General features: G+C 39.0%; 1 protein-coding gene and 1 long non-coding RNA gene across 3 annotated transcripts; one reads left to right on the top strand and one right to left on the bottom strand.

Moving 5' to 3' along the window:
* Nucleotides 1-11254: 11254 nt before the first annotated feature.
* LOC118488006 lies at nt 11255-62404 on the bottom strand. Its single transcript, XR_004883244.1, has 3 exons — nt 62362-62404; nt 62181-62258; nt 11255-11280 (listed from the first exon to the last, which is right to left on the bottom strand). It is a non-coding gene; the product is annotated as an uncharacterized LOC118488006 (long non-coding RNA).
* A 52228-nt stretch (nt 62405-114632) lies between these two features.
* On the top strand, nt 114633-117917 carry LOC110877595 (annexin A13). 2 transcript variants are annotated; one of them, XM_022125754.2, is made up of 4 exons: nt 114639-115150; nt 115994-116218; nt 117149-117238; nt 117592-117917. In XM_022125754.2, exons 1-4 carry the CDS (start codon nt 114710-114712, stop codon nt 117808-117810), a joined length of 975 nt encoding a protein of 324 aa, XP_021981446.1. In that variant the 5' UTR covers nt 114639-114709; the 3' UTR covers nt 117811-117917. The 2 variants fall into 2 exon arrangements, with proteins under 2 accessions (XP_021981447.1, XP_021981446.1); XM_022125755.2 differs by lacking the exon at nt 117149-117238 and having other exon boundaries at nt 114633-115150.
* The last annotated feature ends 6684 nt before the right edge of the window (nt 117918-124601 follow it).

The following is a 124601-nucleotide window of genomic DNA, read 5'->3' as shown; positions in this document are numbered from 1 at the left end:
CCTAGCTTCTTCTTCAGATTGTTGATGATGATCTTGTTGGATGATTCTGCTTGACCATTGGCTTGTGGGTGAACTGGTGTTGATGTGATCATCTTGATTCCCCAACTGTCACAAAAGTTAGTGGTTCTGCTTCCAATGAATTGGGAGCCATTATCACATACAATTTCAGAGGGAATGCCAAATCTAGTTATAATGTTTCTTTTAATGAAGGATATGACTTCCTTTTCTCTGACTTGAGCGAAGGCTTCAGCTTCTATCCACTTGGAAAAATAGTCAGTCATGGCAAGCATAAATACTTTTCCACCAGGTGCTTTAGGGAGCTTGCCAACTATATCCATTCCCCATCTCATGAATGGCCATGAGGATGGTATGGGGTGTAGTAATTCAGCTGGTTGGTGAAGGATATTGCTATGTCTTTGGCAAGGATCACATCTCTTAGCATACTCTATGGCATCCCTTTTCATGGTTGGCCAGTAGTATCCTGTTCTAAGGATCCTTGAGAATAATGCCCTGCCCCCAGTGTGGTTTCCACAATCTCCTTCATGGAAGTCTCTCAATACTTCTTCGATTTCAGGATCCTCAATACATCTTAAATATGGTCCTGCAAGGGATCGTTTATATAGCATATTATTTAGGATTGTAAATTGAGATACCTTGATCCTGAAAGCTCTAGGATTTTCTCCCATTGGGATCTCTCCGTTTTGCAAGTATTTCATGATTGGTGGGATCCATGATCCTGAATAAGATCGAGCTTCTTCACTAGGGATTACTGCAGTATCCTCTTCTATTTCCATGGCCACCTGATTTTCAATAGCAGGAGCCAGGATATGGATGATAGGGATACTTATATCTTCTGGAATCTTCAAGGATGATCCTAGGTTGGCCAATGCATCAGCTTCCGTGTTATCCTCCCTTGGTACCTGTGTTAAGCTAAAAGAAACAAAAGAGAGTGCCAATTCTTTGACTATCTCTAAATATTTGGTTAGTTTTTCACCTTTAACAGCATAGGATCCATTAAAGTGATTGGTGATCAATAATGAATCTACATATACTTCGAGATATCTTACCCCCATATCCTTAGCAATCTGTAAGCCAGCAATTAAGGCTTCATATTCAGCCTCATTGTTAGTTGCTTGGAATTTACAGGCTATGGAGTGGGGTATTATGTCCCCCTGTGGCGATTTTAGTAGGATCCCTAGCCCTGTGCCTTTGATATTTGAGGATCCGTCAGTGTGCAGGATCCAAGGATCCTTAGTCTCATCCAACTGCTGAACCTCCAATTCTGCTTCTTTTTGTAGATCACTACTGAAATCAGCCACAAAGTCAGCTAGTGCTTGAGATTTAATGGCTGTTCTTGGTTCGTATCTTATATCATGGGCACTAAGCTTCACTGCCCACTTAGCCATTCTCCCTGACATATCCGGTTTCCTGAGGACATTCTTAATTGGAAAATTAGTTTTAACAACAATAGTATGGGTTTCAAAATAATGCCTTAACTTAGTGGATGCCATGATTAATGCAAGGATGAGTTTTTCGAGGTGTGAGTACCTGGATTCGGCGTCAAGTAGACTTTTACTTACATAGTAGATAGGATATTGTGTACCTTCGTGATCCTTAACAAGTACAGCACTTACAGCGGTTGAGGATACCGCCAGATATAAGGATAACACATCTCCTTTTTCCGGTTTTGCTAATGCTGGTGCTGAGGACATATACTCTTTTAGGGCTTGTAAAGCATTCTCATGCTTCTCAGTCCATTCGAACTTCTTATTCTTCCTTAGGATATCGTAGAATTCTTTGCACTTTTCTAAGGATTTCGATATGAATCTGTTCAAAGCTGCTATCCTGCCTGTTAGTCTTTGAACATCCTTGGCATTGGCAGGAGATTTGATATTTATTAATGCTTTGATTTGTTCCGGGCTTGCTTCAATGCCCCTCTGGGTTACCATGTATCCTAAGAACTTTCCTGCCTTAACACCAAAATGGCATTTCGAAGGATTTAGTTTCATGTTGTACTTATCAAGGATATCGAATGCTTCTTCCAAGTCCCTTAGGTGATCCTCAGCTTTCTTTGACTTGACCACCATATCATCTATGTACACCTCCATAGTTTTTCCAATTTGATCTTTGAACATCATATTTACCAGCCTTTGATATGTTGCACCTGCATTTCTTAGTCCAAAAGGCATGGCGATATAACAATATAAACCGGTTGGGGTCATAAAGGCTGTATCCTCTTGGTCAGATGGTTCCATCTGGATTTGTTGGAATCCAGATGATGCATCCATAAAGGTTAACAGTTCATGCCCCGCTGTTGCATCCACCATGGAGTCAATGTGGGGTAATGGGAAAGGATCCTTGGGACATGCCTTATTCAAATCAGTGAAATCGACACATACCCTCCACTTTCCGTTTTTCTTTTGGACAACAACCACATTGGCTAACCATTTTGGATACTTTACCTCTCTGATCATACCTGCTCGAAGTAGTCTCTCTACTTCTCCTTGGATAATGGCATTCCTTTCTGGTGCAAACTTCCTCCTTTTTTGATGGATTGGCTTGATAGACCTGTCAATGCCAAGTTTGTGAGTAATAATATCCTTGGATATACCTGTCATATCTTCATGTTTCCATGCAAAGGTAGATTTTCTTCTTTTGAGGAAGGATATCATGTCTTCTTTCATCTTGCCAAGGATCCCTGATCCGATATAGATTTTTGATTCAGGATCACTAGGATCCAAGAGGATTTCATCTACATCTTGTTCCCTTGCCTCCAAGACATTCCTCGGAGGATACTGTAATTGCTATTGCTCCCTTGGCTTCGAGGTTGGCTTCATGGATGAGGTATAGCAATCCTTAGCCTCTTGCTGATCACTGTCGAGCTTGATTATCCCCCATGGGCTAGGGAGCTTCACACATTGATGGTAGGTAGATGGAACTGCTTTCATGTCATGTATCCAAGGCCTGCCAAGGATAACGTTGCAACAAGATAAACAGTCAATAACACAAAATTTTTGGTAATTATGTAATCCTTCCACGTAGATTGGGAGTTTGATGTCCCCCAGAGTTTTCTTCGTTTCCCCACTGAATCCTACAAGCACGGAGGATCTTGGTGTGATGTCTGATTCTGGGATTCCCATCTTCTTCAAGACATCAAGCTGGATAATGTTCACTGAGCTCCCTCCGTCAATAAGGATCCTGCGGACAAAATGGTTAGAGATAAAGAGAGTGATAACTAAGCTATCATGGTGAGGATCCTGAACATTGACGCGATCATCCTCATCAAATGTTATCATCTTCCCTTCTGAGACACTCGAGGTTCTAATAGGCCTTTCTCCATTATCCATTTTTGATTCTTTTGCATGTCTTTTGGCCGCTGAGAAGGATGTACCACAAATGTCTGATCCTCCGGATATGAAGTTAATCACTTGTGCGTTTGCCGGAGGTGCTGGAGCCTTTTCAGGGATCCTTTCAGGATCCTGGGTCCTTTGCTTTTTTCTCCCCAACAATTCTTTTAGATGCCCCTTGCTTAGCAGGTATCCGATTTCTTTTCGTAAGGCTATGCAATCTTCAGTTAAGTGCCCGAAATCCTCATGGTATGCACACCATTTGGACTTGTCTTTAGTCCCGGATGGTTTATCATTCTTCCTGGGCCACCTAGCCTTTTCACCTAGATTCTGCATTGCAAGGATTAGTTCATGATTATCAACAGAAAAACAATATTCTGAGATGGGAGGATATTCTTCATCATCCTCTTCTTGGTCGACAGCGTGCACATTCTTGTTCTCGTTTCTTTGGTAGGATTTGAACTTGTTGTTTTTGAAGGAGGATCCTTGCTTATCTTGTTTTGAGGATCCTACTTGTCTCTCCTGGATCCTTTTGTCATCCTCTAGCCGGATAAACCTGAGTGCTCGAGTTCTTACTTCATCTAAATTCCTGCATGGTGTCATAACAAGATCATCATAGAATAATGAATCCTTAAGCAGTCCCATTTTGAAGGCTTCAACAGCCGTAGCCATATCCAAGTTGGGAATGTCCAAGGATTCTTTACTAAATTTAGTTATATAATCTCTTAATGATTCGTTATGATTTTGAGTTATCCTGTACAAATCACTAGTTAATTTTTCAAATTTTCTACTACAAGAGAATTGGTTATTGAATAAATTAACTAAATTAGCAAATGAAGTAATAGAGTAAGGGGGAAGACTTAGCAGCCACTTAAGAGCTGATCCAGTTAGAGTGGATCCAAATCCTTTACATAGGCATGCTTCTTTCAACTTTTCTGGGATAGGATTGATTTCCATCCTTTCCCTGTATTGTGCTGTATGCTCCCCTGGATCCGTTGTGCCATCATACAGCTTCATGGTAGGGATATGGAACCTTTTGGGTACCTCTGCATCACAAATTGGTGGTGCAAAGCGAGATACCTTGTGGCTTCCATCTGCAATCTCTGGGATAGGCTTGACTACCCCTGGAACACTTGAGATCATGTCCTTTAGTTTCTGTAATTCCCTGGCCATAGCATGGTTGGTACCTGTATCCTGCATGAATCCATGGTTAGTAGTAGGATAATTATTTAAAGTGTTACCTCCCATTAGGTTCAAGTTAGGGAATCCATATTGCTGGGATTCTGGAACAACGGAGGGACCAGTGGAAGCAATGGTCTGCATTGGGATGAAGTCCCCTTGATGGACATCTAGGCTTCCTGTTTGCAAACTTTTTAGGGATCCTGGTATCTGGGATAATCCTGGAACGAAGGGGGATCCTTGAACCTGGGATGATCCTGGAACAAAGGAGGATCCTTGAACCTGGGATGATCCTGGAACAAAGGAGGATCCTTGGCCCTGGAATGATCCTGGAATAAAGTAGGATCCTTGAACCTGGGATGATCCTGGAACAAAGGAGGATCCTTGAACCTGGGATGATCCTGGAACAAAGGAGGATCCTTGGCCCTGGAATGATCCTGGAATAAAGTAGGATCCTTGAAACTGCTGTGCCCCCGGATAGGCTCCCGGATTCATGAAGGATCCCATGTACTGAGGATAGGATCCTATTGGCTGAAAATGTGAATCTGATGTCTGAGTCATTGCTGCCGAGTTGAGACGTGATCCTCTTGACTCCCCTATAATTTGCACGTCCGGGATCCCTGATGGCTGGGAAGTGATCATTGGAGTATCAAAGCTCAAGGATTTGGGCATTAGTGGAGAATGATCCTCTGCCGCTTTCTTTTGTCTTTTGAGATCTCCAATTTCCCTGAGGATCCTTTCGTTAGTTTCATCTTGCCGCTGCATACGATCCTTCATCTGCAAAATCAAAGCAAATACATCACTAGTACTGGGAATAGAAGAATTCATAGCAGAAGAAGATAGAGGTTTAGAGAAAGTGGGAGTTGATCTCTTTTCAGTATTTTTCTGAGATCCTGCCGGTGGAGGAGGCAAGGTGATCTGTGATGAAGTGACCGCAGACATCGCCGTGGACGTGTTCTTCAATGATGAAGCCATGTAATTCTTTGAAATGATTTCGAACAAAAGATTTTCTTATGAATGAAGCACCAATTGCCCCACGGTGGGCGCCAAACTGTTTTGGTAAAAAATCACACAAGGATAATGCAACCAAACTTTAAGTAAACGGGGTATGATGCTTGGTTTGTAGAAAAAGTAAAGGATCACTTCAATGTGAAATATGCAAAGACACAATGATTTATACGAGGAAAAAGCCCTTGATCAATGTATGATCTCCGGCATAAAAAACCTCGGGTGATGGCAACTACCGATCACCAACTTCAATATAATAAAAATGTAGTTACAACTTCGGATAGTAATGAGCTGAGTACAAGGATCACTGAGTGTCTAAGTGTTTGAGAGTTGTGTCGTATGTCGTGTGTCCTCTTCCGAATGAAGAAGAGTGGTACTTATACATGTGTAGGTGACTTATTTTAGGTAAAATGACTAAATATCAGCTCATTACCCCTTTAGAAATAAAGATAATCTAGCCTAAATTGCTGCCCATGAATCAAGCCATGTTTCCATATCCTGTGCAACGTCTATCTCTGATTTAGCTCTTGCCATATTTGTGAAGACGCGTCCCTGGATCATGGTCTTTAGAGTATATCCTGCTAGATGTTCCTGCAAAGCAATATTGTATTAAGCGGAAGTGGCCGTTAGTGTGAGGATCACCATAATGTCCCATGATCCTGATCCTGAAGTTCTGCTGAGGATCACTGTCTGCCAAAGAAAGAAGGATCACTGGTTAGGATCATGTGTAAGGATCACCTACAGTAAAATCCAGCCCTAACAGTTTCCATGCAAAGGTAGTTTTTCTCCTTTTGAGGAAGGATATGAGGTCTTCTCTCATTTCGCCAATGATCCCTAATCCTATATAAATTTTGGATTCAGGATCAACAGGATCCATAAGGATTTCTACTACATCCTGCTCTCTTGCCTCCAAGACATCCCTTGGAGGATACTTTGATTGCTATTGCTCCCTTGACTTTGAGGCTGGTTTCATTGATGAAGTGTAGCAGTTCTTAGCCTCCTGCTGATCACTATCAATCTTCACTATTCCCCAGGGACTAGGGAGCTTCACACATTGATGATAGGTGGACGGGACTGCCTTCATGTCATGTATCTAAGGCCTGCCAAGGATAACATTACAACAAGATAAACGGTCAATAACACAAAATTTTTGGTAAGAATGTAGGCCTTCGATATAGATTGGGAGTTTAATGTCCCCCAGAGTATTCTTAGTCTCGCCACTGAATCCCACGAGCACAGAGGATCTTGGTATGATATCGGATTCAGGGATATTCATCTTCTTAAGAACATCAAGCTGGATAATGTTCACAGAGCTTCCTCTGTCTATAAGGATCCTGCGGACAAAATGGTTAGAAATAAAAAGAGTGATAACCAAACCATCGTGATGAGGATCCTGAATGTCAACACGATCATCCTCATCAAAAGTTATGACTTTTCCTTCGGAGACACTGGATGTTCGGATAGGTCTATCTCCATTATCCATCTTGGTTTCCTTTGCATGCCTTTTAGTTGTTGAGAAGGATGTTCCACAAATGTCTGATCCTCCAGAAAAAAAGTTTATAACTTGTGCATCTGCTGGAGGGGCTGGAGCTTTCTCTGGGATCCTTTCAGGATCCTGAGTCCTTGACTTCTTTCTCCCCAATAATTCTTTCAAGTGCCCCTTGCTCAACAAGTATCCAATTTCTTTTCCCAGTGCAATGCATTCTTCTGTGAGATGCCCAAAGTCTTCATGGTATGCACACCACTTTGACTTATCTTTAGTTGCAGCTGGTCTGTCATTTTTCCTGGGCCATCTAGCTTTATCACCTAAATTCTGCATCGCAAGGATTAGTTCATTGTTATCTAACAGAAAAACAATATTCAGAAATTGGAGGATAATCCTCGTCATCCTCTTCTTGTTCAACAGCATGCACATTCTGGTTATCAGATTTGTTGTAGGATCTGAACTTGTTGTTCTTGAATGAGGATCCTTGCTTCTCTTGCTTTGAGGATCCTGCTAGCCTCTCCTGGATCCTCTTGTCATCCTCTAGCCGGATGAACCTAAGTGCCCGGGTTCTTACCTCATCTAGGTTCATGCATGGTGTCATAACAAGATCATCATAGAATAATGAATCCCTAAGCAATCCCATTTTAAAGGCTTCAACAGCCGTAGCTATATCCAGGTTAGGAATATCTAAGGATTCTTTGCTAAATTTAGTGATATAATCCCTTAATGATTCATTATGACCCTGGGTTATCCTATACAGATCACTAGTTAAGCGCTCAAATTTTCGACTACAAGAAAACTGGTTATTAAATAGGTTAACTAGGTTAGCAAACGAGGTAATAGAGTAAGGGGGAAGACTTAGCAGCCATTTAAGAGCCGATCCAGTAAGAGTGGATCCAAATCCCTTGCATAGACATGCTTCCTTTAACCTTTCCGGGATGAGATTGATCTCCATCCTTTCCCTGTATTGTGCTATGTGTTCTTCAGGGTGTGTTGAACCATCATACAACTTCATGGTTGGCACGTGGAACCTCCTGGGTATCTCAGCATCACAGATTGGTGGTGCAAAACGAGATATCTTATGGCTCCCATCTGCAATCTCCAGGATAGGCTTGACCACTCCTGGGACACTCGATATCATATCCTTTAACTTTTGCAATTATCTGGCCATGGCATGGTTGATACCTGTATCCTGCATAAGGCCATGGTTAGTGGTATAAGAATTATTGAAAGTGTTACCTCCCATTGGGTTCAAATTGGGAAGAGCGGATGTGAATCCATATTGTTGAGACTCCGGAATGATCGAAGGACCAGTAGAAGCAATGGTCTGCATTGGAATAAAATCTCCCTGATGGATATCTGAACTCCCTGACTGCAAACTCCTTAAGGATCCCGGAATCTGGAAGGATCCATGAAACTGAGAGGATCCTTGAAGCTGGGAGGATCCTTGAACCTGAGAGGATCCTGGAACATAAGAGGATCCTTGAACCTAGGAGGATCCTTGAAGCTGGGAGGATCCTTGAACCTGAGAGGATCCTGGAACATAGGAGGATCCTTAAACCTGCGATGATCCTTGAAATGGCCAGAACCCTTGAATCTGCTGCGCTCCTGGGTATCCTCCTGAGCTTGCGAAGGATCCTATATGCTGAGGATGGGATCCTGCTGGTTGGAAGTATGAACCTGAAGCCTGAGTCATTACTAATGATCCGTAATGCACTCCTTTTGGTCCTCCCACATATTGAACATCTGGAACCACTGAAAGCTGAGAAGTTATAACCGGAGTATCGAAATTCAAAGATCTGGGCATCAGTGGGGAATGATCCTCTGCCGATCTCTTTTGTTTCTTTATGTCTCCAATTTCTCTAAGAATCCTTTCATTGGTCTTATCCTGCTGCAGTATATGCTCCTTCATCTGCAAAATCAGAGTAAACAAGTCACTAGTAGTAGGAGTATAAGAAGCAGAAGAAGCTGGAGGTTTTGAGAAAATGGGAGTTGGTTTCTTCCCAGCATTTTTCTGAGGTCCAGAAGGCGGTGGAGGCAAAGGTGGAATGCCCTGAGATGAATTGACCACAGACATCGCAGTAGAAGTGTTCTTTGATGATGAAGCCATGTGCTTGAATGCAATGAACCAAAATGATCACGAGAACGAGAATCTCTTAGGAATGAAGCACCAATTGCCCCACGGTGGGCGCCAAACTGTTTTGGTCAAAAATCAGACAAGGATCATGCAACCAAACTCTCTGTTACGGGGTATGATGCTTGAATTGGTAAACAACAATGAGGATCACTCAGAAATGAATTGCACAAGTGACACAAAGATTTATACGAGGAAAAAGCCCTTGATCAATGAATGATCTCCTGCATAAAAAACCTCGGGTGATGGAAACTACCGATCACCAACTCAAATTAAACAACAATTCTTTTACAACTTCGGATGATAGCGAGCTAGGTACAAGGATCACTATAGTGTATCGTGTAGAAATGTATGAAAATTGCTAAGTGTTTCGCTGTGAGCTGATGAGTGCAGTTGTACGAGTGTGTGTAGCCAAAAAAATAGCCAAGTGTTCTAAAAATAGCTCGCTATCCCCTTTAAAAATAGAAAATATCTAGCCTAACTAACTGTCCGCATTTTGTGCCTTCTCCCCACGTTCTCCATAACGTTCACAATGGTCAAGCACGTGCAGAATTGAAGGGAATATTCTCCAGGAATATCGCCATGACCAAGTCCAAGCCGGTACTCCTGCAAAACAATACCGAATTCAAAGTCAACAATCGTTAGTATAAGGATCCTTAGGATGATCCATGATCCTGATCCTGAAGCACTTCTGAGGATCACTATCTGTCACAGAAGTAAGGATCACCAAACAGGATAACACTTGAGGATCACAGGTCATTAGGAAATCCTCCCCTAACAGTATATACTTTCAAAACTGTGGTTTTACCTTTTTATATTTTTTAAGTAAAAATTACTATATTTTGCATCTAAACATTAATATTTTCAATTACATTTATTGGTCACTCAACAAAAAGAAATATAACACTTAAAATTAATAAAATAGTATACTTGGAATTACCAATAACAGTGTTTTAAAAACTGCTCCTACCAAAGGGACAAACTCAACATCTGTTTCGCTAAACTTTGCAAACCAAAACATCTGTTGAAGACAACCACTGTTAAAAGAAAAGTCTGTTACTTAAACGAAACAACCTCAGCACATGAGGCAAACAAACTCTGCTGATGAACCGAAAGGCCTGTTAACACAAAGACTGCTGAAGCAAAAGTTTGCTAAAGAGAAGCTCTGCTGATGAAGCAAAATGTATAATGAACCTAAGTTCTGTTGTGCACCAACAGATATTAGACAATTCAACAAAAGATCTATAATATAAGATCTTTAACAGATGATGATCAACAGCTCATAAGGTCTGTTGAAGCACGCTATAACAGTGCTTAGCCTTTAACAGATCTTTAACAGTGCTTAAGTGTTAACAGAAGTTAGCACGTTATAGCACGCTATAACCTCTGCTGATGAAGCAAAATGTATGATGAACCTAAGTTCTGCTATGCACCAACAGATATTACACAATTGAACAAAAGATTTATAATATAAAATGTTTAACGGATGATGATCAACAGCTCATATAGTCTGTTGAATCACCCTATAACAGTGCTTAACCTTTAACAGATCTTTAACACTGCTTAGGGGTTAACATATGTTAGCACACTATAACAGTGCTTAGCCTCTAACAGATGTTAATGTATCTCAGACACCAACAGTTTTCCGACTAAACAATTGATTAAATTTTCATTCATCAATCTTACTATAATATACAACCCTACTACTTATCCAGTCCATCAATATCACCAAACATGTATAATAAAGGTTAACCTTACTTGATATTCAACCAATAGACATTACATAACATATTCATCATTGTAGCCATTACAAACAAAACTTTTAACCACAGTTTGTTAAAACAACAGTTAACAGACATAAATAAAAACCACAGGGATTCTTCAAAAATAAGTGGTTTCTACTTATCTCTCATAACAATTATTTTTTCATAAGCATCTAATAGTTAACCTTAGTCAGCTTCTTCCGGGTTCTTCTCACATTAGTTGATAGCTCACCAACGTTGGCAACATCAGCATCTTGAGCCATCCGCTTTCCATTCGGACTTGATCCATAATCCTTTTCAACTTCAACGACTGAAGAGTCGGCCGTAACAGAGACAACATCCTTCCAACAGATCACAAAACAACTATTGATCTCATTTAATAAAATAATGAACTCTTTTTAAACATACTAAATGTTTTGGTCAAAAATCAGATGAGGATAATGCAACCAAACTCTTTGTTACGGGGTATGATGCTTGAATTGATGAATATCAATGAGGATCACTTAGAAGTAAATTGCACAAGTGACACAAAGATTTATACGAGGAAAAAGCCCTTGATCAATGAATGATCTCCGGCATAAAAAACGTCGGGTGATGGAAACTAGCGATCACCAACTTCCAATTAACCAATAAATGTTTACAACTTCGGATAATAGCGAGCTAGGTACAAGGATCACTATAGTGTAAAGTGCAGAAAATGTGTAAAATCGCTAAGTGTTTTGCTGTATGCTCAAGAGTGTTGCCGTACGAGTGTGTGTAGCCAAAATTAGCCAAGTGTTTCTAAAGCTAGCTCGCTACCCCTTTTAAAAATAGAAGTTAACTAGCCTAACATACTATCCGCAATTCGTGCCATGCTCCCACGTTCTCCACAACGTCCATTTTCAGTCAAACAGCTGCGAAATAACCATGGAATATTCCTTAGTAACGTTGCTAAGACCAAGTCCAACTTGTTACTCCTGCAAAGCAATACGAAATTCAAAGTAAACAATCGTTAGTATAAGGATCCTTAGGGTGATCCATGATCCTGATCCCGAGGCACTTCTGAGGATCACTATCTGTCACAGAAGTAAGGATCACTAATAGGATAACACATGAGGATCATAGGTCATTAAAAATCCTGCCCTAACAATTGCCCCCAAAATATAAGGAGTAATTATGTAACATATACGAGTTGTATTTTGTTGATCTTATCTGCAACTAACTAACAGATTTATAGCCGTTAATTTCGAACTAGCTGTTACCATTTTGACGTCACCGAAGTGACAACCCTGCAAGATCATGATTATAAATAGGAGATAAAGATAGGATCAGTTTGCATTTAAACTCAAGAGAACTCCCTTTATATTCTCATCCGAAGAACAAACAGGTATTCCCTCTTCATCTTCTTCCTTCTCTTACTCTGTTTTATTGCTTTTACCATCATCTTGCCGAAAATGTTGCTCTGGAACTCTCCTGCTAAGGATCACCAGAAAAACAGCCCTTTTAAAAGTCAAGGAATCATCACAGATTCCGCAAAGGAACGCTGCTGTTTCACTGATCCTCAGATCGATAGGATCCGCTATTGCTTTCCTGCGGACACCATATTTAAATCCTTCGATCCCACTGCCCTGAGCGATCACATTTCTGAAACATGAGTTGCCTTCCCTGTTACTCCGTTCACTATAGGATACACCTATCCTTTCCCGGCCTTTACCCAGTCCTTCTTCTCTCTTACTGGCATCTCTTATATCCAAGTCATGCCGATGATCTGGAGGGTTTTGTATACCCTTGAAAGGATCATTGAGCAAGAGGGGATTGACCTAGGAATGTCAGAGCTGGGCGAGATGTATGATCTCACTACCTTTGGATCCCACCGATACTTTTTCAAACGTAGACCTGGTGAAGAACACCCAATCTTTCAAGCCACCAAGAATGACACCAACTGGAAACGGCGTTTTTTATTTGTCAGAAGAGATACTATCCCCAATGGAAAGGATCTACCAAGAAAATGGGCCACCCATGGTAGGATAGAGGATCCTGAGAAGGATCACCAGACAGTCTCCTTTTGTATGAGGATCACTAACACCCTTTTGTTCTTTGTTATGCAGCTGTTACCGTCTCACACCTCAAACTGTCTCCTGCTGCCAAAGATAGGCTTGCTGCCTTTAGAAGACTCAATCCTGAAATAAGATTGTTAGGGGAGGATTTTCTAACAATTAGTGATCCTTATTTGCTATCCTGATAGTGATCCTTACTTCTGTGACAGATAGTGATCCTCAGAAGAGCTTCAGGATCAGGATCATGGATCACCCTAAGGATCCTCATACTAACGATTGGCTGTTTGTGTTTCGTATTGTTTTGCAGGAGTATTGAGCTTGACTTGGTCTTGGCAACGTTACTATGGAATATTCCACGGGTATTTCGCACACATTTGAATAGAAATGGACGTTGTGGAGAACGTGGGAGCATGGCACAAAAGTCGGACAATTAGTTAGCTTAGTTAGCTTTCATTTTTAAAGGGGTGACGAGCTAAATTTAGAACACTTAGCCATTTTTGGTTACACACACACTCTCGAGCAATTGCAGTCTCAAAGCTTTCATCAAATACTTAACAATTCTCACACTTTCACACGATTAACCATAGTGATCCTTGTACTTAGCTCGTCACTATCCGAAGTTGTAAACTTTTATTGATTTATTTGAGCTTGGTGATCGGTAGTTTCCATCACCCGAGGTTTTTTATGCCGGAGATCATTCATTGATCAAGGGCTTTTTCCTCGTATAAATCCTTGTGTCATTCGTGCAATTTACATCGAAGTGATCCTTATTATTGTTCTTCATTTCAAGCATCATTCCCTGTAACTAAGAGTTTAGTTGCATTATCCTCATTAGATTTTTGACCAAAACAGTTTGGCGCCCACCGTGGGGCACTTGGTGCTTCATTCCTAAGAAGTTTTTTGTTGGTGATCATTCCGGTTCATTGCATACGAATATATGGCTTCATCATTGAAGAATACCTCTACTGCAATGTCTGCAGTCAATTCGTCTCAGGGCATTCCACCTTTGCCTCCACCTCCTGCTGGATCTCAGAAAAATGCTGAGAAGAAACCAACTCCCATTTTCTCTAAACCTTTAACTTCTTCTGCTCCTTACACTCCCACTACTAGTGATATGTTTACTTTGATTTTGCAGATGAAGGATCATATACAGCAACAGGACAAGACCAATGATAGGATCCTCAAAGAAATCGGAGATCTCAAGAAACAAAAGAAAGCGGCAGAGGATCATTCCCCACTGGTGCCCAGATCTTTGAATTTTGACATTCCGGTGATTACTTCTCAGCCATCAGAGGTTCCAGATGTTCAATATGTGGGTGGACCAAAAGGAGTGCACTACGGTTCAGCAATAGTGACTCAGGCATCAGGTTCATATTTCCAGCCAGCAGGATCTTATCCTCAGCATATGGGATCCTTCATGAATTCAGGAGCCTACTCAGGAGCGCAGCAGGTTCAAGGATCTTCCTTTGTTCCAGGATCATCACAGGTTCAAGTATCTTCCTTTGTTCCAAGATCATCCCAGGTTCAAGGATCCTCCTTTGTTCCAGGATCATCCCAGGTTCAAGGATCCTCCTTTGTTCCAGGATCATCCTAGGTTCAAGGATCCTCCTTTGTTCTAGGATCATCCCAGGTTCAAGGATCTTCCTTTGTTCCAGGATCATCCCAGGTTCAAGGATCCTCCTTTGTTCCAGGATCATCCCAGTTTCAGGGATTCTTCCAGATGCCAGGATCCTTGAGGAGTTTGCAAACAGGAAGTTCCGATGTCCATCAAGGAGATTTTATTCCGATGCAGACCATTGCTTCTACTGGTCCTTCCATCATTCCAGAGTCCCAGCAATATGGATTCACATCCAATGTTCCTAACTTGAACCCGATGGGAGGTAACACATATAATAATTCTCTTACCACTAACCATGGATTCATGCAGGATACAGGTATCAACCATGCTATGGCCAGAGAATTGCAAAAACTGAAGGATATGATATCAAGTGTTCCAGGAGTGGTCAAACCCATCCCGGAGATTGCAGATGGAAGCCACAGGATATCTCGTTTTGCACCACCAATCTGTGATGCTGAGATACCCAAAAGATTCCATGTTCCAACTATGAAGCTGTATGATGGTTCGACGGATCCTGAGGAACACATAACACAATACAGGGAAAGGATGGAGATCAATCCAATTCCAGAAAGGTTAAAGGAAGCATGCCTATGCAAGGGATTTGGATCCACTCTTACTGGATCAGCTCTCAAATGGCTGCTAAGTCTTCCCCCTTACTCTATTACCTCATTTGCTAATCTAGTTAACTTATTCAATAATCAGTTTTCTTGTAGTAGAAAATTTGAGCGATTAACTAGTGATCTATATAGGATAACCCAGGGTCATAATGAATCATTAAGGGATTACATAACCAAATTTAGTAAAGAATCCTTATACATTCCCAACTTGGATATAGCCACGGCTGTTGAGGCCTTCAAAATGGGATTGCTTAGGGATTCATTGTTCTATGATGATCTTGTTATGACACCATGCAGGAACCTAGATGAGGTAAGAACCCAGGCACTCAGGTTCATCCGGCTAGAGGATGACAAAAGGATCCATGAGAGATTAGCAGGATCCTCAAAACAAGAAAAGCAAGGATCCTCATTCAAGAACAACAAATTCAAATCCTATAATAGATCTGATAACCAGAACGTGCATGCTGTAGATCAAGAAGATGATGATGAAGATTATCCTCCAATTTCTGAATATTGTTTTTCTGTTGATAACAATGAACTAATCCTTGCAATGCAGAATCTAGGAGACAAAGCCAGATGGCCTAGAAAAAATGACAGACCGGCTGCAACCAAAGACAAATCAAAGTGGTGTGCATACCATGAGGATTTTGGGCATTTAACAGAGGAATGCATTGCATTGAGAAAGGAAATTGGATACTTATTGAGCAAGGGGCATTTAAAAGAATTGTTGGGTAGAAAAAAATCAAGGACTCAGGATCCTGAAAGGATCCCTGACAAAGCTCCGGCCCCTCCAGCAGATGCACAAGTGATAAACTTTATTTCTGGAGGATCAGACATCTGTGGTACATCCCTCTCAGCAGCTAAAAGGCATGCAAAGGAAGCTAAAATGGATAATGGAGAAAGACCTGTTCGAACATCAAGTGTCTCTGAAGGAAAAGTCATAACCTTTGATGAGGATGTTCGTGTTGACATCCAGGATCCCCATCACGATGGTTTAGTTATTACTCTTTTTATTTCTAACCATTTTGTCCACAGGATCCTTATTGACGGAGGAAGCTCAGTGAACATTATCCAACTAGATGTTCTGAAGAAAATGGGTATCCCTGAATCAGATATCATACCAAGATCCTCCGTGCTCGTGGGATTTAGTGGCGAAACCAAGAACACCCTGGGGGACATTAAACTCCCAATTTATGTTGAAGGATTACATAATTATCAAAAATTCTGTGTTATTGACTGTTTATCTTGTTGTAATGTTATCCTTGGCAGGCCCTGGATACACGATATGAAGGCAGTCCCATCTACCTACCATCAATGTGTGAAGCTCCCTAGTCCTTGGGGAATAGTCAAGATTGATAGTGATCAGCAGGAGGCTAAGGATTGCTACACTTCATCAATGAAACCAGCCTCAAAATCAAGGGAGCAATAGCAATCAAAGTATCCTCCAAGGGATGTCTTGGAGGCAAGAGAGAAGGATGTGGTAGAAATTCTCATGGATCCTGATGATCCTGAATCCAAAATCTATATCGGATCAGGGATCCTTGGCAAAATGAAAGAAGATCTTGTATCCTTCCTCAAAAGAAGAAAGACTACTTTTGCATGGAAGCATGAGGATATGACATGTATATCTAAGGATATTATAACTCATAAACTTGGCATTGACAAGTCATTCAAACCAATCCACCAAAAAAGGAGAAAGTTTGCACCGGAAAGAAATGCTATTATTCGAAGAGGTAGAGAAATTGCTCCGGGTAGGTATGATTAGAGAGGTCAAGTATCCAAGATGGTTGGCCAATGTGGTTGTTGTTCAAAAGAAAAATGGAAAGTGGAGGGTATGTGTCGATTTTACAGATTTAAATAAGGCATGTCCCAAGGATCCTTTCCCATTACCCCACATTGACTCCATGGTGGATGCAACGGCGGGTCATGAACTGTTGACTTTTATGGATGCTTCATCTGGATTTCAACAAATTCAGATGGAACCATCTGATCAAGAGGATACGGCTTTTATGACTCCAACCGGTATATATTGTTATATTGCTATGCCGTTTGGATTAAGGAATGCAGGTGCCACATATCAAAGACTGGTGAATATGATGTTCAAGGATCAGATTGGACAAACTATGGAGGTTTATATAGATGATATGGTGGTAAAGTCCATAAAAGCTGAGGATCACCTAAGAGACTTGGAGGAAGCATTCGATATCCTTGACAGATATAACATGAAACTTAATCCTTCAAAATGTCACTTTGGTGTTAAAGCAGGTAAATTCTTAGGATATATGGTGACCAAGAGAGGCATTGAAGCTAGCCCGGAACAAATCAAAGCCTTGGTGAATATCAAAACTCCTGCCAATGCTAAGGATGTGCAAAGGCTAACAGGCAGGATAGCAGCTTTGAACAGATTTATATCCAAATCCTCGGAGAAGTGCAAAGAATTCTATGATATCCTAATAAAGAACAAGAAAATTGAGTGGACTGAGAAGCATGAGAGTGCTTTACGAGCTCTCAAAGAATACCTATCCTCAGCCCCAGCCTTGATGAAACCAGAAAAAGGAGATGTGTTATCCTTATATCTTGCAGTATCCTCAAAAGCAGTAAGTGCAGTCCTTGTTAAGGATCATGAAGGTACACAACATCCTGTCTATTATGTAAGTAAGAGTTTACTTGATGCTGAATCCAGGTATTCACACCTTGAAAAGCTTATTCTTGCATTAATTATGGCATCTACTAAGTTGAGACATTATTTTGAAACTCATGTTATTGTTGTTAAAACTAATTTTCCAATTAAGAATGTCCTCAGGAAACCCGAGATGTCTGGAAGGATGGCTAAGTGGGCAGTGAAGCTTAGTGCCTATGATATAAGATATGAGCCTAGGACAGCCATCAAATCCCAAGCATTGGCCGACTTTGTGGCTGATTTCAGTAGTGATTTACAAAAGAAAGCCGAATTAGAAGTCCAGTAGCTGGAGGAGACCAAGGACCCTTGGATACTCTATACTGATGGATCCTCAAATGTCAAAGGCACAGGGCTTGGTATACTACTAAAATCGCCATAGGGGGACATAATACCCCACTCCATAGCTTGTGAGTTCCAAACCACTAACAATGAGGCTGAATATGAAGCCTTGATTGCTGGTTTACAAATTGCTAAGCATATGGGGATCAGGTACCTTGAGGTACATGTAGATTCATTATTAATTACAAATCATTTTAATGGATCCTATACTGTTAAAGGTGAAAGGCTAACCAAATATTTAGAGATAGTCAAAGAATTGGCACTCTCTTTTGTTTCCTTTAGTTTGACACAGGTACCAAGGGAAGAAAATACAGAAGCTGATGCATTGGCTAATTTAGGATCATCTTTGAAGATCCCGGAGGATATAATCATCCCCATTATCCATATCTTGGCTCCTGCTATCGAGGATCATGTGGCTATGGAAATAGGGGAGGATTCTGCAATTATCCCTAGTGAGGATACTCAATCTTATCCAGGATCAGGATCCTGGATCTTACCAATCATGAGATACTTACAACACGGAGAGATTGCTATGGGAGAAAATCCTAGGGCTTTCAAAATAAAGGTATCTCAATTCACAATCTTAAATAATATGTTGTATAAGCGATCTCTTGCAGGACCATATTTAAGATGCATTGAGGATCCTGAAGTTCAAGAAGTTTTAAAAGACTTCCATGAAGGAGATTGTGGAAACCACACTGGGGGCAGGGCATTGTTCTCAAGGATCTTAAGGACAGGATACTACTGGCCAACTATGAAAAGAGATGCTGTGGAATATGCTAAGAAGTGTGATCCTTGTCAGAGACACCGCAATATCCTTCATCAGCCGGCTGAATTTCTACATCCTATATCCTCCTCTTGGCCATTTATGAGATGGGGGATGGATATAGTTGGTAAGCTCCCTAAGGCACCTGGTGGGAAAGTGTTCATGCTTGCTATGACTGATTACTTCTCCAAGTGGATAAAGGCTGAAGCTTTTGCCCAAGTCAGAGAAAAGGAAGTTATATCCTTCATTAAAAGAAATATTATAACTAGATTTGGTATTCCCTCTGAAATTATATGTGATAATGGTTCCCAATTTATTGGGGGCAGAACCACTAACTTTTGTGACAGCTGGGGGATTAAGATGATAACATCAACACCAGTCCACCCACAAGCTAATGGTCAAGCAGAATCATCCAACAAGATCATCATCAACAATTTGAAGAAGAAACTTGGATCCAAGAAAGGGAAATGGGCAGAAGAACTACCTTATGTGCTCTGGGCTGATAGGACAACCCCCAAGAATGCTACTGGTCAAACGCCATTCTCTTTGGTATTTGGGGCAGAGTCAGTGATCCCAACAGAAATGGTGGTTCCAACTGCTAGAACAAGTACCCGTGATCCTGAGGAAATTGATGAGAACTTGGCTCAAGACCTGGATACTATTGAAGAAATCAGGGATCTAGCTAGGATAAGGATGACTAGTTATCAACAAAGAATGGTTGGTGCTTATAACAAAAATGTCAGGATAAGGAAGTTTCAAGTTGGAGATATGGTGTTGAGGAAAGCATTCCAGAATACCACCAATCCTGCTAATGGAAAGTTGGCACCGAAATGGGAAGGCCCTTATTTGATTGAAGCTGAAGCAGGAAAGGGGGCATATAGATTGCTGACCATGGAAGGTGATTTGTTACCAAGAGCTTGGAATGCTGTCCATTTGAAGAAATATTTCATGTGAGCAGGATCCTCCTGGCAAGTATGATCCTTACATTAGGGGTATCCTTGAAGGATCCTTAATGCATCAATGATCCTTACTCTGGTAATGTCCTAATCTTGAACTATTTCCTTTACTTATTTTCTCATACAAGGATAAGGATCATGTGTCCTTTATCCTTCTCTCACAAGACTTTGAGTTTTGAAAGTTCAGGTATCCTTAGCATAATGTTGATTATCTACAGAAGCAATCCAGATCCTTGGGTTTAACCCCAGTTATTTGGGCCTGAGCCCAGTTTCGCCTGTAGCGCATGATGATCCTGGTATAGTTCAAGGCATTGGGACCAGTACTTGCTTTAGGGGCTGATAATTCCATTGTACTGGCTATACCTAGGATCCTACGTATAATGGTAGACGTACCATACATCCGTTCCTAAGGTTTCTAACGTTTTCACGTTAGCTAAGGTTTTGGCATTTTCATGTCACTAAGTTTGGATAGTCGCCAGTTAGGGCCATACTCCAGTTTACACACGATCCTTGGGCTTGTCCCCAGTTATCCTTGGGCTTGTCCCTAGTTATCCTTGGGCTTGTCCCCAGTTATCCTTGGGCTTGTCCCTAATTGCTAACTCTTATCTTATATTGGTTTAGTCCCAAGTTGTGCTCTATTTCAGGTCCTTGAAGTTAAATAACTAAGGATCCTTGATCCTTATTTCTCTCTAAGGTTTATCTTATAGTTATCCTAATTATGGTTAGGATCCTAACTTGGATCCTCAGGTATGATCCTTGTTTGTTTTTAATTCTATTCATTTTTTCTTTGAGTAACCCTTGAAGTATGACAACTGAACTTATGATCCTTAAAACTTATGCTACTTTTTGGGATTTTTCAACTATAGGATATTTGATCGTGGATCATATCCTAAATGTTTTCAATCTGACTTATTCAAAATTGCTTATTTAATAAGTGTACATAAAGATAATTGAAAATTAAAGGAACTTAAAGGACAACAACACAAGATAAGCGACAAAAGGTTAAGATTTTATTTATTAACAAAAAGACTAACCCTTAAAAGGTTGTCAAAATTACCTACCCCAAGCATATACCAGCAAAACGTGGCCCGTCCGCTGGGGTAGGTAAAGGGTGTCCATGATAATAGGTTTGAAGTTGTGCAGGAACATAAAGGCGGCAGGATCACAATGGTTTCATCCCCCAAACAGAGGATCCCTCCACCATTTGCAATCCTGCCTATTGTCTGAAGGATCCTTGATCCTTAAACCTAAAGCTATTGTTTAAGAGTACAGACCATCATTGTTCAACAAAACAACCACTAAACAAAAAAAATTGGGCTCCGGCTATGTCTTGAAGTTTCCTTCATCGCCCAATCCTGCAGCTTAGACCTTCGCTGCATCATCACCACCAGCTCCACTTGCCTCACCACCCTGATCCTTGCCACTGCCTCCAGCCTCAAGTGTCAGGATCTCCTCAGCCTCTTCATCGTCCTCCAGTTCAGCTAGCCTCAAGTGTCAGGATCTCCTCAGCCTCTTCATCGTCCTCCAGTTCAGCTAGCCTTGCCTTCCAGCCCTCCACATCCCAGGTGCTCTTATCAAAAGCAGGATCCTAAGCTTCCATGGCCATTTGCAGCTGGGTCTTGTACATTGCTATGGCGGCGGAGACCTTGGCATCCTGGGTGATCTCGTGCCTCTCATAGTCAAAGTTGATCAGCATCTTGGCAGCTTCATTTTTGGTGCTTTGGAGATCCTTCTGAAGATCAGCTATCTTGAGGTCCTTCAGCACGGCAACCTGTTGAAGATCAGCAATCTTGCTATCCTGATCCTCAACGTGGCCAACATAGGTCTCGATCTCAGCAAATTTCTGCAAGGAAGACAAGGGATAATGTCAGAACCAAATGATCCTCAAACAAGCAGGATGTACAAGCAGGGACAGTGATCCTTACCTCATTGAAGTAGTCAAGGAACTGTTGGCGGATCAAGGGGAGGCCTTGCAGATCCTCAGCTTCGGAAGCCTTTCTCTTCTTGCCTCCCTTCCCTCTGAGGGGTGCCTTGGGATTGAAGCAGTTGGGCTAGCAGGAGTCTTCTTCCTTGAGGATTTGACATTGGTGAGATCGGTGATGCTGAACTTTGAAGCAGACTTGGTGGATTTTCCAGCAGCTACACAACCAAAACAAGATAAGTATCTTAATTTTACTTGAATTTCATTATTTAATTGAATCTTTAAACAAGGATACTTACTTGACATCATGACAGAACCAGAGGATACTTCCTGAGAATCTTGGGTGGTAGTCTTGAAAGTTCTTGTTTCAGGATCAAGTCTCTTGAAGGCCAAGAGTCTCTCTTTAGCAGCAGGAGTCAATCTGAGGTGTGAAACGGAGATAGCTGCACAACAAGAAAGCAAAAGAATGTCAGTGATCCTTATTTTGAAGGATAAGTTCTATGGTGATCCTCCTCAGGATCCTCCATCCTACCATGGGTAGCCCATTTCTTGGGTAAATCCTTCCCATCAGGGATGGTATCTCTTCTCACAAAAAAGAAGTGCCGCTTCCAGTTGGTATCGTTTTTGGTAGCCTTGAAGATTGGGTGCTCCTCCCTAGGTTTTCGTTTGAACAGATAGCGATGGGAACCGAAGGTGGTAAGTTCATACAGTTCTCCCAACTCAGCCATGCCTAAATCTATCCCCTCCTGTCCGATGATCCTTTCAAGGGTATACAAAACCCTCCAGATCATCGGCATGGCTTGGATGTAAGATATGCCGGTCAGGGAAAAGAAGGATTGGGTGAAAGCTGGAAAGGGATATGTGTAACCTATGGCAAACGGGGTCACAGGGAAGGCAACCCATGAATCAGAAGTGTGATCGCTCAGGGCAGTAGGATCATAGGGTTTGAACACGGTGTTTGCGGGAAAACAATACCGGACCCTGTCAATTTGAGGATCGGTGAAAATGCAGCGTTCTTTAGCGGAATCTGTGACGATCCCTTGACTCTTGAAGGGGCTTTCTTTCCGGTGATCCTTAGCAGGGGAGTTCCGGAGCAACATTTTGAACAGAATAATTGAAAAGAGAAGAAAAACAGATCAAGCAAAGAGAGAAGATGAAGAGGAGAATACCTGTTTGATCTTCTGAATGCGGTTATAAAGGGAGTAGCTTTGGAATTTAAATGCAAACGATCATATCTATATCCCTTTTTATAATCATGATTTTTGCAGGGGTGTCACTTCCGTGACGTCATAATGCAACGGATAGTTCGATATTAACGGCTATAAATCCGTTGAGTTTGTTGTAGATAAGATCAAGAAAACATAACTCGTTAATTTTACATTTTACTCCTTATATTTTGGGGGCAATTGTTAGGGGAGGATTTTCTAACAATTGGTGATCCTTATTTGCTATCCTGATAGTGATCCTTACTTCTGTGACAGATAGTGATCCTCAGAAGAGCTTCAGGATCAGGATCATGGATCACCCTAAGGATCCTCATACTAACGATTGGCTGTTTGTGTTTCGTATTGTTTTGCAGGAGTATTGAGCTTGACTTGGTCTTGGCAACGTTACTGTTAGGGCAGGATTTTAATGACCTATGATCCTTACGTGATATCCTAACAAGTGATCCTTGTTTCTTTGGCAGATAGTGATCCTCAGAAGAGCTTCAGCATGGATCATCCTAAGGATCCTCATACTAACAATTGTTCTCTTTGAATTTAATGTTGTTTTGCAGGAATTACGAGTTGGACCTGGTCTTAGCAACGTTATCAAGGAATCTGTCACGCTAATTTCGCACATGCATAACCAAAAATAGACGTTGTGGAGAATATGGAAACTTAGCACAAATTACGGGCATTTAGTTAGGCTAAATTTACTTCTATTTCTAAAGGGGTAACGAGCTAGTAGTTAGGTGACTTGCCTAAAATACGACCACACACACACTTATATAAAGGGCACTCTTCAGCATTTGGAGGACACAACACATTTCTCACACGCTCTAGCATACGATACTATTGTGATCCTTGTACCTAGCTCGTTACCATCCAAAGTTGTAAACATTGTTTGTTATATTGAAGTTTTGTGATCGGTAGTTTCCATCACCCGAGGTTTTTTATGCCGGAGATCATTCATTGATCAAGGGCTTTTTCCTCGTATAAATCCTTGTGTCACTTGTGCAATTTTCATTTAAGTGATCCTTATCTTTGTTCATCATACCAAGCATCATTCCCCGTTTACAAAGAGTTTGGTTGCATTATCCTTGTGTGATTTTTAACCAAAACAGTTTGGCGCCCACCGTGGGGCCATTGGTGCTTCATTCATAAGAAAGTTTTTCTGTTAGTGATCATTCCGGAGCGTTGCATGGCTTCATCGTTGAAGAATACCTCCACAACGATGTCTACAGTCAACTCATCTCAGGGCACTCCACATTTGCCGCCACCACCAGCTGGATCTCAGAAAAATGCTGAGAAAAGACCAACTCCTATTTTCTCTAAACCTTCATCTTCTTCTGCTCTAACTTCTTCTGCTCCTAGTACTAGTGATATATTTACTTTGATTTTGCAGATGAGGGATCGTATGCAGCAGCAGGATGAAACTAATGACAGGATCCTCAAGGAAATCGGAGATCTCAAAAGGCAAAAGAAAACGGCAGAGGATCATTCCCCACTGATGCCTAAATCTTTGAATTTTGATACTCCGATGATTACTTCTCAGCCATCAGAGGTCCCAGACATTCAACATGTGGGTGGACCAAAAGGAGTGCACCTCGGCTCAGCAAAAGTGACTCAGGCATCAGGCTCATATTTCCAGCCGGCAGGATCCTATCCTCAGCATATGGGATCCTTCGTGAATTCAGGAGCCTACTCGGGAGCGCAGCAATTTCAAGGATCCTCCTTTATTCCAGGATCATCCTAGGTTCAAGGATCCTCCTTTGTTCCAGGATTATCCTAGGGTCAAGGATCCTCTCTCGTTCCAGGATCATCCCAGTTTCAAGGATCCCTCCAGATGCCAGGATCCTCGAAGAGTTTGCAGACAGGAAGTTCAGATGTCCATCAAGGAGATTTTATTCCGATGCAGACCATTGCTTCCACTGGTCCCTCCATTATCCCAGAATCCCAGCAATACGGATTCATATCCAATGTTCCTAACTTGAACCCGATGGGAGGTAACACTTTTAATAATTCTCTTACCACTAACCATGGATTCATGCAGGATACAGGTATCAACCATGCTATGGCCAGAGAACTGCAGAAACTGAAGGATATGATTTCAAGTGTTCCAGGGGTAGTCAAACCTATCCCGGAGATTGCAGATGGAAGCCATAAGGTATCTCGTTTTGCACCACCAATTTGCGATGCTGAGATACCCAAAAGATTCCATATTCCTACTATGAAGCTGTATGATGGTACAACGGATCCTGAGGAACACATAGCACAATACAGGGAGAGGATGGAGATCAATCCAATTCCGGAAAGGTTAAAGGAAGCATGCCTATGCAAGGGATTTGGATCCACTCTTACTGGATCAGCTCTTAAATGGCTGCTAAGTCTTCCCCCTTACTCTATTACTTCGTTTGCTAATTTAGTTAACTTATTCAATAATCAATTTTCTTGTAGCAGAAAATTTGAACGATTGACTAGTGATTTATATAGGATAACTCAGGGTCATAATGAATCATTAAGGGATTATATAACCAAATTTAGTAAAGAATCTTTGGACATTCCCAACTTGGATGTGGCCACAGTTGTTGAGGCTTTCAAAATGGGATTGCTTAGGGATTCATTGTTCTATGATGATCTTGTTATGACACCATGCAGGAACCTAGACGAAGTAAGGACTCGGGCACTCAGATTCATCCGGCTAGAGGATGACAAGAGGATCCAGGAGAGACAAGTAGGATCCTCAAAACAAGAAAAGCAAGGATCCTCTTTCAAAAGCAACAAATTCAAATCCTACAATAGAACTGACAACCAGAACGTGCATGCTGTTGACCAAGAAGAGGATGATGAGGATTATCCTCCGATTTCTGAATACTGTTTTTCCATTGATAACCATGAACTAATCCTTGCAATGCAGAATCTAGGAGAAAAAGCCAGATGGCCCAGAAAAATGACAAACCAGCCGCAGCTAAAGACAAATCAAAATGGTGTGCATACTGTTAGGGCTGGATTTTTATAACTTATGATCCTTACATGTGATCCTAACCAGTGATCCTTGTTTCTTTGGCAGATAGTGATCCTCAGAAGAGTTCCAGGATCAGGATCACGGACCATTATAGGGATCCTCATACTAACGATTGTTCTCTTTGGATTTAATGTTGTCTTGCAGGAATTTGGAGTAGGATCCGCTCTTAGCAACGTAAACAAGGAACCTGTCACGCTACTTTGGCATATGCATAATCAAAGATGGACGTTGTGAACAATATGGAAACTCAGCACAATTTAAGGGCGATAATTTAGGCTAAATTTACTTCTATTCTTGAAGGGGTAACGAGCTAATAGTTAGGTTATTTACCTAAAATACGACCACACACACTTGTATAAGTAGCACTCTTCCACATTCGGAAGACACAACACATTTCTCACACGCTTTAGCATACGATACTATAGTGATCCTTGTACCTAGCTCGTTACCATCCGAAGTTGTAAAAATATTGTTTGTTATATTGAAGCTTGGTGATCTATAGTTGCCATCACCCGAGGTTTTTTATGCCAGAGATCATTCATTGATCAAGGGCTTTTTCCTCGTATAAATCCTTGTGTCACTTGCATATTTTACATTAAAGTGATCCTTTACTTTATTCATCAAACCAAGCATCATTCCCTGTTTACATAGAGTTTGGTTGCATTATCCTTGTGTGATTTTTGACCAAAACAGTTTGGCGCCCACCGTGGGGCAATTGGTGCTTCATTCATAAAAAAAAATTTCTGTTGGTGATCTTTCCGGAAGTGTAGCATGGCTTCATCATTGAAGAATACTTCCACAGCGATGTCTGCAGTCAATTCATCTAATGGCATTCCACCTTTGCCTCCACCACCAACCGGATCACAGAAAATTGCTGAGAAGAGACCAACTCCTATCTTCTCTAAACCTTCATCTTCTTCTGCTCTAACTTCTTCTGCTCCCAGTACTAGTGATATATTTACTTTGATTTTGCAGATGAGGGATCGTATGCAGCAGCAGGATGAAACTAATGACAGGATCCTCAGAGAAATCGGAGATCTCAAAAGGCAAAAGAAAACGGCAGAGGATCATTCCCCACGATGCCCAAATCTTTGAATTTTGATACTCCAATGATTACTTCTCAGCCATCAGAGGTCCCAGACATTCAACATATGGGTGGATCAAGAGGAGTGCATTTCGGCCCAGCAGCAATTACTCAGGCATCAGGATCATATTTCCAACCGGCAGGATCCTACACCCAGCATATGGGATCCTTCATGAGCTTAAGATCCTCCTTCATTCCAGGATCATCCCAGGTTCAAGGATCCTCCTTTGTTCTAGGATCATCCCAGGTTCAAGGATCCTCCTTTGTTCCAGGATCATCCCAGGTTCAAGGATCCTCCTTCGTTCCAGGATCATCCCAGGTTCAAGGATCCCTTCAGATACCAGGATCCTTGAAGAATTTGCAAACAGGAAGTCTAGATGTCCATCAAGGAGATTTTATTCCGATGCAGACCATTGCTTCCACTGGTCCATCCATCATCCCAGAATCCCAGCAATATGGATTCACATCCAATGTTCCTAACTTGAACCCGATGGGAGGTAACACTTTTAATAATTCTCTTACCACTAACCATGGATTCATGCAGGATACAGGTATCAATCATGCTATGGCCAGAGAACTACAAAAACTGAAGGATATGATATCAAGTGTTCCAGGGGTAGTCAAACCTATCCCGGAGATTGCAGATGGAAGCCATAAGGTATCTCGTTTTGCACCACCAATTTGTGATGCTGAGATACCCAAAAGATTCCATATCCCTACTATGAAGCTGTATGATGGTACAACGGATCCTGAGGAACACATAGCACAATACAGGGAGAGGATGGAGATCAATCCAATTCCAGAAAAGTTAAAGGAAGCATGCCTATGCAAAGGATTTGGATCCACTCTTACTGGATCAGCTCTTAAATGGCTGCTAAGTCTTCCCCCTTACTCTATTACCTCATTTGCTAATCTAGTTAATTTATTCAATAATCAATTCTCTTGTAGTAGAAAATTTGAAAGATTGACTAGTGATTTATATAGGGTAACTCAGGGTCATAATGAATCATTAAGGGATTATATAACCAAATTTAGTAAAGAATCCTTGGATATTCCCAACTTGGATATGGCCACAGCTGTTGAGGCCTTCAAAATGGGATTGCTTAGGGATTCATTGTTCTATGATGATCTTGTTATGACACCATGCAGGAACCTAGATGAAGTAAGAACTCGTGCACTCAGGTTCATCCGGCTAGAGGATGACAAAAGGATCCAGGAAAGACAAGTAGGATCCTCAAAACAAGAAAAGCAAGGATCCTCTTTCAAAAGCATCAGATTCAAATCCTACAATAGAAATGACAACCAGAACGTGCATGATGAGGATTATCCTCCAATTTCTGAATACTGTTTTTCCGTTGATAACCATGAACTAATCCTTGCAATGCAGAATCTAGGAGAAAAAGCCAGATGGCCTAGAAAGAATGACAAACCAGCCGGAACTAAAGACATATCGAAGTGGTGTGCATACCACGAGGATTTTGGGCATTTAACCGAAGAATGCATCGCGTTAAGAAAGGAAATTGGATATCTGCTAAGCAAGGGGCATCTAAAAGAGTTGTTGGGAAGAAAAAAGCAAAGGACTCAGGATCCTGAAAGGATCCCTGAGAAAGCTCCAGCTCCTCCAGTAGATGCACAAGTGATCAACTTTATATCTGGAGGATCAGACATCTGTGGTACATCCTTCTCAGCAGCTAAAAGGCATGCAAAGGAAGCTAAAATGGATAACGGAGAAAGACCTATTCGAACATCGAGTGTCTCGGAAGGAAAAATCATAACCTTTGATGAGGATGATAGAATTAACATCCAGGATCCTCATCATGATAGTTTAGTTATTACTCTCTTTATTTCTAACCACTTTGTCCGCAGGATCCTTATTGACGGAGGAAGTTCAGTAAACATTATCCAGCTTGATGTTCTGAAGAAGATGGGTATTCCTGAATCCGACATCACTCCAAGATCCTCCGTACTCGTGGGATTCAGTGGGGAAACTAAGAAAACCCTGGGGGACATCAAACTCCCAATTTATGTGGAAGGATTACATAATTATCAAAAATTTTGTGTTATAGACTGTTTGTCTTGTTGTAATGTTATCCTTGGAAGGCCCTGGATACATGATATGAAGGCAGTCCCATCCACCTACCATCAATGTGTGAAGCTCCCTAGCCATGGGGAATAATCAAGATCGATAGTGATCAACAAGAGGCTAAGGATTGTTACACCTCATCAATGAAACCAGCCTCGAAACCAAGGGAGCAATAGCAATTAAAGTATCCTCCAAGGGGTGTCTTGGAGGCAAGAGAGCAGGATGTGGACGAAATCCTCTTGGATCCCGATGATCCTGAATAAGATTGATGCAAACCTGGCTCAAGACTTGGATACTATTGAAGAAATCAGGGATCTGGCTAGGATAAGGATGGCTAGCTACCAACAAAGAATGGCTGGTGCTTACAACAAAAATGTCAGGATAAGGAAATTCCAAGTTGGGGATATGGTATTGAGAAAAGCATTCCAAAATACCATCAATCCTGCTGATGGGAAATTGGCACCAAAGTGGGAAGGCCCTTACTTGATTGAAGCCGAAGCAGGAAAGGGGGCGTATAGATTGCTAACCATGGAAGGAAGTTTGTTACCAAGAGCCTGGAATGCTGTTCACTTAAAGAAATATTTCATGTGAAGCAGGATCCTTCTGGCATGAGTGATCCTTACATTGGAAGTATCCTTTAAGGATCCCTGAAGCATCAATGATCCTTACTCTGGTAATGTCCTAAGCTCGAACTCTTATTTACATATCTTCTTATTTAAGGATGAGGATCATGTATCCTTCATCCTTCTCTCACGAGATGTTGAGTTCTGATAAGTCCAGGTATCCTTAGCATAATGTCAACAATCTTCAGAAGCAACTCAGATCCTTGGGCTTGTCCCCAGTTATCCTTGGGCTTGTCCCCAGTTTTCGCCTGTAGCGCACGATGATCCTGGTATAGTTCACGTCTTTGGGACCAGTACTCGCTTTAGGGGCTGATAACCTCATCGTACTGGCTATACCCAGGATCCTACGTATAATGGTAGACGTACCATACATCCGTTCCTAAGGTTTCTAATGTTTTCACGTTAGCTAAGGTTTTGGCATTTTCATGTCACTAAGTTTGGATAGTCGCCAGTAAGGGCCATACTCCAGTTGACATACGATCCTTGGGCTTGTCCCCAGTTATCCTTCGGGCTTGTCCCCAGTTATCCTTTGGGCTTGTCCCCAGTGATCCTTTGGGCTTGTCCCCAGTTATCCTTTGGGCATGTCCCCAGTTACTAACTTATCTTTTATATTGGCCTAGTCCCAAGTTATATTCCATTTTTTCAGGTTTTTGAAGATAAACAATTAAGGATCCTTAATCCTTATTATCCATTAAAGTTTTACTTATGGTTATCCTGATTAAAGGTTAGGATCCTAACTTGGATCCTCAGGTATGATCCTTAACTATTTTTAATTTCATTCATTATTTGAATAACCCTTAGACTTTGACAACTGAACCTATGATCCTTAAAATAAACTACTTTGAAAATTTTCGATTATAGGATATTTGATTCAGGATCATATCCTAAATTTCTTAAACATAGTTTGCTTAACTTTCCTTACTCAAACAAACATGTATCAAAACAATTGGAAATTAAAAGGATAACAATACGAGATAAGCCAAAAAGATTAGAGTTATTTTATTACAAAAGGTATAAAACCCTTCAAAGTTGTCAAAATTGCCAACCCACGTTTCTACCAGCAAAACGTGGCCCGTCCACATGGGTTGGCAAAGGGTGTCCATTGTTTTTGCGGTCATAGCATGCAGGAAATTAAAAGGCGGCAGGATCACAACGGCTTCATCCCCCAAACAGAGGATCCCTCCACCATTTGCAATCCTACCTATTGTCTGAAGGATCCTGGATCCTTAATCCTAAAACTATTGTTCAGAGTCACAGACCATAATTGTTTCTAAAAAACATCAACAACCACAAAAAAAATTGGGCTCCGGCTATGTCTAGAAGTTTCCTTCATCGCCCAATCCTGCAGCTCAATCCTTCGCTGCACCATCACCACCGGCTCCACTCGCCTCCCCAGCATGATCCTTGCCAGCACCTTCAAGCATCGGGATCTCCTCAGCTTCCTCATCATCCTCCAACTCTGCCAGCCTCGCCTTCCAGCCCTCCACGTCCCATGTGCTTTTGTCGAAGGCAGGATCCTGAGCTTCCGCAGCCATCTGCAGCTGGATCTTATACATGGCTATCGCAGCAGAGACCTTGGCATCCTGGGTGATATCATGCTTCTCATAATCAAAGTTGATCAGCATTTTGGCAGCTTCATCCTTGGTAGCTCGGAGCTCCTTCTCAAGATCAGCAATCTTGAGATCCTTCAGCACACCCATCTGTTGGAGGTCAGCAATTTGGCGGTCTTGATCCTCAACGTGGCCAACATAAGTCTCTATTTCAGCAAATTTCTGCAAGGAAAACAAGGCATAACGTCAGAAACAAGTGATCCTCAAAACTGTCAGGATAACAAACAGGGGCAGTGATCCTTACCTCGTTGAAGTAGTCCAGAAACTGTTGGCGGAGCAGGGGCAGACCTTGTAAATCCTCAGAGGCCTTTCTCTTCTTTCCTTTACCCCTAATAGGTGCTTTAGGGGCTGAAGCACTTGGGCTAGCAGGATTCTTCTTCCTTGAGGATTTCACGTTGGTCAGATCATCGATGCCAAACTTTGAGGCAGACTTAGAAGATTTTCCAGCACCTACACAACCAAAATAAGATAAGTATTCTAATTAAGTTTGAAATCCTACACAGAATTACTTTATGAATATGAATACTTACTTGACATTGTGGCAGAGGCAGAAGATACTTCTTGAGAATCCTGGGTGGCAACTTGGAAAGTTCTTGTCTCCGGGTCAAGCTTCTTAAAGGCCAAAAGTCTCTCTTTTGCAGCAGGTGTTAACTTCAGATGAGAGATGGAGATAGCTGCACAACAAACAAGAAAATATCAGTGATCCTCATCCTAAGTGTTGGGGCTGGATTTTTTATTATAGGTGATCCTTATACGTGATCCTAACCAGTGATCCTTGTTTCTTTGGCAGACAGTGATCCTCAGCAGGACTTCAGGATCAGGATCATGGGACATTATAGTGATCCTCATACTAACGGCCACTTCCGCTCAATACAATATTGTTTTGCAGGAACATCTAGCAGGATACGCTCTAGGCATCATGATCAAGGGACGCGTCTTCACAATTATGGCAAGAGCTTAATTGAAGATAGACGTTGCACAGGATATGGAAACTTGGCTTGATTTATGGGCGGCTATTTAGGCTAGATTGTATCTCATTTCTAAAGGGGTAATGAGCTGAATATTAGTTTAGCTACCTAAAATAGGTCACCTACACACGTATAAATACCACTCTTCCTCATTCAGAAGAACATATACGACATACAACGCAACTCTCACACACTTAGACACTCGAAACAATAGTGATCCTTGTACTCAGCTCATTATCATCCGAAGTTGTAATCATTTTGTTCTTATATTGAAGTTTGGTGATCGGTAGTTGCCATCACCCGAGGTTTTTTATGCCGGAGATCATATATTGATCAAGGGCTTTTTCCTCGTATAAATCGTTGTGTCTTTGCATCTTTATCACAGAAGTGATCCTTTACTTTCATAATTAACCAAGCATCATACCCCGTTTACATAAAGTTTGGTTACATTATCCTTGTGTGATTTTTGACCAAAACAGTTTGGCGCCCACCGTGGGGCAATTGGTGCTTCATTCATAAGAAAATCTTTTGTTCGAAATCATTTCAAAGAGTTACATGGCTTCATCATTGAAGAACACGTCCACGGCGATGTCTGCAGTCACCTCATCACAGACTACTTTGCCTCCTCCACCGGCAGGATCTCAGAAAAATACTGAGAAGAGATCAACTCCCACTTTCTCTAAACCTCTATCTTCTTCTGCTATGAATTCTTCTATTCCCAGTACTAGTGATGTATTTGCTTTAATTTTGCAGATGAAGGATCGTATGCAGCGGCAGGATGAGACTAATGACAGGATCCTCAGGGAAATTGGAGACCTCAAAAGACAAAAGAAAGCGGCAGAGGATCATTCCCCACTGATGCCCAAATCCTTGAGCTTCGATACTCCAATGATCACTTCCCAGCCATCAGGGATCCCGGACGTGCAAATCATAGGGGAGTCAAGAGGATCACATCTCAAGTCGGCAGCAATGACTCAGACATCAGGCTCACATTTTCAGCCAGTAGGATCCTATCCTCAGTACATGGGATCCTTCATGAATTCAGGAGCCTATCCGGGGGCACAGCAGTTTCAAGGATCCTACCTTGTTCCAGGATCGTTCCAGGGCCAAGGATCCTCCTTTGTTCCAGGATCATCCCAGGTTCAAGGATCCTCCTTCGTTCCAGGATCATCCCAGACACCAGGATCCTTCTAGATACCAGGATCCCTAAAAAGTTTGCAAACAGGAAGTCTAGATGTCCATCAAGGGGACTTCATTCCAATGCAGACCATCGCTACCACTGGTCCCTCCGTTGTTCCAGAATCCCAGCAATATGGGTTCCCTAACTTGAACCCAATGGGAGGTAACACTTTAAATAATTATCCTACCACTAACCATGGATTCATGCAGGATACAGGTACCAATCATGCTATGGCCAGGGAGTTGCAGAAGCTAAAAGAGATGATCTCAAGTGTTCCAGGGGTAGTCAAGCCTATCCCAGAGATTGCAGATGGGAGCCACAAAGTATCTCGCTTTGCACCACCAATTTGTGATGCAGAGGTACCCAAAAGGTTCCATATCCCTACCATGAAGCTGTATGATGGCACAACGGATCCAGAGGAGCATATAGCACAATACAGGGAGAGGATGGAGATCAATCCTATCCCAGAAAAGTTGAAGGAAGCATGCCTATGTAAAGGATTTGGATCCACTCTTACGGGATCAGCTCTTAAATGGCTGCTAAGTCTTCCCCCTTATTCTATTACTTCATTTGCTAATTTAGTTAATTTATTCAATAACCAATTCTCTTGTAGCAGAAAATTTGAAAAATTAACTAGTGATTTGTACAGGATAACTCAAAATCATAATGAATCATTAAGGGATTATATAACCAAATTTAGTAAAGAATCCTTAGACATTCCCAACTTGGATATGGCTACGGCTGTTGAAGCCTTCAAAATGGGACTGCTTAAGGATTCATTATTCTATGATGATCTTGTTATGACACCATGCAGGAATCTAGATGAAGTAAGAACTCGAGCACTCAGGTTCATCCGGCTAGAGGATGACAAGAGGATCCAGGAGAGACAAGTAGGATCCTCAAAACAGGAGAAGCAAGGATCCTCCTTCAAGAACAACAAATTCAAATCCTACCATAGAAATGAGAACAAGAATGTGCATGCTGTTGACCAAGAAGAGGATGATGAAGAATATCCTCCAATCTCAGAATATTGTTTTTCCGTTGATAATCATGAACTAATCCTTGCAATGCAGAATCTAGGTGAAAAAGCTAGGTGGCCCAGGAAGAATGATAAACCATCCGGAACTAAAGACAAGTCAAAATGGTGTGCATACCATGAGGATTTCGGGCATCTAACTGAAGATTGCATAGCCTTAAGAAAAGAAATTGGATACCTGCTAAGCAAGGGGCATCTAAAAGAATTGCTGGGGAGAAAAAAGCAAAGGACTCAGGATCCTGAAAGGATCCCCGAAAAAGCTCCAGCACCTCCGGCAAATGCACAAGTGATCAACTTTATATCCGGAGGATCAGACATCTGTGGTACATCCTTCTCGGCGGCCAAAAGACATGCAAAAGAATCAAAAATGGATAATGGTGAAAGGCCTATTAGAACATCAAGTGTCTCAGAAGGGAAGATGATAACATTTGATGAGGATGATCGCATTAACATTCAGGATCCTCACCATGATAGTTTAGTCATCACTCTCTTTATCTCTAACCATTTTGTCCGCAGGATCCTTATTGATGGAGGGAGCTCAGTGAACATTATCCAGCTTGATGTTCTGAAGAAAATGGGTATCCCAGAATCAGACATCACACCGAGATCATCCGTGCTTGTAGGATTCAGTGGAGAAACGAAGAAAACTCTGGGGGACATCAAACTCCCAATCTACGTGGAAGGATTACATAATTATCAGAAATTTTGTGTTATTGACTGTTTATCCTGTTGCAACGTTATCCTTGGCAGGCCCTGGATACATGATATGAAAGCAGTCCCATCCACCTACCATCAATGTGTGAAGCTCCCTAGCCCATGGGGGATAATCAAGATCGACAGTGATCAGCAGGAGGCTAAGGATTGTTATACCTCATCTATGAAGCCAACCTCGAAGCCAAGGGAGCAATAGCAATTACAGTATCCTCCAAGGAATGTCTTGGAGGCAAGGGAACAAGATGTGGATGAAATCCTCTTGGATCCTAGTGATCCTGAATCAAAAATCTATATTGGATCAGGGATCCTTGGCAAGATGAAAGAAGACTTATTATCCTTCCTCAAAAGAAGAAAATCTACCTTTGCTTGGAAACATGAAGATATGACAGGTATATCTAAGGATATTATTACTCACAAACTTGGCATTGACAGGTCTATCAAACCAATCCATCAAAAAAGGAGGAAGTTTGCACCAGAAAGGAATACCATTATCCAAGAAGAAGTAGAGAGATTACTTCGAGCAGGTATGATCAGAGAGGTAAAATATCCAAAATGGTTAGCCAATGTGGTCGTTGTCCAAAAGAAAAATGGAAAGTGGAGGGTATGTGTCGATTTCACTGATCTGAATAAGGCATGTCCCAAGGATCCTTTCCCATTACCCCACATTGACTCCATGGTGGATGCAACAGCGGGGCATGAACTGTTGACCTTTATGGATGCATCATCTGGATTCCAACAAATTCAGATGGAACCATCTGACCAAGAGGATACAGCCTTCATGACCCCAACAGGTTTGTATTGTTATATTGCCATGCCTTTTGGACTAAGAAATGCAGGTGCAACATATCAAAGGCTGGTGAATATGATGTTCAAAGATCAAATTGGAAAAACTATGGAGGTGTACATAGATGACATGGTGGTCAAGTCAAATAAAGCTGAGGATCACCTAAGGGATTTGGAAGAAGCATTCGATATCCTTGATAGTTACAACATGAAACTTAATCCTTCGAAATGCCATTTTGGTGTTAAGGCAGGAAAGTTCTTAGGATACATGGTAACCCAGAGGGGCATTGAAGCAAGTCCGGAACAAATCAAAGCATTAATAAATATCAAATCTCCTGCCAATGCCAAGGATGTTCAAAGACTGACAGGCAGGATAGCAGCTTTGAACAGGTTCATATCGAAATCCTCAGAAAAATGCAAAGAATTCTACGATATCCTAAGGAAGAATAAGAAGTTTGAATGGACTGAGAAGCATGAGAACGCTTTACAAGCCCTTAAAGAATATATGTCCTCAGCACCAGCATTAGCAAAACCGGAAAAAGGAGATGTGTTATACTTATACCTGGCGGTATCCTCAACCGCTGTAAGTGCTGTCCTTGTCAAGGATCATGAAGGTACACAATATCCTATCTACTATGTAAGTAAAAGTCTACTTGATGCCGAATCCAGGTACTCACACCTCGAAAAACTTATTCTTGCATTAATCATGGCATCCACTAAGTTAAGGCATTATTTTGAAACCCATACTATTGTTGTTAAAACTAATTTTCCAATTAAGAATGTCCTCAGGAAACCGGAGATGTCAGGGAGAATGGCTAAGTGGGCAGTGAAGCTTAGTGCCCATGATATAAGATATGAACCAAGAACAGCCATTAAATCACAAGCCTTAGCCGACTTTGTGGCTGATTTCAGTAGTGATCTACAAAAAGAAGCAGAATTGGAGGTCCAGCAGCTGGATGAAACCAAGGATCCTTGGATATTACACACTGACGGATCCTCAAATGTCAAGGGCACAGGGCTTGGGATCCTACTAAAATCGCCACAGGGGGACATAATACCCCACTCCATAGCCTGTGAGTTCCAAGCAACTAACAATGAGGCTGAGTATGAAGCCTTGATTGCTGGCTTGCAAATTGCTAAGGATATGGGGGTAAAATATCTTAAAGTATATGTAGACTCATTATTGATCACCAATCACTTTAACGGATCCTATGCTGTTAAAGGTGAAAAACTAACCAAATATTTAGAGATAGTCAAAGAATTGGCACTCTCTTTTGTTTCTTTCAGCTTAACACAGGTACCAAGGGAGGATAACATGGAAGCTGATGCATTGGCCAACTTAGGATCATCCTTGAAAATTCCAGAAGACATAAGTATCCCTATCATCCATATCCTGGCTCCTGCTATTGAAAATCAAGTGGCCATGGAAATAGAAGAGGATACTGCAATAATCCCTAGTGAAGAAGCTCAATCTTATTCAGGATCATGGGTCTCACCAATCATGAAATACTTGCAAAACGGAGAGATTCCAATGGGAGAAAATCCTAGAGCTTTCCGGATCAAGGTATCTCAATTTACAATCTTAAATAATGTGCTATATAAACGATCCCTTGCAGGACCATACTTAAGATGTATTGAGGATCCTGAAATTGAAGAAGTGTTGAGAGACTTCCATGAAGGAGATTGTGGAAACCACACTGGGGGCAGGGCATTATTCTCAAGGATCCTTAGAACAGGATACTACTGGCCAACCATGAAAAGGGATGCTGTAGAATATGCTAGGAAATGTGATCCTTGTCAAAGACATAGCAATATCCTTCACCAACCACCTGAACTGCTACACCCTATACCATCCTCTTGGCCATTCATGAGATGGGGAATGGGTATAGTGGGCAAGCTTCCTAAAGCACCTGGTGGAAAAGTATTTATGCTTGCCATGACTGACTACTTCTCTAAGTGGATAGAAGCTGAAGCCTTTGCTCAAGTCAGAGAAAAAGAAGTTATATCCTTTATCAAAAGAAACATTATAACTAGATTTGGCATTCCCTCTGAAATTGTATGTGATAATGGTTCCCAATTCATTGGAAGCAGAACTACTAACTTTTGCGACAGTTGGGGAATCAAGATGATCACATCAACACCAGTTCACCCACAAGCCAATGGTCAAGCAGAATCATCCAACAAGATCGTCATCAACAATCTGAAGAAGAAGCTAGGATCCAAGAAGGGGAAATGGGCAGAGGAGTTACCTTATGTGCTATGGGCTGATAGGACAACTCCCAAGAATGCCACTGGTCAAACACCTTTCTCTTTAGTATTTGGGGCAGAAGCAGTGATCCCGACGGAAATGGTGATCCCAACAGCTAGAACAAGTGCTCGTGATCCTGAAGAAAATGCTACAATCCTAGCTCAGGATTTGGATACTATTGAGGAAATCAGGGATCTAGCTAGGATAAGGATGGCAAGCTACCAACAAAGAATGGCTGGTGCCTACAACAAAAATGTCAGAATAAGGAAGTTCCAAGTCGGAGACATGGTGTTGAGAAAAACATTCCAAAACACTATTAATCCTGCTGACGGAAAGTTAGCACCAAAGTGGGAAGGCCCTTACTTAATTGAAGCTGAAGCAGGAAAGGGGGCATACAGGTTGCTAACCATGGAAGGAAACTTGTTGCCAAGAGCCTGGAATGCTGTCCACTTAAAGAAATATTTCATGTGAACATGATCCTCCATGCACGTGATCCTTACATTGAAGTATCCTTGAAGGATCCCGATGATATCAATGATCCTTACTCTGGTAATATGCTTATCCTAGAAACTATTGCATTTTCTTACTTTTTACCTAAGGATAAGGATCATGTATCCTTCATCCTCTACTCACGAAACATTTGAGTTATGATAAGTTCAGGTATCTTCAGCATATCGTCAAAGATCTTCAAAAGCACCGCAGATCCTTGGGTCCAACCCCAGTTATCCTTGGGATTATCCCCAGTTTCCGCCAGCAGCGCACGATGATCCTGATATAGTTCACGTCTTTGGGACCAGTACCCACTTCCGGGGCTGACAACCTCATCGTACTGGCTATATTTAGGGTCCTACGTATAATGGTAGACGTACCATACATCCGTTCCTAAGGTTTCTAACGTTCTCACGTTAGCTAAGGTTTTGACATTTTCGTGTCACTAAGTTTGGATAGTCGCCAGAAAGGGCCATACTCCAGTTTACATACGATCCTTTGGGCTTGTCCCCAGTTATCCTATGGGCTTGTCCCCAGTGATCCTCCAGGATCATTCTCAGTTATCCTTTGGGCATGTCCCCAGCTACTAATTTATCTCTTACATTGGCTTAGTCCCAAGATATGTTCCATCTTTCAGGTTCTCGAAGTTAAACAAATAAGGATCCTTAATCCTTATCATCCATTAAAGTTTTACTTGTGGTTATCCCGATTGAAGGTTAGGATCCTAACTTGGATCCTCAGGTATGATCATTGACTATTTTGATTATACTCATTATCCTAACCGACCCTTATACTTAGACAACCAAACCTATGATCCTTGAACTAAAAAAACTTTGAATATTTTCAATATCAGGATATTTGATCTAGGATCATATCCTAAATTTATTAAAACATATTTTCAACTCTTGATAAATATACTACAAAGACAATTGAGAAAAAAGAAGATAATTAAAGGATAACAACACGAGATAAGCCAGAAAAGTTAAAGTTATATTATTAAACAAAAGGATCATTAACCCTTTCAAGAAAGTTGTCAAAATTGCCAACCCACATTTCTACCAGCAAAACGTGGCCCGTCCACATGGGTTGGCAAAGGGTGTCCATTGTCTATGCGGTCTTAGCATTGTGCAGGAAATTAAAGCGGCAGGATCACAAAGGTTTCATCCCCCAAACAGAGGATCCCTCCACCTTTTGTAATCCTACCTATTGTTCAAAGGATCCAGGATCCTTAACCCTAAAAACTATTGTTCAAATTACAAACCATAATTGTTCACAAACGCCACTACCACAAAAAACCACTACCAATCCTAAAAAAATTGGGCTCCGGCCTAGTCTCGAAATATCCATCATCGCCCAATCATGCAGCCTACTCCTTCGCTGCTCCATCACCACCAGCATCTCCACCTTGATCCTTCTCAGCATCACCACCTTCCAGCATGGGGATCTCCTCAGCCTCATCCTCGTCCTCCAGGTCCGCCAGCCTTGCCTTCCAACCTTCAACGTCCCACGAGCTTTTGTCAAAGGTAGGATCCTGAGCCTCCTCGGCCATCTGAAGTTGTATCTTGTACATAGCAATTGCCGCGGAGACCTTAGCATCTTGGGTGATCTCCTGCTTCTCGTTATCCATATCGATCAACCTCTGAGCAGCCTCAGCCTTCGTGACCCGGAGTTCTTTCTCAAGATCTGCTATCTTGAGATCCTTTAACACACCCATTTGCTGGAGGTCGGCAATTTGGCTCTCCTGGTCCTCAACATGGCCAAGATAGGTCTCAATCTCGGCAAGTTTCTGTAACAAGAGAAAAAAGACAAGCTTAGGATCAGGTGATCCTCAAAAGAGCAGGATACACAAGCAGGATATTCGTGACGGATAACCAACAGGGGCAATGATCCGTACCTCATTCACGTAATCAAGGAATTGCTGACGGAGGAGGGGAAATCCCTGGAGATCATCTGAAGCCTTCCTCTTCTTCCCTTTGCCTCGGATAGGTGCTTTAGGAGCTGATGCTGAAGGACTGGCAGCAGGAGCCTTCTTCTTTGAAGACGTGACATTGGCAAGATCACTTATCCCAAATTTGGAGGCAGATTTAACAGACCTAGCAGATTTTCCAGCACCTACACAATTCAAAAACAAGATAAGTTCCCTTATTAAATTAAATACTCTTACATAAAACTTACTTTCTATGAGGATACTTACTTGACATTGTGGCAGATGCAGAGGATATCTCTTGAGAATCTTGGATAGTGACTTGGAAGCTTCTAACTTCAGGATCAAGCTTTTTAAAAGCTAACACTCTTTCTCTTGCAGCAGGGGTCAACTTTAAGTGAGCAACGGAAATAGCTGCATAAAAGACAAAAAAGAAAGAAAAAAGACATTAGTGATCCTCATCATATGAGACAGGACTGATAGTGATCCTTCGAGGATCCTCTACCCTACCATGAGTGGCCCATTCCTTGGGCAGATCCTTCCCATCCGGGATGGAATCCCTTCTAACAAAGAAAAAACGACGTTTCCAGTTTGTATCATTCTTGGTGACCTTGAAGACAGGGTGATCCTCCCCGGCTTTCCGTTTCAGCAGATACCGGTAAGAACCAAAAGTGGTAAAATCGTAAAGCTCGGCCAACTCCGTCATCCCCAGATCAATCCCTTTCTGCTCAATGATCCTCTCGAAGGTATACAGAACCCTCCAGATCATCGGCATAGCTTGGATATAAGAGATGCCGGTTAAAGAAGAGAAGGATTGGGTGAAGGATGGAAAAGGATATGAATACCCTATGGTGAATGGAGTAGCAGGAAAAGCCACCCAGGTATCCGAAACAGAGTCACTCAGAGCGGTAGGTGTGAAGGACTTGAAAACAGCATTCGCCGGAAAGCAATGACGAATTCTGTCTATGTGAACATCAGTAAAGCAACACCTCTCCGTAGGAGAATCCTTGATAATCCCCTGGCTTTTTAAGGGACTATCCTTCTTGGGATCCTTGTGCGGAGAATTCCGGAGCAACATGTTTGTGACGGGATGGAAACAGAGTAGGAGCAGAAAACAGAGCAAAGAAAGAGAGAAAGAGAAGAATACCTGATCAATCTTCGGTGCAGAATATAAAGGGAGTGTATCTTGAATTTAAATACAAACTGATCCTCACCCTATCTCCTATTTATAATCATGATCTGCAGGAATTGTCACATCTGTGACGTAATGATCGCAACGGCTAAGTCTGGGTGTAACGGCTAGTTTCTTGGAGTTGCCCGTTAGAGATAAGATCGAAACAAAATATAACTCGTCTATTTACAATAAACTCCTTATATTTTGGGGGCAATTGTTGGGGCTGGATTTTTTATTATAGGTGATCCTTATACGTGATCCTAACCAGTGATCCTTGTTTCTTTGGCAGACAGTGATCCTCAGCAGGACTTCAGGATCAGGATCATGGGACATTATAGTGATCCTCATACTAACGGCCACTTCCGCTCAATACAATATTGTTTTGCAGGAACATCTAGCAGGATACGCTCTAGGCATCATGATCAAGGGACGCGTCTTCACAATTATGGCAAGAGCTTAATTGAAGATAGACGTTGCACAGGATATGGAAACTTGGCTTGATTTATGGGCGGCTATTTAGGCTAGATTGTATCTCATTTCTAAAGGGGTAATGAGCTGAATATTAGTTTACCTACCTAAAATAGGTCACCTACACACGTATAAATACCACTCTTCCTCATTCGGAAGAACATATACGACATACAACGCAACTCTCACACACTTAGACACTCGAAACAATAGTGATCCTTGTACTCAGCTCATTATCATCCGAAGTTGTAATCATTTTGTTCTTATATTGAAGTTTGGTGATCGGTAGTTGCCATCACCCGAGGTTTTTTATGCCGGAGATCATATATTGATCAAGGGCTTTTTCCTCGTATAAATCGTTGTGTCTTTGCATCTTTATCACAGAAGTGATCCTTTACTTTCATAATTAACCAAGCATCATACCCCGTTTACATAAAGTTTGGTTACATTATCCTTGTGTGATTTTTGACCAAAACACTAAGGAACAAATTTTATGGTGATCCCTCCAGGATCCTCTATCCTACCATGGGTAGCCCACTCCTTGGGCAAATCCTTCCCATCAGGAATGGTATCTCTCCTAACAAAAAAGAACCGACGCTTCCAGTTCGTGTCGTTCTTGGTGACTTTAAAGACAGGGTGATCCTCTCTAGCTTTTCGCTTATACAAATAACGATGGGATCCGAAAGTGGTAAGATCATACATCTCAGCCAGCTCTGCCATACCAAGGTCAATCCCCTCTTGTTCAATGATCCTCTCAAGGGTATATAACACCCTCCAGATCATGGGCATGGCCTGGATATAGCAGATGCCGGTGAGAGAGAAAAAGGATTGAGTGAACTGAGGAAAAGGATACGAATATCCTATCAAGAACGGAGTAACCGGGAAAGCTACCCAAGTATCAGAAATAAAATCACTCAAAGCAGTGGGGGTAAAAGATTTGAAAAGGGTGTTCGCCGGAAAGCAATGACGAATTTTGTCAATCTGAGAGTCGGTAAAACAACACCTCTCAGTGGGAGAATCCTTGATGATCCCTTGACCCTTCAAGGGACTGTTCTTCTTAGGATCCTTGTGCGGGGAGTTCCGGAGCAACATCTTTTCAAGATGATAGAAAGAAAAAGAAAAACAGAGCAAGCAAGGTAGAAGGAGAAGGGGAATACCTGTTCAATTCTCTGATCGCGGTTATAAAGGGAAGAATTCTCGAATTTAAATGCATTCGATCCTATCCCTATTTCTATTTATAATGATGATTTGTGCAGGGCTGTCACTTCTGTGACGTCAGATCACAACGGATAGTTCCATTGTAACGGCTATATATCCGTTAAGTCAGTTAGAGATAAGACCGGCAAAATATAACTCGTTTATATTAGATAAATACTCCTTATATTTTGGGGGCAATTGTTAGGGCTGGATTTTTATAACTTATGATCCTTACATGTGATCCTAACCAGTGATCCTTGTTTCTTTGGCAGATAGTGATCCTCAGAAGAGTTCCAGGATCAGGATCACGGACCATTATAGGGATCCTCATACTAACGATTGTTCTCTTTGGATTTAATGTTGTCTTGCAGGAATTTGGAGTAGGATCCGCTCTTAGCAACGTAAACAAGGAACCTGTCACGCTACGTTGGCATATGCATAATCAAAGATGGACGTTGTGAACAATATGGAAACTCAGCACAATTTAAGGGCGATAATTTAGGCTAAATTTACTTCTATTCTTGAAGGGGTAACGAGCTAATAGTTAGGTTATTTACCTAAAATACGACCACACACACTTGTAAGTAGCACTCTTCCACATTCGGAAGACACAACACATTTCTCACACGCTTTAGCATACGATACTATAGTGATCCTTGTACCTAGCTCGTTACCATCCGAAGTTGTAAAAATATTGTTTGTTATATTGAAGCTTGGTGATCGGTAGTTGCCATCACCCGAGGTTTTTTTATGCCGAAGATCATTCATTGATCAAGGGCTTTTTCCTCGTATAAATCCTTGTGTCACTTGCATATTTTACATTAAAGTGATCCTTTACTTTATTCATCAAACCAAGCATCATTCCCCGTTTACATAGAGTTTGGTTGCATTATCCTTGTGTGATTTTTGACCAAAACACATACCACGAGGATTTTGGGCATTTAACAGAAGAATGCATCGCATTAAGAAAGGAAATTGGATATCTGTTGAGCAAAGGGCATTTAAAAGAGTTGTTGGGAAGAAAAAAGCAAAGGACTCAGGATCCTGAAAGGATCCCTGAAAAAGCTCCAGCCCCTCCGGCAGATGCACAAGTGATAAACTTTATTTCCGGAGGATCAGACATCTGTGGTACATCCTTTTCAGCAGCTAAAAGGCATGCAAAGGAAGCTAAAATGGATAATGGAGAAAGACCTATTCGAACATCAAGTGTCTCGGAGGGAAAAATGATAACCTTTGATGAGGATGATCGCGTAGACATCCAGGATCCTCATCATGATAGTTTAGTTATTACTCTCTTTATTTCTAACCATTTTGTCCGCAGGATCCTAATTGACGGAGGAAGTTCGGTAAACATTATCCAACTTGATGTTCTGAAGAAAATGGGTATTCCTGAATCAGACATCACACCAAGATCCTCCGTGCTTGTGGGATTTAGTGGCGAAACTAAGAAAACCCTGGGGGACATTAAACTCCCAATTTACGTGGAAGGATTACATAATTATCAAAAATTTTGTGTTATTGACTGTTTGTCTTGTTGTAATGTTATCCTTGGCAGGCCCTGGATACACGATATGAAGGCAGTCCCATCCACCTACCATCAATGTGTGAAGCTCCCTAGCCCTTGGGGAATAATCAAGATCGATAGTGATCAACAGGAGGCTAAGGATTGTTACACCTCATCAATGAAACCAGCCTCGAAATCAAGGGAGCAATAGCAATTAAAGTATCCTCCAAGGGGTGTCTTGAAGGCAAGAGAGTAGGATGTGGACGAAATCCTCCTGGATCCTGATGATCCTGAATCCAAAATCTATATCGGATCAGGGATCCTTGGACAAATGAAAGAAGACATCGTATCCTTCCTCAAAAGAAGAAAATCTACCTTTGCATGGAAACATGAGGATATGACAGGTATATCTAAAGATATTATCACTCATAAACTTGGCATTGACAGGTCAGTTAAACCAATCCATCAAAAAAGGAGGAAGTTTGCACCAGAAAGAAATGCCATTATCCAGGAAGAGGTAGAAAGATTACTACGAGCAGGTATGATTAGAGAAGTGAAATATCCAAAATGGCTGGCCAATGTGGTTGTTGTTCAAAAGAAAAATGGAAAGTGGAGGGTATGTGTCGATTTCACCGATTTGAATAAGGCATGTCCCAAGGATCCTTTCCCATTACCCCACATTGACTCCATGGTGGATGCAACGGCGGGTCATGAACTGTTAACCTTTATGGATGCATCATCTGGATTCCAACAAATTCAGATGGAACCATTTGACCAAGAGGATACGGCTTTTATGACCCCAACCGGTTTATATTGTTATATTGCTATGCCATTTGGATTAAGAAATGCAGGTGCAACATATCAAAGGCTGGTGAATATGATGTTCAAGGATCAAATTGGACAAACTATGGAAGTGTACATAGACGATATGGTGGTGAAATCCAAAAAAGCTGAGGATCACCTAAGGGACTTGGAGGAAGCATTTGATATCCTTGATAATTATAACATGAAGCTTAATCCTTCAAAATGTCACTTTGGTGTTAAAGCAGGCAAATTCTTAGGATATATAGTAACCCAGAGGGGCATTGAAGCAAGCCCGGAACAAATCAAAGCATTGGTGAATATCAAATCCCCTACCAACGCTAAGGACGTGCAAAGGCTAACAGGCAGGATAGCAGCTCTAAACAGATTTATATCCAAATCCTCAGAAAAGTGTAAAGAATTCTATGATATCCTAAGAAAAAACAAGAAATTCGAATGGACTGAAAAGCATGAGAATGCTTTACAAGCCCTCAAAGAATACATGTCCTCAGCTCCAGCATTGATGAAACCAGAAAAAGGAGATGTGTTATCCTTATACCTTGCGGTATCCTCAAAAGCAGTAAGTGCAGTCCTTGTTAAGGATCATGAAGGTACACAATATCCTGTCTATTATGTAAGTAAGAGTTTACTTGATGCTGAATCCAGGTATACACACCTTGAAAAACTTATTCTTGCACTAATTATGGCATCTACTAAACTAAGACATTATTTTGAAACCCATGTTATTGTTGTCAGAACTAATTTTCCAATTAAGAATGTCCTCAGGAAACCAGAGATGTCCGGAAGGATGGCTAAGTGGGCAGTAAAGCTTAGTGCCCATGATATAAGATATGAGCCTAGAACAGCCATCAAATCTCAAGCATTAGCAGACTTTGTGGCTGATTTCAGTAGTGATTTACAAAAGGAAGCCGAATTGGAAGTCCAGCAGCTGGATGAAACCAAGGATCCTTGGATACTACATACTGATGGATCCTCAAATGTTAAAGGCACGGGGCTTGGTATACTACTAAAATCGCCACAGGGGGACATAATACCCCACTCCATAGCTTGTGAGTTCCAAGCCACTAATAATGAGGCTGAATATGAAGCCTTAATCGTTGGTTTGCAAATTGCTAAGCATATGGGGATCAGGTATCTTGAGGTATACGTGGATTCATTGTTAATCACTAATCACTTTAATGGATCCTATGCTGTTAAAGGTGAAAAACTAACCAAATATTTAGAGATAGTCAAAGAATTGGCACTCTCCTTTGTTTTCTTTAGTTTAACACAGGTACCAAGGGAAGAAAATACAGAAGCTGATGCATTGGCCAATCTAGGATCATCTTTGAAGATCCCAGAGGATATAAGTATCCCCATCATCCATATCCTGGCTCCTGCTATTGAAAATCAGGTGGCCATGGAAATAGAAGAGGATTCTGCAATGATCCCTAGTGAGGATACTCAGTCTTGTTCAGGATCATGGACCTCACCAATCATGAGATACTTACAACACGGAGAGATTCCGATGGGAGAAAACCCTAGGGCTTTCAGAATTAAGGTATCTCAATTCACAATCTTAAATAATATGCTATATAAGCGATCTCTTGCAGGACCATATTTAAGATGTATCGAGGATCCTGAAGTTCAGGAAGTTTTAAAAGACTTCCATGAAGGAGATTGTGGAAACCACACTGGGGGCAGGGCATTGTTCTCAAGGATCTTAAGGACAGGATACTACTGGCCAACTAAGAAATGGGATGCTGTGGAGTATTCTAAGAAGTGTGATCCTTGTCAAAGACACAGCAATATCCTTCATCAGCCGGCTGAATTTCTACATCCTATACCATCCTCTTGGCCATTCATGAGATGGGGGATGGATATAGTTGGCAAGCTCCCTAAAGCACCTGGTGGAAAAGTGTTCATGCTTGCTATGACTGACTACTTCTCCAAGTGGATAGAGGTTGAAGCTTTTGCCCAAGTCAGAGAGAAGGAAGTTATATCCTTTATTAAGAGAAATATTATAACTAGATTTGGCATTCCTTCCGAAATCATATGTGATAATGGTTCCCAATTTATTGGGAGCAGGACTACTAACTTTTGTGATAGCTGGGGGATTAAGATGATAACATCAACACCAGTCCACCCACAAGCTAATGGTCAAGCAGAATCATCCAACAAGATCATCATCAACAATCTGAAGAAGAAACTTGGATCCAAGAAGGGGAAATGGGCAAAGGAATTGCCTTATGTGCTTTGGGCTGACAGGACAACTCCCAAGAATGCTACTGGTCAAACACCCTTCTCTTTGGTGTTTGGGGCAGAATCAGTGATCCCAACAGAAATGGTGGTTCCAACTGCTAGAACAAGTACCCGTGATCCTGAGGAGAATGATGCAAACCTGGCTCAAGACTTGGATACTATTGAGGAAATCAGGGATCTGGCTAGGATAAGGATGGCTAGCTATCAACAAAGAATGGCTGGTGCTTACAACAAAAATGTCAGGATAAGGAAATTCCAAGTTGGGGATATGGTCTTGAGAAAAGCATTCCAGAATACCACCAATCCTGCTGATGGGAAATTGGCACCAAAATGGGAAGGCCCTTATTTGATCGAAGCCGAAGCAGGAAAGGGGGCATATAGACTGCTAACCATGGAGGGTAATTTGTTACCAAGAGCCTGGAATGCTGTCCACTTGAAGAAATATTTCATGTGAGCAGGATCCTTCTGGCACATATGATCCTTACATTAGAAGTATCCTTCAAGGATCCCTGAAGTATCGATGATCCTTACTCTGGTAATGTCCTAAGCTCGAACTCTTATTTACATATTTTCTTATTTAAGGATAAGGATCATGTATCCTTCATCCTTCTCTCACGAGATTTTGAGTTCTGATAGTCCAGGTATCCTTAGCATATTGTCGACAATCTTCAGAAGCAACTCAGATCCTTGGGTTCAACCCCAGTTGTTTGGGCTTGTCCCCGGTTATCCTTGGGCTTGTCCCCAGTTTTCGCCTGTAGCGCATGATGATCCTGGTATAGTTCACGTCTTTGGGACCAGTACTCACTTTAGGGGCTGATAATTCCATCGTACTGGCTATACCTAGGATCCTACGTATAATGGTAGACGTACCATACATCCGTTCCTAAGGTTTCTAACGTTTTCACGTTAGCTAAGGTTTTGGCATTTTCATGTCACTAAGTTTGGATAGTCGCCAGTGAGGGCCATACTCCAGTTTACATACGATCCTTGGGCTTGTCCCCAGTTATCCTTTGGGCTTGTCCCCAGTTATCCTTTGGGCTTGTCCCCAGTTATCCTTTGGGCTTGTCCCCAGTTATCCTTTGGGCTTGTCCCCAGTTACTAACTTATCTCTTATATTGGCTTAGTCCCAAGTTATATTCTGTTTTCAGGTTTACAAAGTTAAACAATTAAGGATCCTCAATCCTTATTACCCATTAAAAGCTTTTCTTATGGTTATCCTGATTACAGTGTTAAAGGTTAGGATCCTAACTTGGATTCTCAGGTATGATCCTTAACTATTTTGGTTCTATTCATTATTTTTTTTTTTTGAATAACCCGTATACTTTGACAAATGAACCTATGATCCTTAAAATAAACTACTTTGAAAACTTTCGATTATAGGATATTTGATCCAGGATCATATCCTAAATTTCTTAAACATAATTTGCTTAACCTTTCTTACTTAGACAAGTACAAATCAAAACAGTTGAAAGTTCAAAAGATATACAAGGATAACATCACAGGATAAGTCAAAAGTTAAAAGTTTTATTCATTAAATATTTAACCCCTTTTTAAGTTGTCAAAATTGCCAACCCACATTTCTACCAGCAAAACGTGGCCCGTCCACATGGGTTGGCAAAGGGTGTCCATTGTTTATGCGGTTATAGCAAGTGCAGGAAATTAAAGGCGGCAGGATCACAATGGCTTCATCCCCCAAACAGAGGATCCCTCCACCATTTGTAATCCTACCTATTGTTCACAGGATCCTTGATCCTCAACCCTAAACCTATTGTTCAAATACAGACCATAATTGTTTTAAAACATCACAACCACAAAAAAACAACCACCAAACAAAAAAATTGGGCTCCGGCTAAGTCTCGAAATTTCCATCATTGCCCAATCCTGCAGCTCAATCCTTCGCTGCACCATCACCACCGGCTCCACTTGCCTCTCCACCCTAATCCTTACCAGTGTCTCCACCCTCAAGCATCGGGATCTCCTCAGCCTCCTCATCATCCTCCAGTTCAGCCAGCCTAGCCTTCCAGCCTTCGACATCCCAGGTGCTCTTATCAAAAGCAGGATCCTGAGCCTCCGTAGCCATTTGCAGCTGGATCTTGTACATAGCTATTGCAGCAGAGACCTTGGCATCCTGGGTGATCTCGTGCCTCTCATAGTCGAAGTTGATCAGCATCTTGGCGGCTTCCCCCTTGGTGGCCTGGAGCTCCTTCTGAAGATCGGCTATCTTGAGATCCTTCAACACCCCAACCTGTTGAAGGTCAGCAATCTGGCGATCCTGATCCTCAACATGGCCAACATATGTCTCCACCTCAGCAAATTTCTGCAAGGAAGACAAGGAATGACCTCAGAAATCAAGTGATCCTTAGACTAGCAGGATACACAAGCAGGACAGTGATCCTACCTCGTTGATGTAATCCAGACACTGTTGGCGAAGTAGGGGCAGACCTTGCAAATCCTCAGAGGTCTTTCTCTTCTTGCTTCCTTTTCCCCTGATAGGTGCTTTAGGGGCTGAAGCAGTTGGGCTAGCAGCAGGAGTCTTCTTCCTTGAGGATTTGACATTAGTAAGATCATCGATGCCGAACTTCGAAGCAGACTTAGAGGATTTTCCAGCGCCTGCACAACCAAAACAAGATAAGTATCTTAATTTTATTTGACTCTCATTATAAAAATACTCCTTAAAAAGGATACTCACTTGACATTGTGACAGAAGCAGAGGATACTTCCTGAGAATCCTGGGTGATGACCTGGAAAGTTCTTATTTCAGGATCAAGCTTCCTAAAGACCAAGAGTCTCTCTTTTGCAGCAGGAGTCAACTTAAGATGAGAAACGGATATAGCTGCACAATAAGGAAACAAAAGAATGTCAGTGATCCTTATGCTAAAGGATAAGTTCTACGGTGATCCTTCCAGGATCCTCTATCCTACCATGGGTAGCCCACTTCTTGGGCAAATCCTTCCCATCAGGGATGGTATCTCTCCTCACAAAAAAGAACCGCCGCTTCCAGTTCATGTCATTTTTGGTAACTTTGAGAACAGGGTGCTCCTCTCCAACTTTTCGTTTGAACAAGTATCGGTGGGATCCAAAAGTTGTAAGATCATACATCTCAGCCAACTCCGCCATACCCAGATCAATTCCTTCTTGTTCGATGATCCTCTCAAGGGTGTATAAAACCCTCCAGATCATCGGCATAGCCTGGATATAGCAGATGCCGGTAAGGGAGAAGAAGGATTCGGTGAACTGAGGGAAAGGATACGAGTATCCTATCATGAAAGGAGTGGCCGGGAAAGCTACCCAAGTCTCAGAGATGTAATCACTCAAAGCGGGGGGGCTAAAAGGCTTAAAAAGGGTGTTCGCCGGAAAGCAATGACGGATTTTGTCGATTTGAAGTTCGGTAAAACAACACCTCTCGGTGGGGGAATCCTTGATGATCCCTTGACCCTTCAAGGGGCTGTTCTTCTTAGGATCCTTGCAGGGAGAATTCCGGAGCAACATTTTTTACAGAACGATGGAAAGAGAAAGAAAAACAGAGCAAGCAAGAGAGAAGATAAAGGGGAATACCTGTTCAATCCTCTGGTCGCGGTTATAAAGGGAAGAGTTCTTGAATTTAAATGCAAACGATCATATCCCTATTTCTATTTATAATGATGATTTGTGCAGGGCTGTCATCTCCATGACGTCAGATCGCAACGGATAGTTCATTCTTAACGGCTATATATCTGTTAAGTTAGTTATAGATAAGATCCGGCAAAATATAACTCATTAATATCACATAATTACTCCTTATATTTTGGGGGAAATTGTTAGGGCAGGATTTTAATGACCTATGATCCTTACGTGATATCCTAACAAGTGATCCTTGTTTCTTTGGCAGATAGTGATCCTCAGAAGAGCTTCAGGATCAGGATCATGGATCATCCTAAGGATCCTCATACTAACGATTGTTCTCTTTGAATTTAATGTTGTTTTGCAGGAATTACGAGTTGGACCTGGTCTTAGCAACGTTATCAAGGAACCTGTCACGCTAATTTCGCACATGCATAACCAAAAATAGACGTTGTGGAGAATATGGAAACTTAGCACAAATTACGGGCATTTAGTTAGGCTAAATTTACTTCTATTTCTAAAGGGGTAACGAGCTAGTAGTTAGGTGACTTGCCTAAAATACGACCACACACACACTTATATAAAGGGCACTCTTCAGCATTTGGAGGACACAACACATTTCTCACACGCTCTAGCATACGATACTATAGTGATCCTTGTACCTAGCTCGTTACCATCCAAAGTTGTAAACATTGTTTGTTATATTGAAGTTTGGTGATCGGTAGTTTCCATCACCCGAGGTTTTTTATGCCGGAGATCATTCATTGATCAAGGGCTTTTTCCTCGTATAAATCCTTGTGTCACTTGTGCAATTTTCATTTAAGTGATCCTTATCTTTGTTCATCATACCAAGCATCATTCCCCGTTTACAAAGAGTTTGGTTGCATTATCCTTGTGTGATTTTTAACCAAAACAGTTACTATGGAATATTCCACGGGTATTTCGCACACATTTGAATAGAAATGGACGTTGTGGAGAACGTGGGAGCATGGCACAAAAGTCGGACAATTAGTTAGCTTAGTTAGCTTTCATTTTTAAAGGGGTGACGAGCTAAATTTAGAACACTTAGCCATTTTTGGTTACACACACACTCTCGAGCAATTGCAGTCTCAAAGCTTTCATCAAATACTTAACAATTCTCACACTTTCACACGATTAACCATAGTGATCCTTGTACTTAGCTCGTCACTATCCGAAGTTGTAAACTTTTATTGATTTATTTGAGCTTGGTGATCGGTAGTTTCCATCACCCGAGGTTTTTTATGCCGGAGATCATTCATTGATCAAGGGCTTTTTCCTCGTATAAATCCTTGTGTCATTCGTGCAATTTACATCGAAGTGATCCTTATTATTGTTCTTCATTTCAAGCATCATTCCCCGTAACTAAGAGTTTGGTTGCATTATCCTCATTAGATTTTTGACCAAAACAAAGATCATTCAAGACAACCACCCAGGATTCACAAGAGGTATCCTCAGCATCTGTCACGATGTCAAAGTATCTTGTTTAAAAATTCTAATAAATAGTTAAATATAAGTAGGATAAGGATACTTATCTTGTTTTGTTTGTGCAGGTGCTGGAAAATCCTCAAAGTCTGCCTCCAAATTCAGTGTCACTAATCTCGCCAATGTCAGATCCTCCAAGAAGAAGACTCCTGCTAGCCCAACTGCTTCAATCCCCAAGGCACCTTCCAAGGGAAGGGGAGGCAAGAAAAGAAAGGCCTCTGAAGCTGAGGATCTGCAAGGTCTGCCCTTGATCGACCAACAATTCCTTGAGTACTTCAATGAGGTAAGGATCACTGTCCCTGCTTGTCTATCCTGCTTGTTTGAGGATCACCTGGTCTTGAACTATCCTTTATCCTCTTTGCAGAAATTTGCTGAGATTGAGGATTACGTGGGCAACGTTGAGGATCAGGATAGGAAGATTGCTGACCTCCAACAGGTTGCACTGCTTAAGGATCTCAAGATTGCCAACCTCCAGAAGGATCTCCAGAATGCCAAAAATGAGACGGCTAAGGTGTTGATCAATGCTGACTATGAAAAGCATGAGATCACCGAGGATGCCAAAGTCTCTGCCGCCATAGCGATGTACAAGACCAAACTGCAGATGGCCTTGGAAGCTCAAGATCCTGATTTTGACAGGAGCAACTGGGATGTGGAAGGCTGGAAGGCAAGGCTGGCTGAGCTGGATGATGAGGAGGAAGCTGAGGAGATCTTGACGATTGAGGCTGGAAGCAGTGGCAAGGATCAAGGTGGTGAAGCAAGTGGAGCTGGTGGTGGTGATGCAGCGAAGGTGTAGGCTGCGTGATTGGGCAATGATGGACACTTCAAGACATAGTCGGAGCCCAATTTTTTTTTTAGTTTGATGGTTGTTTTTGTTGAACAATTGTTGGTTTGTATTTGAACAATAGTTTTAGGGTTAAGGATCCAGGATTCTTTAGACAATAGGTAGGATTGCAAATGGTGGAGGGATCCTCTGTTTGGGGGATGAAGCCATTGTGATCCTGCCGCCTATTAATTACCTGCATGCTAAGACCGCACAAACAATGGACACCCGTTGCCAACCCATGTGGACGGGCCACGTTTTGCTGGTAGAAACGTGGGTTGGCAATCTTGACAACTTTTGGTGATTTATGCTTTGTTAATAAAATGACTTTAATCTTTTTTGGCTTATCTTATATTGTTATCCTTGTTTGTCTATTTAATTTTCAATTGTTTTGATGTATACTTGTCTAAATAAGAAATCTTGAATAAGTTAGATTGAAAATATTTAGGATATGATCCAGGATCAAATATTCTATAGTTGAAAAATCTCAAAAAGTAGTATATTTTTAAGGATCACAAGTTTAGTTGTCAAAATACAAGGGTTATTCAAATATATAATGAACAAAATCAAAATAGTTAAGGATCATACCTGAGGATCCAAGTTAGGATCCTAACCCTTAATACCATAAGCAGGATAACTATAAGACAAACCTTAGAGAGAAGTAAGGACCAAGGATCCTTAGTTGTTTAACTTCAAAGACCTGAAATAGAGCATAACTTGGGACTAAGCCAATATAAGATAAAAGTTAGCAACTGGGGACAAGCCCAAGGATAACTGGGGACAAGCCCAAGGATCGTTTGTAAACTGGAGTATGGCCCTAACTGGCGACTATCCAAACTTAGTGACATGAAGATGCCAAAACCTTAGCTAACGTGAAAACGTTAGAAACCTTGGGAACGGATGTATGGTACGTCTACCATTATACGTAGGATCCTAGGTATAGCCAGTACAATGGAATTATCAGCCCCTAAAGTGAGTATTGGTCCCATTGCCATGAACTATACCAGGATCATCATGCGCTACAGGCGGAACTGGGGTCAAGCCCAAATAACTGGGTTAAACCCAAGGAACTGATTACTTCTGTGGATAACCAACATTTTGCTAAGAATACCTGAACTTTCAAAACTCAGAATCACGTGAGAAGTGGATAAAGGATGCAGGATCCTTATCCATAGGTGAGAAAGTAAGGGAATGAAATAGTTCAAAATTAGGATGTTTACCACAGTAGGGATCATCGGTGCTTTAAGGATCCTTCAAGGATACCCATGATGTAAGGATCATCTGTTCTATGAGGATCCTGTTCACATGAAATATTTCTTCAAGTGGACAGCATTCCAAGCTATTGGTAGCAAATCACCTTCCATGGTCAGCAATCGATATGCCCCCTTTCCTGCCTCAGCTTCAATCAAATAAGGGCCTTCCCATTTTGGTGCCAATTTTCCATCAGCAGGATTGGTGGTATTCTGAAATGCTTTCCTTAACACCATATCACCAATTTGAAACTTCCTGATCCTGACATTTTTGTTGTAAACACCAGCCATTCTTTGTTGATAACTGGTCATCCTTACCCTAGCCATATCCCTGATTTCTTCAATAGTATCCAGGTCTTGAACCAAGTTCTCATTGTTTTCCTCAGGATCACGGATACTTGTTCTAGCAGTTGGAACCACCATTTCTATAGGGATCACTGATTCTGCCCCAAATACCAAAGAGAATGGAGTCTGGCCTGTAGCATTCTTGGGGTTGTCCTATCAGCCCAAAGCACATAAGGTAGTTCTTCTGCCCATTTCCCTTTTTTGGATCCAAGCTTCTTCTTCAAATTGTTAATGATGATCTTGTTGGATGATTCTGCCTGACCATTAGCTTGTGGGTGGACTGGTGTTGATGTTATCATCTTAATCCCCCAGCTGTCACAAAAGTTAGTAGTTCTGCCCCCAATAAATTGGGAACCATTATCACATATAATTTCAGAAGGGATACCAAATCTAGTAATAATATTTCTTTTAATGAAGGATATCACTTCCTTTTCTCTGACTTGGGCAAAAGCTTCAGCCTCTATCCACTTGGAGAAGTAATCAGTCATAGCAAGCATGAACACTTTTCCACCAGGTGCCTTAGGGAGCTTACCAACTATATCCATACCCCATCTCATAAATGGCCAAGAGGAGGATATAGGATGCAAGAATTCAGCCGGTTGATGAAGGATATTGCTGTGTCTCTGACAAGGATCACACTTCTTAGCATACTCCACAGCATCTCTTTTCATAGTTGGCCAATAGTATCCTGTCCTCAGGATCCTTGAGAATAATGCCCTGCCCCCAATGTGGTTTCCACAATCTCCTTCATGGAAGTCTTTTAAAACTTCTTGGATTTCAGGATCCTCAATGCATCTTAAATATGTTCCTGCAAGAGATCGCTTATACAACATATTATTTAAGATTGTGAACTGAGATACCTTAATTTTGAAAGCCCTAGGGTTTTCTCCTGTAGGAATTTCTCCATGTTGTAAGTATCTCATGATTGGCAGGATCCATGATCCTGATCCTGAATGAGATCGAGTATCCTCACTAGGGATAATTGCGGAATCCTCTCCTATTTCCATGGCCACATGATCCTCGATGGCAGGAGCCAGGATATGGATAATGGGGATACTTATATCCTCCGGGATCTTCAAAGATGATCCTAGATTAGCCAATGCATCAGCTTCTGTATTTTCTTCCCTTGGTACCTGTGTCAAACTAAAGGAAACAAAAGAGAGTGCCAATTCTTTGACTATCTCTAAATATTTGGTTAGTTTTTCACCTTTAACAGCATAGGATCCATTAAAGTGATTAGTGATTAGCAATGAATCTACATGTACCTCAAGATACCTGATCCCCATATGCTTAGCAATTTGCAAACCAGCTATCAAGGCTTCATACTCAGCTTCATTGTTAGTGGTTTGGAACTCACAAGCTATAGAGTGGGGTATTATGTCCCCCTGTGGCGATTTTAGTAGTATTCCAAGCCCTGTGCCTTTGACATTTGAGGATCCATCAGTATAGAGTGTCCAATGATCCTTGGTCTCCTCTAGCTGCTGGACTTCTAACTCAGCTTCTTTTTGCAAATCACTACTGAAATCTGCCACAAAGTCAGCTAATGCTTGGGATTTGATGGCTGTACTGGGCTCATATCTTATATCATATGCACTAAGCTTCACTGCCCACTTAGCCATCCTTCCTGACATCTCTGGTTTCCTGAGGACATTCTTAATTGGAAAATTAGTTTTAACAATAATAACATGAGTTTCAAAATAATGTCTCAATTTAGTAGATGCCATGATTAATGCAAGGATAAGCTTTTCAAGGTGTGAATACCTGGATTCGGCATCAAGTAAACTCTTACTTACATAATAGACAGGATGTTGTGTACCTTCGTGATCCTTAACAAGGACTGCACTTACTGCTTTCAAGGCCGGGGCTGAGGATAGGTAATCCTTGAGAGCTCTTAAGGCATTTTCATGCTTCTCAGTCCACTCAAATTTCTTGTTCTTCCTTAGGATATCATAGAATTCCTTGCACTTCTCTGAGGATTTGGATATAAATCTGTTCAAAGCTGCTATCCTGCCTGTTAGCCTTTGGACATCCTTAGCATTGGCAGGAGATTTGATATTCACCAAAGCTTTGATTTGTTCCGGGCTGGCTTCAATACCTCTCTTAGTCACCATATATCCTAAGAATTTACCTGCTTTAACACCAAAGTGACATTTTGAAGGATTGAGTTTCATATTATATTTGTCAAGGATATCGAATGCTTCCTCCAAGTCCCTCAGGTGATCCTCAGCTTTTATGGATTTTACCACCATATCATCTATGTAAACCTCCATAGTTTGTCCAATCTGATCCTTGAACATCATATTCACTAGCCTTTGATAGGTTGCACCTGCATTTTTTAGTCCAAATGGCATAGCAATATAACAATATATACCGGTTGGAGTCATAAAGGCTGTATCCTCTTGATCAGATGGTTCCATCTGAATTTGTTGAAATCCAGATGAAGCATCCATAAAAGTTAACAGTTCATGACCCGCCGTTGCATCCACCATGGAGTCAATGTGGGGTAATGGGAAAGGATCCTTGGGACATGCCTTATTTAAATCTGTGAAATCGACACATACCCTCCACTTTCCATTTTTCTTTTGAACAACAACCACATTGGCTAACCATCTTGGATATTTGACCTCTCTAATCATACCTGCTCGGAGCAATTTCTCTACCTCTTCCTGGATAATGACGTTTCTTTCTGGTGCAAACTTCCTCCTTTTTTGATGGATTGGTTTGAATGACCTATCAATGCCAAGTTTGTATGTGATAATATCCTTAGATATACCTGTCATATCCTCATGTTTCCATGCAAAGGTAGTTTTCCTCCTTTTGAGGAAGGATATGAGGTCTTCTTTCATTTTGCCAAGGATCCCTGATCCGATATAGATTTTGGATTCAGGATCACTAGGATCCATGAGGATTTCTACTACATCCTGCTCTCTTGCCTCCAAGACATCCCTTGGAGGATACTTTGATTGTTATTGTTCCCTTGACTTTGAGGCTGGTTTCATCGATGAAGTGTAGCAGTTCTTAGCTTCCTGTTGATCACTATCAATCTTCACTATTCCCCAAGGACTAGGGAGCTTCACACATTGATTGTAGATGGATAGGACTGCCTTCATATCGTGTATCCAAGGCCTGCCAAGGATAACATTACAACAATATAAACATTCAATAACACAAAATTTTTGATAAGAATGTAGGCCTTCAATGTATATTGGGAGTTTAATGTCCCCCAGAGTATTCTTAGTTTCGCCACTGAATCCCACGAGCACAGAGGATCTTGGTATGAATCGGACTCAGGGATATTCATCTTTTTGAGAACATCAAGCTGGATAATGTTCACAGAGCTCCCTCCATCTATAAGGATCCTGCGAACAAAATGGTTAGAAATAAAGAGAGTAATAACCAAACCATCGTGATGAGGATCATGGATATCAACACGATCATCCTCATCAAAGGTTATGACTTTTCCTTCAGAGACACTTGATGTTCGAATGGGTCTATCTCCATTATCTATCAAAGGTTATGACTTTTAGCTGCTGAGAAGGATGTGCCACAAATGTCTGATCCTCCAGAAATAAAGTTTATTACTTGTGCATCTGCTGGAGGGGCCGGAGCTTTCTCAGGGATCCTTTCAGGATCCTGAGTCCTTGACTTTTTTCTCCCCAATAATTCTTTCAGGTGCCCCTTGCTCAACAAGTATCCAATTTCTTTTCTCAGTGCAATGCATTCTTCTGTGAGATGCCCAAAATCTTCATGGTATGCACACCACTTTGATTTATCTTTAGTTGTAGCTGGTCTGTCATTTTTTCTGGGCCATCTAGCTTTATCACCTAAATTCTGCATCGCAAGGATTAGTTCATTGTTATCAACAGAAAAACAATATTCAGAAATTGGAGGATAATCCTCATCATCCTCTTCTTGATCAACAACATGCACATTCTGGTTATCAGATTTGTTATAGGATCTGAACTTGTTGTTCTTGAACGAGGATCCTTGCTTTTCTTGTTTTGAGGATCCTGCTAATCTCTCCTGGATCCTCTTATCATCCTCTAGCCGGATGAACCTGAGTGCCCGGGTTCTTACCTCATCTAGGTTCCTGCATGGTGTCAGAACAAGATCATCATAGAACAATGAATCCCTAAGTAATCCCATTTTAAAGGCCTCAACAACCGTGGCTATATCCAGGTTAGGAATGTCTAAGGATTCTTTACTAAATTTTGTGATATAATCCCTTAATGATTCATTATGACCCTGGGTTATCCTATATAAATCACTAGTTAAACGTTCAAATTTTCTACTACAAGAAAACTGACTATTAAATAGGTTAACTAGATTAGCAAATGAGGTAATAGAGTAGGGGGAAGACTTAGCAGCCATTTGAGAGCTGATTCAGTAAGAGTGGATCCAAATCCCTTGCACAGACATGCTTCCTTTAACCTTTCTGGGATTGGATTGATCTCCATCCTCTCCCTGTATTGTGCTATGTGTTCTTCAGGATCCGTTGAACCATCATACAACTTCATGGTTGGCACGTGGAACCTCTTGGGTATCTCAGCATCACAGATTGGTGGTGCAAAACGAGATATCTTATGGCTCCCATCTGCAATCTCCGGGATAAGTTTGACTACTCCTGGAACACTTGATATCATATCCTTTAACTTTTGTAATTCTCTGGCCATGGCATGATTGATACCTGTATCCTGCATGAATCCATGGTTAGTGGTAAGAGAATTATTAAAAGTGTTACCTCCCACCGGGTTCAAAATAGGAACACCGGATGTGAACCCATATTGTTGAGACTCTGGAATGATTGAAGGGCCAGTAGAGGCAATGGTCTGCATCGGAATAAAATCTCCCTGATGGACATCTGAACTCCCTGTTTGCAAACTCCTCAAGGATCCCGGCATCTGGAAGGATCCTTGAAACTGGGATGATCCTGGAACAAAGGAGGATCCTTGAACCTGGGATGATCCTGGAACAAAGGAGGATCCTTGAACCTGAGATGATCCTGGAACAAAGGAGGATCCTTGAACCTGGGATGATCCTGGAACAAAGGGGGATCCTTGAACCTGGGACGATCCTTGAAACGGCCAGAACCTTTGAATCTGCTGCGCTCCTGGGTATCCTCCTGAACTCGTGAAGGATCCTATATGCTGAGGATAGGATCCTGTTGGCTGGAAGTATGAACTTGATGCCTGAGTCACTGTTGTTGATCCGTAGTGCACTCCTTTTGGTCCTCCCACATACTGAACGTCTGGAGTCACTGAAGGCTGAGAAGTTATCACCGGAGTATCAAAATTCAAAGATCTAGGCACCAGTGGGGAATGATCCTCTGCCGATCTCTTTTGTTTCTTGAGATCTCCGATTTCTTTGAGAATCCTTTCGTTGGTCTTATCCTGCTGCTGTATATGCTCCTTCATCTGCAAAATCAAAGTAAACATGTCACTAGTAGTAGGAGTATAAGAAGCAGAAGAAGTTGGAGGTTTTGAGAAAATGGGAGTTGGTTTCTTCTCAGCAATTTTCTGAGATCCAGCAGGTGGTGGAGGCAAAGGTGGAATGCCCTGAGATGAATTGACCGCAGACATTGCAGTAGAAGTATTCTTTGATGATGAAGCCATGTACTTGGATGCAATGAACCGGAATGATCACAAAAAGAAAAACTTCTTAGGAACGAAACACCAATTGCCCCACGGTGGGCGCCAAACTGTTTTGGTCAAAAATCAGATGAGGATAATGCAACCAAACTCTTTGTTACGGTGTATGATGCTTGAATTGATGAATAGCAATGAGGATCACTTAGAAGTAAATTGCACAAGTGACACAAAGATTTATACGAGGAAAAAGCCCTTGATCAATGAATGATCTCCGGCATAAAAAACCTCGGGTGATGGAAACTACCGATCACCAACTTCCAATTAACCAATAAATGTTTACAACTTCGGATAATAGCGAGCTAGGTACAAGGATCACTATAGTGTAAAGTGCAGAAAATGTGTAAAATCGCTAAGTGTTTTGCTGTATGCTCAAGAGTGTTGCCGTACGAGTGTGTGTAGCCAAAATTAGCCAAGTGTTTCTAAAGCTAGCTCGCTACCCCTTTTAAAAATAGAAGTTAACTAGCCTAACAAACTATCCGCAATTCGTGCCATGCTCCCACGTTCTCCACAACGTCCATTTTCAGTCAAACAGCTGCGAAATAACCGTGGAATATTCCTTAGTAACGTTGCTAAGACCAAGTCCAACTTGTTACTCCTGCAAAGCAATACGAAACTCAAAGCGAAATAACCGTGGATCCTTAGGGTGATCCATGATCCTGATCCTGAGGCACTTCTGAGGATCACTATCTGTCACAGAAGTAAGGATCACTAATAGGATAACACATGAGGATCATAGGTCATTAAAAATCCTGCCCTAACACTAAACATACTTTAAAAATAAATACTCACCCTTGAAGTTCGTTCAGCAGACACCTGAGAAGAGTCTGAAAGGTTAACGTCTTTAACGTCAGCTACCTCTTGAGTAACCTAAAGGATCATAATATATGATATCATATAAAAAGGTACACAATCCAGTGTTTAAAACTCAAAAGAAAATTAAATAGATTGAAAGAGTAATTTTATATGCTACCTCATCAGTATTTTTATCACCATTACCATCTCCACCAACCAACTCAACAATTACTACCGGATCCTCAGTTGTTTTTTGCACAGTATAAACACGATAGTCATTTTTAAGATTGAACTCTGAAACATCAATCTTAAAAGCAGCCTTCTTATCAACCAATCGAAATATCTCATGAGGGAATCCAGTATCATTGGCCTTAACCTGCCTCTCTCTTATGTCACTCGCCGCTAATCCAAGAAGCTTCTGAACATCTCTATCAAACATAACAAAAGAAACACTACCACTCTCATCATGCACCCGCACTTGCACCTTGAACCTGAAATATACACAACTAACTAAGTAAACTGCAAAACTATATTCAAATACGAGTCTTAGAATGTTACTTATATAAATATAACTCTAATTAATCATCTTTGCTTACTTTGTGGTGATCGATGTACATTCAGTATGACATCTGATATAAACCAAAGAAGTCGCAGGCAATTTCAAAATATCATCTAAAACATTCTCAACATTCTACAAGTATTCACTTTTTCCCATCACCTTCTTGAAACACTTACGACAGGCAGCATAAAACCAACCATACTCTTCTTGCACAATCTTAGGTGCTGTTTGTTTTTTCAGATGTAAAATGTCTGTAGTCTGCGGACCACATCTGCAGGCATCTGCAAGAGAAGATGTGGCCCAAATGTCTGCAGTCTGCAAGGAGAAGAGGGTTTGTTTTTTTTTCTTCAAAAACAACTTCACACACACACAACACACACAAGAGTTTTCTCTGCTCTCTCTCTCTCTACAAACACTCTCTCTCTCTCTACAACCACCACCACCTTCACCACCACCATCACAATCGTCCGCCACCACTCCTCCACCGTCCACCTGCCACCACCACAACCAACAACCACCGCAAACCCTAGCCCCCACTCCAAGAACCCACCGCAAACCCTAGCCCCCTGTCTCCTGCCGCGAAACCACCACCACCGCCGTCAGATCGAACCACCGCCGTCATCGTTCTCATCGTTCTCTCTCTCTGTGTCTCCTGCCGTCATCGTTCAAACCCTAGCCCCCTGTAACAAACCCTAGACCGTCATCGTTCGCAGACTACAAACGAGCAATAGATCGGAACCACCGTCACGGAACCACCTCTCTCTCTCTCACAGCTCTCTCTCTCTCTCTCACAGCTCTCTCTCTCACAGATCTCTCTCTCTCTCTACGGTCTCTCTCCCTCACAGCTCTCTCTCTCTCTCACAGCTCTCTCTCTCTCTCTCACAGATCTCTCTCTCTCTCTCTCTCTCTCTCTCTCTCTGCGGTGGTGGTGGCGGAGGTGGTGGTGGCGGAGGTGGTGGTGGCAGGAAGAAGAAGAAGGGTTGGTGGTGTGTGAAGATGTGTGTGAAGATCTTGAAGCAATATTCCATAGCTTTTTTTTTTTAAGCAAATAAAGACCCCTTTCAGGTCTTCTTTTTTTTAAAAAAAACAAACAGTCTTTAACCACTTATGTCTGCCCGCCCGCAGACATAAGCCCTTTGAAGACACTTTAAGCAAAAACAAACACAACCTTAATTGTCACAACCACAACACAAGACATTTCCTGTAAAAACACAACACACTTCATGTAAAAACACGCAGGTGACAAACTAAAAAATAACCAAACTATATACAAAGAAGTGAAACCTCTTCTATCTCGCTAATCTCATCAACATGTTTCTTCACACCTTCAGTTACAAATTCTTTATGTAATGGAAAAATAATCTGAGACGATAGTATCGTCTGAGAAGTAGAACTACTCCATTGTCCAAACTTCAATATATGCCTTTTGAATACCACAAATGATTAGAATTAGTATACAAATGACATGAAACCTAGTATTTGGCTTTACCATCTATATATAACAGAAATTATATTAACAATTACCTCTTCCTTAGCTCATCAACTTCATGAATTTCTTGATTCAGAAAAATTCATGTTGCAAACTTGTCACTTTGAATAGTATATTCACCTACACGGAAAAGTATATAGATATTTAATGTATACATGTCTTTATATTGCCAGAAATAAACAATATAGTTATGATTTGCAGAAAGTAACAAAAATACCTTTCCATTCCTTACACTTTCCATGCTGTACAACAGCCATCACATGCTCATGAGGTGGGACTTTAGAAATGAAGTCCTTAATCTGCAGAGCATAATCATTCCACATAGTACACCGCAAAACCTTACCACTACATGAAAAGAATATTCATATCAAAACAACATTGAATGAATAAAAACAGAATATAAATTAGGAAAACTATAACATTTATTAAAGAAGCAAATGGTTTCAATTTCAGTACTATATTCACTAAGAATAAACTGTAGACCTCATTTATTACCATGATTCAGCATTACATACAAACAATATAAACCTCATTTATTACCATTACATGATCCCACATTAAATACAAACATTCTTCATCTTATTTATTAACATTAAATACAGAGCTTATGATCACTACATGACTGAACATATAAACAACAACTTACTCCAAATCTTCAATATCGAAATTCAACTTCTTAGTCTCCTTTGGAAGTCGATCAAAGATTTTAAGATCTCCACAAGAAATCACAGATCCAGCAACATCTACATGATCACATTATACAAGAATATAAGTAAAACTCTCTAATATTATACAAGCAAGACATGATTACAAAAATATACATTACCAACACTCAAAGCATTTAACGCCTCTCCTTGAAGAATATCTTCATAAGCTCTGAAATTGAAACCATACTCAACACCTTGCCAATCTCTCACACGAGTAACAGTTGTGCATCTATAAAAGTTCATTTTATAAGGCTGCACTACTACTTTATATAAATCTTTATTCTCACCAACACCAAACTTCGAAAGAATCACAACAGCATCTTCTTGCAGCTGCCCATCAAAAATAGGTATCAGCCGACTCTTAATACCTCCTTGAATCTTAGCACCCTGAAGAACATTTAAAGAAATTATGTTTTTAGCATACAACACTACATTTTCTAAAATAAAACGGAAAAGCAGAGATATAAATTACCTTCTCATCAATGAAGATGATCTCCATTTTGTAACCCTGATTCCATTTTCGTATAATTCTCGCCTTCATGTTCCACATATCCTTAGTAGGATTCAAATCGTTAACAAAACTAAGATTATTACTGTCAACTGATATTGACATGCTTCTAATTCGGAATTCGGGTTGTGATTAAATTTCAAATTTCAAAATCAGAGAAGTTGAAAGCGTGATGAAATATGAAGAGGGAAATGAGAAGAAAAACCTTATATAAGAAGGATGATTGACAGGAGTTTGAATCTGAGTGACATGCATTAATTGCTAATTACTTATTCCCATGCATATTTAAATTTGAATTTCCCGGTAATTAGCGTTAAACATCTGCTGATCTAAAAGTATTACGGAAGATAACAACATCTGCTGCTGCTAAGTATACATTTGCCAAACGAACCAGCTGCTACTTTCTCGTCGATGGGCAGTGGTTGCCCTTTAGAATTAGAATGTGGGCCAGACCTTTAAAATTTGAAAATACACAAGGTAGTGGTTTGATGTGGGCCAACTTTGAATTTTAAAGTCTTTTAATATTAGGTTTTATGATGTAATAATGAGATAAGAAAAGCTTCTTGTTGGACATGGTCTCAAGCTGACACATCAGCTTTTCTTATGTCACTTGGATTTCTCCTTTTATAGAAAGTATAGATATCTAACTTATAATAAAAGACTCCAAATAATGTCACATGTTATTCTCTCCTTCAACCTCATAAATTTTATTTATATTTGTTTAATAATTTTTTTAATATTAGCATTAATATTAATATTAATTAATAACCAATATATAGATATCACTTATTTTTATCCTTATTTTTATCTAAAATTAATAAATAACTTTAATTTTGCAATTTAAACCTTTTATTTTTTGGGGAATTGGCCTGTAATAATCTCACCTAGACCTTATTGGCCATTAATAATCCCACCTCAGAATATTCCCCCCACTAGTCCCCACCTTTCACCTATTTTTCCTACAATGGTCCCTCGTTAAAAAAACTTAACAGAGTTAAGCTTTTTTCCAAATTGCAAATAGATTTTTTAGGGCTTTTGATCAGAACAATGATACAAGTCCATTGATGTAAACCTTACTTCGAAATGGTGCTCCAAGTGACTTGATTTTGGTTAATTGGAAATTTAAACACCCGAATTGAAGCGTCGTTTTCATCGTTTGGAGCACCGTTTCGAGTCAAGTTTTACATCAATTGACTCGTATCGTCGTTCTAATCAAAAGCCCTAAAAATCTATTTGTAATTTGGAAAAAAGCTTAACTCCGTTAAGTTTTTTTAACGGGGGACCATTGTAGGAAAAATAGGTGAAAGGTGGGACTGGTGGGGGGAATATTATGAGGTGAGATTATTAATGGCCAATAAGGTCTAGGTGGGATTATTAGAGGCCAATTTCCCTTATTTTTTTTACTTTTAACCCAAAGATTTTCATCTTTTGCAATTTAATACCAACTCTTTTTTATTTTCAATTTTGGTCCACCATACTTTTCATCTTTCCCAAGTTTTTCGTTTCATTCTAAATTTTTCGAGTTAACGCACCGCAACGTGCGTGTGGGGTTCAACATATTTTCGTATATTTTTTCCCGTTTGACTGGCCCGTAGCGTCACATCTATTTTTCTGCGTTTGACAAGTTCGTCCAACACGAGGGTCCTGGATGGACTTAGTTATTTTTTTCTAAGGTTTACGTTTCGGTTTAATTTCTCAGCAACGAGCGTGCGTGATTCAAAGATTTTACGTCTACTTTTCGCTCGGCGTTATTTTTTTCCCGTTTTTATTTATTTTGTTTTTACTAGCTTTTCCGGTGTTTGTGGTCGCTAACAATGGTATAGTATTGCTACTACTACTTAACACGGTTTTATGACAACCGCTGTAACACATGGGTTTAATACTAGTTATATAGATATATATTGTTTTAAATCTAGTTGTGTGGGATGATGATATACGGTGTGTTTAAAAAAATTAAAGTGATGTCAGAATAAACTCAAAATAACAAACTAAACTAAAGTAAATATTTATTACATTCTTATTGTATCTGTAATAAAAAAAAGGTTAAGTGGCAAATTTGATTTAAATAATCCCAACTCACTGATATTGGCCAATAATAATCTCAACTCACTTAATCACCAATAATAATCCGAACTATTCACTTTTGTTTGTAAAATACTCTCAGTTAAAAAAACACTAACTAGGTTAAAAATTGCTGATGTGGCTTGCCACGTGGCATATTTTGATGACGTGACAACTGATGTGGCAGTCTACATGGCATATTTTGATGACGTGGCAGCTGATGTGGCAGTCTACGTGGCATATTTTGATGACGTGGCAGCTGATGTGGCAAGTGACGTGGCAAGCCACATCAGCAATTTTTTAACCTAGTTAGTGTTTTTTTAACTGGGAGTATTTTACAAACAAAAGTGAATAGTTCGGATTATTATTGGTGATTAAATGAGTTGGGATTATTATTGGCCAATAACAGTGAGTTGGGATTATTTAAATCCAATTTGCCTAAAAAAATATATATATAAGGATATTAAGTTCCGTAGGAATAATATCAATATTCTTTTATTAGTTATATTCATATAGTTTTTTTTCCACTTAATTCAGTTTGAATTTATAACAATATTTAAACTCATATAACCTTTCAAAGAAATATTAAAATTTTAATGATTTTAAAAATTCATATAGTTTTTTTCCACTTAATTCAGTTTGAATTTATAACAATATATTTAAACTCATATAATCTTTCAAAGAAATATTAAAATTGTAATGGTTTCAAAAGGAATTTATAACAATATATTTAAACTCATTGTTTGATCCTCTTTGGGAGTTTATCTTTTGTATTTCCCCAAAATGCAAACAAAAACATCCAAAAATGTAGCATATGATGCCAGACGACAAGATCAATGACTCAAATGTTCGAGACTACATTTTTGTTTCTCCAAAAGCTCTAAACAAAACACGCCAATGTTCTTTTTAGATCTCGATGAAGAATTCTTCAACAAGACTGGAGTGTTAAACATACATCATCAAATGATATCCCACAAAATTATTCTAAGAATGTATATTATTTTTTCTTTCAAAAAAAGTTTGTTTAGGGAGTAATTTGCTATTTTTAAATATATACAAAACTAGGTTAGAAACTCGTGTATTACACGACTTGATTAAATATATTTTTATATACTAAGTAATAAAAAAGTTACACCGTCTTGAATAAATATAATGTAATGAGTCAAGATACGTTTTTTTTTGGGAAAAGTGAACTTTAATGATCTACTATGTACATATTATAACATTTTATTTTGTTTTTTTTATTTACTAAAAGATGAGTTATTATCAAGGTTGGAGAACTCGCTAGTCGCTAGTCGGCCGGTGAGGTGTGGACTAGCGACTACTCGGGATTAATCGGATCGGAACTTTATATGTAAATTTTATTATTTTTATAAATATGTATATATACTCACACATCAATATCAATATAATACTTAAAAAGGTAAAGTAGTTCAAAATGCAAACTAAACTTACATATAAGTCATAACATAACAAGTCTCAGTACTTAAAATTCAAACATTAACAAATAGCTCAAATGTAATCGTCATTCCCATAGTGTTCAACGATTTCGACACCATCCCCCTCGTATTCAGTCTCCTTGTCTACTTCATCCTCTTTCTGCGACTCAAATTATTTATCATATTAGGGTAAGGGATAAGGAAAATGGGCTAAAGTTGTAATCTTGGGCCTGTTTTGTAAGGATTTCAAATGGGCCGACTAGGGCGACTTGGACCGGCTTTGACAGACTAGCGATTTTTTGACTGATTAGTGAAAAATTACTCAGTAGAAGGCCGACTAGCGACTAGTCGGCGATTAATCGCTGAGTAATCACGATTTTTGCAACACTGGTTATTATTAATAAGCGGAAAAATAAAAGAAATTGTAAGAAAAGAAATATTAAATAAATAAAAGATAAGCAAAAAATGTTATAAAGATAAAGATTATATATCAATAATATTAAAAATAAATTAAAGAGGAAAATGACACATGACATTAATTTGAATAATTTATTAGAAGATATATATATATAGGTATATAGGGAGCCGCTAAAATGAAAACCACCTTCAGTTGTAAGAACCGCGAGAACCACTTTCAGCCAATCAGATTTTGCCAACATAAAGGGTATTTTGGTCTTTTACCCCAAATATCATATCTTCCCTCTCTCTTCAATTAATATACCTCTCTCCTCTTTATATACCTCCCACCTCTCTCCTCTCTCCTCTTTCATCTTTCATTCTCTTCTTCTTCAAATTCTCTCTGCAATAAAGAAACCCCAAATCAAAATTTAAACCACCCCCAAATCATTATCATAGTCAACAATCTCCAAAAAGTAAGAGGAATCAGGGGATTTTACATTCATTCGCCGGAACAACCAACATTGACGCCGCCTGAACCTCTACTGCCGCCGCCACCGTCGTCATCTCCGGCTGGTTACCAGTGCCGGAAAGGTCTCACCGGAGAGGGAGCCGCAGCTGGGACGTCGCCGGCTCCTCCGGTACGTAAACAGGGGGGTTGTCGGCTGTACTTGGGGGTAGCGAGCTCCAATCTGATGTTTTGTGGTTGTTGGTGTCCAGATCTATGATGTTGGTGTCCTTCACCCCCTAATTTCTCTCTCTCAAGATCGTTCTAACCCCATACATGTTACAGTGGTGGTTGGTCAGCGGCGGTGGTTCTAACAGTGGGTTAGTGGCTGGTGGTGGCGGTTCGACGACTGGGTGTTGGGCCGGCGGCAGCGCCGCCGTGAGCGGCGGAGGCCCTGGTCTCCTCCCGACGAGTTGATGATACCGATGGTATTTTGATATGTTTGGTATTTTTGATCTTGTTTTGATCTTGTTTCTGTTGTGTTACAATTACACAAAATTGGTTGTTATTGTTGCTGGGTTTTCCTTTGATTTGATCTTGGGTATGTACAGCAAGTTTGGTTGTATTTGTTGTTGGATTTTCCTTTGATTTTGGGTATTCTTTATGAAATGGGTATTTGGGTGTTTTATTAGAGATGTTTTGTGTGCTTCTGTTGGTTGGCTTCGATATTGTTTTTACAGGTGACTGATTTTTGCAAGCGGTGTCGATGGTGCCCGGGTGGTGCTCCGTGGTGCCTGCTTGTTGCCGGTGGTGCCCGATCGAAAAGTTGTTGAATTTGTGTGATGTTTGTCTGCTACTTTTGATGTTTACGGCGGATTTTTTATGATGCTGGTTATTTTGATGTTTACGTCTGATTTTTTGATGATGCTGGTTATTTTGATGTTTACGGCTGATTTTTTGATGATGCTGGTTATTTGATCGGTTGGATCTGGGTGGCGATGATGAAAAAAAAACCTAGATTTTGATGACCATGGCGTGGCAAGGTCGGCGGAGGGTAGGTTTTTTAACCTGCACCCCTACTTTTGCAGCCTCTGATTATCGGAAAATCTGAGCCAAAACATCGTTTTTTTTAAGATTCCACTCGTTTTTTTTTTATTTTTGTTTGTTGGGTTTTTATATTTTTTTGAGGCGTCGATGATGATAACAATATATCTGAGACACCTCCCGAGTTTGCGATTTCTGGGTGCGTTCGTTTTTGCGTAAAAATTTTTTTGTAAAAAAAAAAAATTAAACCGTAAACCTTTTAACGTAAACCGTAAACTTTTTTAACCTAAAACGTAAAAACGTGAAGCGTAAAACATAAAAAGTTTTACGTAACATGTAAAACGTAAAAAGTTCAACGTGAACTTTTAAACATAAAATGTAAACTTTTTAACGAAAAACGTTAAACGTAAAATGTAAAAAGTTTTACGTAAAACGTTAAAAGGTTTACGCAACACGTAAAAAGTTTTTTGGCGGTCGTAAAACGTAAAACGTAAAAAAGTTTTACGTAAAACGTAAAAAGTTTTACCTAAAACGTAAAAACGCAAAAAGTTTACATAAAACGTAAAAACTGTTACGTAAAAAACGTGTAAAAAACGGCGTTAAAAACGTAAATTACGTTAACGTAAAAATGGCGCGTTGAAAAAAACAGCGTTAAAAACGGTGTTAATAAAAGGCGCGTAAAAAATGGCGTTAAAAAATTGGCGCGTAAAAATCGGTGTTAAAAAACGGCGCGTAAAAAACGGTGTTAAAAAATTGGCGCGTAAAAAACGGCGTTAAAAAATTGGCGCGTAAAAAACGGCGTTAAAAAGTTGGGGCGTAAAAATGGGGCGTTGAAAAAACGGCGTTAAAAAACGACGCGTAAAACAACGGCGTTAAAAAATTGGCGCGTAAAAAATAACGACGCTTGAAAAACCCGGCGTAAAAACGGCGCGTCAAAAAAACGTAAAACTTAGGGAAATTGGCCTGTAATAATCCCACCTAGACCTTATTGGCCATTAATAATCCCACCTCAGAATATTCCCCCCACCAGTCCCACCTTTCACCTATTTTTCCTACAATGGTCCCCCGTTAAAAAAAACTTAACGGAGTTAAGCTTTTTTCCAAATTACATACAGATTTTTTAGGGCTTTCGATTAGAACGACGATACGAGTCCATTGATGTAAAACTTTCCTCGAAACGATGCTCCAAACGATGAAAACGACGCTTCAATTCGGGTGTTTAATTTTTCAACTAACCAAAATCAAGTCACTTGGAACATCATGTCGAAGTAAGTTTTACATCAATGGACTCGTATCATCGTTCTGATCAAAAGCCCTAAAAAATATGTTTGTAATTTGGAAAAAAGCTTAACCCCGTTAAGTTTTTTTAACGGGGGACCATTGTAGGAAAAATAGGTGAAAGGTGGGACTGGTGGAGGGAATATTCTGAGGTGGGATTATTAATGGCCAATAAGGTCTTGGTGGTATTATTACAGGCCAATTCCCCTAAAACTTAAAAAGTTTAACGTAAAACTTAAATTGTAAAAAGTATAAAAAAACTTTTTAAAAAAATCTGAATTTTAAAATGTTTTTAATAAAAAAGTTATGTTTAAAAAATAAAAAGTAATATAATAATACAACAAAACTAATAAAAAACAATAAAGACAAAAAGACAAAATAGAGTTATTTTACCAAATTACCCTTTTGTATTATAATATTAAAGACATAATAAGACAAAAACTATTTAATATTAATTTTTGTTACTTTTAATCTCATCCATCCATCTTGTTGATCTAAAGGCTAGAAAGTGGTTCCCATGGTTCTTACAACTAGAGGTGGTTTTCATTTTAGCGATCCCCTATATATATATTTAGGGAAATTGGCCTGTAATAATCCCACCTAGACCTTATTGGCCATTAATAATCCCACCTCAAAATATTCCCACCACCAGTCCCACCTTTCAGGTATTTTTCCTACAATGGTCCCCCGTTAAAAAAACTTAACCGGGTTAAGTTTTTTTCTAAATTACAAACAGATTTTTTAGGGCTTTTGATTAGAACGACGATACGAGTCCATTGATGTAAAACTTGCCTCGAAACGGTGCTCCAAACGATGAAAACGGCGCTTCAATTCGGGTGTTTAAATTTCCAATTAACCAAAATCAAGTCACTTGGAGCACCATTTCAAAGTAAGTTTTATATCAATGGACTCGTATTATCGTTCTGATCAAAAGCCTTAAAAAATCTGTTTGAAATTTGGAAAAATGGTTAACTCCGTTAAGTTTTTTTAACGGGGGACCATTGTAGGAAAAATAGGTGAAAGGTGGGACTGGTGAGGGGAATATTCTGAGGTGGGATTATTAATGACCAATAAGGTCTAGGTGGGATTATTAGAGGCCAATTCCCCTATATATATATATATATATATATATATATATATATATATATATATATATATATATATATATATATGTGTGTGTGTGTGTCAACTTAAAATATAGGATGTTGTAACCTTATAAATTGTTTTAAAACTTGTAATTTATAAGATAAAATTAAACACATATATATGTATTTCGGAATAAACATATTTCTTATATAGAATGATTTTCTAAAACATGTAATTTACATTGAGTAACATATTAATCATTTTATATTATATTATACTATCTCTTAAAAGATGAAGTCGGTGCACAACAGCCATCGCCTTTGCTTTTATATAAACAATATTTGAGTATGAAGAGCCAAGATTGGAGTTTGGTCTGCTGCTTCTCCTTCATCAAGCTAAACATGAGGTCAAGAGTTCGACTCCTTTTTTCAAATTGAGTTTTATTTTATTGAGTTTTGACTTGCTAAAATTAATTGTTTACACATAGTTTAAATTTATAGTTTGGATTTTAAAAATAAAAGTTGGTTGTTACACTTTATAAATGGATACCTACATCCATATTTTTAAGTAAATTATGCATCTACTTCTAACTTTTGATAATTAATACCTTTGATTCACCAAACTTTTCTACTTAATAACTTAATGTCTCATTTTATTTGAATTGCTTTTACGATTTTAGACCGTAGTGTGTCATACATTAATATACTTTTTTTTTTAATTTATGCCTAACGATGTTAATGTCTAAATTACTTTTACGATTTTATATGGTTGTCAAAATTACTGTTACAATTTTACATAACAAAACGACCGAGATATACTATCTTTTTATCTATTTCAAATGACATTAGTGTCACGAACGTACCGTGTGTAATAAAGTCAAAAATGTGTAATGTCATATGTGGGCATCACATGTTAATGTCATCATCATACACTGTAATTACAATGCTTATGTAGGTTACATCGAATTAGATCGGATACGTCGAAACACGTGTTTTCATATGGTTAATGCATCACATAACGTGCCGATAACTATAAACAACTAAGACGTCACCGCCGTAACACGCGACGTATGGCAGTATTGACGTACCTATCGGTTTAATTCACGTTTCAACGTAAACGACTAACGTTTTGACATAAACTTTTTGCTAAAACAAGTCTGGTCAAATACAATACATTTTTTATACTTTTTTTGTACGTTCGTAAACTGTGTTTGAAAGCGAGTCGGGTCAAATATAATAGACGGCAACCTGATTGTAATATCTGAAAGTTCAAAAAAACCAAAAATAATAAATATCAATTAACTTTGTCGGGTATCCTTTTTAAAACGAGTTTAATAAAAAAAAAGGATTAAGTGATTATCACCTTTGTCCAAACATTTCTCTTGGTAAATAGTTTTAGCAATATTGTATGCTAGTAATAACAATTTTTTTTATGAAGTTCTAATAGTTTAGAATCAATTAAAAATGTAACTAAACTAAAAGGATTGTTTTGTAAGTCGGCCTTAAGTCAAAGGGGTTTAGTGAAGATTTGAAATTAAATCAACTCCATATATATTTCTACGTAGCCATGTTCTTGTTTTGGAATTTTAGAATTTCCATAAAGAAATTCACCATAACCATCGGCCATCCTACCAATTTTGTAATCGACTTTGATTGAAGATTAAGGTGCTGTTTGTTTTTTTAGAGGTAAAACGTCTGCAGTCTGCGGACCACATCTGCAGACATCTGCAGCTGAAGAGGTGGACCAAACCTCTGCAGTCTGCAAGAAGAAGACTGTTTGTTTTTTAACTTCTGCAAGCTGCTGAAATAAACTGATTTTATTTAACTTAAAAGAGTTTCTTAACATTCAAACATAAATAATAGTTATACAATACTGAAATAATATTCATAAAAAGACTAACATTTTTTTAAATAATTGAATTCATCGCTCAAACCCTATTATTCCAAAATTATATAAAATCAACAAATTCATACAACATTGTGCTTTATTTGAATTGAATATGACAAACATAAATGGATCACATGTTCTTGCTTAAAAAGGCTAGAAAAAAAAAAGATGAAAGTGGCCTGCTATGCTAATCTTGAAATATCTGCCTAAGTTTCAAGAAAATGTGAAGGTTTTAGATCATGATCATTACATTCATATATACATATAGCTTGAAAGTTAAAGCTAATTTTTTTCAAAGAAATCTGGGGATTGCGTAATAATCATCGGCCACAGTTTCTTCCACATATGGCACGCTAATCATCATCACCACCATCGACTCGAGGTTTTCAAAACTGTTTGTCCGGGATTTGTTAGTTTTTAGCTTTGTTTTAGCATCCCTAAGCTTTCTCTCAAGCATTACCACCTTCTCCGATGAACTTGAGCTCGTTACTAGTTTTCGTTAGCAACTTGATCTTAGCTTCAGCGTTCACAGCCCTGTATTCTGCCTCATAATCGTTTTCCTTGCCTGAAAACAACATTTTATGATTTAGGCGCATTAGATTGGTGCTAAACGGGTCGCGTTCGCAGGTTGGCATGTTCAACCCGACCTGAACCGAAGATTTTAGATGAACCCGAACCCAAAAACATGTCAATCCATAACAAAAACACAAAAGTATGTGACACGTAGATTTTTTTTTTATGAAAACACCATATCAGTTCATCAAATTTGCCATTTTAACGATAAAAGGCAACAAAAAAAAAAACAACATAAGTCAAAGATAAGAGGGTCAAATTCATCAATAATCAACAAGAAATCACACTAAAATACATAAGATAACTTACATTTCAAAAAGCTTTGCGCGATTCCACCAATGAACCGTATTAAACACAAGAACATCAGAATCAATCCACGTCGAACTAACATTATCTAACTCATCGAGTTTAACCATCGACCTCCTCAGTGAATGTCTCGAAGCGAACCAAATATTTTTATAATAGTGATCCAAATATTTGGAAAACAAAATGGTTTAGAGGCTGCATACATTCAAAAGAGTCAAAAGTCAAACTATTTTAATTGATTTGCAGAGCTCTTCTAACAGTTCTATTTCTTAAATATAATAGTAATCTCTCAATTCATTCAATGAACTTACAAACAGGAGTTCATCAGTTACAAAATGTGTTTGAGGAACTAATATTTTCAAACTAACATTTACAAATCGTAAAGGAAGTTGTTATTCAATCAACTTATAGTTCTATATAGGGATGAGCATATCGGTATCTGATACCGAACCGATACCGATACCGCCTAATTCCGATCCCGAATTTCACCCAAACTAGGTACCGATACCGATACCGAAACATGTCGGTTAGGTATCGGTACGGTACGGTATCGGTATTATACCGTATTTTGAGGGTCGGTATCGGTATAATACCGATACCGTACCGTACCGATACCGAAAACGCCAAAAAGTGGATACCGATCGGGATCGGTACGGGATCGGTATTCGGTGGCATATGCTCATCCCTAGTTCTATACAACATAAATAGTTTAAATAAGCAACACCAATTACCATTACTATTAAAGTAGGTACATAACAAAAACTAACGGCAAGAGCTAAAATCATGAATAAAGACATGATTATCTGTCAAATAAGTAGCACCAATTACCATTACTATCGATTACCAGTCATAAAACTACACAAACTATTACAATGAAATTACCTTAGATGTTAGAGGAGGAGTGGAGATACAAGGTTTGAGGCGGTGGAGGGGGTGGAGATCGAGGGCTGCGCTGGACCAGGGGGTGGAGCACGACTGCTGGAGAGGTTCAGATGGGGTGGAGAACGACGGGGGCTGGGGCTGCGGCTGTGGAAGGGGGTGGTGCTCGGCGGTGGAGAACAACTGCGGGGAGAGGTGGAACGACTGCTGGAGGGGTGGAGGGCAGCGTGACGGCGGCTGGAGGTGGAGGAGCAGGGAGGTCGGCTGTGGAATGTAGAAGGAACTAGGGTTTTGAGAGTTTTGTGTTTGGAAGAGGTTGAAGAGATATGTGAAGAGGTAAGATAGGATCTGCGCGAGGAAGAGCCACTGAAGAGGTTTTTTAATGAATTGTCTTCTAAAAATCAAACAAGCTGCAGACCTCTATGTCTGCGCGTGGTCTGCTTGGTGAAGACAAAAGAGATCCCGAAGCTCTTTTAACAAAAAACAAACAGCACCTAAATGATTAACATATTTGGCTTGAATTCCTAAAACCTTTTTCGCTATGAATGCATACTAACCTAACCGCCACAACATCCACCACTCCCATCCTGTGTCTTCTCGACATTCAGCGACAACATACCATTGCGAGGAAACATCGGTGACACCACGTTGATAGGCTATTGTCGCTACTAGACTCGGTTGTTCATCTCCGTGCGTACCGATGAGATCACCATAACCACACGTCACCACAGCCATCTCACCACCGCAGCTAACCGCCTAGCTCCATCGCCACGCTAGGTAATGTCCTAATTTCTGCTCCACTCAAATCTCCTTTTGAATGAATATTGATATAACTCGTCACCTTCTCAGCCAATTACGAAACCGCCTTAATCCGCCGCGACCCTCTTTGTTCCGATCCACCACCGATTCACCTCCTTGTATCTCTAAAAGAATCTGATTGGGCTACCACCGTACCGCTACGGTTCATCGGCGCCGCCCTTAATCCATCCTTTTTCGACTATTTGAGGTAATTAACTATAGAGCCTATGTGACAACTCGAATTCCCAAGATTCCTATTTCGCATTTATTGCACGTTCCTGTATTGTTTAGTTGTTTAATTGCACAAATGATTGGCTATGGAACTGTAACGTTTTGATACAATGAAATGTATTGTGTGATTATGCATGGTTATGTGTTAATTGTGATAGATTTGTTAAATGCATAAACTAGGTGGTGAAACTGTGAAATAGTTGAAGATGGTGTGCTTGTGTAAAATATGATACTTAGGGAGGAAAAGAGTAATTAGTGAAATCCTAGAGATTCATAACCCTAATCTCTTTTCACTAATCATTTGACAAAACAAAACACGTACTTGCAATTCTCTGATTCTCTGGCAATCATCATCACCATCATCATTGGCACTAGATATCCATCGCTCTTGATTTCCATACCCTAACTAGAATCAATTCAAGGTAATCGTTTATTGCTTGCTCGATTGTATCAATTCTTGATTATTAGAATACTTATAAAACCTAGCTTTGATTTGATGGTTCTGTGCTTTAATTTGATTCTGATTATCGTGATGATGATGATGATTAGTTGCATGCGTGTTAGATTGTTCTTGTGATGATTGTTGTTGTTAAGCATCGGTCGATTCATTATGATTCTGCCGTTGTTATGATTAAAAATTAGGGTTTTTAGAATAATGAATGAAACTGTGGAACGAAGGAAACGTAACTGCTTCAATCACAATGAACGTATGATTAATTGTTTGTCTGAGCTTTGTGAATGAATGATGAAGTCTGAGTTTTGTATCACTGATATAATTGTCTGAGTTTTATTATAACACAATGATGTCCGAGCTTTAATAACATGAGAACGTAGTCTGAGTTTTGACAAGGACTTAGGTCCGACTTTTAGCATATATCTAAGTAGTCCGACCTTTGAAACAATTGCATATGTCCGAGTTTCATAGATACCTAGTCCGAAGTTTATATGTATTAGAGGATGTCCGAGTTTTATATATAGCATATCACGAATGTCCGACCTTTAACACATTGTGAGGTCCGAGTTTCATGACCCTTACATGGTCCGAGTTTCTTACATGCCCTGTCCGACCTTTAACCCTAGTAAGAGGTCCGACTTTTGGCCTAGGTCAAGGGTGGTCCGAGTTTTGTGACCATATCCCCTTGTCCGACTTTTTATATAGATATGGGGTCCGAGTTTTGCTAAATAGAAGTTATGTTGTCCGACTTTTGACCCCATGGCCCCTAATCCGAGTTTAACCCCACACACTTTAGATCCGACCTTTAATGGCACATAAGGGTCCGAGTTTCATGCTTAGGGACCCTTGTCCGACCTTTGAACAGGGGAAACCCCCCCCCCCCCCCCACACTTGTCTGAGTTTAGAAGGGCAAGGCCATGTCTAATGTTGTGTGATGTTAAATTGGAAACAATGAATTGCATATTAGATAATGATTAATCTGTTAAGCTGTGTATGACACTTATGACACTTTGTTAAATCCCTGACTTCGTTATACCTGTGAAGTTTAATAACGCTGCTAATGTACTGAGTATCTTAACGATGACAATTAGATTATCATCCATGTTAGACTGAAATGTGAAAGCAAAGGCGTGACGCATGAATTATGTGAATACGATGAACTGATTATATGATGTATGATTCTATATGTGTATAATCGTATAATACTGAATGCAATTGTATGACTCTGCATGCGTGAACATTCTATGCGATATCATCATGTACACAATAAACACACAAGACACAACTGCCTGAATGTCAATGATTTGCAAACCCTAATTTGATGCAAACACTCACATCGTATCATGTGCAACATATCCTAGGTCGTGTGTAACGGACTTAGACATTTGATAAACCCTAGAGCATAGCATACCGAGCAAACCAAGGTGAGTTCACACTCTTACTAAGGCATGGGATTCCCAGGGCTTGGGAATGGGATTTAAGGAATAAGGTTGAATAGATTCGTACTGACACTACCACTAGACTACCATACTCGCTGTCCTCGGTTGTGCAGGACACATACTCATGCTACTCACTGTCCTCGGTTGTGCAGGACACATACTTACAATCTACGTAGACTTACACTTACTACTATCCTCGGTTGTGAAGGATACTCACGTAAAACCTACGTGTACTTATACTTACTACTATCCTCGGTTGTGAAGGATACTCACGTAAAACCTACGTGTATTTATACTTACTACTATCCTCGGTTGTGAAGGATACTTATGGTTATGAATAGTCTAGTGGTTATACAACATGGGAAGCCCCCACCAATAGAACGTACTATCGGCCCAGTAGAGCCACATGTTACAAACGAACTTACTATTACGCATTTACTATCTGTGAACTCGCTCAACTAGTTGTTGATCTTCTATTACATGCCTTGCAGGTCGTTAGATACATGGAGCTTGCACGGGGAGGAGCTGGTCGTTGTGGGCTTGGATCATGATTGTTTCTTAAAACACTTATGACATTACATACTTATTTATGTTGGGTTTTATCTATACGCTTCCGCTAAACAATGATAACTTACTTATGATTTTGGAACACCTATCATATGGATTTGGTTTGGTTTAATGGCAATTACTTTTACTATATATATTGTTCTATATGATTGGTGGCTTGATCCTGGTCAGTCATGCTCCCAAGCGGTGATACTCCGCAGGTGGATTTTGGGGGTGTGACAGATTGGTATCAGAGCCATTGGTTATAGAGAACTTGGTTTTAATATGGGAAAACGTTTTATTAAAACCAGACTATAACCAGAACAGTGCTCTCAACGATCCACAACGACGCTTCGCTCCACGTGCAAGACTCAACATCCTAGGTAATAAGGTTTATGTTTATTACCTGCTTGCTAGAACTGCATAGAACTTTGCTCGTAGTATGCTTAGATTACACTGCTCATTACTTGTTATTGCTTGAGAACACCTACTTGCTTACACTTTTCTGTCATCGCACTACTCGCGAACCATTCATACTTATGCTACCTTTACTGCTCGATCATGTCTGGACGTGTTAACATGACTCAAGCCCAGTTGACGGCTCTAATTAACGAACAAGTTGCTGCTGCGGTTGCAGCCGCACAAGCAGGAGGTATAGCCTGTTATTCCAGACCTATCCTAGGATGTTAGATCCTACTCTCGTGACCCAACTCTCGCGCTTAACCTTGACCTATCTTTCTCGCGCAACGGGTCAGAACGCACAGCAACCTGTCTGCACATTCCAGAACTTCATGGTCTGTCGACCAAGCACGATCAGTGGCACGGAAGGAGCAGTGGGACTCCTCCATTGGTTTGAGAAGCTAGAAACTGTGTTCGAAATGTGTGAATGCCCTGAGGCTCGCCGGGTGAAGTACGCCACTGGCACTCTCGAAGGAATAGCGCTAACTTGGTGGAACGCGCAAGTACAGATCCTAGGGTTGGCAGCTGCTAACGCCACACCTTGGGAAGATTTCAAGGAACTGATCAAACGAGAATACTGCACACGCGATGACATCCACAAGTTGGAAGTGGAGCTTTATCATTTGAAGATGACGGGGTCAGAGGTCGAAGCTTATACGAAACGGTCGAACGAACTGGCCATCTTGTGTCCAACCATGGTGGACCCTCCGATCAAGCGTATCGAATTGTACCTCAAGGGTCTAGCCTCAGAGATTCAAAGTTATGTAACATCGGCCAACCTTGCTACTATCCAGGATGTCACTCATCTTGCTCATCGCCTCACAGATCAGGCAGTGGAACAGAACAAGCTGCCTAGACGCATTGGTGCTACTACTACTACTTCTGCTATTCCCAGTGACAACAAGAGAAGGTGGGATGGAACCTTCAGCAAGGGTTCAACTTCAGTTCAGTCTCAGGCACGGCAACGAAAGATTTATGACTATCAGAACACTGGTCAGCAATCTTCTGGTAGTCAAGGGTTGCAACCTCGTCTTAGTTGGTCAGACATTCTCCATCAACCTCATTCCCTAGTCTTGGGTAGTTTCGACATCGTCATTGGGATGGATTGGTTACCCCAACAGCAAGTGGAGATCCTATGCTAAGAGAAGATTGTTTGTATTCCCCGTTCTGGTCAAGAACCTCTCGAAGTTCAAGGCGACAAGAGTGGTGCTGTGGTTGGCATCATCTCTTTCTTGAAGGCTCAGAAATGTTTACGAAAGGGTCATACTGCCATTTTGGCACTTGTTACTGATGCATCGACGAAAGAGAAAAGGATAGAGGATATTCCAGTTGTACGCGAATTTCCTCAGGTGTTTCCTGAAGATTTACCTGGTCTACCGCCTCATCGTCAAGTCGAGTTTCAAGTCGAGCTAGCTCCAGGAGCAGCACCTATAGCTCGCGCACCGTATCGTTTCACTCCAACTGAACTGGAAGAACTGTCAAAGCAGCTACAAGAGCTCTTGGAAAAGGGGCTTTATTCGTCCAAGCTCTTCGCCTTGGGGAACTCCAGTATTATTTGTGAAAAAGAAGGATGGCACTTTCAGAATGTGCATTGATTACCGCGAACTAAACAAGGTCACAGTGAAGAACCGTTATCCTCTTCCTCGCATTGACGACTTATTCGACCAGTTGCAAGGGTCGAGTTACTATTCCAAGATTGATCTAAGGTCTGGTTATCATCAGCTGAGAGTCCGGGATGAGGACGTCTCCAAGACAGCATTTAGAACTCGCTACGGCCATTACCATGTGGTGAGCAGGGATGGGATCCATGTTGATCCATCCAAAGTAGATTCGATCAGGAACTGGCCTGCAGCGCGTACACCAACGGAAATACGCCAATTCTTGGGTTTGGCGGGGTATTACAGGCGATTCATCAAAGACTTTTCGAAGATCGCACAGCCGCTTACTATGCTGACACAGAAAGGTGTCACCTACCGTTGGGGAGATTCCCAGGAAACCGCTTTTCAGTACCTAAAGGATAGGCTTTGCAGTGCACCTATTCTCTCATTGCCAGAGGGCACAGACGATTTTGTGGTCTATTGTGATGCATCGATACAGGGGCTTGGTTGCGTATTGATGCAGCGGGATAAAGTTATTGCCTACGCTTCTCGTCAACTCAAAGTTCATGAACGGAACTACACGACGCACGATTTAGAGCTGGGAGCTGTTGTTTTTGCACTTAAGATATGGTGACACTACCTGTACGGTACCAAGTGCACTATTTACACCGATCACAGGAGTCTCGAGCATATCTTCAAGCAGAAGGAATTGAACATGCGTCAACGACGATGGGTCGAACTGCTTAATGATTACGAATGCGCCATCAAGTACCATCCAGGAAAAGCCAATGTTGTGGCTGACGCTTTCAGTCGAAAGGACACTCTACCTAGACGCGTACGAGCCTTACAGCTCACTATTCAGTTCAGTCTTCCTGCACAAATACGAGATGCTCAGGTGGAAGCATTGAAACCAGAAAACGTAAAGGCTGAAGCCTTACGCGGCTCAAGGCAACACTTAGAACAGAAGGAAGACGGCGCCTACTATGTAACAGGGCGTATTTGGGTCCCACTTTATGGCGGTTTACGAGAGCTTGTGATGGACGAAGCACACAAGTCTCGCTACTCGGTACATCCAGGGTCGGATAAAATGTACCACGATCTCAAAGCTACATATTGGTGGCCTAGTATGAAGGCTCACATCGCTACTTACGTCGGCAAGTGCTTGGCCAATAATAATCTCAACTCACTTAATCACCAATAATAATCCGAACTATTCACTTTTGTTTGTAAAATACTCTCAGTTAAAAAAACACTAACTAGGTTAAAAATTGCTGATGTGGCTTGCCACGTGGCATATTTTGATGACGTGACAGCTGATGTGGCAGTCTACATGGCATATTTTGATGACGTGGCAGCTGATGTGGCAGTCTACGTGGCATATTTTGATGACGTGGCAGCTGATGTGGCAAGTGACGTGGCAAGCCACATCAGCAATTTTTTAACCTAGTTAGTGTTTTTTTAACTGGGAGTATTTTACAAACAAAAGTGAATAGTTCGGATTATTATTGGTGATTAAATGAGTTGGGATTATTATTGACCAATAACAGTGAGTTGGGATTATTTAAATCCAATTTGCCTAAAAAATATATATATAAGGATATTAAGTTCCGTAGGAATAATATCAATATTCTTTTATTAGTTATATTCATATAGTTTTTTTTCCACTTAATTCAGTTTGAATTTATAACAATATTTAAACTCATATAACCTTTCAAAGAAATATTAAAATTTTAATGATTTTAAAAATTCATATAGTTTTTTTCCACTTAATTCAGTTCGAATTTATAACAATATATTTAAACTCATATAATCTTTCAAAGAAATATTAAAATTGTAATGGTTTCAAAAGGAATTTATAACAATATATTTAAACTCATTGTTTGATCCTCTTTGGGAGTTTATCTTTTGTATTTCCCCAAAATGCAAACAAAAACATCCAAAAATGTAGCATATGATGCCAGACGACAAGATCAATGACTCAAATGTTCGAGACTACATTTTTGTTTCTCCAAAAGCTCTAAACAAAACACGCCAATGTTCTTTTTAGATCTCGATGAAGAATTCTTCAACAAGACTGGAGTGTTAAACATACATCATCAAATGATATCCCACAAAATTATTCTAAGAATGTATATTATTTTTTCTTTCAAAAAAAGTTTGTTTAGGGAGTAATTTGCTATTTTTAAATATATACAAAACTAGGTTAGAAACTCGTGTATTACACGACTTGATTAAATATATTTTTATATACTAAGTAATAAAAAAGTTACACCGTCTTGAATAAATATAATGTAATGAGTCAAGATACGTTTTTTTTTTGGGAAAAGTGAACTTTAATGATCTACTATGTACATATTATAACATTTTATTTTGTTTTTTTTATTTACTAAAAGATGAGTTATTATCAAGGTTGGAGAACTCGCTAGTCGCTAGTCGGCCGGTGAGGTGTGGACTAGCGACTACTCGGGATTAATCGGATCGGAACTTTATATGTAAATTTTATTATTTTTATAAATATGTATATATACTCACACATCAATATCAATATAATACTTAAAAAGGTAAAGTAGTTCAAAATGCAAACTAAACTTACATATAAGTCATAACATAACAAGTCTCAGTACTTAAAATTCAAACATTAACAAATAGCTCAAATGTAATCGTCATTCCCATAGTGTTCAACGATTTCGACACCATCCCACTCGTATTCAGTCTCCTTGTCTACTTCATCCTCTTTCTGCGACTCAAATTATTTATCATATTAGGGTAAGGGATAAGGAAAATGGGCTAAAGTTGTAATCTTGGGCCTGTTTTGTAAGGATTTCAAATGGGCCGACTAGGGCGACTTGGACCGACTAGGGCGACTTGGACCGGCTTTGACAGACTAGCGATTTTTTGACTGATTAGTGAAAAAATACTCAGTAGAAGGCCGACTAGCGACTAGTCGGCGATTAATCGCTGAGTAATCACGATTTTTGCAACACTGGTTATTATTAATAAGCGGAAAAATAAAAGAAATTGTAAGAAAAGAAATATTAAATAAATAAAAGATAAGCAAAAAATGTTATAAAGATAAAGATTATATATCAATAATATTAAAAATAAATTAAAGAGGAAAATGACACATGACATTAATTTGAATAATTTATTAGAAGATATATATATATAGGTATATAGGGAGCCGCTAAAATGAAAACCACCTTCAGTTGTAAGAACCGCGAGAATCACTTTCAGCCAATCAGATTTTGCCAACATAAAGGGTATTTTGGTCTTTTACCCCAAATATCATATCTTCCCTCTCTCTTCAATTAATATACCTCTCTCCTCTTTATATACCTCCCACCTCTCTCCTCTCTCCTCTTTCATCTTTCATTCTCTTCTTCAAATTCTTTCTGCAATAAAGAAACCCCAAATCAAAATTTAAACCACCCCCAAATCATTATCATAGTCAACAATCTCCAAAAAGTAAGAGGAATCAGGGGATTTTACGTTCATTCGCCGGAACAACCAACATTGACGCCGCCTGAACCTCTACTGCCGCCGCCACCGTCGTCATCTCCGGCTGGTTACCAGTGCCGGAAAGGTCTCACCGGAGAGGGAGCCGCAGCTGGGACGTCGCCGGCTCCTCCGGTACGTAAACAGGGGGGTTGTCGGCTGCACTTGGGGGTAGCGAGCTCCAATCTGATGTTTTGTGGTTGTTGGTGTCCAGATCTATGATGTTGGTGTCCTTCACCCCCTAATTTCTCTCTCTCAAGATCGTTCTAACCCCATACATGTTACAGTGGTGGTTGGTCAGTAGCGGTGGTTCTAACAGTGGGTTAGTGGCTGGTGGTGGCGGTTCGACGACTGGGTGTTGGGCCGGCGGCAGCGCCGCCGTGAGCGGCGGAGGCCCTGGTCTCCTCCCGACGAGTTGATGATACCGATGGTATTTTGGTATGTTTGGTATTTTTGATCTTGTTTTGATCTTGTTTCTGTTGTGTTACAATTACACAAAATTGGTTGTTATTGTTGCTGGGTTTTCCTTTGATTTGATCTTGGGTATGTACAGCAAGTTTGGTTGTATTTGTTGTTGGATTTTCCTTTGATTTTGGGTATTCTTTATGAAATGGGTATTTGGGTGTTTTATTAGAGATGTTTTGTGTGCTTCTGTTGGTTGGCTTCGATATTGTTTTTACAGGTGACTGATTTTTGCAAGCGGTGTCGATGGTGCCCGGGTGGTGCTCCGTGGTGCCTGCTTGTTGCCGGTGGTGCCCGATCGAAAAGTTGTTGAATTTGTGTGATGTTTGTCTGCTACTTTTGATGTTTACGGCGGATTTTTTATGATGCTGGTTATTTTGATGTTTACGTCTGATTTTTTGATGATGCTGGTTATTTTGATGTTTACGACTGATTTTTTGATGATGCTGGTTATTTGATCGGTTGGATCTGGGTGGCGATGATGAAAAAAAAACCTAGATTTTGATGACCATGGCGTGGCAAGGTCGGCGGAGGGTAGGTTTTTTAACCTGCACCCCTACTTTTGCAGCCTCTGATTATCGGAAAATCTGAGCCAAAACATCGTTTTTTTTAAGATTCCACTCGTTTTTTTTTATTTTTGTTTGTTGGGTTTTTATATTTTTTTGAGGCGTCGATGATGATAACAATATATCTGAGACACCTCCCGAGTTTGCGATTTCTGGGTGCGTTCGTTTTTGCGTAAAAATTTTTTTGTAAAAAAAAAAATTAAACCGCAAACCTTTTAACGTAAACCGTAAACTTTTTTAACCTAAAACGTAAAAACGTGAAGCGTAAAACATAAAAAGTTTTACGTAACATGTAAAACGTAAAAAGTTCAACGTGAACTTTTAAACATAAAATGTAAACTTTTTAACGTAAAACGTTAAACGTAAAATGTAAAAAGTTTTACGTAAAACGTTAAAAGGTTTACGCAACACGTAAAAAGTTTTTTGGCGGTCGTAAAACGTAAAACGTAAAAAAGTTTTACGTAAAACGTAAAAAGTTTTACCTAAAACGTAAAAACGCAAAAAGTTTACATAAAACGTAAAAACTGTTACGTAAAAAACGTGTAAAAAACGGCGTTAAAAACGTAAATTACGTTAACGTAAAAATGGCGCGTTGAAAAAAACAGCGTTAAAAACGGTGTTAATAAAAGGCGCGTAAAAAACGGCGTTAAAAAATTGGCGCGTAAAAATCGGTGTTAAAAAACGGCGCGTAAAAAACGGTGTTAAAAAATTGGCGCGTAAAAAACGGCGTTAAAAAATTGGCGCGTAAAAAACGGCGTTAAAAAGTTGGGGCGTAAAAATGGGGCGTTGAAAAAACGGCGTTAAAAAACGACGCGTAAAACAACGGCGTTAAAAAATTGGCGCGTAAAAAATAACGACGCTTGAAAAACCCGGCGTAAAAACGGCGCGTCAAAAAAACGTAAAACTTAAAAAGTTTAACGTAAAACTTAAATTGTAAAAAGTATAAAAAAACTTTTTAAAAAAATCTGAATTTTAAAATGTTTTTAATAAAAAAGTTATGTTTAAAAAATAAAAAGTAATATAATAATACAACAAAACTAATAAAAAACAATAAAGACAAAAAGACAAAATAGAGTTATTTTACCAAATTACCCTTTTGTATTATAATATTAAAGACATAATAAGACAAAAACTATTTAATATTAATTTTTGTTACTTTTAATCTCATCCATCCATCTTGTTGATCTAAAGGCTAGAAAGTGGTTCCCATGGTTCTTACAACTAGAGGTGGTTTTCATTTTAGCGATCCCCTATATATATATTTAGGGAAATTGGCCTGTAATAATCCCACCTAAACCTTATTGGCCATTAATAATCCCACCTCAAAATATTCCCACCACCAGTCCCACCTTTCACGTATTTTTCCTACAATGGTCCCCCGTTAAAAAAACTTAACCGGGTTAAGTTTTTTTCTAAATTACAAACAGATTTTTAGGGCTTTTGATTAGAACGACGATACGAGTCCATTGATGTAAACCTTGCCTCGAAACGGTGCTCCAAACGATGAAAACGGCGCTTCAATTCGGGTGTTTAAATTTCCAATTAACCAAAATCAAGTCACTTGGAGCACCATTTCAAAGTAAGTTTTATATCAATGGACTCGTATTATCGTTCTGATCAAAAGCCTTAAAAAATCTGTTTGAAATTTGGAAAAATGGTTAACTCCGTTAAGTTTTTTTTAACGGGGGACCATTGTAGGAAAAATAGGTGAAAGGTGGGACTGGTGAGGGGAATATTCTGAGGTGGGATTATTAATGACCAATAAGGTCTAGGTGGGATTATTAGAGGCCAATTCCCCTATATATATATATATATATATGTGTCAACTTAAAATATAGGATGTTGTAACCTTATAAATTGTTTTAAAACTTGTAATTTATAAGATAAAATTAAACACATATATGTATTTCGGAATAAACATATTTCTTATATAGAATGATTTTCTAAAACATGTAATTTACATTGAGTAACATATTAATCATTTTATATTATATTATACTATCTCTTAAAAGATGAAGTCGGTGCACAACAGCCATCGCCTTTGCTTTTATATAAACAATATTTGAGTATGAAGAGCCCAGATTGGAGTTTGGTCTGCTGCTTCTCCTTCATCAAGCTAAACATGAGGTCAAGAGTTCGACTCCTTTTTTCAAATTGAGTTTTATTTTATTGAGTTTTGAATTCCTAAAACCTTTTTCGCTATGAATGCATACTAACCTAACCGCCACAACATCCACCACTCCCATCCTGTGTCTTCTCGACATTCAGCGACAACATACCATTGCGAGGAAACATCGGTGACACCACGTTGATAGGCTATTGTCGCTACTAGACTCGGTTGTTCATCTCCGTGCGTACCGATGAGATCACCATAACCACACGTCACCACAGCCATCTCACCACCGCAGCTAACCGCCTAGCTCCATCGCCACGCTAGGTAATGTCCTAATTTCTGCTCCGCTCAAATCTCCTTTTGAATGAATATTGATATAACTCGTCACCTTCTCAGCCAATTACGAAACCGCCTTAATCCGCCGCGACCCTCTTTGTTCCGATCCACCACCGATTCACCTCCTTGTATCTCTAAAAGAATCTGATTGGGCTACCACCGTACCGCTACGGTTCATCGGCGCCGCCCTTAATCCATCCTTTTTCGACTATTTGAGGTAATTAACTATAGAGCCTATGTGACAACTCGAATTCCCAAGATTCCTATTTCGCATTTATTGCACGTTCCTGTATTGTTTAGTTGTTTAATTGCACAAATGATTGGCTATGGAACTGTAACGTTTTGATACAATGAAATGTATTGTGTGATTATGCATGGTTATGTGTTAATTGTGATAGATTTGTTAAATGCATAAACTAGGTGGTGAAACTGTGAAATAGTTGAAGATGGTGTGCTTGTGTAAAATATGATACTTAGGGAGGAAAAGAGTAATTAGTGAAATCCTAGAGATTCATAACCCTAATCTCTTTTCACTAATCATTTGACAAAACAAAACACGTACTTGCAATTCTCTGATTCTCTGGCAATCATCATCACCATCATCATTGGCACTAGATATCCATCGCTCTTCATTTCCATACCCTAACTAGAATCAATTCAAGGTAATCGTTTATTGCTTGCTCGATTGTATCAATTCTTGATTATTAGAATACTTATAAAACCTAGCTTTGATTTGATGGTTCTGTGCTTTAATTTGATTCTGATTATCGTGATGATGATGATGATTAGTTGCATGCGTGTTAGATTGTTCTTGTGATGATTGTTGTTGTTAAGCATCGGTCGATTCATTATGATTCTGCCGTTGTTATGATTAAAAATTAGGGTTTTTAGAATAATGAATGAAACTGTGGAACGAAGGAAACGTAACTGCTTCAATCACAATGAACGTATGATTAATTGTTTGTCTGAGCTTTGTGAATGAATGATGAAGTCTGAGTTTTGTATCACTGATATAATTGTCTGAGTTTTATTATAACACAATGATGTCCGAGCTTTAATAACATGAGAACGTAGTCTGAGTTTTGACAAGGACTTAGGCCCGACTTTTAGCATATATCTAAGTAGTCCGACCTTTGAAACAATTGCATATGTCCGAGTTTCATAGATACCTAGTCCGAAGTTTATATGTATTAGAGGATGTCCGAGTTTTATATATAGCATATCACGAATGCCCGACCTTTAACACATTGTGAGGTCCGAGTTTCATGACCCTTACATGGTCCGAGTTTCTTACATGCCCTGTCCGACCTTTAACCCTAGTAAGAGGTCCGACTTTTGGCCTAGGTCAAGGGTGGTCCGAGTTTTGTGACCATATCCCCTTGTCCGACTTTTTATATAGATATGGGGTTCGAGTTTTGCTAAATAGAAGTTATGTTGTCCGACTTTTGACCCCATGGCCCCTAATCCGAGTTTAACCCCACACACTTTAGATCCGACCTTTAATGGCACATAAGGGTCCGGGTTTCATGCTTAGGGACCCTTGTCCGACCTTTGAACAGGGGAAACCCCCCCCCCACACACTTGTCTGAGTTTAGAAGGGCAAGGCCATGTCTAATGTTGTGTGATGTTAAATTGGAAACAATGAATTGCATATTAGATAATGATTAATCTGTTAAGCTGTGTATGACACTTATGACACTTTGTTAAATCCCTGACTTCGTTATACCTGTGAAGTTTAATAACGCTGCTAATGTACTGAGTATCTTAACAATGACAATTAGATTATCATCCATGTTAGACTGAAATGTGAAAGCAAAGGCGTGACGCATGAATTATGTGAATACGATGAACTGATTATATGATGTATGATTCTATATGTGTATAATCGTATAATACTGAATGCAATTGTATGACTCTGCATGCGTGAACATTCTATGCGATATCATCATGTACACAATAAACACACAAGACACAACTGCCTGAATGTCAATGATTTGCAAACCCTAATTTGATGCAAACACTCACATCGTATCATGTGCAACATATCCTAGGTCGTGTGTAACGGACTTAGACATTTGATAAACCCTAGAGCATAGCATACCGAGCAAACCAAGGTGAGTTCACACTCTTACTAAGGCATGGGATTCCCAGGGCTTGGGAATGGGATTTAAGGAATAAGGTTGAATAGATTCGTACTGACACTACCACTAGACTACCATACTCGCTGTCTCGGTTGTGCAGGACACATACTCATGCTACTCACTGTCCTAGGTTGTGCAGGACACATACTTACAATCTACGTAGACTTACACTTACTACTATCCTCGGTTGTGAAGGATACTCACGTAAAACCTACGTGTACTTATACTTACTACTATCCTCGGTTGTGAAGGATACTCACGTAAAACCTACGTGTATTTATACTTACTACTATCCTCGGTTGTGAAGGATACTTATGGTTACGAATAGTCTAGTGGTTATACAACATGGGAAGCCCCCACCAATAGAACGTACTATCGGCCCAGTAGAGCCACATGTTACAAACGAACTTACTATTACGCATTTACTATCTGTGAACTCGCTCAACTAGTTGTTGATCTTCTATTACATGCCTTGCAGGTCGTTAGATACATGGAGCTTGCACGGGGAGGAGCTGGTCGTTGTGGACTTGGATCGTGATTGTTTCTTAAAACACTTATGACATTACATACTTATTTATGTTGGGTTTTATCTATACGCTTCCGCTAAACAATGATAACTTACTTATGATTTTGGAACACCTATCATATGGATTTGGTTTGGTTTAATGGCAATTACTTTTACTATATATATTGTTCTATATGATTGGTGGCTTGATCCTGGTCAGTCACGCTCCCAAGCGGTGATACTCCGCAGGTGGATTTTGGGGGTGTGACAGCCTAGAGCTTTGGTTTCAAACTTATTTTTGGCGATGGGTGCGATATCCGCGTAGACGACCATGGGTGTGTTGGCAAGTTTTTTTTGTCTATGTTACATAAACTTACATTTTCTTTTATATAAACTAATAATGTTTCTATTCAAAAATGGAATTAAAGTATATTTACGGAATTGAAATATGCGCTCTTATGTGAAGTTAAGTCAGTGGCGGAACTAGAAGAAATATTCAGGGGTATTCCAAACTTTTTTACGATACATTTATAGAACATAATTTTTTTTTACCTGCATTACGGGGCGGAGCCGATCCTGAAAATTCAAGTGCCCTGGGTGAGCCAAAAAAAGGCCCTTAGGCCTTACCGAATTAATTTATAAACTAGTTTTTTTTTAAGTTATTAGTATTTAGGTTAACGAATCAATATTGAGCGTATCACATTTGGGCTAGGCTTTATGAATTAATATTGGCAATAAGTTTTTAGATATTAGATTGGGCTAGGTTTATTTTTAATTTTTAGATCGAAATTAAACAATTCAAGAACCCAAGAAGAAAAGAAATAAAGAATACTCACAACTCACAATCACAATTAGCACAACAATCTAATACACTATTGGGTTATTATTTGGTTATTTGGGCTAATTACTATTGGGCTATCATTTGTTTTTTTGGGCTAATATAATCAGTATTATTTGGGCTTGATTTCAGTTTGTAAATTTTTTTTTCAGGAATGTCCTAGTACTTGTTGAGGGGTGACCTTAGTATAAAAATCGAAAAAAAAAAAAAATTTACACTACCGGAAAAAAGTTGAGCCGTAGCCCGTGCTACGCCCCAACCTACATTAGGTCCGCCCCTGCGTTAAGTCTGCAAACTGGTTTGGGAGTTGTTTTTTTTTTTTTTTTTTGAAGTCAATACTCACCATTTTCTTATACTGGTTAAGTGGCTTTTTATGATGCATATTGTTGAAGAAGGGGTACTTAAATTTTATGGTGAGACCTTTTAGTAAAAAAAAAAAAAAGAAAACAAAAAAAAAAAACAAAAAGAATCGCCATGTAGGCATATTTTTTTTATAGGAAAGGGTTTCTTTTAAAGGAAAAAGATGGCATTCTCTTAATTGATCAAATGGATATCTAATAAAATCTATATAGTTTTGAAGGTAAGAAACCGATGTAAGTTGAATAGTAGTTACATATTCATAAGTTATATTTTGCAAATCTAAAATCAATTTTATTATAAGGTATCGTACTCTTCGTCGCCGGAAGTGTTTACTAATTAAATAATTGACATGGTAATCTAAGTTTGTGAATTTAATTTAAGATAATGAAAATGCAGGTTTGCATACTCGTTGAAAATGTTTTGTTTTGCTTGGTTAAACTTAAGGTACGGATTTCGTCCCTTTTTCATCATAGTATAAATTTTGTTTCCTTCTACTTGGTACGGATTCCGTCTCTTTTACATCGTAGTATAATTTTATTGTTCGTTACTCGTTAGTACGGATTCTGTTTTTCTTTCATCGTAGTATACTTTTATTTTCGTTACTCGTTGGTACGGATTCGTGACCTTTACATCGTAGTATAACTTTATTCATTTTTCGTTACTCGTTGGTACGAATTCTTTGGTCTTGCTATCATAGTATTTTTCTATGTCTGTTACCTTGTAGTACGGATTTTTGTCTCTGTCTTAAAGTGTTATTTTTATGATTCGATACCTATATTCGTTTGATATGTGATACCTTATAGGAGTCGGTTTGGTTGTTTGTTTATTAATGTGTTGTAGCATGCCATACCTCAGACTTGTATCATGGTCGCATGTTCCTGTTAGTATTATTTTCAGTTGCCTGTAAACTATTTATAAGGCCTTAGTATTTGTACTCTGTCACCCAAGCATGTCTGGCTTGTCGTTTGGGCGTCAACGGCATGGCACTTATCGTGACAGTGCGTAATCAAAGTTCACGGCGTCTCTAGCTTGTGCTTGTGTAGCACCTTGGCCACTAGAGGCGTATAGATCGATCGTAGCTCTGAGTTTGAGTTTGAGTTTGTTTGTCTGGAGATGGAATAATGGGTGAATGCCACACTCACCATCTCATAGGTGCATGGACTAGCTAGCTGTGTACCAGTCTGTTCTGTTTATGGTTTTGGGTGCTTCTGTGTTACACGACTTAGTTTGTTGATATATCTGTCGTGTAAGTTTGTATACGTTTCTGTATGTGAATATGTTCAGTATCTGTTCTGATATGCTTGATATGTTTCGTACGCATCTGATTACGCTTCCGATCGTGTATGGGGTTATGATTCCGATTGTGTTCAGTATCTGTTCTGATATGTGTACGCATATGGTTATGTTTCCGATCAGTATTGGGTTAAGTATGCTTCTGACTATGTTCAGTGTCCGATTCTGTTATGTATTAGTTATGTCTGTTTCGACTCAGTATCTGTACCGGTTTGTATCAGTTTCATCTCAGCATCAGTCTTGTTTTAGATTTTGATTAGGAGTTATACGTTTAGTTTATATACGTCACTACATGTATTCATTATTTGATTCAATGTCTGTTCTATTCTTGTCGTTGGATCTGTCTTTATTTCGTGTCGATTCTCTCAATTGGTTTAAGTAATTTTGTTAGGATTTTATTATTCTACATATGAACTTAGATTATCTAAAGTATTTTGTTTACTAAGTAATAATTTCTAAAGTTATAAAAATAGTTATTTTGACTAAATAATAACTTATGAATATTGATTAGCTAAAAGATAGGAATTTGAATCTAAATGTGTATTTAAATATAGTAATTCGATAATTCTTTTATTTTAAAGATCATGAGATTTTAAATGGTATTTAAAATGTTTTGGCTTAACTATTTTTTTTGTTTCTGTTTCCCATGTCGTTTTACGGAATGATCGAAAGTGTTTCATTCGGAAATCCAGATTATTTAAATTATTCTATTTTTAGAATATAACTTTTCAAGGTTAGAAAATTAGTTCTTTTGTCCAATGATGATTTGCTATGAAATATGATAATCTATTTTATATTGATGAAGTTCAAACGTTCAATATAAGAAAATAGCTTTGCCACGTATCTTGTTTTAAAAATAATAGCATTATTAAACGTTGTTCAAACTTTCCGTTAGTCACTAGTTTTTTTATTTGTTCAAATGTTTCATTTACAAACGATAGGTTAGATATTCTTCTTGTTATACGAATACTAGATTATTTAAATGATGTTTTAAAATAAGTTCGTTTATACAAGATAAAATGCTATTGACATCATGGTCAACGATGTATCAGTTTCTAGTTTCTGCATCGGTTTTGTGTTGGTTCGGTAACAGTTATGTATATGTCAGCCTTTTGTTTCCGTATCAGTTTCCATTACAGTTTCAGATCGGTTCGGGTATCAGTTTTTGTATCAGTCCTGTGCCTGCATCTATTTTCTGTACTCGTGTTAGTAACCGTCTCAGTTCTGTTATGTTGTGTTTTTCTTCCGCTGATATGACTTTACTTGTACTGTTGATTTCTCCGTTACTGAGCAATTTTTGGCTCAGCCATATTTTTCTTTTTGTGTTTTTCCTATTGTTTTACAGGTAACATGGAATGATCTGGGATTTCAATGAGGAGCGTTAGGAAGTTGCTAGTCAAGATTCTTTATTTCAGTAATGTAATAAATGTAATTAGGATCTTTTATTTAATGTTATGGATTGGTTTTTAGTTTTGATATCTGTAAGAGTGACACGTCAGCCCTAGCGGCATTGGGGTGTTACACTGATTCTATTCGAAAACAAGTCGTGTCAAATATACGGTATAAATTCGAATTATTTTAACTTTAGATGGTGCCGCAACGCGCGGCGGGTCAAAATCTTAGTTCATATTGTTATTGTATATTCACTATCACCCCTATCCCACACCCAAACCACCTCCTCTAGCCACCATCACCACCTCATGTCACAACCGTAAGCACTAAATTTTTTTATGACTACTAGTTCTAGATTTTTCTAAGATAAATACGTCATAACTTTAACTCTACAATATATGAACTATCAATCTTCTAGTTGTAAAGTATATCACCTACCACCAATAAATTGATCATGATAATCGTTTTCACCATTACAATTATCTTTAACCTCTTTTCCATGACATGAAATTACATGTAACCACTTTCCTCACGCAACTCCTTTGGTATCCATCATGGCACAACATGTAAACTGCCACACCAACCGAATCAACCACATGATCAGACGCTTGTGATTGATATGCATATAACCCTTATAAAACCAGACATATGTAAACATCAAGTAACCATAAATAGAAAAAGACAAGTTTATAAAACTTTGAATCGCACATAAACACAATAAAGATGCACATGACAGCAATGGTGATGGTTATGATGTCTTGATGGCGATAATGATGATGGAGATTAAAGCTAGCGGTGACCTAAGGGTCATAATGATGATGGAGATTAAAGACACGGTTGTCAATTATATAATATATTTTATTAGTAACATTTTGTTTAAAATTCGGTTTATTTAGAGCAAAAATTAAAAGCGAGAAACCCGAATCAAAAAAACCTAGAAGATCAGTACCCAAACCATAACACCTTAGGTATGTTCACAAAAAAGAAATTGGCTTTCCTAATTTAAATTATAAGAATATGAATCAAAACTCAAAATAGAAATATTAATCCAGGTGATGATTAGGGGACTGGGGGTGGGAAGCTTTTTTAGTGTGATGGAGAAATTCAACGAGTGATGGGAGGAAAGGAACCACCGCCACCAACATATTCAACGCATGGAAGTTTGGATCCGTGATAAAATCAACAAGTGATGGGTTGTGAGTGATAAATGGATGTGAGGGGGTGTGAAGGTTTATTGTTGGGTGTTGTGACTTGTGAGTGATGACCATTGCCACTAAAAAAGGTTGTGAGGCTCGAGGGTGTGGGGGCTCCATCCCCGCCACGTAACCATGTATAACGCCCATATGGGCTCCATCACCACACCCTCCAAGTGAAGAGGGGGGCGCCATTGATGGGGCTCCATCATGGTAACACCCGGTAACGCCATGGCTTGGAGTTTGGACCAATCAATTTTTTTTTTTAATTTTGTTTAATAGGGGCTTCATCCACACCATGTAAATTAAAGAGGGGCTCCATAGGTGAGGTGAATCCTAGGTGGACTTGATAAAGCCCCATGGGGCTCCATCCACACCTCATAGCCTGAGTGATGGAATAATGGTTGATGACATGACGGAATTTGATTGGATATTGTGAGTGATGGAATTTTTGCAAGTGATGACCACTCCCTCCCCTTAGCGATGTTCAAAAAGTATACTAATATTGAAATGTGGATTAGTAGTGATAACTAATTTACACAAAATTAGCTGATTTGATTATTCTTAACAACAATTTTTTATATAAAAGTATCTAAATCTAATAAAAAAAACTTCAATAAATGCCACATGGCATTTTCTTGTTTAAAGTTTCAACTAATGCCATATGGCATTTTTTTAAACAAATCATTAATAATATTATATTATTTAATAATAAATATCTAATTCTAATTAATGATTATTATTAATAATATTATGCTATTGATATTTGTATTAATTAAAATTCAAGATTGATAATTAAAAAAAATACTTAAAGTTTTTATTAAAATAATACTTCAACTTTTCTTTTAACGACGGTTATCTGTAATTTTAAAACCTATGATTTTAATATTTTTAAAATGAATAATTATGCTTAAGTTTTTTCGTATGATCTATAATTTTCATATTCCACATGTTAGTTGTGGTTTCCGATTTATTCTTGTGTTTTACAATAATTTATGCTTAAGGTGAATACTATAAACTACTCAATTCAATCACATTTTTGTAATAAGATTTTTGTTTCTCTTTTAATGGAAAGTGTTTGAATCTTATTTATCATTCTTTTCAGGTTGTAACGGGCTCATGTCAAAACGAGTGATTTTTTACGGGTCAAAAGGATATGAGTCATGTTAGGCCAACGTTTCAACAACATTTGTGCATTCTATTTTTTATATATAGACATTTTGTAATGTTTTGATGTATTGTTAATGACTAACGAAAACATATTATCAAAAGTATGACATAGGAATTCTTTTTAATAAAACGATAGCATTCAAATACTTTTGACACATTTGGTCATTTCAATTTTTTGTTTTTTTAAATGAAACATGTTACTCAATTGAATCTTTCCGATAAAATACGACACTAATTAACCGTTTCCGCTATCATATATAAAATGTAATTTCAGTTCTATGATGTATTTAGAGATTTATAATATATACATATATACACACAGCGCGTGTAATACGCGGGTCTATAACCTAGTAACATATAAACACTTTTATTATCTCTAGGACATAATCCCAGTTCGTTATTTCAAAGGTGGAATTGTACAACAAATTTAACCATCAAAGTATGCAAGCAAAGTTTTAGATGTAAAAAGTCATTATGCAAGCAAAGTTTTAGATATAAACTGTCATTAGGCTAAAGGGTGTGGGGAGCATGGATTGGGTCATTAATGCCACATAGGACCATCAATGGATTGTTACACCATCCCCTTGCTTTATCCACCATGGTTGGCATGGATTAAACCATGGCAACCATGAGCCTACTTTCCTTTTTCAATATTTCATTTTCCTCTTCCACAAAAAGTAAACTAAAATAAGAAAATAGTGGTTTGGGCCATAACCACACCTTTAGGGTAGTGGTTTTGGATGATGGATTAGAAGTGAGTGACATGGCGCCGATGTGGAGGATCATGGTCATCATGAGGGTCATGACCACACCCTATAGCCTAAATAGATAAATTTGGAGAAAAAAGTATTCTACTACATATTAGAAACACGTTGTCTGAAATAAACGACGGTAAAAATTTATTTATTTTTTACTTAAAAAGAATATAATACTTAGTTTTCATATTCTAAAATGTTACTGTGTGTATCAACAAATTTATAAAAATAAAATAAAAACGCGATTTCAATTATTGTACTAGATTCATAATAATCACTTTGATAATGTATCTTGATCTTCTTACATGTAAAGCAGACATTTAAAATCTGAATTCAAATAATAGTATTTTCATATATTCGTATTAACATAATTTAAATTGCTATTTGATGATAAATCATCCATTATTTGCTGAAATATTTTATTCGTAAAACTAAATGCAGCTAAATAATTCGTGATTTGTAGCTTACTTGTATATAAACTCGTACTTGGCTCGTGTAATCTTGAACTTAGTATGTTTTGTATGTGGCTCGCCATTTTACTCACTTGAACAATACAATATGATGTAGCTCACTCGTATATACTTAAAAACTAATGTCGGTACGAAAAAAAGACAAAAGAAAAAGGCAAGAACTCTTGAACTTGAAAAAAAAATACTATACTTTCTTCACAGGAGAAAATTACTATTTTGCCGCATGTTTTCCCTGTATTGGCAGTTTTTAGAAGGAACTAACAACAATTAAGATTTGTTTGTTTGAGTTTTTTTTTGAGAGTTGGGAAGTCCTAATAAAATAAATTAATAACATAAGTTTATTTGAATTTTTTTTTATAAAAAGGTTCTAGAAAACAATACTATTACTTAATATAAAAGGACATTTACTGTTATTTTTATAATTAAATTATTAAACACAAATATATTTTAACTTTGTATTTGAAAAAGTATCTTACTTTAATATAAAAGTGATTTATGAAGTTTTAGATTATTTAATTTCAAAAAATAATTTTATATAATTAAGTAGTTGAAAAAAAAAACAGGAAAACTAAAAAGTAGATGTAACCTAAATGGGATTTTTCTGTTACAATTTACAAAGATGACTTGGTAATTTATTTTGAGTGTCGTTGGTAGGTTCTTTTGGAATTGAGAGCGGTTAACAACTCTAGCTTGTGGTTTGGTCGAAATTAAGATCTAGTTTGAGTGAAGCATGGAGTCGGCGACGACTTAAAGACGATTATTGGATCAATAACACAAAATGTTTGAATTGACTTGAAAATTGAAATCATGTTTTTCTATATTGTTCTCAAAACTATTGAATAGTGCTAGGATTCAAGTGGCACAGTGGAACCAATACGTAAACGTACAAACGATTTAACATGCAGTAAAAAGAAATCAACGATAAATACGATACAAGAATTTTACGTGGTTTGGTTCCAATGAAGGACCTACATCCACGGACTGTAACGAGGGTTTAATCATTAAGCTCAACGACACCAAAATTACAATAAATGACATGATACATATAGAAATTAATTAGGGTTTTATGCTTGGAGAACAAAAAAAACAAAACTAGACCTTCTAAACACCTAATTAGAACAAGCCCAATAACAAGGACTTCAAACCAACCGATAGTAGTCATTTTTCAAATGACGATCTTGATCTAGATTGTTCTCTTAACCATCTGAAAGTAGTCATTTTCAATCATCTTCACAAATTCTTCGATTTCAACTTTAATTTGCTTTAGTTTTTGTTCTTGTTTTTTCCTTGGTTTCTAAATTTCAAGTATTATATATAAATCAACTAGAATAGTACCCGCCGCGTTGCGGCCGGGTTCACCCTCATATATTCACAGAGAAGATTCATAACATTTTCTTCCTTTATACACACTGCATTTCAACACAAATGAAGATTCACAATTAACCTAACTATGATGATATATACATACTTTTCACAAATGTAATGCTTACTTATAATCCCTATTCCATGGTCCCTTTTTCTCAGCAGCCAAAGAACTTGTCAATACATTTAGTCAACTGAAACCATTTTCAAAGTCCTCCATTACTGTTTATTACAACTATCTAAAACGACGCAACAACCCAAACGATTGCTTTGGATTCTTTTCCATCAACCTTTGTAGTAGGATCTCTAACTCATTCTTCATACTCACAACATTTGTCAGAAGAAATTCAACCTTCACCGAGTCATCCTGTGTTACAATCAGACATGTCACTGACCACCCCAAGTTTCTTTGTAGGCATTGCTAATTTCAAAACTTAATAGGAGGACTTTATTTTCACGATATCTACATAAATAAGACGTAACATAAAAATAGTAAGTAGTAACCATCAAACTACACACAAATAGGTTGTATAATGGGTAAAAATTAAATTCTAAATGTGTGTCTAACAATATCAATAACATGAAAATGTGATTACAAATCAGATTATATAGTACCTTTAACGCTTCATGTCTTCAATATCAAGACCCGTGACCTTCTATTTCGAACCGTTAAAACAAAGTTGTATTCTATTCGGCCATATGGGGGTTGTGGAACTACAGAGATGACGGCGTGAGGGTTTGATTCTAGAGTACCACCGTAATCTTCAATCATCCATACGACAAAACTGTAATCAAAATAATCAGTCAACATTAAAGATCTACAGTTTCTTGACCATATACATTAACAACAACAAAGTACCCGATTGAAGGGATATGGAAGCAAAGCGAAACCCATGTGTTGAATTTAGGCATTGAACTCTTGGAACACATCGAGAGCCAATGTATTTTCAGTTGATTACATACAAATGCCTATGTGTATAAGAGTCATCGACTGCCAAAACAATAGCCACCACAAACACACGTCCATAACCGCTAGATACCGCCAATCTGTTTGTGAAACTAGGGTGACTATGCAAGACATGCAGGTTGTTTCTTATAGTCCAGTACTCCAGTTTAAAAACAACAGCACCACCATCAAATTCAACTATAACTAACATTGTGTGTGAGCACAAATAATCAACTAATGGCATGAAATTCCATTGTCAACTACAATACTTAAAACTATATATATATATATATACACACACACACATACAATTTACCATCCAGGGTCGGCCCTAAGAATTGATGTACCATGTTCGAGCTCGAAAAAACGTGTCATTAGGCCTTAACGAAATTGGGTATTTGGCTTATTAAATGTCTAAACCTAATGCCAATGGGCTAATAACTAATTTAAATCATAAAAATAGTTTTGTAAGTGGGCCTATGTTAGTGTTTGTATGGGTATATCCTATTAATTTATTTATTTTTACATATACAAATTAGAGTTTTTTAAAAAAATAATGTGCCCTTCGAAATATCGGACCCTGGCCGGCGGTCCTCCCCACCCACCTTCAGGGCCGGCCATGTTACCATCCATAAACCATTCTCCATCTGAAGTTATGTGAGCTCTTTTAGTTTGTAAATTCAGCTCGGTTAAAACACGAACAACTTGTAACAAACTCCTTCTCTTATAGGCACTGTCAGCCTGCCAACAAAATACAAAACAATTCAGATCATTCTTCTTCTTTTTTGATGTTGATAAATGAGACATGCTTAAACTAAAATACATATTTTAAGATCACAATTACTACTACATGTAAATTGTCAGAGGTTGTGCCCACCTATACACAAAATTGTAGCTGCAGGTGAAGATTCATCTTCCCCAATTAGAATTAGGGTTTCAAATGTCCTTATCCATCACAAATCCCTAACTACAAATTTCAGTTTCAATAGAGAAATGAAAAGGTTTATAGTGAAATATAGGTTAATTACATGTGTTAGTTAGCCATGACACTATAAACACTGCACATAATAAAAATGAAGTTAACAACAAAGGGGATATGATAGTTACCAAATCAGGTGTTGTTGGTGGTATAGTCTCCGTATAGAGGCCATTTCAAGTAGAGAGAAATCGGGTTAGAGTTCCACTCAACACAATCAGAATCAAACTAACGATAGCAGAAGATTTACAATTGCAGTAGAAGATACACCAGAATTTTGATGCATGTACCCGATCTGACCGTAATAAACGTGTCGACAAAAAGCTGAACTCGCAACCCAGCTACCCAGGCTTAGTGGGGATGTCTATCTAACTCTGGTTGTCTCTGTTCTAACTGAAAAAGTGGCAATAGAGTCTTCGGACTGTTGGTTCAGTTCTGTTTAAACATAATGGAAAACATGAAAACATACCTGTCACCGCAGACAGTGCAGTGGAGAATCCAGTGAGAGAAGACGACATGGAGTTCGACATCTTTGTCAAGGTGATCTGGTTCCTCCTTAGGGTGCTGACTGATGATGGTGACTGATTAAACCGAAAAGGGTATCGGCTATGGAGATGAAGGTCGAATGTGATGTTATGTTTATGAGGTATGTCTAATGGTGTAACTGTCTAACTCCTTAACCTCCACATAAGTCTCCTTATATAAGCACCCAGGAGGAAACCTAATTAGTTAATAAGGGTAATATGGTCCATCAACAATTACCAACTAATTATTTAATAGGTTATTATATATTTTGATCTATATTATGTAAATGATTATAATGGCTATAGATTAAATATTAATACATAATATATTTAATCTTACATTCTCCCACTTAGCCGAGTAATCATTTACTATGAGTATTAGATAAGCCTGATCAGGAGTTAACACTCATTTTAGCCTTAAACAAGTACTATAGCAGAGAAATACAGCCGTTGAATCATTATGCGACTTAGGACCCCCATTAATCATACTATAGCCTTAATTTAAAACCTAATCGTCATGATCAAAATACGCATAAGCCCTTTGTTTGATTTGTAACTTTATTTGTCTATATGCCATTATACCGGTTGAACATATTCTAAGAGACATACAAAATCAAACTGAGGAAATTTCATTAACATAAAACATAAGCTAGTACAATATGCTAAACAAGGTCTTTACTAAATCCCATATTCTGAACATGTTCTTCGTAAACCTTAGGAGGGAGACCTTTAGTCATTGGATCCGCAAGCATATTTTTAGTACTAATATACTCGATACAAAGATTATTTTCCTCAACTCGTTCACGTACGAACAGTTATTTTGTATCGAGATATAAACCAGCTCCAGTCGAACTGTTACTGTTCAAGAAACTAACGGCAGCTGAATTATCACAATAAAGCTTCAATGGTCTAGAAATGGAATTAACGATTTTGAGTCCAGTGATCAGATTTCTAAGCAACATTCCATGACAGGTTGCGTTATAAACAGCAATGTACTCTGCCATCATTGTGGAAGTTGTGGTCAACTGTTGTTTATGACTCTTCCATGAGATAGGGCCGCCTGCTAACATAAAGATATAGCCCGAAGTGGATTTCTTGTCATCGTTGCATTTGGCAAAGTCAGAATCAGAATAGCCCATCACTTCTAAATGATCACTTCTTCTATAAGTCAGTTTATAGTCTTTCGTCCCTTGCAGATATCGAAGTACCTTCTTAGCTGCTTTCCAGTGATCTAGGCCAGGATTAGTCTGATAACGGCCTAGCATTCCAACAATATAAGCGATATCTGGGCGAGTACAGACTTGAGCATACATCAAGCTCCCGACTACTGACGCGTAAGGTATCTGGCTCATTTGCTCCTTCTCAACCTCTGTTGTCTGACACTGGAATGAACCTAAAACATCTCTTTTAACTACTGGAGCGACGGAGGGTTTGAACTGTTGCATGTTGTAACGTGTAAGGACACGATCTATGTAAGCCCTTTGGGACAATCCTAAGATCCCTTTGTGTCTATCTCGGTGAATTTCGATGCCAATGACGTAAGAAGCATCTCCGAGATCCTTCATGTCGAAGTTATGCGAGAGTAACCGCTTCGACTCATGCAACATGTCTAAACTATTACTTGCCAATATAATATCATCTACGTAAAGGACAAGTATAGTAAAGTTACTCCCACTCATCTTGAGGTAGGTGCATTGATCCATTTGATTCTTCATAAAACCTTGCTTCTTCATGACTTCATCAAACTTGAGGTACCACTGACGTGATGCTTGTATTAACCCGTAAATGGATTTCTTCAACTTACAGAGTAGATGCTCCTGACCTTCAGGTTTAAAGCCTTCAGGTTGTTTCATGTAAACATCTTCGTCTAAGTCTCCGTTAAGGAAAGCGGTTTTAACATCCATCTGATGTAACTCTAAATCAAAATGAGCTACTAGGGCCATGACGATCCTTAATGAATCTTTACAAGAGACAGGTGAAAACGTCTCTTGATAATCAATTCCCTCTTTCTGAGTGTAGCCCTTTGCAACCAATCTCGCTTTGTAGCGTTCAACGTTCCCATTCGGATCCAGTTTTGTTTTGAACACCCATTTGCATCCTACGGGTTTGACTCCGTTGGGTAATTCTACCAAATCCCAAACGTCATTTTTCTTCATGGATTCAAGCTCATCAATCATTGCTTTATTCCATTCAGAAGACTGATCACTGCTAATGGCTTCATTGTAAGAGATAGGATCATTGAGCTTTCCGGGATCCATTTCAGTCAGGTAGGTAACATAATCATCCCAATTAGTAGGCCTTCTTTGCCTAGATGACCTCCTGAGTGGGTTATCGGGTTCAACGTTGTCTTGGTTTTGAGCGTTTGATGTGCCTTCGTCATGAGGTATAATAGGTTCTGATTGTGGAGGTGAATTTGGAGTTTGTGCAGTAGCTTCAGGTGCAGTAGTTGCATTGGGTACAAGAGGAGTAATCGGAGTAATGGCAAGCGACGAATCTCTCCCCCCCCCCCCCCGCATCTTGTACTTCTTGCAATTCTTCGTAAGGGTTGGTACTGCTCCCACTGACCTTGAAATCCTCCAGGAACGCGACACGCTTGGTTTCAACAATACGGGTGACATGGGAAGGACAATAGAAACGATAACCCTTAGAATTATCAGGATACCCGATAAAGAAACAGGTAACTGTTTTAGGGTGAAGTTTCCTTAGGAAAGGATTGTAAAGTTTTGCTTCAGTAATGCAGCCCCATACTTTCATATATTTAAGACTCGGTTTCCTTCCTGTCCAAAGTTCATAAGGAGTTTTAGGGACAGACTTAGAAGGAACTCTATTGAGTATATGAACAGCTGCTTTTAACGCTTCAGTCCAGAGAAATAATAGTAAATTAAGGTTGGCTAACATACTGCGCACCATGTTCATAAGGGTATGGTTTCTTCTTTCAGCGACACCATTCTGCTGAGGTGTACCAGGCATGGTGTATTGGTTCACAATCCCCTGGCCCTTACAAAACTCATAAAATGGACCAGGAGCTTGACCCACATCAGTATGTCTTCCATAATATTCACCGCCTCTATCTGATCTCACAACTTTAATCTGACGATATAATTGCTTTTCAACTTCAGCCTTATAATCTTTAAAAGTTGTTAGAGATTCAGATTTCTCCTTAATAAGATACAAGTACATGTAACGAGAATAATCATCAATGAATGTGATAAATGAAGTATGTCCTGTTATGCTAGCGATTTGGTAGGGACCACTAATGTCAGTGTGAATGAGTTCTAATAAATTAGAGCTCCTAATGGCACCTTTCTTATTCGCTAATGTCATTTTACCTTTAAGACATTTGACACATGTTCCAAAATCAGATAAATCAAGAGGAGGTAAGACTTCATCCTTTATGAGACGATTTAATCGTTCTTTTGAAATATGGCCTAAACGCTGATGCCACAACATGGATGAAGTTTCTAAGTCTCGTTTCTCTTTCATCTTTGTGAGTGATTCATTAATGTTATATGACAACAAAGATTTGGAAAAGCCATCATCTAGTTCTAATCTATAGAGACCACCATCCAGAACACCAGTACCATAAAGAACAGAATCATAGAGGATAGAGAGTTTGCGATGACCATGGGAAACAATAAAACCGTCCATGTCTAACTTTGGTCCTGATACAAGGTTCCGAGTTACCTCAGGAACATATAAGGTATCATAAAGTTTAATACATAAACCAGTTTTCATAACTAATTGTAATGTTCTAATGGCCTTCACTTCTAATTCTCGATCATCCCCAACCTTAAGCGTTCTTTGGTTTCTTTCCAGCTTCCGGATTGAAAGGAATCCCTGAGTTGAATTGGTAACATGAACCATAGAACCAGAATCAAACCACCAAGAATTAGCAGGAACACTTAAATTATAGGACTCAAGTATCATAAAATAATCGTTACCTTTCTTAGCCAGCCACTCCTTAAAGTCAAGGCATTCCTTCTGCATGTGTCCTGTCTTTTTACAGAACTTGCAGCGGATACTGCCTAAGGAGTTCTTAGAGCTGGAAGGTGCACTTGTATTAGGATTAGGCCTTTGGACTTTTGAAGCATCCTTCCTCTGATGATTGTTCTTCCTTTTCTTAGAGTTAGAGGTGGTGAAGTTAGCAACATCGGTAGTGCGATCCATCCTCATACGCTCTTCCTCCTGTACGCACATGGCGACCAACTCACTCATCGTCCATTTGTCCTTCTGAGTGTTGTAATTGATCTTGAATGCTTCAAAGGACGAAGGAAGTGAAGTGATGATAAAATGAACGAGGAAACCATTACTGATTTCCATTTCCAGCCCCTTCAGCTTATTGGCCATGTCACTCATCATCATGATGTGCTCGCGAATGCCGCTCTTCCCATCATACTTAGTCGTCACCAGCTTGAGAATAAGAGTACTAGCGTGTGCTTTAGACGTCCCCTTGAACTGCGCCTCCACATGTTCCAAGTAGGTTTTAGCATCTTCAGAATCAGGAATAGCTCCCCTGATTGCATTGCTTATGGACTGCTTCATAAACATGAGAGACATGCGGTTACACCTAGTCCACTTTTCATGAGTCAATTGCTCAGCAGCAGTACTTTGAGTGGTAAGGTCTGCTGGCTTATTCTATCTTAGAGCATAATGAAAATCCAACAATCCAAGTGTAAGCATGAGAGCATCCTTCCATGCAGCAAAGTTATCACCAGTCAAAGGTGGGATCCCGCAATTGGGCGCTGATAGTGGAAATAAGATGAGCAAGTTATGATACTAAGGAAGAAGTCCTAATGTGATCTAAGGGCACGTTAAACTAAGGCAGGCATAAATAATGACCATTTTACATTATGAAGCTGTGATATTGTCTATTACTAACATCAAAATAATAGACTTAGTTAAAAAATTCTACTTAAACGAAGACAAATCAGTTTTGGCCAGAAGTGTAATCATTTAAGCATATGTGCAAAGTGTTTGTAACAAATCAGCTTTGGACAGAAATTGAGACAATCACTTTAGTTATGCACTTGTTGAGTATGCCATCTATGAAGGAATTAAATCAGCTTTGGCTAGATATTAAGACATTCATGTTTATGATGCACACTTAACATAGCTTTCGTAATACTTGAATGATAAGTAGATGTATCAAATCAGCTTTGGCTAGAAATGATACATCAGAAGCTCATTCAAGTTAAGCCATCTTGGTTTTTTAAAACATTATCTGATTCTGATTAATTAACTAAGTAATTACAAAACCAATTATTTAATAGCAAACCACCCGTTAGCACGGATCGAACTGAGTTATGAGATCTCGAGTCAGTTATGAGGTCTCGAGTCGCAACCTTGTTGTCTCGAGTCGGAACCATGGTCTCGACTACTATATCTTATGAGATCTCGACTCATGATGAGGTCTCGAGTCGCAACCACGGTCTCGAGTTATGACCTTATGGTCTCGAGTCGAGACCTTATGGTCTCGAGTTATGACCTTATGGTCTCGAGTCGAGACCTTTGTCTCGAGTTGTAAACTTTTGAGCCCTTATGATTTCGAGTCGAGACCTTATGGTCTCGAGTCGAGATCTGTTGGTCTCGAGTTGTGAAGGTTTAAGGACCTGATGATTTCGAGTCGAGACCTTATGGTCTCGAGTCGAGACTGATGGTCTCGAGTCGTAATCTGATGGTCTCGAGCCCACTGTTGATAGCTGTTTATTGTGATAATAACTGAAAACTCGAATTCTAAGGGATTATGAGATATGATTTCCTGTTTTAAGATGATCTAATTTTATCAAAATATTGCGAAAAATTATAACTGTATATCTTTTAACAGTTTTCGAATAAACTTAAAAGATAAAATTGGATCAAACATGGAAAAACACTCATCAATCCTAAATACATTCCAAAACATAACAGAATTTTCGAATTTTTCTAAGAACATGATGAACCCTAAAAAATAAAACATAAATTCTGGAACCCGAAACCTGAATTTTTTAAGGTTTTTAAAACAGATTTCGGTCATAAACATAATCCAGTTGATTTCGAATGAACATGTGATTAACCTTTTCCGAAAACAGTGATCTCGAGTGGACATATTCGACTCAAAACCGCCTGTTAGTTTATTAAGTTAAAAATTTCCGTTTTCATGATTTCAATCCCAGAATTAATGGATACGAAAACAGAACTGACTAATCAACATATGCTCTGATACCACATGTTGGTTCAGTTCTGTTTAAACATAATGGAAAACATGAAAACATATTTGTCACCGCAGACAGTGCAGTGGAGAATCCAGTGAGAGAAGACGACATGGAGTTTGACATCTTTGTCAAGGTGATCTGGTTCCTCCTTAGGGTGCTGACTGATAATGGTGACTGATTAAACCGAAAAAGGGTATCGGCTATGGAGATGAAGGTCAAATGTGATGTTATGCTTATGGGGTATGTCTAATGGTGTAACTGTCTAACTCCTTAACCTCCACATAAGTCTCCTTATATAAGCACCCAGGAGGAAACCTAATTAGTTAATAAGGGTAATATGGTCCATCAACAATTACTAACTAATTATTTAATAGGTTATTATATATTTTGATCTATATTATGTAAATGATTATAATGGCTATAGATTAAATATTAATACATAATATATTTAATCTTACACGGACACCTCCGCCGTCTAGACATTGTGGGAACCCCCTCCCTTTCGTCACTGGCGCTGTTAATAGTTGGCCGGAGGCCATGGCCGGCTACCTTCACCTTCCCTTTCTCTCTCTCTGACCTCTCTCATCGCTCTCTCACATCTCACCTTTTAAAACAAGGAGAAATAAAAAGCTTATATGAAGGTACAACAAATTCTCCAAAGCGTACAATATATAAAGCACACTAAACCAACAATGCTTGAAGTACAACTACCAATTGCATAAGTAAGTTGTAAATTAGAGTTATATATAATAGAGTTATATATAATTAAGTGCTCGATTCTAATATTTTGTTGTAAGGTTAGAGAGGGTTAAAGTGTGTAATTGAAAACATGTATAATGTATAATTTGATATGTCAAGAAAATTCTAATTATACATATTTTATCTAGCGATAAGTGAAACTCCCTTAATAAGAACATAAAGCCAAAATAACTTAATTTTATGTGATGTTTTTATTATAGAATATGTTGACTATTATTAATCATCTGTACACAGGATACAATAAAAATACTGAATCAAATAACATCTTCTAACTACGATAATAATAAACACTAACAATATATTCTCTTATGATATACTAATATGTGGCAGCTACCCGGGTTTTTTGATTGCACTTATCCTAACCACGTTTGTCGGTTAAGGAATCTTTATATGAGCTTAAACAATCTCCCATGCATGGTACAAGTGATTTGCAAATTATATTAGCACTCATGGTTTTTGCAACAATGTTTATGATACATATTTGTTTGTGTATCGCAATGGGGGCCATACAACATACTTGTTATTGTATGTGGATGACATAATTCTCAGAGCATGGTTTTCTCAAACATATCATCTCCATGCTCTCACGAGAATTTGCTAGGACTGATATAGGTTATTACATCATTTCCCGTGCATCGCGACTACATGTGACAAACACGGTTTATTCTTGTCACATTCTAACTATGCTTGTGATATTATACATAGAGTTGCATGTTTGCTTGCCAAGTTCTCCTCTTTCAAACAGAACCTTATATCGCAGATGCTCTTTAATACCAATCATTTATTAGACTAAATATTTTTTTATGTAGTTCAGTAGGTGTGCCTCTTCATGCATGCCCTTAGAGAATCACACATGTCATTTATAAAATGTATTTTTTTTGGTATTTACATGGTACATTAGACTATGGTCTTTACATTACCCCATCTTCGAATCACACGTTGACTGCGTATTCACATGCCGACAAGGGCATGTGTCTAGATTCAGAAATGCTCCACCTCAGGCTATTGCGTGATCCTAGGGGATAATCTCATCCTGGCCATCCAAGAGGCAACCCGTTCTGTCCCCTTCAAGTGTAGAGGTTCAATACCATGGGGTGGGTAACGCCGTCTCTTCTAAAACTTCATGGTTAGCAACTTATTACTTGCAAGTTGTACGATACAAAGCCACTAAGGAATTTTGTGATAATGTGTCGACAGTTTACTTGTCAGAAAATCTGTTTCAACATTGACGTATGAAGCACATTGAAATTGATATCCACTTTGTTCAGAAGAAAGTTCGTAATGGTCATATTCGAGTGCTAAACATTCCATCATCATTACAATATGCAGACATATTCACCAAAAGCCTTCCACGTCAAATGTTTGAGAACTTTAGGCCTCGCTCGAACTGCCGGGAACTATTAACCATTGTATTCATTGATATTATCTAGTAAACCCTACCCCATGAGATGTCATATATCTGAGTAAAAAATTAACCTAACAAGTAAACCGAGACATGTGGCAAATCAAAATTAAATATAAGACAAAATATACATATTTCATGTTTCATGAATTAGATATGATGGTATTTTAGAGCTACTAGTATATATAGTTTGCTGAATTTATGTTATAGGTGCCTTATTTGTACATAAAGGTGTAACAAATAAATAAATAAACACAAGAAAGACGTATTTCACGTACTCCATGAGTCCATGTGCCCTAGACATAATCCAAAAGAATATCACACACATTACACAAAGGATATTCTAAAAGTTTTCAAAGAAACAATGGTCTTGTAATTATTTACACATTTGGCTAGAAAGAAGTTGATTCCTTTCTTAAGTCACGTATGATATTTCTTTATGCACGTCATTTCACTTTTCACTACGAAAAGTACCTTTCATCCCATCCTTTTTGGATCACACTACCTACACACACATCCATTCATACTTCATACCTAACATTTTCTTGAATGTTGACTAGACATTTTTTTTTTGTTTTTTTACTTGTATTACACTATTGCACTTTTTAAATTGGAGAGTCTCGTTGCCTTACTTTGGGTAGACTATGTTGTCTTAATCGGGTTCACGCTGATTTTTAGAGTTTGGCTTGGGCGTTCCCCCGTGAAATCATACCGCCGGCTGCGAGAACTCTAGACACATGGTGAGACAAAATTCCGGGTGAGCTCGAAATTCAAACTGACAACCTCACATAAGGCCTAGCTCAAATCCTTCATTGCCTTAATCCACAAAAAGTGACACAAGTGAGGATAGAACTTGGGTCTCCAATGGAGAAGGCAAGCCTCCTACTACTAGGCCACAAATGGTGGATTTAGACATTTTTTGTTGAACTTTTACTTTTACGTATTTCGGATTCTTGTAGATGAACTAGCTCCGGTGGTTAGTGACCTTCCTGTTGCGAAACTTGTTTATTAGTAAAGATATCTAATGTTATTGTTTTCTTCTGGTTTGGGCGACCTCAAATTATCAACGGTGGTTTAACTGAAGCAAATATAAAAAAAAAAAAAAAAACTATTATGACCTCTCTAACGGACGTTTTAAGAAAGAAAACGTGTATTTTGACAAAATAACCTAGTAAAAAAAAAAAAGAAAATGAGGCAAACATGAATTAGAAAACTTTGTTTTGATTTTTTTATAGGAATAATGGATTTTAATAATCCCAACTATTGCTCGTTGGCCGGTCTTTGTAATCTTATTACGCACCTTTAGGAACCTTTTCTAGTAAAAAAACCCAATTATTAAGGTCGTCGGAAAAACTCCTTTTTCGCCGAAAAACTTCTTTTTGGTTGGAAAACCCAACTTTTTAGCCGGAAAACTCAAAGTTTTCATCTTTTTTTCCAAACGTATTTGTAACCATAAATCAGACATTTAGGAACCTTTTTCCGACCAAAAACGTTTTTCCGGGTACCGGAGACTAACGACGTTAGGGTTCTGTTAGTCAGGTCTACTGAAAGCCAATATGTGAAAAGATGGGACCGTCAGTGAGAATTTTTGAAGTTGGGGTCATTGCCAGCCAACGGGAAATAGTTGATATTATTATAATTTATTATTCCTTTTTTATATGGTTATTGACACAATTGACACAATTATTCATATATCTCTTCGAAACTTAGTAATAAAGACAAATGCATATATTGTTAGGGGGACAAATGTACAGATTTTCTTTACAAATGGGCATAGTCAATATAAAACTCATGGTCTACAAGGAAATCCATTAAATCACTAAAATACAGAAGCATCATATTGCACTTTGTGCTTTAGAAAACTCACATCACTTGACAGACTACCATTGGTCTCTTGACAGAAAAGGACCAACTTTTGTTTTTGTTTTTTCCTTTCTTATTCTGTGTAAAATAAAGGTACCATGTAAAGAATTAATGAAACTATTATATATAATAATATAATTTTAAATTGTATGTGATTGATAAAAAAAAATTTGAAAAGGTACATTTTACTTCATCTTTGATCTTTGATCATATATGAGATGTTAATAGTATATTTAAATATCAGTCTTAAGACCCGCATCTAGTGAGTCATAAGGGTGAACGGAATGGGTTGAGGATGATGATGTGGAGGTTGGAGGAACACCGTCCTGCCTCCTTAATATCAAAAGTTATAACACGGATTGAAGATGGTGGTCATGGTCAATCTCTCTCTCTCTCTCTGACTATTTATGTATATTAATTATTTAAAGATGGTTGAGGATAGTAAAGATGGAATCCATTGGTTTTAAGGATGAAAACGATGTGATGGTAAAATGGTGATATGACGCTGATGTGATTTAAGGATGATGAGGTTAGTGACGATAGATTCCCTTCACCCTAAGTAACACCACAAAATGAGAAAGCGTCTCTTGTAGAACGCATACACTAGAAGGAAGAGAAATCTCAACTAGCACTTGATCATTCACGGTGGTTCAATGGACTATAGATCGGCATAAACTTGTAGAACGCATAAACCAAAAGGAAGAGAAATCTCAACTAGCACTTGATCATTCGTGGTGGTTCGATTGAATATGGATTAGCACAAACAAATAATTTTTAAATCTTGCAAACTTTTATCCAACATATAATGTTTAATATCGTTACAACATAGAATTACCCTTGAATTGGGATAGTATTTACATATTCTTGATTACGAAGTCACATCAAACCAAACCAAACAGGACTACTTTATTTTTTCAAATGGGCAATTTCATCCCCTTACAAATTTAAGAAATATCATATATACCCATGCAAAACTAAAAATATCATATATGTCATTAAAAAAAATTCATTAAAGTGAGGTATATGATATTTTTAGTTTTGGATGGGTACAAATAATCCTTTTTCCAAAACTGAACTAGCCTAACACACAACATAAACCAAAATCAAACTGTATAATAATATTAAAAGAAAAGTGCTCATTTGTGCTAGTTGATCATGACTCAATGAGACCACACCCTTGGCTCACATTCTATATATAGCACATACATTACATAGTACCTTAACCAACAATGGCAAACTCATTAAGCCAAAGCTCAACTGAAGATATATGCAAGCAAGTTCATGGTTCATTGGGAAATTTAAGCATTTTGGTTCGGGTTCTGGCCGGTCAACTATCGCAACATGAATGCCAAAAGACCCGAGAAAAGTACAAGGAGATGTATGGAGAGGACTTATATGAAATCTTCCGACACAAGATTCATGGCACGACATCAAAAACGTGCATGATCTTGTCATCGTTGATGCTTAATCCGCATGAACGTGACGCCATTGTTGCTAAAAATGCCATTTTTAAGGAAAGGGATCGTGTCGACTACAAGGCTCTCATAGAGATTTATGTTGGTAGGAAATCAAGCCATTTTTTCCTCATCCAACAAGCTTATCAAAGTAAATTTAGAAGGCATTTGGACCAAGACATAATGAACATCGAACCCCCACACTCTTACCAAAAGGTACATCTTTCTTTTCTAGCACATGAATAGTTGTACTTTGAAAGTGGGTGGATTCAAACTAAGAGGCTGTTTGTTTTTGCTCTTCATGATTCAGATCTCTTACTGGTTCAGTACTTAATAGTTCAGACTGTTTGTTTTGTAAGCAGATGTCTGAATGGTTCAAACATTTGCCTATGAATGGTTAAGCATTATACTAAGTCTGAATGGTTAAGATCTCTTATCTGAATTGGTCATACATTTGCCTCTGAATGGTTAAGCATTATACTGACTCTTAATGATTCAGACCTCTTACTAGTTTAGCACCTATCCATTCAGAAGTTGCCAAACAGCCCTAACTTCGATTAACAAGTTGGATTCAAACTTGTAAAAAATTTAAACAAAATTTTTTTTTGAACGGTATTTAAACAAAATATATATAACATTAAACATAGTGTTTATAACAAAAATAAATAAATAAAAATCAAATGTTTTTATCAATGTTGGTTTAGATAATGGTTATTTATACACATACAAGTTATAACCATCATCATCATCATCATACTCAGTAAATTCCACCAATAGCAAATGTAAGGTAGGGTGGAGGGTAGATGTAGACAGCCTTACCTCTACGCCGTAGAAATAGAGAGACTGCTTCCAGTGAGACCCCCGACTCACTGGTCATTAAAAAATCATAACTGAACCATTGGTTGGTATTTATTTCAGTTCAATTTTTTGAGTTATTTAAGTTATGGTTAAGTGTTTTTAATCCAATCTAGGTTGATCTAACTTTTGTTGTGTATGAGTAGTTGTAAGTTATGCATGAATAGTTGTACCTAGTGAAAGTACAAGTTTTTTTTTATGCAGATATTAATGGCATTGGCTGCATCACATAAAGCTCATAGTGCACAAGTTAGTGTACACATTGGCAAGTGTGATGCACAAAGGCTATTCCAAACAGGAGAAGGAAGATGCGGGGAATTCAAGATTGATGAGGGAGTTGTGCTTGAAATTCTAAGTAAAAGAAGCATCCCACAACTCAACCTCACTCTCTCAATCTTTAAGCATATTTATGGGCATACTTATACAAAGGTAAAAAAAGCTTTGAGCACAAATTTTGTAGTAGTAATATTCTAGGTATTTTACATGATAAAAGTTATAATAAAAGAATAAGATACTTCATTTATCACTAGAGAACACTTATCGTTACGTTAAGCACTAAGCACAAGTCAGAGCGAATGGTCATCTTATAGTAAGTCTCGTTTACAAGTACACGATCATTTAAGTATTTGACAAAAGATCAAATACAGATATCCTTATCATACAAAACCTACCAATATGGGGAAAATGCAAAAAAACGCGGTGACATTTTCGTAATTATTTACTTTTAGAGTAATTATCAAAATTACTCTACAAATGATCTTGTAGGGTAATTTTGATCTTGTATAGTAATTTTGTAAAATGTTCTTGTAAGGTAATTTGATCTTGTAAAGTAATTTTGTAGAGTATTATAATTACTCTACAAATGATCTTGTATGGCAATTTTGATCTTGTAAGATATTTTTGTAGAGTATCATAATTACTTTACAAATTATTTTGTAGAGTAATTTTGAATTGTATGTTGTTTGATAAACTTGCACAGTAATTTTGATACACTTGTAGAGTAGTTTTGATAATTACCATACAAGATCAAAATTACTCTACAAGATACACTTGTAGAGCAATTTTGATAATTACCCTATAAGATCAAAATTACTCTACAAGATCATTTTTAGAGTTTTTGATAATTACCTTACAAGTTACAAGCAAATAATTACGAAAATGACACCGCGTTTTTCTTTCTTTTTTTTTTTTTTTTTTTTTTTTTTTTTTGCTTTTTCATGCTTTTCGTAAGTTTTGTACGATAAGACATTTTGTACGTGAAATTAACCCTAAGTATTTTTCCTGATTATCTCTATTAATATGAACTTTGTACCGAATAATAGGTAAAGGATGACTTCTATATTTTATTTTCTTTTTCAGCACTTCAAAAACAAATATGGTGGGGAGTTTGAAGAGGCACTTAAACTTGTGGTGAAATTCCTAAACAATCCTCCAAAATATTATGCAAAGGTGAACAAATTTTGTTGATCTTCAAGCAATATATTTTTTGTGTAATATAACTTTTCCTTTAAAGTATACAAAATGTATTTTAATAAAATGCTAAAACATAGACACAAATTTAGATAAGTTAGATAAAAGATTTATGGACTGTTTGTTTAAGCTTTTAACGGGATCTTAATGATTTAGACATCTTACTGCTTTAGCATTTACCCATTTAAGAGTTGCCAAATAGCCCCCTATTCTAATAGTACCATGTTTATATTTATGAATTCAAATGTGTAAGCTTGTTGTTAAAAAATGTATGCATAGTGTATAGCATCTTGCATGATTATTATTCTTTTGTCCAAATCGTTTATATTCAGGCACTAGAAGCAAGCATCAAAGGTGGAACAACCGACGAAGGAGACCTGGAACGTATAATCGTGAGTCAAAGTGAGACCGATATGAATAAAATAAGAAAAATCTACAAGAACGTATATGGGATGGATATGAGAGATGCCATAATCGAGAGCTTTCCGATAGGTGATTATAGAGACTTGCTCCTTGCATTAACCATGAAAACTAGTATTGATAATGACTAACTCTCTCTCATGGTGTAATTTTATTTGAATGGAAGTATTGTTAATTATATTTGTGTTTGAAGTCAGATGAAACCATAACTTTTTAACAAGACTTGTTTTATGAGAAACATGTAATGTGTTGGAATCCTCAATACGAGACCAAATTTAAAACCTAAAACATGTCATCACCAACAACGTTTATTCCATTAGTGTTCTAACACAAGCTCTTTTTCATATCATCTTCTCATGTCCATGGTCCAATCAATCCCACTCACTTTGCGGTAGCAAAAGTAGCACGAAGCTTCTTAGGGCTACTGCAACCATGTTCTTACGGGAAAGATTAACCCCACCACACTTGTTGGTTGAATTTGATGAGACCACAGTGAATCAAAATAAAATTGCTTGGATTGAATTGAGAGTCGTATGAGAACTATCAGAACGAACTATTTGATCGGTATACTCAAATGTTCGAACGGATTAAACTCAATTCTTGACAAGGACACAATTGTAATTTAAGAAGATGTTATCCGTAAAAAGGAAACACCTTGTTTTCCAAAAGAAAATAAACAAATGGAGAACACAACATGAGGGTTGAGATCCTGTACAAACAGTGCTAACTGTAAGAACCGTAAGAACAGATCTAAATCGTTGATAGTTTAAATCAAGGGTTGGGGTTTGATTATAAATAAAACCCTTATAATTAAAAATTAGTACTAACAAGTTAGGGGTAATTTCGTAAAATTGCTAATCATTTTACCATTTTCAGTTAAATACAAATTTCACCAAGATTTTTTAAACTAAAACAACTTTTATATACTTCATTATTATTTTTTTAAAATATACCATAAAATCAAGTATTTTTTATCTTTAACATGAGTACCATATTGCTATATTTTTTTTATTTATAGAAGTAACTTCTAAAAAGGTTACCAAAAGTTGTTTTATAATTGTGGTGATAATGTGCTGATTATGTGTTAATTACAATATAATACAAACAAACACCAAAAGTAGATATAATAAGCACATCTGATGTGCTGATAATGGAGAACGATTGAGGATATTGTGCTAATGCCATTTATGTTGATAATGGAGAACGATTGAGGACGATGTGCTGATAACGGAGAACGATTAAGGATGTTATGCTAATTATATAGTGTTGTGCTGATTATATTTTTTGTGGTGGTTCCTACAGGTTGGTTCGATCATGGAGAGTTACTAGATCATGGATATGTTAAAAAATTCAAACTTTGATTTGAATTAAACTTGCATGGATTTAGGGATGTTTTAATAATTATTTTTAATTATTTATAAATAAATATGGTCAAAAGGTCTAAATTACCCCTAAATTATTTTTTTTTATTGAGGGACACTTGTCAATTATGTGTTTGTTCTTACGGTTCTTACAAATATAAGTGTTTGTATTTGATCCCTTCCCCACAACATGATTCTGTTTTGAGACTTGAGAGTTAGCCAACCAATGACCAAGCCCAATATCATAATATTGTTTACTAAGTTATGATATTTATCACTAATAAATCAGTTAGGCCTAAACCAATGATCTAACTAGGCCCACTGTCATAAAATGAATTTATTAGGCCCAAACTCAATTACACATCCAAGCTCGTTATAACAATCAAGTCCGCCATTCCTGCATCACCTAACTCGATTAAATTATAACAAGAACCTATTCGATGAGTTAATCCAATATCACCATAAATGTTAATAATCACTAAAATTACCAACATTTCTCCCCCATTTTAGTGATATATATCCATGATTAACTCAAATCAATTCTCAAAGATGTCAAACTCATGCATAAATGAAAATGTCCTGAGGATTGAATTTCCATCTTAGTAAATTACACGATCCAAATTGTGACAACCTGAAGTTTCAAGGTTAGTGCTTTCGGTTTTGTGATTTTCTCGTCATTGTCCTAACCTATCTATTTAACCCATGACCTTGATAAACGTGCTATTATATCTTGTAGTTGTGTGGTGTGCGTGTGTAACGGGTCAATCTCTATGTCGTACGTATAAAGTGGGCCGCAATGTGTGTGTGTTCGTTTGTTGGAACCCATTAATATAATTGAACTTGACCCAATGACCCAAAACACTTGAATAAACCTCTAGACTAGACCCAATCGGTTTCACATGGTTGTGTGGTATCGGCCCAATTTATTGTTTTGTTAGCGAACAACTGGCCCAACCTTTTATCCATATATTTACATGTAACGTATGGAAGTATACACAAGTAATACAAACCCTACTATTTTTCCCCCACCTCTCGATCTTGGACGGCAGACGAAATCCGCTCCCCTTGAATCCTGTGTTCTTGTGCATTTTAAGCAGGTTAGCATATGCATAGATTAATTACGTAATATATATGTGGTTGTATATATGCTTGTGGATTAATGTGTGAATAGAATTGTCAGTAGCCATGTGAGCCATGATTGTTCATGTTTGCAAAGAATTGTCAGTAGCCATGTGAGGGTTTACATATGTCATTAGTTAATGTCTTGTATGATACTAAGACTTGATATGATTGCTACTAGTGCTTTTGTGAATAGGGAATAGGCTCTCATCATAAATTGTTATCAGATGTCTTGCTTTTAATTGATGTGATGTAATAGGTATAGATTGATTTCATGGTGTGCATGACCTTAATAAATGGGGTAAAATATGAATATGAATTTATCTAATTAATGGGTAACGTGAATAAATAATGGTTCCTGGTGAGTTGTGTTTTTATAGTAATTTTGTAGATGAAAGCATGATCCTAGAATCATACATGAACTGCATGAGTTGGACGATTATGATTTTTGTCGAAATTTGTATTGATATTATAGAAATTCAATGAACTGTTAAAAAGTGGTTAAGGTGAAAACCCTTGCATGATAAACATCAACCTCGAATAAGATAGGCTGCATGTCAAGTCTGGTAACTAATTAAAGAATGGGAATGATGAGGGTTCCGCTTAGGAAAAACACATCTGTTGCATTAGGTATAAGCCGACCAGATATGAACATACATTAGCAACCTTGTTATGTTACACACTTGCTTTGGGCCGCACAGACTTTAGATCGGTGGGTACTTGGGCCGAGTACTAGGCGGAATTGCACTAAGTGGTTCAGTAGCACAAGAGTTCTACTCGCTTAAGCGGACCAGTCGCATATACACCCGGGCCTTACACGTAGGCCGCACTACATGATTTAATTTGAGATACACGCTTATGAATGGGCCATGTACAACGTAGAACCATGTTATTTACATGGCGCCGTACATGTTGACGGGGCTGCGGGATGGCTGCTCGTCGATCCACAAACACAGTAGGGAAGGCATGTTTGTAGAGTTTATATTAACTGACAAGTATATATATTTGGGATATGAGAATTCGTGAAACTGTTATTGCATGTTATAGCTAATATGTGAATAATTATTAAGTGAATGTCATTATGTATATGGATGACTATTATGTTGCATGACTAAATGGTATAATGTGCATGAAACCAAATGGATGTTATTCATGTGATATGTATAAATATACAAGGAATACTTGATTGGTGGTTTAAGAGACTAATGGTTATCGGTAATTACGATAGGGTTGGTTGATCCACTTGAACCCGTAACTGGTCTTACCGAGCAAACCGAAGGTTAGTTCACTACATTCGAGCATGCGTCCCAGTGGTTGGGGACAGTCAGTGGGTATCCCATGGGGGGGATAAGTCTTTGGGTAAAAACGGGTATATTGGTTAATATTCTCACCTATCATCTTTTGTAAGTCCCTCATCGGGTATTAGTTAGTAGCGCTACTTAGGTTTGGCACCCTCACCCCGTGCCTGTAGAGGACGGAGGTGAACTAATGACCCAGTCTGGCCCAGTACTAGATAGGAGTACGTGGGAAGGGCAGTCCGTGAGCCGTCCGTGTTTGGAAATGAGATATTAACAATATTACTTGCATTGGGTATTAAACTGTTTTACATACACCGGGTAACAAACGCTTTCTAAAACTGTGAACTCGCCAGCTTTGTCTGATACGTGTGTTACATGCTCGCAGGTCCTTAGGTACTTTGAAAGCAGGAACTTGCTGGCTGGAGGGCGCGAGTGGTCATGGTTGCTCGAGGGATATATTATCAGACTTTTATTTACTATGTTTGTTTGGATAACGTTTATATTACGCTACATTAACGCTTCCGCTAAACGTATGGTTTTGAATAACGTATGTTGGGATTTTAGTATCTTTAAATAACGAAGTTTTATTTCAAACTTGTGATTCAACGTAATTGGTGGCTCATTGCTAGTCGTCACACGCCTAACAGGGACACTCCCTAGGTGGTAATTTTGGGGGTGTGACAGTTTGGTATCAGAGCCACTGGTTATAGTGAATTGGTTTTAAAAATGTTTTATAAAACCAGACTATAACTGAACTGATACGACATACCGATACGACATGGACCATGACACTCAGCTCCAGGCAGCAAGGTTCGTCTCTTGTTTACTATTGTAGGGCATAGTTAGTATATACTCATGATTGGTATCACACTCGAACGCACATATGATGTTACGATATGAATTGCTATGCTACCTGTCTATACTACGTGTTTTAAGAGTAGGACTCTACTTGTGTTTGCATGCGCTATGTTGTGATATCGACGGTCGTACTGTATGAATTAGGGGAAACCTTCTAACATGAGTAGGGAGGAACTGAGATAAGCATGCAAATCAGGTTATTATTATGGGTGCACACATAATAACAACGTGAGGTGCATGTGAGTCCCAGTAAATCTCGACTAGTATGAAAAAGGAATCCCGCGTTGTTAGTCAATGTTGTATTAGAACCTCGAAAACTGTGAATGCTATAGCAATACTTGACACTCGCCTGCAATGGTCTGTTAATTTGTTACCTCTTTCCATACTTATAGAATCATGAACGGACGTGGTGGAGGTCGTCGTGGTGGACGCGGTGGACGTGGTGGAGGCCGTGGTGACGGACAAGGCGAAATTCATATGACTCAAGCTGAGCTAGAGGCATTACTCAATGCCCAGGTGGCTGCAGCCTTGGCAGCTTATCAGGCTGGTCAGCCGGCGCCACAAAACCAGCCTCACCCACCGGTCTGCACTTTTAAAACTTTCATGGATTGCAAGCCACAGACCTTCAGTGGCACTGAAGGGGCTGTAGGACTTATACGCTGGTTCGAAAAGGCGGAATCAGTGTTTGCGATATGTAACTGCCCAGTTGGGGATAGGGTAAAGTTTGCAGCAGGCACGCTTCAGGATGGTGCCTTGACCTGGTGGAATGCCCAGGTCCAACTGCTAGGTATTGAGGCGGCGAACGCCACTACGTGGGATGACTTCAAGGAACTGATGAGAGAGGAATACTGTCCTCGAGATGAAATAGCGAAGTTAGAGAATGAGTACTATCATCTGACAATGGTGGGATCTGAAATCGAGGCGTATGTGAAGCGGTCGTATGAGTTAGCTGATTTGTGTCCGAACTTGTCCCGACCCATGCCTCGAAGAATCGAGTTGTTTATTAAGGGGTTACCTCCACGGGTGAAGGGTTTAGTTACAGCAGCGAACCTCAATAACCTAACCCAGATTGTTAGATTGGCACATAAAATCGTTGACCAGGAGGTGGAAAGCGACTCATTGCCACCTCGTATTTCTAGCACTACCACAGCTGCCACTACTTCCACTGTATCTGCTGCAGATGGCAAACGTAAGTGGAACGATACGGACAAGGGGTCCAACTCTACACAGCCTCAGAAGAAGACGGATACTGGCAGCACCCGCAGTTTCAGCCAGACAGCATCAGTAAGTCAGAACTCGAGTAACAGATCAGGGCAGGGATCATATGCGGGGAAGCTACCCTTGTGCAGCAAGTGTGATCTTCATCACAAGGGGCAGTGTACTCGAGTTTGTTATCGGTGTAATCGACCGGGGCACAAGGCCAGGGATTGTAGGACCACACTTCCAGCTCAGCAGCAGCCAGTGCAGCAGGCGGGTAGGCAACAGCCTCAGCAAACTCAGGGTAATCAGAAAGGGTGTTATCAGTGTGGGGCCGAGGGGCACTTCAAGCGAGACTGCCCTCAGCTGAGACAGAACACAGGGGGTGGTAACGGGAATAATAATGCAGGGAACAACGGGGGTAATGTTGCGCGTGGGCGCGGGTTTGTGCTGGGAGCTGGGGAAGCGCGGAACGACGGCAACGTGGTTACTGGTACGTTTTCAGTAAACGGTGTTATTGCTTCTATTTTATTTGATTCTGGTGCCGACTGGAGTTACGTGTCTTTAGAGTTTAGCTCTCAATTAGGGTTAAGTCCTACACCTCTTGTAATGAAACACATAGTAGAAATCGCAAATGGTAAAACAATCGAAGCTACACATGTTCTGTTTGGGTGTAAAATCGATCTTCTGGGTCAAGTCTTCGACATTGACTTGATTCCTATTACTCTTGGAAGCTTCGACGTGATTGTTGGTATGGACTGGTTGTCCAAGTATCAAGCGGAGATTCTCTGTAAGGAGAAGATCATACGTGTTCCCCTTCCCAGTGGGGAATTTCTATCAGTTCAGGGTCATCGCAGCGGGACCCCAGTCAGTATTGTTTCGGCAATGAAGGCCCAGAAGTATTTGCGTAAGGGCTATCCTGCTATATTAGCTCTTGTTACCGATTCATCGTCTGATGAAAGGAAGATCGAGGATCTTCCAGTTGTTCGGGAATATCCTGATGTATTTCCTGAGGAACTCCCTGGGTTACCTCCACATCGTCAGGTGGAATTCCAGATTGATCTCGCCCCAGCGGCAGCCCCAGTTGCT

The sequence above is a fragment of the Helianthus annuus genome, chromosome 2 (genome assembly GCF_002127325.2).
Source record: "Helianthus annuus cultivar XRQ/B chromosome 2, HanXRQr2.0-SUNRISE, whole genome shotgun sequence".
NCBI classification, from domain to species: Eukaryota; Viridiplantae; Streptophyta; class Magnoliopsida; order Asterales; family Asteraceae; genus Helianthus; species Helianthus annuus.
This window is presented reverse-complemented; position numbering and strand designations above follow the sequence as displayed.

Excerpts from the sequence above, each read along its gene's own strand:
- LOC110877595 (XM_022125754.2), top strand. The coding sequence starts at position 114,710 with ATGGCAAACTCATTAAGCCAAAGCTCAACTGAAGATATATGCAAGCAA. Across the intron at positions 115,151-115,993 it reads CCCCACACTCTTACCAAAAG|ATATTAATGGCATTGGCTGC; the intron begins GTACATCTTTCT and ends TTTTTTATGCAG. Across the intron at positions 116,219-117,148 it reads ATGGGCATACTTATACAAAG|CACTTCAAAAACAAATATGG; the intron begins GTAAAAAAAGCT and ends TTTCTTTTTCAG.